This window comes from Podarcis filfolensis (assembly GCF_964270895.1).
Source record: "Podarcis filfolensis genome assembly, chromosome: 6".
NCBI lineage: Eukaryota > Metazoa > Chordata > Lepidosauria > Squamata > Lacertidae > Podarcis > Podarcis filfolensis.
In genome coordinates, this window is record NC_139609.1 from 96,648,102 (window position 1) to 96,788,385 (window position 140,284).

Genomic DNA, 140,284 nt, shown 5'->3' on the forward strand with positions numbered 1-140,284 from the left:
CCTGGCGTGCTCTGGTCCAGGGGGTCATGAAGAGTCGGACACGACTAAACGACTAAACAACAACAACATACTACAATGAGCATTTCTCCTGGAGCAACTTCTGATCATTCATTCATCCCACACTTTTCAGTGCATCTTGGCATCGCTTTCCTAACTCCAAGAAGCCCCTTTGGGGAATGGAGGGCTTGCTTGTTTTAAAGTGGATATATTTTGCTAAAGTGCTTCAATCCATTTTAATTGCACAAAGCTAAATTTTTGGTATGCACTTGGCTCTGATGACTGAGAGCCACAATGGCTAAATTTGAACCTCAATGTTCCTAAGCAGCGTATCTGAGGACAGGTTGACACGCGCAAGCAGGATCCTAAATACAGTCCGCAGCTCCACAAGCCAAACAGCCAGTTCAATGTTGCTTCTTTAAAGGCCTAGGAGACCCAAACAGCTGCCTGCAGGGGCATTCAGAGTTTCAAGGTTCTCAGAAGTTTTAACAAGGTTTAAGGAGCACCCACAAACAAACCTCCGTTCTCTTTCAAAATCAAAGACATGGTTCCCCACTTTCCACTCTCTGATTTTCTTAAGATGGTCTTTGAAAGTGGAGAAGCAGAAAGGGGTCCTCTTTTCCCTTCCACTCTGGATTCTCTGCCCCCCACCCCATAGAATTCTGGGAGCTGTAGTTTGTTAAGGGCAGTGAGGGATGTTAGGAGAGGAGACCTACAATTCCCAGAATTCCCTGTGAAGACGGCTTGATTGTTAAACCACTCTGGGAATGGTAGCACCCAGCAGGGAATAGGAGGTGACCCTAATTACTCTTAGGACGCAGGTGGCGCTGTGGGTTAAACCACAGAGCCTAGGACTTGCCAGTCAGAAGGTTGGCGGTTCGAATCCCCACGACGGGGTGAGCTCCCGTTGCTCGGTCCCTGCTCCTGCCAACCTAGCAGTTCGAAAGCACACCAATGCAAGTAGATAAATAGGTACCACTCCGGTGGGAAGGTAAACGGCGTTTCCATGCACCGCTCTGGTTCGCCAGAAGCGGCTTAGTCATGCTGGCCACATGACCCGGAAGCTGTACGCCGGCTCCCTCGGCCAGTAAAGCGAGATGAGCGCCGCAACCCCAGAGTCGGCCACGACTGGACCTAATGGTCAGGGGTCCCTTTACCTTTAATTACTCTTTAGCACCTTTAACAAACTACAGATCCCAGAACTCTTTGGGGTAGCCGCGGCTGTTCAAAGTGGTATCATGGTACTTTAAATGCATGGTATGGCTTCAGCCGGAGCCGACAAGGCTGTTTTTATGGTCTTCCTTCTTAGGGGTCATTTGCAAGGTCGCAGGCCTTTATTTCAGATTAATGCAAAGATCAGACACAGGAGAGGTCTGTTGGTGGCTACTAGCCATGATTACGCTTGTCATCTGACCGGCTCTTGGCCGGCACGCCGTCGTTTCTCATGTCCAGGCTTCCTGCCATTTCACGCAATTAAAAAGAGAGAGAGAGATAAGTTACCAGCTGCGTTCGGAGCTGTTGCCATTTCTGGACAAAGGGACAGCGCCGATCTGTTGCAGGAGGGGAGAGGAGGTGCCTATTCCCAACATTTCTCCCCAAGGCAGAGAAAAACAAAAGCATCTCTTGTTGTAGGGTGGCGAGGCGAGTGCTCAATGCCTTCTCGCATTCTGCCTCAGCGCTGTGAAAGAAGTCCCTGGATGAAATCCGAATGCGCTCTTCACATTGTCACAGCGCTGGCTCTTTGGCAGGGAGGGAGAGCAGAGTAGGGCCGTAGCTCAGGAAGAAAGGCTTTGCATGCAGAACATCTCCTTCCTGCACTCCCGTTCCCTTCCTGGTACTGCTGCTTAAAAAAAGAGTTCAGGTAAGAAGACAGGGAGCCATTGCCAGCCGGAGTCAACACACCAAGCTCGTTTTTGTTTGGGACCTTTATAATAATAAAGAAAGAATAATTTTTTTTATATACCCTGCCCTTCCCGGTTCAGAAAACCGGGCTCAGGGCGGCTAACAACAAATTTAAAACACTTAATTGATGCAACAAAAAACAGCATAAAACGTGAATAACAATCATTTCAGAATTCAAAAATCAATTTAGGGGGGAAATCCATCCAATAAACATTAGATTATCACCAGGGCTAGCTGGCTAAATTAGTCCTATTTGGGCCAGCGGGGAGACCAGGGGAGAATTAGCTGTGGGATCCCAGAGCGGGTAATCTTCATAAAAAGGGGAGGGCGAGGGAAGGAAGGGGAATAAAAGATCCGGCTAAGTTCAAGTTGAAAGCCAGGCGGAATAGCTCTGTCTTACAGGCCCTGTGGAAGGAAGTTAAATCCTGCAGGGTCCTGGTCTCATGGGACAGAGCATTCCACCAGGTGGGAGCCATCACTGAGAAGGCTCTGGCCCTGGTGGAGGATAGTCTGACTTCCTTAGGGCCTGGGACCTCTAAACTATGATCACTGCCTTCCCACCACACACACAAAATAAAGGCAGCTTATAATGAATCAAATCACTACAAGGGAAATAAGGGGAGATAGGCATAGCTTAGTGCCGCATTCGCCAACCTGGTGCCCTCCAGCTGTTTGGGACTACAATCCCCATCAGCCCCAGCCAGCAGAGTGGATTCCCATGTACCTCCCACACCCAGGAGATTCCATTCTTCCTGACTTTTGCAGTGTAGGAGGGTTGGACTAGATGACCCTCAGAACCCTTTCCAACTCTACAGTTCTGTGACTCTGTGACTTGACCGGTGTTCTGATCCCACTGGAAAACTTGTCTTTCTTGTTTCCAGGCTCGTCCTCACTTCTACCCATCCCATACCTAGAAGGCACGGGCCGAAGCAATTTTGCTTTCTCCTGGAAAGCCCATTCTTTAGCACTAAAAAGGTAAAGGTAAAGGGACCCCTGACCATTAGGTCCAGTCGTGGCCGACTCTGGGGTTGCGGCGCTCATCTTGCCTTACTGGCCGAGGGAGCCGGCGTACAGCTTCCGGGTCATGTGGCCAGCTTGACTAAGCCGCTTCTCGCGAACCAGAGCAGCGCACAGAAACGCCGTTTACCTTCCCGCCGGAGCAGTACCTATTTATCTACTTGCACTTTGACATGCTTTCGAACTGCTAGGTTAGCAGGAGCAGTGACTGAACAACGGGAGCTCACTCCATTGCGGGTATTTGAACCGCCGACCTTCTGATCGGCAAGTCCTAGGCTCTGTGGTTTAACCCACAGCGCCACCTGCGTCCCTCTTTAGCACTAAATCAGAGCAAATGTCAATCTGGATAAAACATAGGTGGCATTTGCTGTGATTCAGCAGTAAACAGTGGGTTTACCCTGGGGGAAAGTGCCAGGGCAAGAGGAATTGTGGATGAACCCAGAAACTTGACCCTGCCTTGTTAGTCCACCCACCCACCGCGAGGTTTTTGAACAGAGGTTGGGTGGCAACCCAGCAGGGATTCTTTAGCTGTGGTTCCTGCATTGATGAGGGTTGGTATGGATGTCCTTTGGGGTTCCCTCTCAATTCTACACTCCGATCCTTCTCTGACATCCAAGAGCCCCTCCGAGCCCCTTGCAGTTCCACAGCAGCTCCCATCTGCTTATCAATCCCAGGAGGGGCAGGAACTTGGCGACTTGACATCAGGGCCGGTCGCTTGGTGGAGTTTCCGACACAGGATGGAGGAAACAAAGGATGGCTGGCGTAAAGGAAAAGCTGCCTTCCTGGGGCTGGAGCAGAGCGAGGACGAGGCATGGAGCACGAAGCGAAGAAAGGCAAGAAGGTGAGACCAGGGGGGGGCAAACACCGTATGGGGGTGCTTTTCTGTGAGTGGGTGTTGGGTGCTTTATGGGGTGAAGGGACGACACACATCAGTTTCCGCCTCTCCAACTTGACCTGATGAGGCAGGCTGAGTTGTGTTTCTGGGCGCAAAACAGATCCCTGGATCTCTTAAGGGAGCCTGCAGCAGCCAAGTGTATAGTCCAGGTTATGGGTAGGCAATTAAGGCCCGGGGGGCTGGATTCGGCCCAATCGCCTTCTCAATCCGGCCCGCGGACAGTCCAGGAATCAGCATGTTTTTACATGAGTAGAATGTGTCCTTTTATTTCAAATGCATCTCTGGGTTATTTGTGGGGCATAGGAATTCGTTCATTTCCCCCCAAAAAATATAGTCTGCCCCCCCACAAGGTCTGAGGGACAGTGGACTGGCCCCCTGCTGAAAAAGTTTGCTGCCCCCCGGTCCAGGTGTTCCAGACTAAAACTCCCATATGTTGTAGTCCAAAACATCTGGCAGGCACCAGCCTGGCATGGGCTGTGTAAGGTGTTCGGGGAACCCCAACTGCCCTATGCAAACGCCACACTGCCTTTTTCCTAAGCCACAAAAAGGATTCGGCCCTTAGAAAGGGGGAGGAGCCAGCAAACAATGGTGCCACCACTGTCAGCATGCCGTGAAACGAGACAGCCGTGCACCACAGAATCTATTTTGGAGCCTCTGATTCCATCACTGTTTTCTGCCCGTCCGCAGCCCCATGCCGCTATGCGGCGACTCCCAGAGCTTTGGTTGAGCTGGCCCCAGAATTCCATCCTGCAAGTTGAGTGCCAGGGTTTGCAAAAATAAGTGCAATGCATAGAGCAAACAGAGTGGCTGGGGAAGCCCAGCCAGATGGGCGGGGTATAAATAATAAAGTAGTAGTAGTAGTAGTAGTAGTAGTAGTAGTAGTAGTAGTAGTAATTACCTGTAACTTTAATCAGTGGCATAGGAAGGGGGCGGGCCACCCCAGGTGCCACTCTGGGGGGGGGACAAGATGGTCCCTGCCTCCCCCCAGCTGTAGAGCAGCTGAGGGCATGCACAGTCCGTATGGGTGCCACTTGCGTGGTGTCCGTATGGGCTGCCTCTCGCAAGGCGACCGTACAGGCTGCCATGTGTGCGCACTCCATACAGGATGCCGCACATGCACAGTCCGTACAGGATGCTGCTTGCGCAGTAGCCTGTACAGTTGCCATGCATGAGCAGCAGCCCGTGTGGAGTGTGCATGTGCGGCATTCCGTACGGACTGCGCATATGCAGTATTCCACATGGAGTGTGCATGCATGGGATGCCACACATGCACAGTCCGGATGGGATGCCGCATATGCAGGTCCAGTCAGAGGAGGAGTCATATAGGCCACTTGGCCCGGGCCTCCGATTCCAAAGGGGGCCTCGGTCAGCATATTCACAATCGCAGGGGATGCACTGGGGCGCATGCAGAGGCGCAAAGGTGGCGGCGGCGGCGGGCGGATTCCCTGGGGCCTTGGCTGGCAGCGCGAGAGAAAAGCTTCCCTGGTGTATAGGACTTCAGTTATCCCCAGGGTAAAAAAGGGGGGTACATTATCTACCTGGCCCGGGCCTCTGCCTGGCTCTGCAAGGCCCTGCGCACATGCGCACTCCGTACGACCCACGCCCGCCCCAGGTGCCAGAGAGGGTTCCTCCGCCACTGACTTTAATCAATCTTGGGTTAGGTGGCCGGTCTCTGCTGCTGGTGTTGGTGCCCAGCACGTTCACATTTTAGAAACAAACTGTTACACATCAGAATGCCTTGGACTGAATCAGATCGTTGGGCCATCTCTCTCAGTACTGCTCACACGGGCTGGCAGCAGGTTTCCAGGGCTGCAGACAGCCTATATTCCCAGCCCGGCCTTGGGAAGTAATAGTCCTACTCTATTTTTCCTTGGTCAGACCACACCTGGAGTCCTGTATCCAGTTCTTGGCACCACAATTTAAGAGGGATATTGACAAGCTGGAAGGCGTGCAGAGGATGATCCAGGGTCTGGAAACCAAGCCTGATGAGGAATGGTTGAGGGAGTTGTGTATGTTTAGCCTGGGAAAGAGGAGACTGAGAGGAGACATGAGAGCCATCTTTAAGTATCTGAAGGGCGGTCACACAGAAGGTGGAGCAAACTAGCTTTCTCCTGGTCTAGAGGTGGGCACCTGAACCAATGTGTTATGTACTGAGTTGAATAGGATCCAAACTGCAGCAGTCTGATTGGTCCTAGAACAATAGGATCCAAAAGGCAGCAGTCTGATTGGTCCTAGAACAATAGGATTCAGAATGCAGCAGTCTGACTGGTCCTAGAACAATGCAGCAGCATGATTGGTTGGCAGGAACCACCCAATCATGCTCCAGATAGAAGTGAATCCACAACCTGATTGGCTTACAGTAGAATTCCGGAATTAGCCAATCATGTGCAGCCCATTGTGTAAATAATGTATATAAAGCAGATACTTTGAGGGGACATTCATTCATTCCTCCTCACCACTATGAGCTGAATAAAGAGCATGAAATCACTTTGCAACTCTGAGTATATTTCACAATGGCTTCAAGTTACAAGAAAGGAGATTCCGACCAAACCTGAGGAAGACCTTTCTGATGGAAAGAACTGTTCAGCAGTGGAACAAAAAAAAAAAATTTCTTTCCAGTAGCACCTTAAAGACCAACTAAGTTAGTTCTTGGTATGAGCTTTCGTGTGCATGCACACTTCGTCAGATACACAGTGGAACAGACTTTCTTGCACTCTACTTAAAAACTGGAGGTTTTTAAACAGAGGTTTGGGGGGGGATCTGTGAAGGAGTTGAAAGGAGAGAGAGAGAGAGAGAGAGAGAGAGAGAGAGAGAGAGAGAGAGAGAGAGAGAGAGATGGGGGTTATGTTCTTACGTTTTATTGCATAGTGTTTGTGCAGGTAATTCTATGAACCAGGATTCAGCCACAGACTGCTTCAGAATCACCTGAAAGCTGTTCACGCCTCTTGCTTACCTGGCATTGACAGTCTCACTTTGTTACTCACCGCAATTCAGATGCCTTCAAGGTAGAGGAGCGCTGGAAGGGGTGGGCGGATGTGCTATCTGCACATGATCAGAGGAACTCCCCAAATAATAATAATTAATACATTTTTATTTATACCCCGCCCTTCCCGGTTCAGAAAACCAGGCTCAGGGTGGCTAACAACAAATTTCGTCGTTTAGTCGTGTCCGACTCTTCGTGACCCCCCTGGACCGGAGCACGCCAGGCACTCCTGTCTTCCACTGCCTCCCGCACTTTGGTCAAACTCATGCTGGTAGCTTCGAGAACACTGTCCCACCATCTCGTCCTCTGTCGCCCCCTTCTCCTTGTGCCCTCCATCTTTCCCAACATCAGGGTCTTTTCCAGGGAGTCTTCTCTTCTCATGAGGTGGCCAAAGTCTTGGAGCCTCAGCTTCAGGATCTGTCCTTCCCGTGAGCACTCAGGGCTGATTTCCTTCAGAATGGATCGGTTTGATCTTCTTGCAGTCCATGGGACTCTCAAGAGTCTCCTCCAGCACCATAATTCAAAAGCATCCATTCTTCGGCGATCAGCCTTCTTTATGGTCCAGCGCTCACTTCCATACAGCACTACTGGGAAAACCATAGCTTTAACTATACGGACCTTTGTTGGCAAGGTGATGTCTCTGCTTTTTAAGATGCTGTCTAGGTTTGTCATTGCTTTTCTAAAACACTTAATTGATGCAACAAAAAACAGCATAAAATACAGTATAAAACATGAATAACAATAAATTCAGAATTCAAAAATCAGTTTGGGCGGGGGAGGGGGAAATCCATCCAATAAACAGTAGATGATCACCAGGGCTAGCTGGCTAAATTAGTCCTACTTGGGCCAGCAAGGAGACCAGGGGAGAATTAGCTGTGGGATCCCAGAGCAGGTGATCTTCATAAAAAGGGGAGAGGGAGGGAACTGAGGCGAACAGGCATTGAACTGGCCCAGCATGTCCCAGGACTCAGCCCAGGCTCATCTCGAGCCTTGCACAATCTTTTCAAGAGAAGCGAATGCGTTTGCCGTTCTTGGTTTAGCTTTGGGAATTGGGGGGGGGGGGAGCAATGAAGTCTTCTCCCCCGCCCTGCCCACATCCTGAGCAGATGGGCCTGGGTGGCCTTTCCCCACCCTGTCACAGATCCAGCACCATCCGAAGCCTCTGGGGATACATTTCCCCTCCAGCTGCCCAAGGCGAAGCCCAGCTGTCAGCCTGGGCTCCTGGCCGAAAAAACAGCAGCAGCCGATCCCGAGACCGGCATGTTAAATTGGTTTGCTTGGGCATCACCCATGGGGCAAAGAGAAGGCAGTTGTTGGGTGCCTGAAGCAGGTGGTCCCAATGTCCCCCCTGCCTCCTCTCTAACTGTTTAGTGCAGGGGTCCCCAAACTAAGGCCCACGGGCCATATAAGGCCCAAGGGACTCGTTTATCCAGCCCACGGCGACCTCTGCCGCCCGCTCTTACCTGTGCTGCGCTGCGCGGCTGCCCACTTCTGAGTCGGAGGAGCACCGGAAATAGCTTTTGCGCATGCGCAAGCGTTATTTGCGCATGCACACGTGTTATTTGCGCATGTGCAAGCGTTATTTGTGCATGCACAAGCATTATTTGCGGTGCACATCTGGGTCAGAGGATGCCCGTGCACATGCGCACAAGCTATTTCTGCTGCTCCTCCACCCCGGAAGTACGCCAGAAATAGTGTATGCGCACGGGTATGGGCATGCGCTTCCCCCGCCCTCCGGCCCGCTACGTGATCGGCGCTGGAGACACCGGCCCGAGGCGCAGTAAGTTTGCTGACCCCTGGTTTAGAGACCTCCTGATCCGTCATAAGGTTTTCCAGTTCAAGCCCCACAGAAGTGAACGGGAGCTGCAAAAGATCCCACATCAGTGAGATTTTTGCACAGGGAAATTTCCCCAGGAGTGTGTGTCATATCTGCAAACCCCTGCACCTGAAGGATCCACCCACCTCACTTTGTGGCCAGGTGACCTGTTGATGGAGAATGCATCCTGATTTGTTTGTGGGGAGTTTGGGTAACACTGACTGTTTAATGAACGTGCATTGCGATTTGTTTGCGATGACTATCTTAATACAGTGGTTCCCAAACTTTTTGGAGCTGCCTCCCCCTTGGCTCCATAAATGCCGTGGACCCTGGTGCCCTCTACCCTATAGAAAGCACCATCCAGAATAGTGGTTTGCATGTCCCACTGCATGTCCCAGTGAAATTCAAAGCAGTGACAATTAATTGCACAAAATCCACTTAAAACAATTAAATTCAATTAAAACTGATGATTTCGAAGTCTGATAGTCATTGACCTCTCGTGCCTCCTGCCTCTTAGTGTCCCCCACTGCCCCCCCCCCCGGAGTCGCTACTACCCACCTGAGGAAACCACGGGCTCTTTTTAAGGAAAGGGCTGGTGCTGTGATGCTTTTATGATGATCTGTATGTTTCAATAGATTATAAAAAGGGTAAAGGGACCCCTGACCATTAGGTCCAGTCATGGACGACTCTGGGGTTGCGGCGCTCATCTCACTTTACTGAGGAACCAGCATACAGCTTCTGGGTCATGTGGCCAGCATGACTAAGCCGCTTCTGCCGAAATAGAGCAGCGCACGGAGACGCCATTTACCTTCCCGCCGGAGCGGTACCTATTTATCTACTTGCACTTTGATGTGCTTTCGAACTGCTAGCTTGGCAGGAGCAGGGACCGAACAACGGGAGCTCACCCCGTCGCGGGGATTCGAACCGGCGACCTTCTGATCGGCAAGCCCTAGGCTCTGTGGTTTAGACCACAGCAGCACCCCCGTCCCTATTCAAGAGATTATAGATATAGATAAATTCTATTAATGTTTAATTGCTGCCTGGAAAGCATGGGGCAAAAGGTCAATGTGGATGAGCCCTTAACGTGTGGAACTGGATGAGATTAGCTGGAAACTGAGGCAAAACCTCTGGAGAGAGGAAGGGGCTACATAGTTGCTTTCTGAGAATATGAGAGAAGGGTCTGTGCCGGGTGACAGAGGCTGGGTTTCCTTGCCCAGTGTCATTGCTTCTTCCTTCCTGTTGATTGCTGTAGCAGGAGCAAAGATAAATAATGCAAAATAGCAATGATATGCAAATTGCATTCAATTAGGCTGCAGGCTTTTTATTTCCTTGATACAGAACTTAATTTGGCCTTCTGGCAGAGAGCGTGCTTGGAGCCATCTGCATTCATCACAGAGTCTGGATGAAGCCATGGAATCATAGAATTGTGGGGTTGGGAGGGACTCCCAAAGGTCATCTATTCCAACCCCCTGCAGTGCAGGAATTTCAGCTAAAGCATCCCTGACAGATGGCCATCCAGCCTCTGCTTGAAAACCTCCACCACCTTCTGAGGAAATCTGCTCCACAGTCCACGGTCAAACCGCTCCTAGGGTCAGAAAGTTATTCTTAATGTATAGTCGGAATCTCCTTTCTCGTCATTTGAATCCATTGATTCAAGCCTTACTGTGCTGGTCCCATGGGTCAAGCGAGAGGCGAGGTCCGAGTCCAGTCCGAGGTCGAAGGAGCAATATGGAAGCAGTCCATAAAAGCTGAAGCTGGGTGCAGGGCAGGGAGTCCGGTGAGGTCAGGAGCACTGGCAGGAGAGCCGGACACGGTTCAGGCAGGAACTAGCAACCAACAATATTGCTCCCGCAACTTGGGACTGGGGCTGGCTGGCTTTTATCTGCACCGAGGCTTAGGGCGGCCCCGATCCTCTGGTGACTCGCCTCTCCTGACCTGGAGGTGAGCACTCCACCTGCGAGAACTTAGTTCCCTCCACCTCTCTGCCCTGAGCCTCTGCAGCTCAGGAGAGGCTGGAGGGTTATCAGACCCAGAGGCAACCTCAGCCTCCCCTGATGGGGCTGAGAGTGGAGCACTTGCAGGCAATGGGTCCTCCATCACCTCAGGAGCCAGAGCAGACTCAGCTGAAGCCTGCACCTGAGGACCCAGCACAGGTGAGGACCCTTCAGGCTCATGCCCCAGCCCCGGCTCAGCTGGTTCTGGAGGCAGGGAATCCTGTGCAGGCTGGGATCCCTCAGGTTCAGCATCCGAATCCCAGGCCATGACACTTACCTTCTGCAGCAGCAGCAGCAGAAAACAAGCTTGCCCTATTTTCCATGTGATTGCCCTTCAAATATTTGAAGACGGCTACGTCTCCTCTTCTCCAGGCTAGCCATACCCAGCTCCTTCAACCGTTCCTCATCAGGCTTGGTTTCCAGACCCTTGATCATCTCGGTCGCCCTCCTCTGCACACCTTCCAGCTTGATCTAGACCAGGGTTCCCCAAATTTCGGTCTCCAACTGTTTTGGGACTACAGTTCCCATCACCCCTGGTCCACTGGTCCTGCTAGCTAGGGATGATGGGCGTTGTAGTCGAACAACAGCTGGAGACCCAACTTTGGGGAATCCTGGACTTCTGTTTATGAAGCCTAGGATTGCATCGGCTTATTTTGCTGCTGCATCGCACTGTTGGCTCATGTTTGCAACGAGGGCATCTGCCAGCATCTGAAGCCCATTCTCCATCACCCTCCTGTTGCGACTTTACTGACAGGGCCTCTGCTTCTGCCTGCTTCCCCAACAGGGCTTTGTGTCACCAATCAAGAGGCTTGTCTTTCCAAAGGCAGCCCGAAGGCAGGCCCTCAAGAGCAGCCTCTGCCGCCGCCCTCTTCACTCCGTCCCGCTCTACCCTCCGGACTATCTTATTGACCCTCAGATCCTCCTGCACGACTACGTGGAAAAGGAAGTGAAGGTGAGGGTGCCCAAGGGGCCAGAGTGAGGAACTTGCTGGTGTCAACGCAGCAATGGAGGACCACGTGATACATTTTCTGCCGGTGTGGATTTTGAGCGGAGGGTTTCCCCCCTGGTTCTGCATTTGTGAGAACTCAAGCTTTAAGTGTGCTATACCTTATGTTCCTATGCAATTAAAACTTCCATACTATTTGACAGCCCAAAATGACGCAAAGTGTGTTCTGGATCTGCGTATATATATATATATATATATATATATATATATATATATATATAAAATTAATATTAATATTTATTACTTATACCCCGCCACTCTGGGCGGCTTTCAACAAAATATTAAAATACAGTAACGTATCAAACATTAAAAGCTTCCCTAAACAGGGCTGCCTTCAGATGTCTTCTGAAAGTCTGGTAGTTTTCGTTCTCTTTGACATCTGGTTGGAGGGCGTTCCACAGGGCGGGTGCCACTACCGAGAAGACCCTGTGCCTGGTTCCCTGTAGCTTTGCTTCTCGCAATGAGGGAACCGCCAGAAGGCCCTCAGAGCTGGACCTCAGTGTCCGGGCAGAACAATGGGGGTGGAGACGCTCCTTCAGATACATTGAAGGCCGTTTAGGGCTTTAAAGGTCAGCACCAACACTTTGAATTGTGCTCAGAAACGTACTGGGAGCCAATGTAGGTCTTTCAATCTGTCCTCCTCACCACAGATCTATCCAGACAGACCCCTCTGCTTTCAGCATGGAACCATCACTTAAGAGATTCCTGCCTCAGCCTTGTCCCACTTTATCGTGGCTTCTTATCTCTTTATCTCCAGTTTTTAGGTCACCTGACTTGGGTAACGACTTCCTTGAACCCCTCCAGCCGCGATGAGCTGTTGCAGCTACTGGACACCGCAAGGGTAACCTTCCAATGTACTTCAATGCGCTTTGGTGTTGTTCAATTAACGGTCATATGCTTGGAACGGAAACTGCCCGCTTGGGAGGACGTGAAGGGGTGCAGAGGTGCTGAAGAGACTTGCGACAGGCGCCACTAGGGAGAACCACTAGGATGAATAAGTTACGTCGCCATGTCTCGGCTGCCAAAATAACTTGGCCGTCTGGGATGCTATAAATCCCAGGTGCTCCACGCCAGGTGACAAAGCATCCGGGGCCAATCCTTCTAATCCCTTTCTGAAGCTACCTGTCTGGTGGTCATCATCAGCACAACATAAGCATGTGTGTTTAGGCTCAGAGACTATTCTGCCCTTCCCTGTGGTGTGTGGCTTGGCTGACTTGCCTGAGTTATCTGAGTTAAGTGTGGAGTTGGAGGAACCCCAAGGCTCATCTAGTCTAACCCCCTGTGCTTTTCTGCATTGATGGGATGGCCTCATAGTCCAGATTCCCCCAACGTGGAGTCCTCCAGGGGCTGATGGGAGTTGTGGTCCAGAGCAGCTGGCCTGGAGGACTACAACTTGGGGAAGTCCTTCCCAGGGATGCGAAACTGGGCACCATTTAACGGGTTCCCACCCCCTTTTTCTCCACCTTTCCTGCAGCAATTGAAGGAGCTTCCTCTGAAGACAACCCCGGAGCAGGATAGCATCTTGAGCCTTTCGGCCCGCTGCCTGCTTCTTACCTGGAGGGACAACGAGGAGCTCATCCTGCGGATCCCCACCCACGAAATTGCAGCCGCCTCCTACCTGCGGGACGATGCCCTGCACCTCCTGGTGCTCAAAACAGGTGTGGGTCGGTTCAGGTAACCTGGAGGATTCCCGACTAGAGAATTCCCACCTGGTTGAAAATGGATCAGGCCATTTCCAAGCCATGGGACTTTTTCTGCATGGGCTGGCTCAGATGGTACACACTATTAGCAATATCTGTCCCCTTTTCTCTTGCAATACAGTGGTATCTCAGGTTACATACGCTTCAGGTTGCATACACTTCAGGTTACAGACTCCACTAACCCAGAAATAGTGCTTCAGGTTAAGAACTTTGCTTCAGGATGAGAACAGAAATCGTGTTCTGGGAGCACGGCAGCAGCAGGAGGCCCCATTAGCTAAAGTGGTGCTTCAGGTTAAGAACAGTTTCAGGTTAAGAACGGACCTCCGGAACGAATTAAGTACTTAACCCGAGGTACCACTGTAATTTTTTTTTAATACACTATATACATTTTTATTTTAAAAAATTAACATATCAGTTCCAACAGTCATACAACATAACTTCTCATCTTATACAGTATTTTGGACTTCCATCAACACCTCTGATGATTTTCTGTTTTTATCACTTATTCCACATTTCTTACTTTCTGTATTACATATAATTATCCTTAACTAATAGTTCTCTTCATAGTCTTTCTTGCAATATTTCAAATAACCCACGTTACAAAACTTCTTTTCTCTTGCAATAATTTTTATTTGGGATTTTGATGGAATTGATACAAAGAATTACCAAGAACAGGTCAAAACATTTCCCTCTAATTTCTCCTGAGTTCAGGTGTTCGGCCAGGATAACCGGCTCTCCTCGGCTGTAATGTGTGAATGCTCAGGATTTGCTCACCTGGTTACTTATAGCAGCATGGGTCTTCCATTCCCAAAACGCAGCCTTATTTTGCAACGAGTTGTTGCCAACTTGAAAGCCAATGAGCCTTGCTATCTCTCAGCCTAACCTGCTTCACAAGGTTGTTCTGAGGTTAGACCAAGAGAAATCCATTCACTATTATCCTGACAGGTTAGAGATGAGCAAATACAGCCTCTTCTCCATTGGAGTTCCCTAAGCACCACCGCTTGTCGTGCATAAAATCAGAAAATTGCAGAGGCGGAAGGGACCCAGAGGGTCATCTAGATCAACCCCCCTGCAATGAAGGGAAACTTAAAAACCTCTGCTTAAAAACTTCCAGAGGAAAGAGAGTCCACCACCTTCCGAGGGAGTCTGCGTTAGAGTTGTTCCCTGAACTGGACCTTGTGTACGAATGGTGTGTCTCCACTGCAGTAAAGTGCTTCAAAGTTTTACTGCGGTTCAATAAACTTTCCTCGCTCTTGTCCCAAAGGGAGATCCCAAACTGTTTTTCCTTGCAGAACTTCTCTGCAACTAGCGGCTGCTGCTGCAGTGGAACCTCAGTTTTCAAACGTAATCCGTTCTGGAAGACCATTCGACATCTGAAATGTTCAAAAGCCGAGGCACAAAGGGCTGTTGGCAAATTGAATTAAGTTAGCAAAATTGAAGGATTTAATAAGGCATAAACCCAAAACTATGGTACAGAAACAATGGGAATGTTTAAATGAATATTTACACAAGCAGGGCTCAAATGCAAAAGTTTGGTTGTGCTTCGAATTGTTTGGTTGTGTGAAGAATATAAAGAATACAAAGATTTGATGGATTATGAAAGAACTAATATTTTAACTAGGATTTATATATTGTAATGTATAAATTAAAGTATAAATTTGGTATTATTGATTATGAATAATATTTCTTTTCCTTTTCCTTTTCCTTTTCTCTTTTCTTTTATCTTTTGTCTTTTTTTTCTTTTCTAGTCTGCATTTTGGAAAATACGTAGCCAAAGTGCTTACAATGTTATGTATGGACTTTTGTTTCGATTTCCTTTTTCTATTTATTTTCTTGTAATATTTAATAAATAAATAAAAATTTTAAAAAGAGAGAGAAAACTGAAAAACATGCAGCGGAAGCCGTTTGACTTCCGAGGCGCGTTCGAAAGTGGAAGAATTTACTTCCGGGTTCCGAAACGTTCGTCAACGGAGATGTTCGAGAACGGAGGTTCCACTGTACTAGGTGTCACGGACTGGCTGGACACAGAGGAGGAGTGGAAGGCAGCAGCTGGGGAACCCCCAAGGGAAGAAAACTCAGAGCCAGGGGGTTCGTGGTGGGATGGTGATGAGTGGTCAAAGGGAGAAGCAGGAGAAGAGGTTTCAGCAGCATTTAGTGAGCTTTTCTTGGACACTGTATTTCTGCTGATGCAGCCTAGAATTGTTGTTGTTGTTTAGTCGTTTTGTCGTGTCCGACTCTTCGTGACCCCCTGGACCAGAGCACGCCAGGCACTCCTGTCTTCCACTGCCTCCCGCAGTTTGGTCAGACTCATGCTGGTAGCTTTGAGAACACTGTCCCACCATCTCGTCCTCTGTCGTCCCCTTCTCCTTGTGCCCTCCATCTTTCCCTTTTCCAGGGAGTCTTCTCTTCTCCTGAGGTGGCCAAAGTCTTGGAGCCTCAGCTTCACAATCTGTCCTTCCAGTGAGCACTCAGGGCTGATTTCCTTCAGAATGGAGAGGTTTTGTTATGTACTGAGTTGAATAGGATCCAAAATGCAGCAGTCTGATTGGTCCTAGAACAATAGGATCCAAAATGCAGCGGTCTGATTGGTCCTAGAACAATAGGATTCTGAATGCAGCAGTCTGATTGGTCCTAGAACAATGCGGCAGTATGATTGGTCCGCAGGAGCCACCCAATCCAGCTCCAGGTGGAAGTGAATCCACAACCTGATTGGCCTACAGGATAATCCCGGAATTAGCCAATCACGTGCAGCCCATTGTGTAAATAATGTATATAAAGCAGATATTTTGGGGGAACATTCATTCCTCACTACTATGAGCTGAATAAAGAGCATGAAATCCACACTCAACTCCAAGTGTATTTCAGGTTTGGTCTTCTTGCAGTCCATGGGACTCTCACGAGTCTCCTCCAGCACCATAATAATTCAAAAGCATCCATTCTTCGGTGATCAGCCTTCTTTATGGTCCAGCTCATGGGCCTTTTTTGCTGCTGCATCACAGCGTTGGCTCAGGTTAAGCTTGTGCTGTTGTTGTTCTTATTATTTCCAGGCTTGGGAGTAGACCCGGTCCCTGCAGGAGGTAGCTCAGATGTTTACCCTGGAAGCACCCAGGAGAAGAAATTTCCCGGAGGGCCAGCCGAGAAGAGACCGGCAGAAGCCCGGCAGCTGGGGGGCACGATGGAGCGACGCCACACCATCTGCAGCCTAGACTGGAAGATGGCACGGGGCGGGCCGGAGGGCAGGCCCAGCGGAGGGGGCAGCCTGGAGCGGAAGCAGGGCACGGGCAGCTGGGATAAGAGGCAGGGTCCCGCAGGTGGCAGGCCCTTCGGGAGCTGGGAGCGCAGGCAGACCTACAGCGGCAGCTGGGAGCGCCGCCCCATGGGCAAAGCTGGGGGCAGCTGGGAGAGGAGGCGGCAGGCCTACAGCGGGAGCTGGGAGAGGGGCAAGACCTGGGGCAGCTGGGAGCGCCGATGGCACACCGGGAACAACCCCCTGGACCCCAAAGAGCCCAGCCCCGAAGCCTATTGCAATCTCATCATCCTGGCTGTGGCTAACAGGGTGAGTGGCCAGAAGCCCGGTCTCGTCCTCTCTTCAAAATAGACAATCTCTCTCTCTCTCTTTCATATTTTTAAAAGCTGTTTTTATGAATTAACAAGATAAAAAAAATGATCCGTATAAAAACAAAAGCAGAAAAAGAAGGGGGGGGGAGCATGTGTATGAAAACAGATAAGGGGAAGAAAAAGAAAAAGGCAGCCCTAGATAGGGAAGTTTTAAAATGTTTTATTACGTTTTTATATATGTTAGAAGCCAACCAGAGTGGCTGGGGCAGCCCAGCCAGGTGTGCGGGTTAATAATAATAATAATAATAATAATAATAATAATAATGGAATAGGACATCCCTATTTTCATCGGAAGGGACTCGTATGGTGCTGTGGGTTAAACCACAGAGCCTAGGACTTGCTGATCAGAAGGTTGGCGGTTCGAATCTCCGCGACGGGGTGAGCTCCTGTTGCTCGGTCCCTGCTCCTGCCAACCTAGCAGTTTGAAAGCATGTCAAAGCGCAAGTAGATAAATAGGTACCGCTCCGGCGGGAAGGTAAACAGCGTTTCCGTGCGCTGCTCTGGTTCGCCAAGCTTAGTCATGCTGGCCACATGACCCGGAAGCTGTACACTAGCTCCCTCGGCCAAAAAAGCGAGATGAGCGCCGCAACCCCAGAGTCGGCCACGACTGGACTTAATGGTCAGGGTTCCCTTTACCTTTTACCTATTTTCATCAGAGGAATATTGGAGGGTATGATATAGCACCTAAATAACTGGTCACAAATGATCAAGCAACTCTAGAACACGGATCTGACTGCCCTTTCTCCCTCGGGTGCAGGACATGGCAGAAGAATCGTGTGCTCTCATCTGCCAGGTTTTCCAGATAATCTATGGGGACCAAACCATTGAGTGTGTGGACCGAGCTGGTTATCACTACACATCCACTATGAAGCGTCCTTGGCTGTCTAGCCGGAGTGAGTACATTTAGGGAAGCTTTTAATGTTCGATGCATTACTGTATTTTAATATTTTGTTGGAAGCCACACAGAGTGGGCGGGAAAGCCCAGCCAGATAGGCGGGGTATAAATAATAATAATTATTATTATTACGCAACCACCTTTGTCTAAGGCGGTTAAATGAGTCAGCTCATTTATTTATTTATTTGAACAATTTATATACCGCTTAACTGCAAGCGTCTTTAAGCAAATTACAAACTTGCAATGGTGAAAAAATCAGTTGAAACTATTCAGAGAAATATAAATGCTTGCTGGAATGAAGAACTTGAGTCGAGAGGGGTCATGTCTGACCTCAACTGGAAAGGAGCTCCACAAAATTGGGTGCATGATACTTTTGCTTTTGCTTTCTTTGGCGATCCCTCGTAGCCGAGTAAGATTGTCTTCCGTGAACACGGACTTAACGGTGTGTCCATAGGTGACTGTGGAGGCCAGTTCTGGACCCACACGTCCTTCCACAGTGGGGACATTGGTTCCCGGGCGGGAGTTGATCATGGTGTGGATTTGCCAAGCGTGCCTTCCTCTTAGCACGTTTCTCCCTTTTGTCTTGAGTTCGAGTGACACCTTTGGTCAAGGCTGTTCTCCAATTGGAGCGCTCGCAGGCCAGTGTTTCCAAGTTGTCAGTGTTTATACTACATTTGTTTTAGATTTGCCTTGAGAGAGACTTTGTTTTTTTTTTTTTTTTCTATTCAGAGCAGATTTATTTGTTTTTTTTTTAATGATATTTTATTAGATTTTACAAGAAAAAGGAAAAAAAACCATACAAAGAAGAACAATACATATTAAGAAAAATAGCAAAAAAAGAGAAAAAAAGAAAAAAAAAGGAAAAAAGAAAAGAAAAAAGACCTCTTTTCAAATTCTTATCATTCATCACCTTATTTTCTTGACTTCCACCCGCCTCCCTTTCTTGTATTCCACTTTAAAGTTGATCAGCAAATTAATTCTGTTAGTTTTGTCCTTATATAATTTCCCTCACATATTGTACTTCCCCAATCCTTGCTTACTGGAACCCCTTCATTTCATTTCAATGTCATCAGCATTCAAAAATTTTACAGTGTTTTTGTAAATAGATTTTAAACTTCATCCAATCCTCCCCCATCCGCTCTTCTCCTTGGTCTCGTATTCTGCTGGTCATTTCTGCCATTTCCATGTAGTCCATTACTTGCATCTGCCATTCTTCCAGGGTGGGTAGATCTTGTGTCTTCCAATGCTTTGCTATAAGTATTCTTGCTGCTGCTGTGGCGTACATAAAGAAAGTCCTATCCTTCTTTAACACCGATTGGTCTACCATGCCCAGGAGTAAAGCCTCCGGTTTCTTCAGAAAGGTATACTTAAATATCTTTTTCATTTCATTGTAAATCATCTCCCAGAAGGCCTTAATCCTAGGGCATGTCCACCAAAGGTGAAAAAATGTACCTTCAGTTTCTTTACATTTCCAACATTTATTATCGGGCAAATGATAAATTTTTGCAAGCTTGACTGGGGTCATGTACCACCTGTACATCATTTTCATAATATTCTCTCTTAAGGCATTACATGCCGTGAATTTAATTCCAGTGGTCCATAACTGTTCCCAGTCAGCAAACATAATGTTATGTCCGACATCTTGTGCCCATTTTATCATAGCAGATTTTACTGTTTCATCCTCAGTATTCCATTTCAGCAACAAGTTATACATTCTTGACAGTATCTTAGCATTGGGTTCTAACAGTTCTGTTTCTAATTTTGATTTTTCCACCTGGAATCCGATTTTCTTATCCAAATTATAAGCCTCTCTAACTTGAAAGTAATGTAACCAATCTCGCACCTTATCTTTAAGTTTCTCATAACTCTGCAGTTTCAGTTTATCACCCTCCTGCTCCAAAATTTCCCAATATTTTGGCCAATTTGTCTCCATGTTAAGTTTTTTCAGGGCCTTTGCTTCCATAGGCGATAGCCACCTTGGCGTTTTATTCTCCAATAGATCTTTATACTTAATCCAGACATTGAATAATGCTTTTCTGACAATATGATTTTTAAATGCCTTGTGCGCTTTTACCTTACCATACCACAAGTATGCATGCCACCCAAATACATTATCATACCCTTCCAAATCTAGAATATCCGTATTCTCAAGAAGTAGCCATTCTTTCAACCAGCAAAAAGCTGCTGCTTCATAGTATAACTTAAAGTCCGGCAGGGCAAATCCCCCTCTATCTTTTATGTCCGTAAGTATCTTAAATTTTATTCTGGGCTTTTTGCCCTGCCAGACAAATCTAGATATATCTCTTTGCCACTTCTTGAAACAGTCCAACTTGTCTATGATCTGCAATGATTGAAACAAAAACAACATTCTCGGCAATACATTCATCTTAATAACTGCAATTCGGCCCAGTAAGGAAAGCTTCAAATTTGACCAAATTTCTAGATCTTTTTTCACTTCTGTCCAACACTTCTCATAATTATCTTTAAACAAGTTAACATTTTTTGAAGTCATGTTCACCCCCAGGTATTTTACTTTCTTTACCAATAATAAATCTGTCTCCTTCTGAAACTTCTCTTTCTCAATTGGCGTTAAATTTTTTTCCAAGACCTTAGTTTTTAACTTATTCAATTTAAAGCCTGCTACCTGACCAAATTCCTGGATCAATTCCAGGGCCCTTTTAGTGCTAGAAACTGGCTCCTGCAGTGTCAAAACTAGGTCATCTGCGAAAGCTTTAAGTTTGTATTGTTTCTCTCCGACCTGGATACCTTGGATCTGTTGGTCCCTTCTAATCATATTCAACAGCACCTCCAGGACCGAAATAAAAAGCAATGGGGAAATTGGGCAGCCTTGTCGTGTCCCTTTCTCAATTTTAACCTCTTCTGTCACCACATTATTAACTATTAATTTGGCCTTTTGTTCTGAATAAATCGCACCTATACCGTTTTCGAATTTTTCCCCCACTCCCATCCCCTGAAGATTCTTTTTCATAAAATTCCAAGAAATGTTGTCAAAGGCTTTCTCTGCATCTATAAATATCAAAACTGCTTTTGAATTTATATTCACTTGTAGCTTTTCCAGAATATTAATTATATTCCTCGTGTTGTCCGATAAATGTCTACCGGGGAGAAAGCCAGCTTGGTCTTTATGTATCATCTCTGCCAGTACTTTTTTCAATCTCTTCGCTAGAATATCAGCAAAAATTTTATAATCCACATTAAGCAGGGATATGGGGCGGTAGTTTCTAAGTTGTGCCTTTTCAGATTCATTTTTCGGTATAAGTGTGATGAAGGCTTCTTTCCACGACTCTGGCGCTTTTTTCCCCTCCAAAATTTCATTACAAACCTCCTTTAACGGTTGAATTAAATAGTCTTTCATTGTTCTGTAATATTTGGAGGTTAACCCATCCGGCCCTGGAGACTTGCCCAATTGCATATTCTGGATGGCACCTTCCACCTCTTGTTCCGATATTTTGTAATTCAATAATAATTTATTTTCTTGTGAGATTTTTTGTAATCCATTAATTTCCAGAAATTGGTTGATCTTGGTCTCATTCTGTGGCCCTTGTGCATACAATTGTTTAAAATATCTCTGGAAGCAGCTTTTAATTTCCTGTGGATTCTGTATATTCTTGCCATCCACTTCAAGATTTGTAACAGTATTTAATTTTTGTCTCTTCTTCAACTGCCATGCTAGCAGCTTTCCACATTTATTGGCTGATTCAAAAGTTTTTTGTCTCATCTGTTTAATCTTCCATTCAATGTCCTGATTTATCATTTTAGTATATTGTACTTGATATAACTTAATTTCTCTCAAGATTTCCTGTGACTTTGGTTTAGTTCTAAGCTTCTTCTCTCCTTCTCTAATTTTCTCCAAAATCTTTTCTTTTTTCTCCTCTTGAATTCTCCTTTTTATTGTATTCTGTTGAATCAAAAATCCTCTCATTACAGCCTTGCTTGCGTCCCAGATTACTCTTTTTTCCACTGAAGTCTTCAAATTTATTTCAAAATAATCTTTCATAATTTTTTGGGCCTTCTTGATAATTCCCGGATCTCTAAACAAGGTGTCATTCATCCTCCATCTGAAGGAACCAATCTGTGTTAGTTTCATTTCCATTTTCACAGGATTATGGTCGGAGCAAGTTTTAGGGCAAATTTCTACCTTTCGAATCTTAGGAGTCATTCCTCTAGTTATCCAGATTTGGTCAATTCTTGTCCAAGTCATTTTAGCTTCAGAGAAGAAAGTCCCCTCTCTGCCTAGGGGGTTCTTAGTTCTCCAAGTGTCAATTAAGTCCATATTGTCTGTCATTTCAAAAAAGGTTTTCGGTAGTCTTCCATCTTTTGTCACTACCTGCCTTTCAGATTTATCCATATTTGTCGACACTACGCCGTTCATATCTCCCATCAAAATGATGTTATAGTCCATAAAATCCAACAATGTCTCATGCAGTTTCTTATAAAATTCCGATTTCCCCTCATTTGGCGCATAGACTCCTACTATCAAAAGTCTCTCTCCTTGAAATTGTATTTCAATTGCAACAAATCGTCCCTGTTCATCCTTAAAGATGAATTTTGGTGATAATTTTTCTTTTGCATAGATCACGACCCCTCTCTTTTTAACTTTGTCTGATGAAATAAATTCTTGGCCCAATCTTTTATTTATCAATACTTTCCGGTGGAGTCTGGTTACATGGGTTTCTTGCAGACAAATCAGATCCAATTGTTCCTTTTTCAAAAGATGAAAGACTCTTTTTCTTTTGTCCGGGGAATTTAGACCCCTAATATTCCAAGTTAATATCTGCAGAGACATGATGTGATTATTTTGCAATCCCTCCAACTGCTCCCTGAAGCTGTTCCTGTTCTGACGGCAGTGTCTCTTTCTCTGGTTTATCCAACCCCAAGGGGTATCTTCCTGGGTCTGGTGCTCCCGATCTCGGTGTTCAGTTCTTTTGTTTCGGTCTCTTTTTGCAAATCTTCCTCGTGATCTCTCAGGAATCTCAGTTTCTCTTCCTCTGATCTTATCTTTACTTTTTTCCCTCTGTATGTGAACGACAGACCCTGAGGAAATTCCCACCTGAATAAAATATTGTTTCTTCTCAGCAGACCCACTAGGTCTCCGTAGTTGGCCCTGAGATCCAGTAAATGTTTAGGGATGTCTTTAAAAATTTCAATTCTTGAACCCTCTATTTCCAATGCTTTCTGGTAATGGAGACTCAGTATTTTGTCTCTCTGCTCTTTCGACTTAAGAGCAATCAAGCAGTCTCTCACTCTGTTTTTCCTTCTAACTCTTCCAAGTCGAAAGGCACTCACTATCTTAAATTCTTGTTTTCCTGGATCAAGATCCCAAAAGTCCTCAAATTCCTGTGTAAGGAATTCTCCCAAGTCCCCCTCTTCCGATTCTGGTACCGCTCTGACTCTCAGATTAGCCTGTTTTTCCTTAAGTTCGATCATAGAAAATTGTGACCTGTAGTCCTCAAGTTGTTTATTAATTGGTTGTATCCTTTCTTCTACCGCCAATACCCTCTCCTTCGCTTCCTCTGCAGTCTTTTTTGTCTCTTTAGATTCCTGCAGTAACCTATCGATAGCCTGGGTATTAGAATTTACTTTCTGCCCCAGGTCATTTACAGTTGTGGTATTTACATCAATTTTGACTGTCAGATTTTGTAAAGCTGCAAGTATTTTATCTAATGTTGCAGAGTCTGTTCCTTTTGTTTCTTCCCTTTCTGGGACTAGTGGGGCAGGTAGGGCTGCCAATGACGGTCTTCGTTGCTGCAATTGCTGCTGTTGCTGCAGTTGCTGCTGTTGTCTGGTTTTAATCCTTGTTGCTTTTTCCTGGGGTTTATCTTGCGGTTTGTCTTGATCCATTACTTTGCCTGTGGGAACCAAGGTCACCTCAGAGTTTCAAGATTGTTTTACAGTAACAAATAACAGCTGCAATGGAAAGTCCCCAGTTATGACACAATGTTCCTCTAGGGGAGCTCAGTAGCAATTTATTTCAAATTGTTTCAACAGTACTTATTTTCTAAAAGTATCTCAAAAGCCCACAAACTTTCCAATTACTTCAATAGTGAGAAACTGTAGCAAACTTGAGGATTTCCTTAAAAAGTTACCATTTTCCTTGCAGAGATCACAAAAGATTGCAATACCTTTGGGCGGTACGTCACTTACTGTGCCCTTTATGTTGTTTAAAACAGTCCGACATCAAGGATTGAGCGGTGGTTATTCTCCCCCCTCCACAACTTAGGAGAGGGTTTTTATTTGACAGTGAAATTTAGATCTTTTAAAGTCGTTTTTTACAGTTTGCAGTTCCTTTAGTCTTTGCTTTCTTTCTATTTACAAGACCGGAAAGGCGGACTTCCTGTTTGCGCCTTACCGTTTCAGATCCGAATTTAAGTTCAGAGTATCGGTCAAAGTGCCAAATTTAAACTCAAATACCAGTCAATCAAAGTCTTATTCCTTTGATCCTTTCAGTTTTTCACAAGTTCCTACTCACGGGTAGATGTTTCCAATCAAAGTTTCACAGGAAAAAGGTCAGCGCTCTCCGGTAACTGCTGTGCAGCTTCGCTCCGCAGAAGTAGCAGTCAACTCTCAGCACAGCGCTCTCCCGTCCCGCTCCGAAGCCCCTTACAGGGCTCCTTTGACAGTTCGGGGGGGCGCGAAAAGTGCCCGCCAAGTCCCACGGCCGCAGGCTTCTCCCGCCTGTGGGTTTTCAAAAGGGTCCCCCGCTTCGCTGTAGCGGTGGACCCGATTTCTGCGGGGCTTCTCCCTCCCGGTCAGAGGGAATCCGCCATTACCGATGGCGCCGCCTCTTTTGTTGACCACCGGCATTACGCTTTCCATTTTTAAGTTCGGAATAGAGTAGTTGCTTTGGAAGATGATAATCAGGCATCCGAAGATCATGACCAGTTCAATGAAGTTGATGTTGAGGAATCAATACTACCCCAGTATTTTCTGCTGTGACCAGCAGTGACTGAACTGTTGTGCCCAAAACTACTGTATTTTTTGCTCTATAAGACACACTTTTACCCTCCTAAAAAGTAAGGGGAAATGTGTGTGCGTCTTATGGAGCGAATGCAGGCTGCGCAGCTATCCCAGAAGCCAGAACAGCAAGAGGGATTGCTGCTTTCACTGCGCAGCGATCCCTCTTGCTGTTCTGGCTTCTGAGATTCAGAATATTTTTTTTCTTGTTTTCCTCCTCCAAAAACTAGGTGCGCCTTGTGTTCTGGTGCATCTTATAGAGCAAAAAATATGGTAGGTATGGGTCTTCAGATGAGTAGAACAGTGCCATTGGTTCCCGAATCTCATTGCAAGCAAACATTTTTTAGCATTGCAAACACCCTTTGGTTAGTGATTTAAAAAAAAAACCTGGTGGAAATAGTTTTATGGGTGCCTTCCATATACTTTAGGCTACGACATGCCTCATCCCTGACCACTGGGCTTGGCTGACTGTGGATAATGGGATTTGTAGTCCAAAAAATCTGCCAGGTACTGCATGGGCTGCCCCTGGGCCACCGGGTGGTTGCAAAGGATGGAGGGTTGAGGTCTGACAGCGCAGAAACCTGTTTTCCAATACCCCGTTTAAGCCCTTGTGCTGTCTTCTTCCAGGTGAGAGCTGTCGGACGGATGGGACGTACGGCTATGATGCTGATTTCAGCTGCTGTAGCTCTTTGTGAGTCCTGCCCCCCCCCCACTGGTAGCAAGCGGGATGTCTGGCTGGGGATGATGGGAGTTGTAGTCCAAAATGGCTGCACCAAGTGGGGCTGCTGGGAGTTGACATCGGAACAGTACCTGGTTGTCGAAGGCTGACCTGATTTGTCATTTAATTGGTTATGTTAACCAACTAAGCACCTTTTCATCTGCTAAAAAGGTAAAGGGACCCCTGACCATTAGGTACAGTCGTGGCTGTCTCTGGGGTTGCGGCGCTCATCTCGCTCTACTGGCCGAGGGAGCCGACGTACAGCTTCCAGGTCATGTGGCCAGCATGACTAAGCCGCTTCTGGCAAACCAGAGCAGCGCACAGAAATGCCGTTTACCTTCCCGCCAGAGTGGTACCTATTGATCTACTTGCACTTTGTGGTGCTTTCGAACTGCTAGGTTGGCAGGAGCAGGGACTGAGCACAGGAGCTCACCCCGTCGCCGGGGATACGAACCGCCGACCTTCTGATCAGCAAGTCCTAGGCTCTGTGGTTTAACTCACAGCGCCACCCATGTCCCTTGCTAAAAAGGTAACCCCCCACTTAATCAGCTATGGGATTCTTTAATAAATCATTTCTAAAACTAGTGCAGATAAGATAGCAGGTACCATTTGGGAAGAGCACTTTTCTTCAAAGGTATCTGCCTTGGACATCTAGAAAGTGCCCTGCTAGGTGTATGCTTGGTCTGAGGGCACTTCCTGTTCTGTGATCCCGAGGCAGATTTCACCAACCTGGTGCCCTCTAGATATTTTGGACAACAACTTCCACGAGCCCCCGTGCTCGCAGAGGGGGCTGATGGGAGTTGTAGTTCAAAATGTCTGTTGACAGGAGCCAGTCAGCAGTAAATTGCACTGAGCAAGTTAGAGTTAAATCTTTCTTAGCAAAAGCAGGATCTGCATAGGAGGATCAGGCCTAATGAGCACAGCAACTCATCTCCCACAGGTCTTGCCCCCCAAGAAGCAATTGCTGAGACTGAAGGTCCCTGCCTCCCCACAATCCCCTCCTCTCCAGGGTTTTCCCCAAGCAATCTGAGACTGCGCCTGCGTGGAGCTAATTTCTCCTCCGCCCTCTTCATGCCTCTACTGGTTCTGGAAGACCAGTGCGAGGGGGAGCTCATCACAGCAGGAGGAAAGGATACCTGTGCTTCTTCACCAGCATGAACCATCTCTGTCTCTTGGTGAAATATACTTGGAGTCGAGAGTGGATTCCATGCTCTTTATTCAGCTCATAGTGGGAGGAGGAATGAATGTTCCCCCAAAGTATCTGCTTTATATACATTATTTACACAATGGGCTGCACGTGATTGGCTAATTCCGGAATTCTCCTGTAGGCCAATCAGGTTGTGGATTCACTTCCATCTGGAGCTGGATTGGGTGGCTCCTGCGGACCAATCATACTGCTGCATTGTTCTAGGACCAATCAGACTGCTGCATTCTGGACCCTATTGTTCTAGGACCAATCAGACTGCTGCATTTTGGATCCTATTCAACTCAGTACATAACACCTGGCCTCCCTTCCGCTTCAGCTTTTGCCTCTGGTTCTGGACCTCTCTCTGCCACAGAATCTCCCTGCTCACCAAGCCCTGTTACCTCTTCAGCTTCCGACACCTCTTCCTCCCATTCTTCTCCCTCTGACCACTCACCGCCGTCCCCCCCACCAATCCCCTGACTCTGAGCTTTCTTCCCTTGGGGGTTCCCCAGCTGCTGCCTCCTACCATTCCTCTGCGTCCAACCAGTCTGTGACAACTATGCTGGCCGAGGGGACTGCTGGGAGTTATAGTCCAAAATGTCTGCTCCGGCTGGGGACTGCTGGGAGTTATAGTCCAAAATGTCTGCTCTAGCTGGGGACTGCTGGGAGTTGTAGTCCACAATGGCTGCACTGGCAGTGGGGGCTGATGGGAGTTGTAGTCCAAAATGTCTGCTCCGGCTAGGGACTGCTGGGAGACGTAGTCCAAAATGTCTGCTCCAGCTGGGGACTGCTGGGAGTTGTAGTCCAGAATGGCTGCACTGGCAGTGGGGACTGCTGGGAGTTGTAGTCCAAAATGTCTGCTCCGGCTGGGGACTGCTGGGAGTTGTAGTCCAGAATGGCTGCACTGGCACTGGGGACTGCTGGGAGTTGTAGTCCAAAATGTCTGCTCTGGCTGGGGACTGCTGAGAGTCATAGTCCAGAATGGCTGCGCTGGCGGTGCGGGCTGATGGGAGTCGTAGTCCACAATGGCTGTGCTGGCAGCAGGGGCTGATGGGAGTTGTAGTCCCAGGGCACAATGGGGAAGGCTGACCTAGTCCAACACCTCCTTGGCAATTGGGGAGTGGGGAGGAGTGGGGAGGAGAAGGAGACCTTCTTGACAACATGAGATGGGAAGGGTTACTGATCCGCTTGCTTCCTTCCTCCCTCAGCGACGGTTCCCACGACACCTTTGAGGCCTGTTGCAGCGACACTTCGTCCCCCTCCTTCCATCAGTCCCATCACAGCCTGGCCACGGCCTGCAGTGGCAGCGACCAGAGCAACACTGGCCTGGAACAACTACAGGACTACATGATCACAGTGAGTGGGGTTTGCGGGGGTGGCCTGGGGGGAGATGCACTTTGGGTGCCCTGAATCCACGAGCCTTGCAGTCACTGGGTGCTTCTAAAACCTCCTCCTGGGAGCTGTCCGTTTGCATTATTACTGCAAAAATCAAAATTACTACAAAAGATACTATTTCACCTATAGATGTAAACATAGGCAGCATGATAGTTTATAGCACTACGTAGGCATGGAGCGAGCAGATAGAAGAAAGATACACACACACACACACACACACACACACACACAGAGTGCTTTTGGGGGGAGGACGCAGGGGTACACATACCCCTAAACATTTTGTGAATCTAAGTTTGGCCTCATTGAAGGGCAGTATTTCAATATGAGTAGGAAAATGAGAGTACCCCTAAACATTTTTTTTAGAAAAAAAAGCAGTGTATGTGTGTTTTTCTGTTTTACAATTTACAATACTCATTTTACATCCTTAAGATATCAATGACTTCCTTTATTCTCTTTCCATGGTCCATTTTACATATCATAAATCCCTGCATATTTTGCAAAAACTATACCAATCAGTATTCCATTGTTGCATCGATCAAAACTTATTTACACCGTTTTCAGGTGTACACAATTATTTCCCCTCTATTCAATACGTTTCCCGAAAGAGGTGCAAGACGTCTGTTTTTACAGTTCCCTCCTTGCAAATGATAAATGTTTGTCGTTTGGCGTGACTGTCCTGCCTCTTTGTCTCGCCCCATAGCTCAGGAACAAACTGACACCGCAGGAGATCCAACAGTTTGCCTTCTTGCTGAGAGAATACCGGATGGGTCTGGCGGTGGAGGGATACTGTGCCGGCCTCCTCCAGCTCTACGGAGAAAAGCGGAAGTTCCTGCTGCTGGGTAAATGAAAAACCTCTGGTTTTGGTGGGGCAGAAGAGGGAAGAGATGGGAAAATCACCACTGAGGGAGGTCAAGTCACTTCCATACATCACTCCTGGGAAAACCATGGCTTTAACTATATGGGCCTTTGTTGGCAAGGTGATCGGGTGATGTTTTGCCCTTTGGGGGATTGCAGGAATGGGCTCCTGGTGGGCCAAGGAGCCTTTGCCCAATCTCCCTGGCACCTTTCTCTGTTCTGCCTCCACAGGGATGCGCCCCTTCATCCCTGACCAGGACATTGGCTACTTCGAGAGCTTCCTGGAAAACATCGGTATCCGCGAAGGAGGGATTTTGACTGACAGCTTCGGGCGCATCAAGAAGAGCATGAGCAACACCTCGGCCTCCGCCGTGCGCAGCTACGACAGCTGGTCCCTGCGCTCAGAGTCGGAGTCCTTCAACCGCATGATCACAGACATCACCCACGACATCGAAGCCCTGGCGAGGGATGAGGACGAAGAGGAGGAAGACGGCGAAGACGACAATGGCAGCGGTGACAATGATGGTGAAGACAACTACCTGTGAGGAGGGGAGACCACCTGGGCCTGAAAGGCAGAGGGGAGCCAGGAACACTGAAAGCTCTCTAATATGAAGTCAGACAATTGGTCCAGCTGGCTCAATATGATCTATACTGACTGACTGCAGCTTTTTAGGGTGGGTCTCTCCCCACCCTACCTGGAGATGCTGGGGGTTGAATTTGGGTCTTTCTACAATTAAGGCAGATGCTCTACCATTGGGCTGTAGTAGAGGGGCAGCCAATCCTTATTTGAGCCTTCTACTCAATGAATAGTGGGATGCGGGTGGCGCTGTGGGTTAAACCACAGAGCCTCTTGGGCTTGCCGATCAGAAGGTCGGCGGTTCGAATCCCCACGACAGGGTGAGCTCCCGTTGCTTGGTCCCTGCTCCTGCCAACCTAGCAGTTCAAAAGCACGTCAAAGTGCAAGTAGATAAATAGGTACCGTTCTGGTGGGAAGGTAAACGGCGTTTCCGTGCGCTGCTCTGGTTCGCCAGAAGCGGTTTAGTCGTGCTGGCCACATGACCCGGAAGCTGTACGCCGGCTCCCTCGGCCAATAAAGCGAGATGAGCGCCGCAACCCCAGAGTTGTCCACAATGGGACCTAATGGTCAGGGGTCCCTTTTCCTTTTTACTCAATTAATATCTGGATCCTGCACACCCTCCAATTGCCCCTATTTGCCAGGGACAGTCCCGAATTTACAGAAGCCATCCTGGTTTTGGATTTGATCCCAGAATGTCCTGTTTAGCCTTAGGATGTCCCTATATTCATCAGAGAAAAGGAGAATAAGTACCAAACCAAGGAGATAAGTCACATACAGCCTTTAGAAGACATTTGAAGGCAGCCCTGTATAGGGAAGTTTTTTAATGTTTTATGTTTTTATATATATTGGAAGCCTCACAGAGTGGCTGGGGCAGCCCAGTGTGATGGACAGGATATAAATATTATTGTTGTTGTTATTGAATAAGACAGCCCTATTTTCATCCGAGAAATGTTGGAGGGCATGGATCCTAGCGAGCAAAGGTGAGCCACCCCTTTCTCTCCCCACCTGCTCCCCATTTGTGAAACTGATCTGCATTGGAACATCCATGTTCCGAGGCAGTCTACCATTCAATATCATTTGCTGAGCGGTGGGGTTGGGAGAAGCCTGTGGAGCTCATGTCCTGCCTTTGAATATCCCAGAAGGATCTGGTTGTGCAATGCGAGAAGCAGTAAGCTGGACCTAGATGGACTTCTGGCCTGATCCACCAGAGATCATAGAATTGTAGAGTTGGGACCCCAAGGGTCATCTAGTCCAACCCCCTGCAATGCAGGAATTCTGCCTATGTTCTTGCACCTGTCCCACCTCATGGTTTGTTCTCTGCAGCTCGAGTTTGTCCTGCTGGTCTGCTAGGTTCAGGAGAGTCCCCTTCGGATGGACTTCTGATGTCTTCTCCTCTTGGCTTCTGCCTTGTGAAGTTGGTCAAGTGCCAAGCAATTTTTAATAGAGCAAGACTGCCCTCTGCTGGTCTCTTGGAGAACCTGCAGTGAGCTTATAACTTGATAACTGAGACAGGTATCACACTGCAGCCTCGTTTGCAAGTTCTCTTTCGAGACTCAACCTTTTACAGTCGGTGCAACGGCAGGGTTTTTATTTTGTTTTTGAAATGAGGTTAGAACCTCTTTTAGGAATTGCAATATTTATTTGTTTTCATACTAACAGAAGCCTTTCTGGACTGGTTTCCAGCCCTATGCAATGACCCTCCCACAATAAAATCATTAATAACTTAGGCGGAACCCAACACTTCTGCAAGTGGACCTCCACTCATGCAATGGGACTTCCTCCATTCTATCCTTCCCCATTGCCCTACCTCTAACGCAGAGAGGGGAAACGGGGGGTCCCTGAAACACTGCTACACTCCAAATCCCATCGTCCCTGCCCACTGGGCCATTCTGGCAGGGGCAGATGGGAGATGGAGCGCGACAACATCTGGAACCCCCTGGGCTCACCATTCCTGAGGTCTCTGCAATGGCTGCTTTGCAGCTCTGCAGACAGTCCTTGGCTGAGCAAGAGAGTCCAGAGTTCTTTGATCTTGGATCTCCTGGCATTGTTGGACTACATCTCCCATCATCCCAAACCAGCTAGGTGGGGGTGGTGGGAGTCGTAGTAGCGCAGCGAAACCTGGGGACCAAAGGTTTTCTCTGACCTGCAGCAAAGCAGAGCAAGGGTCAGTATGAGTCCGTTTGGCGGTGCTTTGAGAAACCACGAGAGGGTGCTGTCCTCTCTTCGTAACGCCCTTCCCTTTTAAGGTTTGTGTAAGGCAGAATGGTTTGCCCCTTGGGGAGCTACAATTCCCAGCACCCTTAGCAAACTACAACTCCCGGGATTTTTTGCTGGGTAAGTCATGTTCTTTCAGTGAGTGGCTTGTGTGCTACCTGTGTTTCTTGGCTCAGCAGTGGTGCATATAACTCTTCCCGTAAGGTGTTTTCCACATCAAGGTCTGTCCCTGGGAAATGTGAAGGGCAGGAGAAAAGCCCTGTGGCTGGATCAGGCCCAAGGGGGTCCACCTCGTCCAGCACGGATGCTGGAGGCAACAATGAGCTCTGATGGCTAAGTACTTTCCCTCTGTCTCCTTCTTCCTCAATTCTCAGTTGACTGAGCAGCAAAAGAAAGATTCGTGGGTTGCATCAAAGTGTAAACATGGAGCAATTTGCATTTCAGAAAAGGAAGTTCCCCCTCTTGCAATTTCCGAGAAGAAGCCCAGGCCTCCTGCCAGCTGGGTGGGGCTAAGGTTGCTTCTCGTTTGGTACCTGCTGGCCCCGCAGATGCCCCTGACCAGGCTGGAGGGTGAGTCACCAGAAGGACGCAGTTGTGACATCATTCCGGAATCTGCACCAACTTCCTCTCACCATTTCGGGCAAAGCTTTGCATTTTTGCAACGTGGTAAAAACCACGCTTTGCAGGGAAACTCCGCAGAAATGCTTAACAAAATATTAGTAAAAGTCCCAGGTCTTGAACTCTAATTCCATTGGATCACCACCCCACTGTCCACTCCCCTGACAAAAGTCTTAAATCCCCCTTTTAAATCTATATTGTTAAAAAATGCCTGAATCGCTCAGGCAGTAGAGCTATTAATCTAAAAGTCGTGGGTTCAAGCCCCACGTCAGGTGAAAGGATCCTACGTTGCAGAGCAATCATTCTGTGATTCTATGAAATCCTAGGTTAAACTGGTCTGGCTAAGCCTAGCCTGGCAGATCTCCTTTGTGAGTCGATCCCTGGCTTTTTGAGTGTTTTGGGGTAGCTAAGAGACCATTCATCCACACTGATTCCCATACGAAGGCATTTGTAAATCCTAGTGTCTTTGGAAAAGAATTGCAGAACAGCAGTTTTGAGTAAGAAATTGAGGACCAGGATATAGCTGAGTTCTTGAGCTCTGCAAGCAGAGTTGGAGGTGCTGGCTGGTCCTGTCAAGCAGGGATGAGAAGCTTGCTTGCCTCCATCAGATGTTGCTGGACTCCAGCTACCACAAACCCCAGCTTGCATGGCCAATGGCCAGGAAAGATGGGAGTTGTAGTCCTGCAGCCCCTGCCCTAGAAGACCTGATGTCAGACCAGTGAACTTCAGGTGTCTGTTGAGTTCTTCGGCCGTGTTCCTCCAACTACACTCAACCTGTTAGAATTCCTGTGCCGTTATTGCGGTCATGGGACTGTTGTCTATCACATGACGGTGTATGTTTTGATTCCACAGAGTGGGAAGTGATGGAGGCAGGATGTTCGTGTTACTGTGTTCCGTGAAGCGGGACTATTGTCCTTTGTTCTTTTTCCATTTGCTGTCTGATGCTAGAGAGAGAGGGAGCCATGTTGCAGTGCTCCGTGTGTGTTTATATGTAAATAAAGTAGACTAGCCAAAATGCTGAGTTGCTGAGGTCTGTTACGCAAATTGCGAAGACTCTGCGGATCCCTAAGTGTGCCAATGTCGGTTGGCATCGGTCGCTGTGATGTTTGGGCTGAAGAAAGCTTTTGAAGCTCCCGAACGATCGACCAGGAGGGAGAGAACATGCCAGTCGGGCATGTGTCTCTGCCAGGGTGCTACTCGAGTGTAGGAAGAGCTCCTGACACAACCTGTGTGCTTGTAAATTAAAGGCAATGTTGCAAGCAAAACACCAGTAAGCCTCCAGTGACCTCCTCCCCCAAAAAGTTGGGTGAGCGATGCACTCCTGTAACTTTTCACAGAAGAAGTGGGCCGTGCAAAATGGCACGTTAGGTTGATGGTGCAGGTGGGTGTAGCGCTCAGTGAAGAGAGAAAAATCCACCACCTCATTTTCTGCAGAAGAGCAAAGACTTTCTGTTTAAACCTTGCATTCAGAGCCTTTGCTAGTTCCTTCTTTTAAACAGAAGAAGGTGTGGGTACGTGTGGGGGTGTGTATTTATATAAGTAGTCCATGAAAATAATAACCAGATTTCAGCAAGAAGGGCTAGACAGGGCTTCTCTCGCAGTGGGGAAGTGGACGTGGTTTGCATGGCACCAACCTCAGCTGAGTTCTTGCAGGGAACTGATGATCATCATCATCATCATCATTTATTATTTATACCCCACCCATCTGGCTGGGTTTCCCCAGCCACTCTGGGCGGCTTCCAACAAAATATTAAAATACAATAGTCTGTCAAACATTAAAAGCTTCCCTAAACAGGGCTGCCTTCAGATGTCTTCTAAAAGTCTGGTAGTTGTTGTTCTCTTTGACATCTGGTGGGAGGGCGTTCCACAGGGCAGGTGCCACCACTGAGAAGGCCCTCTGGCTGGTTCCCTGTAACTTGGCTTCTTGCAGTGAGGGAACTGCCAGAAGGCCCTTGGCGCTGGACCTCAGTGTCCGGGCAGAACGATGGAAGTGGAGACTGAACCGATGGCCTCCTCTCGTTGGATTGCAGGCAGGAAGGTGTCAGGCACAAGGGATGGGGAAGAAATCTGGCTCACTTCACATTTAAAGGCAAACTAACCTCGTTCACACTTTCTGAAACAATATGCAAACCAGTGCAAACCCTTCAAAATGCACACTTCTCTAGGTTTTGCAGCACAGCTCTCCAACAAAGTTGAGTTGAGTTAACCTCTGTCTGCCTTCGGAGACAATCGAGTGCACCTTCTGGCATGAAGTCAAACCGCTGTGTTAGCAGCACCAATCTGTTGGGAGTCGGACAGTTTGTGTTGGGAACCTTCTTCAGCTCATCATAATCAGGGCAGTGACCACACAGAGGCGTGGAGGGACTGAGAAAATAACAAAATTGGAGAAGTGCCTTCTTTTTCATGCCAGTGCCTTGTCAAGAGGGGAAAATGACTCATGGTGCTCTCAGACAATGACCCCCATACCGTCCTGTTATGAAGTGTGGGAACTTGAAATAATAGATACCGCCCCCTTGGTTCCATAAACTCATCTCTCACACAGTGCCCCTTACCCGTTTATTCAAAATTTAATTTACAGCATACTCTCCAACATTTCTCTGATGAAAATAGGGGCATCCTATTCAATAATAATAATAATAGCCCATCCATCTGACTGGGTTGCCCCAGCCACTCTTGGCACCTTCCAACATATATGAAAACATAACATTAAACATTAAAAACTTCCCTATACAGGGCTACCTTCAGATGTCTTCTAAAGTTTGCATGGTTACTTATGTCCTTGGTTCATGGGTCACATAACTCCATACCTTCCAACATTTCTCTGATTAAAATAGGGATGTCCTAAGGAAAAGAGGGACGCGGGTGGTGCTGTGGGTTAAACCACAGAGCCTAGGACTTGCCGATCAGAAGGTCGGCGGTTCGAATCCCCGCAACGGGGTGAGCTCCTGTTGCTCGGTCCCTGCTCCTGCCAACCTAGCAGTTTGAAAGCACGTCAAAGTGCAAGTAGATAAATAGGCAACGCTCCGGTGGGAAGGTAAATGGCATTTCCGTGCACTGCTCTGGTTCGCCAGAAGCGGCTCAGTCATGCTGGCCACATGACCCAGAAGCTGTACGCCGGCTCCCTCGGCCAATAAAGTGAGATGAGCGTCACAACCCCAGAGTCGGCCATGATTGGACCTAATGGTCAGGGGTCCCTTTACCATTTTAAGGAAAAGAGGGACATTCCATGATCAAATCAGAAAATGAGAAGACTTATGTAAATCTGGGGCTGGCCCTGGAAAAAAGGGACACTTGGAGGCAGGGCTGTCTTACCCATAGGTGCTAGGGGTGTGGGGCACCCGGGCGCCGGGCTCTCAGGGGCGCCAGGCTAAGAGTCCGGGGCCAGGATTTGGAGTCCAGGGATGGGGAAGAGCCGACAGCTGCTGCCAAGCAGAGCCGAACCCATTGGAGCACCGCAGCTCTTCTGCTGCAGTCGAGCAAGGCGCTGAGGCAGCTGGCCGGCTCTGCCCTCCTGCGCGCCTGGGATTGGCGGGCCGTTGAAAGGCCTGCCCAGCGCATGCTGCTCACAGGAGCCTTGAGCTCGACTGTTGTTGCGCTGGGCTCTGCTTTCCCACCCCCACCCCAGGCGCCCGGCTCTGGCCTAGCTTCTACCACCATTGCCGCCTCAGGCTCCTTTGTTGTTGTTGAGGCGGCTGGTCAGGCCAACTCTGCCGTGCACACCTCGCCAGCCCGCCCTAAAGAAAGGTCAACAACTTTAGGGTTCCCCCCTAAAAGAAGGTTGACAACTCTGGGCAACCTGGGGAGGGCGCTGGGCGGAGCTTTGCACCCCAGCGCCGCATATGCTTAAGACAGCCCTGCTTGGAGGGTCTGTTTAAACTACTTACCGTATTTTTTGCACCATAACACTCACTTTTTTTCCTCCTAGAAAGTAAGGGGAAATGTCTGTGCGTGTTATGGAGCGAATGCCTATGGATGGCGGGGGGATCTGCTGCAGTCGTGAGCAGAGGATCCATGGTTCCCCTTCCTTCCCTCCTCCGTGGCTCGCTTTGAAACAGCAAAGCGGGAGAAGAGCCGCTGAGTGAGGAGGAGAGAGAGACAGAGAGCCTGCTTGCTTTAAAGGAGCAAAGCGGGAGAGGAGAGGAAAGGAGAGGAGCCGCTTACACGAGTGTAACCGGCTCCTGTCCGGTTGGCTCCTTTAAAGCAAGCAGGCTCTCTGTCTCTCTCTCCTCCCCACTCCTCTTATAAGAGCCTTCTCCTCTCATACCCCTCTTCTGCATCATTAACAGCATCCTTCTCCACCCACCCCATGCGTGTTCCTTGTCCCTTGAGTGCTTTTCCTTCCCTCCCCACTTGAAACATGGTTACAAAGCACGGATCCACACGGATCCTCAGGATTTTTGCACTGAGTCACCCCAAATTCACCATCAGATCACATAGCATGTCCATGGCTACAGATTGCACAAAAAAAATCATGCGCCCACTGTTGCCTGGGGCCGCAGTGGTGCAAAAACGTGGTTACAAAGCACGGATCCACATGGATCCTCAGGATTTTTGCATTGGGCTACCCCAAACTCACCATCAGATCACATGTCTGTGGCCACAGCATGGACCACAAAAATCATACATCCACTGTTTCGTTTAGAATACTTTTTTCTTGTTTTCCTCCTCTAAAAACTATGTGCGTGTTATGGTTGGGAGCGTGTTATAGAGTGAAAAATACGGTAGTTTGATTAATTCAACAGTGTTAACGAACTTGATCCAGGGATGCCAGCTTTTCAGAGATTGATTGTCATTTACACCTCCAGCAGCCCTTGAAACTCTCTTGCCTCTTTGCCCCCCCTAGGAATTCTTAGCCCCCCATAGCTATGAATATATATCCTTTGGGCCACATTAGCAAGGCTGAGGGGGGCGAGGTCTTGTCATCTGGGCAGCCCAGGAGCTCCAGACACCCTGCCCAGTCTTGCACCCGGGGAGATCACGTCGGTGCTGCAAACACCCCCAGAGGTGCACTCTATTATCTCTTGAGACGGACAGATGGCAACATTCGTAGCTACATAAATGTAAGCAAAATTGCACTGAGAGGACGTGTTGACGGCCAGCCAGCCAGGAGCTGCCGTTATGCACCGGTGCGACACTTCAACCACACTCTGAGTTTCAGTCAGTTAAAAAAGAAATGTTTATGTCGCAGGTCCTTTGCAGGGTTCAGCTCAGAGCAAGACAAGACGCTGTGTCTCCAGCTTCCAGCACCTGCCACAAGCCTCACACATTGCTCCTTCTTGGCCTATTGCTCTCCATTCTAGGATGAGTTGTGAAAAGTCCCGTCCATTTGCCTCTATGGCAACAGAGCTCACTCTCTGGCCATGTAAACGTCCGTCTGTGCTTAACTGACCAGCTAAGGCCATTGTCTTACCAATAAACCAGTCTGACCGATTCACCATGCTTCCTCTTGTAGAATCTAGACTCACAATGGCAGGCTCTCAGGTGCGCAAGGGACTCACGGGTTATGACCCGTGACTGACCAGCCTACAACCTTTAACACTATTTTCAATGTGATCGGCTTGTGCATTTCCTTTCTGTAAAAGGTGTTGTTGTTGCACAGTTAGATGAGAGATGCTTGTGGGGGGTTTTCGTTCGCTTTGTCTTTTCTTTTTGTTTTGTCAACCATGTACCCTGGGGCTTATTTTGGTATAATCAGCACATAAGGAACAAATAATGAGCCCTTAAAAATGCATTTTGGTGGGGAGGTGGCCTGCAGGAAAGCAAGCAGCCCAGGCTTTGCTGTAGCTTCAAAATGCTACTCCAGAGTAATTCTGCTACAAAGTGCAGTGGCCCTTAAGAGCAGCCTCCTCCTATTTTCTGCATGTTCCTGTTTTAAACTTTTAACAGAGAAGCAAGCCAGCAAGGCTCCTTTCCTCGGTGACCCCGTGGGCGGGGGGTGGGCGGGTTGGGCTCCAGAGCTGTCATGCTTTTTTGAGCTAGAGAGGGAAGTATGGGGGAGAGGGATGTTTCCTCTTTTCTTCTCCCCTGAGAGTGCAAGGTTACTTATTTATGCAGTAGAAATAGACTGAAAGAGCATCTTCACCCCCATCATTCAGCCCGGATACTGAGGTCCAGCTCCGAGGGCCTTCTGGTGGTTCCCTCACTGAGGGAAGTGAAGCTACAGGGAACCAAGGGCGGCCGCCGAGACCACATAACACCGGTCTTGAAAGACCTACATTGGTTCCCAGTACGTTTCCGAGCACAATTCAAAGTGTTGGTGCTGACCTTTAAAGCCCTAAAGGGCCTCGGTCCAGTACAGTGGTACATCGTGTTAAGTGCTTAATTCATTCCGGAGGTCCATTCTTAACCTGAAACTGTTCTTAACCTGAAGCACCACTTTAGCTAATGGGGCCTCCCGCTGCTGCTGTGCAGCCACCACGCGATTTCTGTTCTCATCTTGAAGCAAAGTTCTTAACACAAGGTACTATTTCTGGGTTAGCAGAGTCTGTAACCTGAAGCTATGTAACCCGAGGTACCACTGTATACCTGAAGGAGCATCTCCACCCACATCGTTCTGCCCGGATACTGAGGTCCAGTGCCGAGGGCCTTCTGGCAGTTCCCTCATTGCGAGAAGCAAAGCTACAGGGAACCAGGCAGAGGGCCTTCTCAGTAGTGGCACCCGCCCTGTGGAACGCCCTTCCATCAGATGTCAAAGAGATAAACAATTACCTGACATTCAGAAGACATCTGAAGGCAGCCCTGTTCAGGGAAGTTTTTAAGGTGTGACATTTTAATGTATTTTTAATCTTTGTTGGAAGCTGCCCAGAGTGGCTGGGGAAACCCAGCTAGATGGGCGGAGTACAAATAAATAATAATAATAATAATAATAATAATTATTATTATTATTATTATTATTATTATTACCAGGCAGAGAGAGCTTTCTCCATAGTCACACCCTCCCTGTGGAATGCCCTACTGTCAAATGTAAAACAGATAAACAACTCTATTATTTCCAGGAGACATCTGAAAGCAGCCCTGTACAGGGAAGTTTTTAATGTCTGAGGTTTTATTGTGCTTTAAATATTTTGTTGGGAGTCACCCAGAGCAGCTGGGGAAATCCAGTCAGGTGGGTGGCATATAAATAATAAAACAGAAATCAACATATAGATGGTCATTAAATGAAGGATTATTAAAGAAGCCAGAGATATAGGGGAAAGGGATGAAAGTTCTAAAAGACTACTTTGAAATAAATTTAAGCAAAGGGACAGACTTATATATGATACAGGATTCCGGTGAGGCAGTAATAAGAGGCTTCTTTATGTACAACAAAACACTTTCCAAAAGAAATCAAGAGAAGCCAAGAAGCAAGAGATAATAAAAGAACTTACTATGAATGAAAATAAATGAACTGGGAAACTGGGAAACACGGTTGTAATGCAGACTATTAAAATGCTACAAACACAATTCTGACTCTACATGAAATTAAAATATCCTAAACGGAAAGAGTCTGAATTTGCAAACAAACCTGGAAGATTGTTGCTGTGGCAATTAAAGAAAGAAAAGAAATCTAATGTGATTAACCCACCCACCAGCCGCTGACACTCTGGAGGGAGTAAAGAAAGTGACAGTTATGGTTTTAAGTGACGAGCAAAGCAAAAATTGCAACACTGAGCTGGGTATTTGGTGGCTGGATTGCCCGACCGCAGGTGGCCCATCTAGCGCAGAATCCTGCTCCCAGAGTGGCGAACCTGATGCTCCAAAGGGAACGCCATGAGCAGGATGCGGCCGCAAGAGCAGTGGAGGGAGATAGGAGCCGATGGTGGCCTCACCCTACGTGATTTGGGGGTGTTCAGAAGTAATTATTATTATTATTATTATTATTATTATTATTATTATTATTTATTATTATTATTATTTATATCCCGCCCATCTGGCTGGGCTTCCCCAGCCACTCTGGGCAGCTTCCCAAAAAAAAAATTTAAAATACTGTAATACATCAAACATTAAAAGCTTCCCTAAACAGGGCTGCCTTCAGATGTCTTCTAAAAGTCTGGTAGTTGTTCTTCTCTTTGACATCTGGTGGGAGGGCGTTCCACAGGGCGGGCGCCACCACCGAGAAGGCCTTCTGCCTGGATCCCTGTAACTTGGCTTCTCGCAGTGAGGGAACCACCAGAAGACCCTCAGCACTGGACCTCAGTGTCTGGGCTGAACGATGGGGGTGGAGACGCTCCTTCAGGTATACAGGACCGAGGCCGTTTACGGCGTTAAAGGTCAGCACCAACACTTTGAATTGTGCTTGGAAACGTACTGGGGGCCAATGTAGGTCTTTCAAGACCGGTGTTATGTGGTCTCGGTGGCCGCTCCCAGTCCCCAGTCTGGCTGCCGCATTCTGGATTAGTTGTAGTTTCCGGGTCACCTTCAAAGGTAGCCCCATGTAGAGTGCATTGCAGTAGTCCAAGTGGGAGATACCCAGAGCATGCACCACTCTGGCCAGACAGTCTGTGGGCAGGGAGGGTCTCATCCTGCGTACCAGCTGGAGCTGGTAAACAGCTGCCCTGGACACAGAATTGACCTTCACCTCCATGGACAGCTGTGAGTCCAAAATGACTCCCAGGCTGCACACCTGGTCCTTCAGGGGCACAGTTACCCCATTCAGGACCAGAAGGGGCAAAGTGCATTTTGGATAGCAGCTCCACCCCACATTTCTGAGAGATGAACAGCAGCACATCCCACACAAACATCTGGCGCTTATTTTCTCCGAAGGAAGTCCTGTTGGTTTCTTCAGGAGTTAATGTTCCAGTAAGTCCAGTGGCGTAGCGTGGGTTGTCAGCACCCGGGGCAAGGCAAGTAGTTTGCGCCCCCTAACCGGTGGATTTGCCCTAACCCCAGATGTTGCGCCCGGTGCGGCCGGGCCCCCCTGCACCCCCCACGCTACGCCACTGAGTAAGTCTGGTTAAGGCTGCACCCTTATTTGAATGTGTAGTTTGTGATTTGGATACGAGCAGTGCAAGTAACCGCAGGGGTCCAGTTGTGGAGTAGGGAAAGCAGAGAAATAAGCTGCTTGCCTGGGAGGGAAAGCACGGTTCCCTCCTCCCCTCTCCCCCCCCCCCCCGCACCTGCCGCAATCCTTTAACCTCTTGAGAAACTCTATGCAGGGTTCACATTTCCATATTGCAAGGTAAAAACATAATAAGAGCTTACTGGGTCAGATGCCCCCCATGGGAAGCGCAGGAGCAGGACCTGAACACAAGACCCCTCTCCCCTCCTGTGGTTTCCAGCAACTGGGATTCAGAAGCCATCATGAGTGATAGCCATCAATACCCCTTTCCTCCCACAAATATGTTGAATCCTTTTTAATTCTTAAAGGTATATCTCTAATCCCTCTTTAAAGCCATCTAAGTTGGTGGCCCTGTTTCCTGTGGAAGGGAGTTCCACAGATTTAATTCTGCCTTGCATGAAGAAGTCCTTCCTTTTCTCTGTCCGGATTCGTCCAACCTTCAGCTTCATTGGATGCCATAGAATTCTAGAACTGTAGAGTTGGGAGAAGGTCCATATAGTTAAAGCTATGGTAGTGATGTATGGAAGTGAGAGCTGGACCATAAAGAAGGCTGATCACCGAAGAATTGATGCTTTTGAATTCTGGTGCTGGAGGAGACTCTTGAGAGTACCATAGACTGCAAGAAGATCAAACCGATCCATTCTGAAGGAAATCAGCCCTGAGTGCTCACTGGAAGGACAGATCATGAAGCTGAGGCTCCAAGACTTTGGCCACCTCATGAGAAGAGAAGACTCCCTGGAAAAGACCCTGATGTTGGGAAAGATGGAGGGCACAAGGAGAAGGGGACGACAGAGGACGAGATGGTTGGACAGTGTTCTCGAAGCTACCAGCATGAGTTTGACCAAACTGCAGGAGGCAGTGGAAGACAAGAGTGCCTGGTGTGCTCTGGTCCATGGGGTCACGAAGAGGCGGACACGACTAAACGACTAAACAACAACAACAAGAGTTGGGAGGGAACCCGAGGGTCATCTAGTCCAACCCCCTACAACGCAGGAATCTTTCGGCCATCACGACCCTGAGATTGAGAGTCTCATGCTTCACCGACTGAGCTAAAGAGTTCTAGTGTTAGGAGGAGAGAGGAAAGAAAACGCTTCTATCCAGTTTAGCCATGAATTTGCCTAGTCTCCATCCGAAGTGGTGACCGCCCTTTGCCTCTTGCGAGAGTGAAAGGTAACTACAGTATTTGCTGAGAGAGAGCCCTCTTTTTAAAAAGTCGAAGGGCTGGTGGGGACGGAGAGGCTGGGGGGCGAGGCCTTCGGGAAAGAGGCGCGGCCGCCGTGGGGCTGGGCGGTTCTTAAGCGCGCGGCTTCCCCATCGCGGGCGCGTCGGCTTCTGCTTCTGCTCGCGGACCGTGAAACCGTCGGGGAGGCGCAACAACTGCTGTTTTCCTGCTTTGCTGCAGCAACTGCGCGGGGCAGAGACCTTTCCCCTCCCCTTGCCGGGCATTTTTGTGGGGTGCGTCCCGCCCAAGGATTGCGTACAGGCGAGAGCCATTCTGGAGATGCTCCTGACCTCCGAAGAGGCACCCGCGAGCGCGCAGGAGCTGCCGGGCTGCTGAGAACGCGCCGTCGAGGGAACGTCGGAAGGCGGCAGGCAGGTGAATCCGGGTAGAGACAGCGGGGACAGGGGGCAGCCGCGACCCTCCGCTCCCCCGGGAATGGCAGGAAGGAGATGGGTCGTACGAGGGAAGCGTAAAGAATGCTTACCGCGGAGTCTTGTCTGTGTGTTTGTAAGAAATGCTTAACCCGGAGTTTTCTCTGTGTCTTTAATGCCCTGGAGCCTGTGAAATGATAAGGCAGCGGAGAGCGTGCTCTAGAGCATGTGCAGAGTTTGTTTTCCTCTTTCCCCGAGTCATCACTCACCTGCGCTTTCGGCTCATCTGGGTAGACGTGAGCCAAGGTACTTCTCTGTTGCGAAGGCTCTGGGTACTTTGATCAGGCGTCTCCCTTTTCAAGGGGGTTTGTAGGGGACATGCCCCTCCAAAAAACCTCTATTGCTTGCATTGTATAGTTCATAAGTCACCCCACTGAATTTCAGTGGCTCTGCAGGAGCTGAACCTTACAGTCTGAAACATCTGGAGCCTGGAGGGCACCAAGTTGGAGAAGGCTGCTGGAATACATAGCCAGGTGGTGAAAGAAAGTAGTTTCACAAGGACTCAACTCACCCTTTCAACTAAATGTTTAGCCCTCAACCGTGCTATTCAGTGTGCACCTGAGAACGTGCTGTACACTGCAATTGAACCGGAGTTAAGTCGCGCAAGCTCTGGTGCCCTAAGGCTTTTCAGCACATCATAGTTTGTAGAGGCACAGCGAAGATATTCTAAGGGTGGGAACAATGGAGGAAATCTAGCATCTTGATTCTGTTTTAATCTGTATCGCAGCTCTGTGGGAGGGGTGTCCAGCTCTGTCCTTCTGGTTGTTTATACACACCTCCCCCTGCAAAAGCTGCAATCCACTGCTCACCCAGTGGGGGCGGGGATACAAGTACCTGCATTTTTTCCCCAATAGTTGTGTGAGAAAAGGCTAACCATTAGCCTGGCTGCCTCAGAATGTTAAAAAGGTAAAGGGTCCAGTCATGACCGACTCTGGGGTTGCGGCGCTCATCTCACTTTGCTGGCCGAGGGAGCTGGCGTGCTTCTGGCGAACCAGAGCAGCGCACGGAAACACCGTTTACCTTCCCGCCAGAGCAGGACCTATTTATCTACTTGCACTTTGATGTGCTTTCAAACTGCTAGGTTGGCAGGAGCAGGGACCGAGCAATGGGAGCTCACCCCGTCGCGGGGATTTGAACCGCCAACCTTCTGATTGGCAAGTCCTAGGCTCTATGGTTTAACCCACAGCGCCACCATGGTTTATTAAAATCACACACACAAACTTTGTCCAGAGGTATAACTAGGGTTTGCAACAAACCATGGTTTGTTATTGGTTTATGAACCTTGGTTTGTTTTAACTGCAGCTTGTCGTCATGCTTGAACTCGACACCCCCTCCTGAACCAAGGTTTGTTTGGCCACACCACCTCAGTTGCAGGAGCAACTGGAAAAACAACAACGAACAAACAAACTTTGGATAAATAAGCCATTGTTTGTCTGATTGTCTGTGCGGCAACTCATGGTGAACTTGTAGTTTGTCAAACCACAGTGTAGTGTTACGTGGAAACCAGACAATTTTCTCCTCCAACACTGCTGCTTTTGGGGGTAAAAAACTGAGCCCACATCTCCACCCAGGGTCTCCAAGGAGTTTGGGCTGGAATGTGCACCTAATATTCTTATTGTTGTTTCCTTAGTTTTGGTATATTTGAAAATCATCTCTCTTCCTCTCTCATAAATAAAATGAAATATTGGTTTGCTTCTGTGACCCAGATGGCACGTCACAGTAAACCATAGTTGTTGATGGTGGGTTGTCCTGTCCCCTCAACGCACAGAGGAAACAGACCATGGTTCCTAGTGTCAGGCGCATTGCACATAGGTCTAGGGCATTAGCTATTGCATAATGTATGAATGCTTCTGAGCAAACTGTGCAGAGTGTGTTGTGTGTGTCATAGACCTATCTTCACTGGGCTACCCCCTAACAACTCTCCTGCTGGGTGAAGTATGTCCATTGTGGTTGGTTTAGCTCCAACAGAGCACGAGGTCTCTTAGAGGCCATGGGATGCTCATGTGAGATTTTGCGGGAACTTGCACAGCCCAGCAAGATCTCGCAAGAGCATCCCAGAATTGGTGCACCAGCAGGGCTTTGCTCGCGCACTCCCTGGAGAGTGGCAGAGAGCAAGGCAGAGAGCTGAAGAGCTCATACCACACTGTTTCTGCTTGGCTTACGTGGTGTGGAAAGAGCTTTCAAGCTCTCGGCTTTGCTTGCATTTAACTTGCAGAATTTCAGCCAGCCAGCCCTTAGCCACATATGGTTGAAATTGCACGATCTAAATGGCTAAAAGATTCGATTGCATATTCTCTCTGCAAATGCAGGCAGCTTTAGCGTGACTCGGCAGGTTTGGTGTTTCAGACAGGTGAGCCCCTGCTGTCACTCCTCAACTTCAGCACACCTTGAAAATATTCCCCATCTCGTCAGCACCATTTTATTCAAATTGATCTCATAATTTGTACTTGCACACACTTTTGCCAATTAAAAAATATTTGTGCAATGGTGCTTAAGTGGAAAAATGTGTTGATGCAAGTTTTACACCGGTCTTGAAAGGCCTACATTGGCTCCCAGTACGTTTCTGAGCACAATTCAAAGTGCTGGTGCTGACCTTTAAAGCCCTAAACGGCCTCAAAGGCCCAGTATACCTGAAGGAGCGTTTCCACCCCCATCGTTCAGCCCAGACACTGAGATCCAGCGCCGAGGGCCTTCTGGCGGTTCCCTCGTTGCGAGAAGCCAAGTTACAGGGAACCAGGCAGGGAGCCTTCTCAGTAGTGGCACCCACCCTGTGGAACACCCTCCCACTAGATGTCAAAGAGAAAAATAACTACCAAACTTTTAGAAGACATCTGAAGGCAGCCCTGTTTAGGGAAGCTTTTAATATTTAATAGGTTATTGTATTTTAGTGTTTTGTTGGAAGCCGCCCAGAATGGCTGGGGAAACCCAGCCAGATGGGCGGGGTATAAATAATATATTATTATTATTATTATTATTATTATTATTATTATTATTATTTATAAACGGATTTCCTTCTTTCTTTTAGAAAAGTGCAACATGCGCCCTTTCCAACTGGGACAATTTCAGGCCACTTTCATGCCATACTTTTAAAGTTCTGTGATACCACTTTAGACAGCCCTTGCTTCCCCCAAAGAATTTTGGGAGCTGTAGTTTGTGAAGCTTGCTAAGAGACTCCACCCCCATTCCCCTCACAGAACTAACTACAATTCCCAGAGTTCGCTATGAAGAGAGATTGGCTTTTAAACCATTCTGGGAATTATAGCTCTGTGAGGGGGATGAACCGCAGTAATTTTTGGACTTTTCAGACAGGCCCCCTGGAGTTAGAAAGTTTGAGAAGCCTTGGCCTAATCCCATTTTAAAGTCGCAAAGCTGTGGAGGCCATTATCTCATCGTGTGGCAGTGAATGCAAACAATTAAATTCCCCACCTTTTTTTTGGCCAACGGACCCATTTGGAAACTTCAGAAGGCTCCGCGGGAGCCAGTCATAAAATGGCTGCTGTTAGGCAGGAGCGTAACACCTAATAGCTGCCACATCTAAAAGATCAGGAAAAAAAGAGATTGGGGACCCAAAATGGCGCAAGCATCTCCCACCCCCCTGTCTTGGGCATTGTAGATTTCTGAGGGTATATTTACTAGAACACTTGTGGCCACCATAGGAAAGAGGAGCTGGCAATGCCCCTGCATCAAATTATGCACTGTGGGGGAAAGTCTTAATTTCCTGAGAAAGTTCTCCTTCCTCATGCAAAAGCATGGTCGGTGCACAGGGGCTGCCTTGTCTGCAGATCTGATGAGCCAAAAGACAAGTTCTCTTTTTAAATTATTTTTAAACCACTGCTGGGAACCAAAGGGGACGGGGTTGGCGCTGTGGGTTAAACCACAGAACCTAGGATTTGCCGATCAGAAGGTCGGCTCCCGTCGCTCGGTCCCTACTCCTGCCAACATAGCAGTTCGAGAGCATGTCAAAGTGCAAGTAGATAAATAGGTACCACTCTGGTGGGAAGGTAAATGGCATTTCCATGAGCTGCTCTGGTTCGCCAGAAGCGGCTTAGTCATGGTGGCCACATGACCCAGAAGCTGGACGCCGGCTTCCTCAGCCAGTAAAGCGAGATGAGCGCCGCAACCCCAGAGTCGTCCGCGACTGGACCTAATGGTCAGGGGTCCCTTTACCTTTACCTAGGAACCAAAGGTTGACCTGGCTCTCTTGAGACAGGAACACTGTATAGCAGAAGAATGAAAGGAAGCTGCCTTATACAGAGGCAAACTATCTATTTAGCATCCCCCCCAACATTTCTCCAATGAAAATAGACATATCATCATCATCTTCATTTTATTTATACCCCACCCATCTCACTGGGTTGCCCCAGCCACTCTTGGCACCTTCCAACATACTGTATATAGAAACACAATAAAACATTAAACATTAAAAACTTCCCTATTCAGGACTGCCTTAAGATGTCATCTAAGGTTGTACAGTTACTTGTCTCCTTGGCTTGAGAGTTGCATAGCTCCATACCCTCCAACATTTCTCTGATGAAAATAGGCACGTCCTAAGGAAAAGGACGCGGGTGGCGCTGTGGGTTAAACCACAGAGCCTAGGACTTGCCAATCGGAAGGTTGGCAGTTTGAATCCTCAAGACAGGGTGCGCTCCTGTTGCTCAGTTTCTGCTCCTGCCAACCTAGCAGTTCGAAAGCATTTCCGTGCGCTGCTCTGGTTTGCCAGAAGTGGCTTAGTCATGCTGGCCACATGACCCAGAAGTTGTACACTGGCTCCCTCAGCCAATAAAGTGAGATGAGCGCCGCAACCCCAGAGTCGGCCATGACTGGACCCAATGATCAGGGGTCCCTTTACCTTTAAGGAAAAAGAGGAAATTCCGGAATCAAATCAGAAACTGGGATGGCTTCTGTAAATCTGGGGCTGTCCCTGCAAAATAGGGACACGGAGGGTCTGATCTGGCTTAGTTTGGTCTACACACTGACAACTCAGGCAGGCCCACCTGGAGATGCTGCGGGCTCTTCTCCATGCAAAGCTGCTGGCCCTACATTTGCAAATGTGCAATACATTAAAATGCTTAATATTGCACTGTTGTCAGTTTGGGGGGTCAGTTTGGATGATGTCCTGAGTCCCTTCCAGTTCTTGGGGTCCAAATGCTTTTTTACAAAGCTATTGTACTACCAACCCTACTGTATGCTTGTAAAACATGGACCACTTATAAACGCCATCTCCAACTCCTTGAAAGATTCCATCAACGGTGTCTCCGAAAAATTTTACACATCACTTGGGAAGACAGGCGAACTAATATCAGTGTACGGAAGAAGCAAAGATCACCAGGGTTGAAGCAATGATCCTTCAACACCAACTTCTTTGGACTAGTCATGTTGTGTGGATGCCTGATGATCGTCTTCCAAAGCAGCTACTCTATTCCGAACTTAAAAATGGAAAATGTCATGCTGGTGGTCAACAAAAGAGGTCTCAAAGCAAATCTAAAAAAATGTAGTATAAACACCGACAACTGGGAAACACTGGCCTGTGAGTGCTCCAGTTGGAAAACAGCCTTTACCAAAGGTGTCCTGGGCTTTGAAGACACTCAAACTCAGGACGCAAGGGAGAAACGTGCTAGGAGGAAGGCACGCTTGGCAAATCCACACTGTGATCAGCTCCTGCCCGGAAACCAATGTCCCCACTGTGGAAGGATGTGTGGGTCCAGAATTGGCCTCCATAGTCACTTACAGACTCATTGTTAAAACCGTGTTCATGGAAGACAATCTTACTCAGCTACAAGTGATTGCCAAAGAGGAGGAGGAGGAGGAGGAGGAGGAGGAGGAGGAGGAAGAAGAAGAAGAAGAAGAAGAAGAAGAAGAAGAAGAAGAAGAAGAAGAAGAGAATCTAACAGAGGAATTCGCCAAACTAGTTAGACAATTCTCTTAGGACAATGACCTCTGCAGGCCACTTAAGTGTCCTGGTCAGCACCTCAAAAAATGAGCTAGGTTGCAAGAACTACAACTGAGTGGTGGCACCATCTGGGCAGATAGGTGCCCCTCATCTCCTAGCTGCTAGGTAGGAGAACAACTGCCAGAGTTTTGGGGTGTGAGCTGAGCTGGAAGCAGGCAGGAAGCTGGATGCACAGAGACCTGCTTGCTCTGTGCTGGGTCCAAAGCAGTGACTCATTGAGAAGCAAGATCCTTTGGGGTATTCATGCGGTCGGCCCCTTGTATCTGAGCCCCCTGAGCTGTCGGCTCAGGTTGTAGATACAGTCACACCTTGGTTGTTGTTTGCCTTGTTACTTGGACGTTTTGGGTCCCGAATGCCGCAAACCCAGAAGTGAATATTCCAGTTTGTGAATGTTTTTTGGAAGCCAAACTTCCATTGCGGCTTCCATGGCTTCCAATTGAGTGCAGGAAGCTCTCACAGCCAATCGGAAGCCGCTCCTTGGTTTTTGAACCGTTCCAGGAGTCAAACGGACTCCCAGAATGGATTAAGTTCAACAACCAAGGTACCACTGTGTGTGTAAATAAAGCCATGTGCAAAAGACTAGGGATGCAGGTGGCGCTGTGGTCTCAACCACTGAGCCTCTTGGGCTTGCCAATCGGAAGTTTGGTGGTTCGAATCCCCGTGAAGGGGTGAGCTCCCGTTGCTCGGTCCCAGCTCCTGCCAACCTAGCAGTTTGAAAGCACACCAGTGCAAGTAGATAAATAGGTACCGCTGTGGCAGGAAAGTAAACAATGTTTCCGTGCGCCCTGGCTTCCATCACGGTGTCCCATTGCGCCAGAAGCAGTTTAGTCCTGCTGGCCACATGACCCGGAAAGCTGTATGTGGACAAACGCCGGCTCCCTTGGCCTGAAAGCGAGATGAGCGCCGCAACCCCATAGTTGCCTTTGACTGGACTTAACCATCCAGGGGTCCTTTACCTTTTACCTATACAGTGGTACCTCAGGTTACAGACACTTCAGGTTACAGACTCCACTATCCCAGAAATAGTACCTCGGGTTAAGAACTTTGCTTCAGGATGAGAACAGAAATCACACGGTGGCGGTGTGGCGGCAGTGGGAGGCCCCATTAGCCAAAGTGGTGCTTCAAGTTAAGAACAGTTTCAGGTTAAGAACGTACCTCCAGAATGAATTTAGTTCTTAACCCAAGGTACCACTGTATCCAAAATACACTGCAGTCTCTGCTGACCTTTATTCCAAGGCAATTGAACCCTGAGTAAGTGCCCGGAAAGCCTTGGAGTTTCCCCGCTCAGAGATTGAGTTGGCGTGAAACAGCACTTTATAGCAAAAGAACTTCCCGTTTTGAAGTTCTGCTAGTGCGAACCCCTGCAAAGTGACAGGCTGAGCTAGATGGACCAGTGTGTGGAGCGACTTATGACAGTGCTGCGAACCGGGCTTAATTGCCCTGAAATGCACAGTTCCACCCCGGCAGTGCCTTGGTCTATTGTTGCAAGTATCTTCAGAGGCACGACTGGACCTAATGCTCAGGGGTCCCTTTACCTTTACCTTTGTTGGGACGCGGGTGGCACTGTGGGTTAAACCACAGAGCCTAGGACTTGCTGATCAGAAGGTCAGCAGGTCGAATCCCCGCCACATGGTGAGCTCCCGTTGCTCGGTCCCTGCTCCTGCCAACCTAGCAGTTCGAAAGCACCTCAAAGTGCAAGTAGATAAATAGGTACCGCTGCAGCGGGAAGGTAAACGGTGTTTCCGTGCGCTGCTCTGGTTCGCCAGGTGGCTTAGTCATGCTGGCCACATGACCCAGAAGCTGTACGCCGGCTCCCTTGGCCAATAAAGCGAGATGAGTGCCGCAACCCCAGAGTCGGCCACGACTGGACCTCATGGTCAGGGGTCCCTTTACCTTTACCTATGTTCAGAGGCACTTTTCGCCTGTTGTTGCATGTCACTCTTCCCCGGTTTCTGACCAGCGTTTGAAATTAGCCAGGCGCCAGGCGCCTTTTGCGACTGATTGCAAGCAGTTTGAGAAGTCTTGGCAACTGAGACTCAAGATTTAAAATTGCTGCCACTGGCACCGAGAGCGCAAGAGAAGAAATGCCTCCCCGATGTTTTGGGGGCAACTCGCAGCCGTGATGGCCGGAGCTGGCGCGAGTTGCCATGCAAACGTCTGGAGGCCGCCATTGCAACAAATGCAAGATGTAAAGATCAAAACCCAAAATACAGGCAGGCGGAGGCCAATTGAAACTGGTAGCTTGTGTGTGTGCTTCTTCCTGTCCCCGGAGACAGAGAAGAAACTTTCTCTTCCTCCTAACCAACTTCCGCTGTGCTGAGGAAAGCTTATCTCATACCCTTGCAGCGCTGCTTTGGTCCGGTGGCCCAAATTCTGTTCCCTGTGTGCCTCTTGATCCACTGAGTTGAGAGCGCCTTCTGCTTTTCAGAGGCTGAGAGGGGATGTTAAAAGTCTACAGGGGATCATGTCAGTGGGGAAGGAAATGGCCTTTCCCCACTTGCCTCCTATCACAGCTCTGTGGTTATTGTGGTGGCCATGGTTCGTAGGGAGATAATGCTCTAGGGTGAGTGTTTTTCCTGAGAGCGTAAGGCATTAAGAATAGTCTGCTAGTCATGATATGTGGTGGGAATGTAGAGAAATAAAAAAATTCTGGGAAATGATATATAACGAGTTGAAGAAAATGTTTAAATTAACATTTGTAAAAAAAAGCCAGAAGTATTTTTGTTAGGGATTGTAGGAAAAGACCTGCCAAGGAAAATAAAGAATCTATTTGCGTATGAGACATTAAAAAATTATGGGAAATGATATATAATGAGTTGAAGAAAATGTTTAAATTAACATTTATTTTAAAAAAAACAACCAGAAGCATTTTTGTTAGGGGTTGTAGGAAAAGACCTGCCAAGGAAAATAAAGAATTTATTCATGTATGCGACAACGGCGGCAAGAGTCTTAATAGCACAAGGATGGAAGAATGAGCAAATCCCAACCAAAGAACAGTGGCAAGAGAAATTGATGGATTATGCAGAATTGGCAAAATTGGCATGCAAGCTGCGAGACAAGGACAACTGTGACTTTAAAAAAGAATGGGAACTTTTTACAAACTACTTAAAAAGACAACAAAATGAATTGGACTCCTTGGCAGGTTTTGAATAAACATACACAAATTTGTTGATTGTTACCATAATAGACAGAGAGGTTGAGGATCTTTACAATTTTACAATATGCAGAGAATAACATGTGTTGAAAAATCAGAGAGAGGAGCTGAGGGAAGTCTTGGGGGTTCTTCCTGGGGTGGGGGAGGGGAAAAGGGGGAGGGGAACAATGAAGATGATATGTTTTGATAATTTGTTATGTTGAAATTCTTAATAAAATTATTTAAAACAAAAAAAGAATAGTCTCCTGGATCAGGCCAATGGCTCATCTGGTCCAGACTCCAATTGTGCAAGCCGGATTCATGTGCAAGGGTGTACCACCGCATGAGTGAAGGCCTCCACCTGAACTTTAAAAACAAACCATAAGCACGTAGCCAGCACTTCCCTGCACACAGAAAAGACATGGGGGAAAGTTGGAGGCAAGATCATCTTCCTGAAGGGCTTGCTTTCTGTGTGCAGGGAACTCGGTTTCCACTCCCGAATTTTTCACCTGCTGCGCAGCCCCATAGCTCTGACCATCTGTAGGGAAAATTCCTGTCCCTGGTAGCAGCAGGAGCACCGCCGCTGGGTTAGTCTTTTAAATATTGCTTTGCCTATTTCAATAATGATGGACGGGCCACGGGATTAGCTTGATGCTTCCAGAATTATGTTGGCTTGAGTTACAAGGACAGAAGAAGAAAGGGTCTGTTTGGGATGCAAATTGGATGCAGCTCAACTCGGGCGCTGAGGGTGCTGTGCTCAGGTGGTTTAGCCCGTGAATGCAAAATCTGATGCTTACGGTTGCCCACAAAAGCTCACAGTGTTACTATTGGTTTGTAAAGCCCTTAACGGCTTGGGACCAGTTTACTTGTGGGATATGCCCTCTTGACTGCACAACATCATACTTGTTCTGCACTTGCAAGAAACCAATCTGTTAGTGTGGAAGCACCTGCACTTTGGAACTTTCTGCCACTTGACACCTTGGCTGTACTTTTTGACAGTTGCCTTAAAACATTGTTATTTAGGCAAGCCTACAGACATGTAGGGACACGGGTGGCGCTGTGGGTTAAACCACTGAGCCTAGGACTTGCCGATCGGAAGGTCGGTGGTTCGAATCCCCGCAACGGGGTGAGCTCCCATTGTTCGGTCCCTGCTCCTGCCAACCTAGCAGTTCGAAAGCACATCAAAGTGCAAGTAGATAAATAGGTACCACTCCGGCGGGAAGGTAAACAGCGTTTCCATGTGCTGCTCTGGCTCACCAGAAGCGGCTTAGTCATGCTGGCCACATGACCCAGAAGTTGTACGCTGGCTCCCTCGGCCAATAAAGCGAGATGAGCGCCGCAATCCCAGAGTCGGCCACAACTGGACCTAACGGTCAGGGGTCCCTGTACCTTTACAGACGTGTAGAAGTTATACATGTTTTATTTCTTTTTAGCTGCTGTTGATTTTAACAATCTTCTGAATATTTTAAACCACCTGCTTTTACTTGTTTTAATCAGCAATGTTAATGTTTTGTTTTCTATCTCTGTAAACCGCTTGGAGATTTCCTTACCATCAAGCGGTACATAAATTTTGTTAGATAAATAAAGAAAAACACGTATTTTCATCTAGAGCCTGGGCTTAGAATCTCTTCTCTCTCTCCCTCCCTTCTCCCAGAATGGGCTGCATGAAATCCAAAGAAATCAACCTCAATAAAAAAGTCGCAGAACCTCGTCAGAGCTTGGGTGATCCGAATAATTACATACCAGACCCCACTAACGTTGTAAGTCTAAATTACTTGCCAGTCTCAAAGAAAAAGTCAGGAGAGATACCGTATTTTTTGCTCTATAAGACTCACTTTGCCCCTCCTAAAAAGTAAGGGGAAATGTGTGTGCGTCTTATGGAGTGAATGCAGGCTGCGCAGCTATCCCAGAAGCCAGAACAGCAAGAGGGATTGCTGCTTTCACTGCACAGCGATCCCTCTTGCTGTTCTGGCTTCTGAGATTCAGAATATTTTTTTTCTTGTTTTCTTCCTCCAAAAACTAGGTGCTTCTTGTGGTCTGGTGCGTCTTATAGAGCAAAAAATACGGTATTTTACGAAGTGTTAAGGGTATTTAACGGAGTGTTAAGAACTTTCTGATGGTAAGAGCTGTTTGACAGCAGAACAGATTCCCTCCAAAAGTGGTGGACGTTTCCTTCCTTGGAGGTTTTTAAACAGAGGGCTGGATGACCATCTGTCACGGATTGTTTAGCTGTGATTCCTGCATTTCAGGGGGCTGGAACAGATGGCCTTTGGGTGTCCCTTCAAACTCTTGAAGCATTAGCTTTAAAGGCTGGTATATTTGTGATGGGATAAGCTTTTTGGGGGTTAGAGATCACCATTAGAGGAAGCAGTCTCTAAGCCGTAAGAGCTGACGCCATCTTCCGTAAGGCCAAGAGAAAAGAGCACACCAAGAACTCAGCCCAATATAAGTTTCAGTAGTGGGAGTGGTCCCTCCTCGCAAATCAGTAGTCAATTGTAACAAGAACTAATCCATTCAGAAAGTATGTATTCTGACAAGAATTGCAAACTCAAAATAGAGTTATGACTGTTTTACAATTTATGTTAATTTAGAATTTAAATGTATTTTCATGTAATATTAGATACTTCCAGCTGATCGAAACAGGGCCCTGTCCTGGTTTCTGATCCATAACTGACTTCTGACTTCTGCTCAATGATTGAAACTAAGACCTTGACGTTAAATCTGACTTTGGGCTAACATGAACTTACTGGTCTCTGATCCATAATTGGATATACGTATCCTTATGAGTTTGAGTTGGTAATCTCTGTCTGAGTTTGTAATTCTTGTCAGAATACATACTTTTGAATGGATTAGTTCTTGTTTCAATTGACTACTGATTTGCGAGTAGGGACCACTCCCACTATTGAAACTTATACAGTCATAACTCGGGATAAATACGCTTCAGGTTGAGCGCTTTCGGGTTGCACTCCGCAGCGACCTGGAAGTAACGGAGTGCGTTACTTCCGGGTTTCGCCGCTTGCGCATGTGCAGACACTCAAAATGACATCACGAGCATGTGCGGAAGCGGCAAAACGCAAGCCACACATGCGCAGACACGCTGTCGCATCTTACGTTCTGTTTGGGATGTGAACGGGGCTCTGGAACGAATCCCATTCTCATCCCAAGGTACCACTGTATTGGCCTGAGTTCTTGGTGTGCTCTTTTCTCTTGGTATATTTAACAACAAGAACTCCATCTTCCGTAAGGCCGGCAAGGATGTGACTTGTCTCCTGAAACAGCTGGAGGGCACCAGTTTGGCAAAGCGTGCTGCAGAGACAGTGGAGCAGACTGATGATTAGAAATGCTGTACTGTGGAGATTCTGTTTTCCTGTTCATAAATTATTTCTGTTCTCTTTCATCCCAGCTTGGCCAAGCACCCAGCAAACCGAAGCCTCCCGCAACCGATGGTACGTATGCCTGCCTCTATGGTCTGTCTTGGCAGGAGAGAGACCCATAGATCTGTGGCCCCTGGCCTACATCAGAGAGCTGTGTGCTGCAAAGACATATGTCCCCTTGTCAGCCATGGGCTCAGCTTTCCACATCCATAAAAAGGTAAAGGGTAGAGAGACCCCTGACCATTAGGTCCAGTCGTGGCCGACTCTGGGGTTGCAGCGCTCATCTTGCTTTATTGGCTGAGGGAGCCGGCGTACAGCTTCCGGGTCATGTGGCCAGCATGACTAAGCCGCTTCTGGTGAACCAGAGCAGCGCACGGAAATGCCGTTTACCTTCCCGCCGGAGCGGTACCTATTTATCTACATGCACTTTGACGTGCTTTCGAACTGCTAGGTTGGCAGGAGCAGGGACCGAGCAACGGGAGCTCACCCTGTCTCAGGCATTCGAACCGCCGACCTTCTGATCAGCAAGTCCTAGGCTCTGTGGTTTAACCCACAGCGCCACCCGCCTCCCTTGCTCCACATCCATACCTGCCTGTCAACCAGCTGGTTTTATTTGTTTTATTTCATAATGTTTATATACTGATTGCAAAAACAACAACAATAATTTATTTATACCCCGCCCATCTGGCTGAGTTTCCCCGGCCACTCTGGGCGGCTCCCAAACGAGTGTTAAAAACAATACAGCATTAAATATTAAAAACTTCCCTGAACAGGGCTGCCTTTAGATGTCCTTTAAAGATAAGATAGCTGCTTATTTCCTTCACATCTGAAGGGAGGGCGTTCCACAGGGCGGGCGCCACTACCGAAAAGGCCCTCTGCCTGGTTCCCTGTAACCTCACTTCTCACAGTGAGGGAACCACCAGAAGGCCCTCGGAGCTGGACCTCAGTGTCCGGGCTGAACGATGGGGGTGGAGACGCTCCTTCAGGTATACTGGACCGAGGCTGTTTAGGGCTTTAAAGGTCAGCGCCAACACTTTGAATTGTGCTCGGAAACGTACTGGGAGCCAATGCAGATCTCTCAGGACCGGTGTTATGTGGTCCCGGTGGCCATCCCCAGTCACCAGTCTACCTGCCGCATTCTGGATTAATTGCAGTTTCCGGGTCACCTTCAAAGGTAGCCCCACGTAGAGCGCATTGGTTTACAAAAAAAACCAAAACAAAGATAGAACAATAAAATTATCAATAAGGAAATTCAGGAACAATAGTTTAGCAATAATTTAGCTGCCGGCGAAGTGAGGTTTGTCCCTGCGTCCAGAGTAAACACTGAGTTTGTGTGAATACAACCCTTGCTTATTCTTGCAGGAACAGAAGAGTTTATCGTTCTGGCTCTTTACGACTATGAAGCCATCCACAAGGAAGACCTGAACTTCCAGAAGGGCGACCATCTCAAAATCCTAGAGAAGTAAGTACAAGACCCTCTCTAGTGCAGCTGTTTATTGAGCGAAGGTGGGGGGGGGTCTAATCTGGGAGTAAGTGGGGGGGGCCTGATCTGCTGCCTGCTTTCTTTGGGAATCTGGTTGACCCAATTTGTTATATCCTGTCTATGCAGGATCCTCATAAGTGTTAGGGCTGCTCTGCGGGGCTGGTTTTTCCCCTGCTTTCAGTTTGGTGTGGCAAATCCACGTCCGCCCCTCGCACAGTAAGGGGTTAGGGTTATCTATTAGTTCGTTTGCGTTCTTGCTAAAAAGCATAAAAATATGTTTCATGTATAATACAGTATACTTCCTGTTAGCTATTTGCAGATTAGCTGCGCCGCAGAAGGCATGCTGGGGAGACCACACATTCAAGAAACGCAAAATAAGTTTTGCTAGGTTTTAGCAACAAAAACAAAAACTCCTTTTACACTAAATTACAATATATCAATAAGCACGACCCATCCACCAGGGTACTGAGAGAGCTACATGCTGCTCTTTCTATACCATACCCAACAGCTTAATTACTACAACTTAACAGCACCTGCTATACTGCTTCACAGCTGTAAAACTAGGTCACGCTATTTGCTCTGGCCTTTAAAGAAATACACATCTTGTGGAACAATAATGAACCTTCAAATTTAAAGAGATCATTCAACACTTCCATGCTACAAGTCTAAGACACAGAATGCCATAGCTGTCAACGTTTCCCTTTTTTAAGAGGGAAATTCCCTTACTCCGAATAGGATTCCTCGCAAGAAAAGGGAAAAGAAAAGGGAAAAGGATGCAGGTGGCGCTGTGGGTTAAACCACAGAGCCTAGGGCTTGCTGATCAGAAGGTCGGCGGTTCGAATCCCCGCGATGGGGTGAGCTCCTGTTGCTCAGTCCCTGCTCCTGCCAACCTAGCAGTTCGAAAGCACGTCAAAGTGCAAGTAGATAAATAGGTACCGCTCCGGCGGGAAGGTAAACGGCGTTTCCGTGCGCTGCTCTGGTTCGCCAGAAGCGGCTTAGTCATGCTGGCCACATGACCCGGAAGCTGTACGCCGGCTCCCTCGGCCAGTAAAGCGAGATGAGCGCCGCAACCCCAGAGTAAGTCACGACTGGACCTAATGGTCAGGGGTCCCTTTACCTTTACCTTTATGCAGAAAGCATGTAGAGGCATTCATATCTCTACACAACGAAGCAACTTTGGTTGTCTACCTCTTTACCTGCTGTTGCTTCCTTCCAGGGTATTGTAGTTTGTTTATGGTACTGAGATGTCTGTTTCCAGCTCCCCTCTGACAGATCCTAAGCTTACGTAGCAGAGGTATTTCCCCTAGGGACAAGGAAGGATTATAAAACCTGTTTAAATCCATAGCATAGGTAGACTTGCCCCCAGAGAATCCTGGAATTCCCAGCACCCTTCACAAACAGCAGTTCTCAGGTTTCGTTGGGGGGAGCCATGTGCTTTAAATATACAGGGTGAATAGTAGTACTACTACTACTACTACTACTACTAATAATAATAATAATAATAATAATAATAATAATTTATACCCCGCCCATCTGGCTGGGCTTCCCCAGCCACTCTGGGCGGCTTCCAACAAAATATTAAAATACAGTAATGCATCAAACATTAAAAGCTTCCCTAAACAGGGCTGCCTTCAGATGTCTTCTAAAAGTCTGGTAGTTGTTTTTCTCTTTGACATCTGGTGGGAGGGCGTTCCACAGGGCGGGTGCCACCACCGAGAAGGCCCTCTGCCTGGTTCCCTGTAACTTGGCTTCTTGCAGCGAGGGAACTGCCAGAAGGCCCTCGGTGCTGGACCTCAGTGTCCAGGCAGAACGATGGGGGTGGAGACGCTTTTTCAGATATACTGGACCGAGGCCGTTTAAAGGTCATCACCAACACTTTGAATTGAATGCAGCCATAGACCTTTGCAGCCCATTCAGACAACTACATAGACACGTGTTGGTGGACCCTGGGAAAGTCTGTGGCTCATAGCCCCTGAACCCTTGCCACACACCCTTTAAGATGCATTTTAGCATCTACCCAAGCACTGCATCTTATATCCTGCCTCAAATATGTTTTGGCCTTTGGCAAACCTCAGCAGCAAGCGGCCTGCATTGCAGGGGCGTCGCTGCGGGGAATGCCCCTCTGGGCACCCGTTTTTCAACTTGCCGTTTGGAGCGTGTGATTGCTCCTCCTCAGTGACATAAGATTGATATTCTCTACCTCTTTCCCCCCTTCCTCTCTCTTTCTCTCTCTCTGCAGCTCGGGCGAGTGGTGGAGAGCCAAAGCCCTCTCGACAGGCCAAGAAGGTTATATCCCCAGCAACTATGTCGCCAGAGTCAACTCCCTGGAGACGGAGGAGTGAGTCTGCTCTGTGGCTGGGGGGTGGCGAAGGGGGGTCTTCTCTGCACGGCGCTTATCTAGGACTGCAATTAAAGTGCCCTTTGTGCTGGGGTGGGATAGGGAACAGGGGCAAAAGACCCTCTCCTCCTAGCCCTGCCAGCTTCCACTAGCGTAGAATTTCCTAGTATCAACCCAAGTGTTGATGGATTTTCACGAGGACTTAAAAAAATAAATAAGAAATTAAGAAAGCGGACCAAAGACTCTTTATGTACGCCACAGCAGCGGCAAGAAACATGCTTGCCCAAAACTGGAAACTGCAAGAAATTCCTACTATTGCAGATTGGCAAACGAAATTGATGAATTATGCGGAGCTAGCCAAACTGATGGGAAGAATTTGGGATCAGGACGATCATAGGTTTCAATAAAGTTGGAGTAAATTTATGGTGTATATAAAGGATAATTGTAAAACTTTAAAAACACTGGCGGGATTGAAATAGCTCTTACAATGTACGACAGATATAAGGTTAAAAAGTAGAATACAGTGGTACCTCGGGATGCGAATGGGATCCGTTCTGGAGCCCCGTTCGCATCCCGAATGGAATGCAAGACGCGACGGCGCATCTGCGTGTGCGCGGGTCACGTTTCGCCACTTCTGCGCATGTGCATGATGTCATTTTGCGCATCTGTGCATGCGCGAGCGGCGAAACCCGGAAGTAACGTGCTCCATTACTTCCAGGTTGCCGCGGAGCGCAACTCGAACGCGCTCAACCCGAAGCGCATTCAACTCGAGGTATGACTATACGCGATATAGGAAAATAAGGGATACCTGCTGAAGGGAGGGAGGGAAGTCGCAAGCTCGGCAGAGCTAGAGGTATTTAGGTGATTTAATGTATTGTATTGCAAGGGTATGTATAAGGAAAATAATAAAAAATTATTTAAAAATAATAAAAAAATAATAATAATAATACAGAATTTCAAACTGATGTGGAAATGTGGAGAAGCGAACTAAAGTTTGGGAAAATGAGAAACTGAAATGGACCGATTTGCCCCCCCCCCCCCGCCTGCTTGGGAAGGTGTGCAGCGCATGCAAAGCCAGATCTGGCTTGCTCACCCCCCTGTCTTGTGACTGTTGCCCCCCCCCAGGTGGTTTTTCAGAGGCGTCAGCAGGAAGGACGCTGAGCGGCAGCTGCTGAGCCCTGGGAACGTGATAGGCTCCTTCATGATCCGAGACAGCGAGACAACCAAGGGTAAGTGGCGCTGGTTCCTGTGTGCATGTGCCAGAGCAGCTCTTCCCCACAAACAGCTGGACCCGCTGGAGAACAGATGCCCTGTTGTTCAGAGAGGAGCTGCTCACGCATAGAAAAAGCCTGCTGGATGCCTCTGGGAAACCCACAAGTGGGGCAGAGCGAATGTTGCCCTTGCTCACTTTGCTTTCCTCTTCCACCGTCCAGTGGCGTAGCAAGGTCAGGTGGTACCCAGGGCGGAAAATTTCTTGTGACCCCACCCCCACATTGAAATTTATTTATTTTTGCCTGCAAAAATGGTTTGACTGTACAGTCATACCTCATGTTACGTTTGCTTCAGGTTGAGCGTTTTCAGGTTGCATCCTGCGGCGACCTGGAAGTACTGGAACGGGTTACTTCCAGGTTTCGCCGCTCGCGCATGCGCAGATGCGAAAAATGACATCATGTGCATGCGCAGAAGCAGCGAATCGTGACCCGCGCATGCGCAGACGCAGGTTGTGTTCTTTTCAGGTTGCGAACAGGCCTCCGGAATGGATCCCGTTCGCAACCAGAGGTGCCACTGTATTTCATTTTCTTTTGCGGAGCCAAAGTTGTGGAGCTTTCTTTGGGGAAGCCGAAGTTGGTGAGCTTTTTTTGGGGGGGGGGGAGATCACATGCCTTGCGCCCACCCTACAGCCTGCGTGCCAAAACCAAAGCATCTCTCGCAGACATTGAGTGCTGCGCAGCATTTTGTCACCCCCCCCCCCCGGAGGTGGCACCCAGGCCAGACCACAACCCACCTTGCAACGCCTCTGCCACCATCTTGATACACCAGCTTCCTTTCCCCTCTCTTCCAGTGGGACAGTCCCAGAGTGGAGGGCTTGGGCAAGCCCCACTTGTTGTGTGAGCCTCTCCAGTGCAGGGGGCTGAAATTGGATTGGGGAGGAAGTGTTGGTGATCCAGTGGCATTTTCCAGTTCTCCCTCCTGCTGCTGAAATACAGCTTGACCCACCTCTGCTTCCTGCAAGCTTTTCCCTGTCTGTGACTTGCAGGAGGAGGAGGAGGAGGCGCTGACAGCGACAGGGAGGTTAGATGGCCAGGTCCCTGCCTGGCACCTGAGGACAGGTCCTGCCCTGCCATCTGTATCTCTTGCTTGAGCAGGGTGTTCTTCCGCAAGGACCACAGGAGAACCCAAACGGCCACTTGCAATCTTCCCCAACCCCTGGGTGAGTCAAGGCAATCATAGGGCGGGGGTCAGTAGGCTGACTTGTGAGGGCGGGGCTTGAACATAGGAAAGACAGACTCTGGCCTGGTTTGTGAGTAACACACAGTTTAGGGAAATACTTTCTCATCTTTCAAACCCTGCCTAGTGGTTTGTTTCCTGCCAGCAAACCACAATGGGGAAGCCATGGCTTGCTGGTTAACAGACCTTGGCTTGTCTTAACTATGGTTTGGAATTATTGGCAAAACCTATTTGGTGTTTCGCAACTTTCCGACTAGTTGCAGGGCCTTAGCCAGACCTAGCAGAGCAAACGCAGAATCCACGGAAGCAATTGGCGACTTGACTGCAGACAGGATAGACGAAGCAGGAACCAGGAACTTGTAGTTAGGTGTTTATTATATACAGTGGGCTATTTACAGGAACAGAACACGGATCTTTAGCTTGCTCTCTCATACACGACTCACAACTCCTACACTGACACTGACCCACTGAACTAACAGTTAGTAGGCCATTAATTAACCCTCCCTTGAGAGAGCTTGACCAATCATGGAGCTGTCTCCATGCCTCTTTATCACCAGGCAGACTTACTCCTTCACATGACCTTTTGGCAGTCTGCCAAACCCTAATTGACTCTGTGTGAGTAGCTGCATGTACACAATTTCCCAACAGGAATTGCATGTGAACCGTGGTTTGCTTGGCCAGCCCACCGGAGACACTTGCCAAGCTAAATAGGCACGAGGGGAGAGCAGTTGGGAAACAAACCATGGCTAACTTGTAGTTTGCTAAACAAACCGCAGCTTGAACCAGCCTCCCCCAGCCTGGTGCCCGCCAAACATTGTGCATAACTCCCATCAGTTGTGTGGCTGGGGCTGATGGGAGTTGTAGTCCAAAACTTCAAAAGGGCATACCAGTTTGAGGAAGGCTGCCTTACACAAACCATGGTGTAGTGTTACATGCAAACCAGGTCATTGCGCCCAGCCTCAGGCAATGTCCATACGGCAGATACCATCAGCAGTTTTATTTGTTTCTCGTTGAAGCTGGCTCCTTAGAAACACTCCCCTCCTCCCATTTATAATGGACTAGATCCAAAACCCCCAAGAGCAGGTATGGGAGAACTGGTGAAATGGTCACGTGAACCTCCTTTCTCAGTTTGCATTCCTCCCTCTTGGCCCAGGTTCTTACTCCTTGTCTGTGCGAGATTTCGACAACCAGAAGAAAATGGAGACGGTGAAGCATTACAAGATTCGGACGCTGGACAGCGGCGGCTTCTACATTTCTGCTCGGAACACCTTCAGCAGCCTGCAGGAGCTGGTCAGCCATTATAAGGGTGAGCCTGTACTGGGTGCTCCCTGGAACACCTCAATGTCATTGTGACTGGCTCACGGTCACCCAGTGCGTTTTACAGCCAAGGGGGGATTTGAACCCTGGTCTCCAAGGTCTCTAGTCCAGAACTCTAACCACTACTCCACGCCACTCCCTCACGTATCTGCGGTGGGTTCATACAAAGGCTTCTCCATGGTGGCACAAGTGTAACAAAATTTGTGGTCCGTTTGGGGCCTTGTTTCCAAAAGCACCAGCCTGTAGCCTTGCCTTGGGATCCTGCAGGGTAGAATAACCTGGTGTTCTCCTCCAGGGCAAACTGATGGTCTGTGTCAAAAGCTGACTTACCCGTGTATCGCTCCGAAACCTCAGCAGCCCTGGGAGAAAGATGCCTGGGAAATCCCCCGCAGCTCTCTGAAGCTGGAGAAGAAACTGGGAGCTGGGCAATTCGGAGAAGTCTGGATGGGTAAGAATATCGGAACTGGCCTGTCAAATGATGAGGCTGAGGGTCCCCCTAGTCCTCTATGTTAGTTCCCTGTGATGGCCAGCCAGATGGGCTTCTGGGAAGCAGAGTTATAATGCCTCTGAACATGGAGGCCCCATTTGGTAACCATCCGTTGCAGCCAATTCCATATGTTATAATAATAATAATAATAATAATGTATTATTTATACCCCGCCCGTCTGGCTGGGTTTCCCCAGCCACACTGGGCGGCTTCCAACAAAACACTAAAATACAATAACCTATTAAACATTAAAAGCTTCCCTAAACAATGCTACCTTCAGATGTCTTCTAAAAGTTTGGTAGTTGTTTTTCTCTTTGACATCTAGTGGGAGGGCGTTCCACAGGGTGGGTGCCACCACCGAGAAGGCCCTCTGCCTGCTTCCCTGTAACTTGGCTTCTCGTAGTGTGGAAACCACCAGAAGGCCCTCGGCGCTGGACCTCAGTGTCCAGGCAGAACGATGGGGGTGGAGACGCTCCTTCAAGTATACTGGACCGAGGCCATTTAGGGCTTTAAAGGTCATCACCAACACTTTGAATTGTGCTCGGAAACATACTGGGAGCCAGTGTAGATCTTTCAAGACTGGTGTTATATGGTCTCGGCGGCCACTCCCAGTCCCCAGTCTAGCTGCTGCATTCTGGATTAGTTGTAGCTTCTTCACATGTTCATGAAGAAACCCCAGAAGTCTGGAACCGTGCTGCCTGATGTGCTAGCTTTCTAGATGCAGGGTGCTTCTGACACTGGGTCTTGCCAAATAACACCTGTAGGCTTTGGGGGCCTGTTGTTTTAGTCTAGAAACTGTTCTTACCTAAAGCTAAAGAATTCCGTAGCCCATTCCACATTCTGCTTTTACACCGCACCCCGTGCTTGCCTGGAAATCACAGACTGCACAACATCCCTGGGCATCAGTTAGCATAGTGTTTTGGGTCTCATATGGTCTCCCTGGATATGATGATGGAAAGCTCAATTTCCTATGATGGATAGCTCACTTGGTAAAGCATTGGACCCTTGACCTCAGGTTCATGGGTTTGAGCCCCATGTTGGGCAAAAGGATTCCTGCATTGCAGGGCGTAGGAATGGACGATGCTCTGTGATTCTGCCGCTCTGAAACAGCCCCTTCTCTCCTCTCCAGCCACCTACAACATGCACACAAAAGTGGCCGTCAAAACCATGAAGCCAGGGAGCATGTCTGTGGAAGCCTTCCTGGAAGAGGCCAACATCATGAAGACCCTGCAGCACGACAAGCTGGTCAAGCTGCATGCCGTCGTGACCAAGGAGGAGCCCATTTACATCATCACCGAATACATGGAGAAAGGTGAGACTCAGGAAGGAGCGGAAGGTTCCGCAGCAGCCTTTGCCAACCTGGTGCTCTCCAGATGTTTGGGGCTACAGACTCAGCCGGCACATCTGGAGGGTACCAGGTTGGTGAAGCCTGTTCCATCCCCAAGCTTCTATCCCCAAAAGGAGGTTTTCGCAAAAGGCACCTGCCCAACAATACCTTTTTCACTCATCCTTCTCTTTTTTTACTTTTTAAAATAATTTTTATTGGAAATTTTATTTACAACATAACATAAACCCCCACCCCCCAATACAGAAATCCACCCTTATTAAACGTGAACATAACATACAATGAGCATAACATACAACAATACAAACAACCAAATAAAAGACTTCCTTTATCCTGTAACTGGCCTCCTTGTTTACTTCTTATAAGCTGTTTCCTTTATGAGTAATTATTAAGATTTTTCTAATTATAACTTGAATATCCACAAAGTCTCCTGCAGACATTAATTGAAACAAGTCCCAGGTATGTATTTTAGGGCACTGTTTTGTGAAGTATTCGCTGCATTTTCCCCATGCTTTTTGAAACTCTTGTCTAGTGTGATCTCTAACTTCCTCTGTTAATCTAGCCAATTCAATATACTCTATCAGTTTGTTTTGCCATTCCTTTTTTTCCTTTTTTCTTTTTTAAATAATTTTTATTAACTGGCCAATCACATCAAATTAAATCACATCACATAAATTCCAAATTACAAAGCCAAATTTTTAAATTTTGTTGGGGGAACCCATACTTCAAGATCCAAAGGGGGATTCAGATCATCTTCTTATTACTGAGTTAATGTCCAAATCAGTCCCAATCAGTCCAAACAAAATTCATAATTCTATCCAGTCTTATCTTGGTGTTTCCACATCATATCTTGTTCATATAATTTCTATTTTTCCTTTACAATCTCTTCTGTTAGTCTCCTTAAGCCGATAAGCAAAATAATAATCCTGTGTGGATTTCCCGTTCCTCCACTAAGTCCAGATGGTTTCCATATATCTCCTTCGTAGATAGCATCGCTCTTTCCATCATAAATTTGGCATTTGTCGCTCTTAAGTCCCACCGAGAAGTTGGTCCACGATATGTAAACAACTCTCTTTCTTTCTTTCTCCTCCCAGACCCAAGAGCTCCAACAATGCCTCCCAAAATGGCGACGGCATTTTTAACTGCGTCATTCCAAAACTCTTAGCTTTCCAGCTTCATCTTGAAACATTGCTTTGGTTCGAAAGTTTATCTCCACACAGCCTTAAATCCACAGCTTAAGTCCTTAGTTTCTGACTCATTAGGGGAGGGGATTCTTGTTAAATCACATAAGAAAAAGGAAGGCAGGTTTTCCCCCCCCTCCCCCCTCAGTCATACCGTATCTTGACGTATCTTCCCATACTTCATTCTTGTCTTGTCATCAGAGATCTCTTCTGTCAGCAGTCTTTACTCCCCTTTTTCCTTGAAGCATGTGCAATTTATCTCGTCCAAATTGTTTCTTTTGAAGATGCTTGCAACTAGTGGCGCGAATCAGGGACGGCGTCAAGGAGTGCCAGAATCCCACAGGAGGGCTTTGTGCCTAGTGCCCCCACCCCCACAAATTTGGGGGTGGTATAGGGCACAGCAGGCAAGGGCCGTCCCCCCCACAATCCTGGGGGGATTAAGGAGGCTAATTACCCCCATCATAGCCTCCAAATTACCTCATGTGTGTCGGAGAGATGTTATTGTCAGCCATCTTCCGATGCGCCACCTAGTGGGCCCCCCGCCATTCCTTTTTTTTTTTTCACTCGTCCTTCTCTATCTGTTTTCAGTCTTATCATCACAAACAAGAAGGCTAGAAACTGGAAACATTTTTTTAAAAGAAACATGAAACCCGAGTTCCTTAAGAATCGGGGTTATTGCCTTGTTTTTGGCAGCAGACAGCCAGCATCTACAGGGCTGGTACAATTTAGCAGCATTCTGCGGAGGCGCCGTCAGCTTCTAGCACACGAGTGCCACATGCCAATGAGGTTGCGCAGGATGCAGCACGCAGCTGGGAGGAAGAGATAGCTGGGTGGGGAGGCCAGATGCAGCATGAGAACGAGGAGGAAGAAGATACTAGAATTGCAGTGTTGGAAGAGACCCGAGGGTCATCTAGTCCAACCCCCTGCGATACAGGAATCGCAGCTGAAGCATCCCTGACGGGTGGGCACCCAACCTCTGCTTGGAAACCTCCAAGGAAGGAGAATCCATCGCCTTCTGAGGGAGTTGGTTCAGCTGTCTGACGGCTCCTGCCATCAGAAAGTCCTTCCTGATGCTTAGTCAGAATTTCCTTTCTTGTGACTTGAATGCATTGGTTCAGGTCCTGCCCTCTGGGGCAGCAGAAAACGAGTTTCTCCATCTTTCATGCAACAGTCCTTAAGATGATGATGATGATGATTTTTATTTATACCCCATCCTCCCCAGCCAAGACCGGGCTCAGGGCGGCTAACACCAGATATAAAACAATTGATTGAAATACAACTTAAAAAAACAAGATTAAAATACAACATTAAAATGCAGCCTCATTTCAGCAGAAACTCAAAAACTTTTTGGGGATAAAAATGTCACGTCTTCACCAAGGCTAAGTATCCAGACTGGTCCTACGTGGACCAGAAAAAAAAGCCAGGGATGTCCCCAAATAGGAGTTCCATCACAGAAGGAGAAAGGAAGAAGGAAAGAGGAGGAGGGAATCAAGTTGATTCCAAGCCAAAGGCCAGGCAGAACAACCCTGTCTTACAGGCCCTGTGGAAAGAAATCAGATCCCGCAGGGCCCTGGTCTCATGAGGCAGAGCGTTCCACCAGGCCGGGGCCAGTGTTGAAAAGGCCCTGGCTCTGGTTGAGGCTAGTCTGATTTCCTTAGGGCCTGGGACCTCTAGGGTGTTGCTATTTATGGACTTTAAGGTCCTCCGTGGGGCATATCGGGATATTTGAAGTCAGATATTATGAAAGTGCCTTTACCTCTAAGGTGGGAGTAAGCCCCTCTGGAACAGAGGAGATTACTCCAGAGTCCAGATGCAGAAGACTCGGCTGTATAATAGAGAGGCCACCTTACCAGATGTCCCTGCAAAACTCTTTGGTGCTAATTATATAGTGCAGCCTTTCCCAACCTCGTGCCCTCCAGCCGTTTTGGACTACAACTCCCATCAGCCCCTGGGAAAGGCTGATTATAGGGAGACAGGGTGGGGTAAGCCCGTGTCTCAGAGCATCCAGACAGCCCATGTCTATGTGAGCCTGGGAACAAAGTATGCGCTGCCCCACTGAGCAATGGGTCCCTTCCTAATGGAAGATCTGGCCCCCTCTGAAGAACACAATGGACTGCGCCCTGATGAGTTTCTTTCCTCTCCGCAGGGAGTTTGCTGGATTTCCTGAAGAGTGACGAGGGTCACAAACAGCGGCTCCCTGTATTGATAGACTTCTGTGCCCAGGTGAGTGTGACCTGAAAAAGAGACTGGCTACTGGATCAGGCCAAGGGGAGCTCATCTAGTCTAGCATCCTTCTCTCTCTCTCTCTCTCTCTCTCTCTCTCTCAAAATTAATTCATTTTTCATTTTCATTCATTACATACAGTGGCGTAGCGTGGGGGGTGCCAGGGGTGCCGGCCGCACCGGGCGCAACATCTGGGGGGGGCGCGAGTCCAGAGGGCCCAGCCGCGTCGTGCCCTCGGCCCGCCCCTATTGTCAGAGCGGCCGGCCAGCCTCCGCCTGCTCCTACCTTGCCCACCCGAGGACTGCGGCAGCGCCCGCCCCCGTGGCCACCTACCCCCGCCTCGCCCATTGGCTTGCCTCCCTCGGCCCCGCCTCTCTCCGATGGCCGCGGGGGTGTCCTGCTCGGCGCCGGCGCCTTTTTTCAGGAGGTAGGGAGGCTGGACGGGGAGGTGGGGTCGGAAGCGGGCAGAGAAGGAGGGGAGCTCGTAGCCAAAAGGGCTGCGCCGGCCGGCAAAGGGCCGGGGAAAGTTTGGAGAGGAGAAACGCACCGTCATGATTTCCTGGTGGAAGCGGCAGAATTAGGGATGGCGAAGCGTAATTACGCACGAATTTCGCTGGGTGAGAGCTTCGGGGATCGATCGGCGGAAATGGGAATCAATTGGAATATGAGAAAGAGAGAGAGGGACCATCATTCATAGGCATAGATTTGTAGGGTTAGGGGGCGCAAATTACTTGCCTTGCCCCGGGTTAGGGGGCGCAAATTACTTGCCTTGCCCCGGGTGCTGACAACCCACGCTACGCCGCTGATTACATACATCTCAAATTCATTTACTATATATTCATTTACTATATATTCCTCCCTCCCTCCCCTCTAAGACTTCCCCCAACTTGCGTTTCTGGTTTGTTTCCATTTTCATCCGCTTTGCTATCTCTCAACAGAAAAGGTTATTAATAGCATAACATCAAACCTATAAACCTAAAAATAAAATTAACTACATCATCTTATTTCACCATCTTCTAAACATTTTCTGATGCTAATAATGTGGATGTTTATTTAAATCCTGCCATCAAGTCTATTGACTTCCTTGAGTCCAACCCCCTGCCAAGCAGGAAACACCATCAGAGCACTCCTGACATATGGTTGTCAAGCCTCTGCTTAAAGACCTCCAAAGAAGGAGACTCCACCACACTCCTTGGCAGCAAATTCCACTGTCAAACAGCTCTTACTGTCAGGAAGTTCTTCCTAATGTTTAGGTGGAATCTTCTTTCTTGTAGTTTGGATCCATTGCTCCGTGTCCGCTTCTCTGGAGCAGCAGAAAACAACCTTTCTCCCTCCTCTATGTGACATCCTTTTATATATTTGAACATGGCTATCATATCACCCCTTAACCTCCTCTTCTCCAGGCTAAACATGCCCAGCTCCCTTAGCCGTTCCTCATAAGGCATCGTTTCTAGGCCTTTGACCATTTTGGTTGCCCTCCTCTGGACACGTTCCAGTTTGTCAGTGTCCTTCTTGAACTGTGGTGCCCAGAACTGGACACAGTACTCCAGGTGAGGTCTGACCAGAGCAGAATACAGTGGCACTATTACTTCCCTTGATCTAGATGCTATACTCCTATTGATGCAGCCCAGAATTGCATTGGCTTTTTTAGCTGCCGCGTCACACTGTTGGCTCATGTCAACCTCAGACCCCTCACTTCATGACTCCTTGCTTTCTGACCCTTGGACTCTTGGCTTCCTGGCTTCTGGACCCCCGTTCCTGCTCCCACCCCGCCATCTTACCCCCGGTCCTGACGTCCCCTGCCGGGACTTCGATCGCCCGTGAACAGGACCGTGACAGTAGTTTTAGCTATGCACTGTGTGGGAAAGGACTTCCTTTCATTCCTCCCAAGTCTGTCCTCTCATAGCTATAGGCAAGAGACACTTTTTAAAGCCTGACCCAAGGTGACTCAACCCAATGGGGTCTCTATTCCCTCTCTGCAGGGCAGGGCAATCCCAGCTAGAATTCCACACCTGCCCTCCATCCTGGGCAGCCAAGGAGCTCCTGCAAAACTGCGTAGAATCATAGAATTGCAGAGTTGGACCACAAGAGTCGTCTAGTCCAGCAGGGCAGGAATCTTTCACCTGACATGGGGCTGAAACCCAAGACCCTGAGCTTGAGTCTCATGCTTTACAAACTGAACTATTCCAGCCCTTGAATTTATTCAGTTGACGCTAAACTTGTTCGGCTACTAAAAAGTCCCCAATGCTTCAGCCTTTCTTTATAGGGTGTCAATCATTTTGGGCGCCCCTTTCTGAACCTTTTTCGACTCTGCAATATCCTTCTGGACAGGGGCAATGCCGCCCCACCTCTACCTGAGCCTCCCTTACCTGGTTTGTGTTGTGGCACTTGCAAAGTGGCAGTGGCAAGTTCTGGTGAGTTCTTGCCAGAAGCCGGTACTGCTACTGGTGCCACTTCTCTGCCAGCCTGGTGGTGCGGCGTTCTTGGGCTTCTGCCCTACTTTTTGAGGCCAGGTGGCTAAAACTGTGCAGAGGATTCCAAATGCAGTCGTACCCTAGATTCGTACGGCGGCAATATGTTTCGCTCACTGCCCAAAACAACTCTGCGAGGATTGTCCCACCTGTTCAGGGCCAAAGAAGCTGTCCAACGGGTCTTTGGGTGTGTGTGGGTCATTGGGCCATGCCAGCCGCAATGGCTGCTGGGAGTTGGAGTCCTGCGACATCTGAAGGGCCACAGGTTCCTTCCCCTGTCCCTGAATGAGCAACCCTGCAGATGTGAGAGTTCCTAGGCTTAGAGACCCTCCAGTGGGTTCCTAACAGCCAGGCACCTCTTCGTTGGTGGGGTTTTGTTGCATTTAATATCTAGGGATGTGAGAGCGTTGGGCCACGGTTGTTAGAACCCATTGTTCCCCGCAGTGATGCAGATTTGAATATGCAAATCTGCCTAGTGTGCTTTGTTTGTTTGCATTGACTCCTAAGGAAGTAGGAAACCTGGAACGGGTCCAAGGGCATTTCCTTCTCTGGGTCTCCCTCTGCTGCGGAACAAGGAGGCCTTTGTCACAACGGTCTGTGCTCTCCCTCCCTCCACCAAAACCATGTCCATCAAAAGAGCAGGTGTGCCCAGGGTGCCATCCGTCTTGCTTAGGTCGGTGGGGCTGACAGTTAACCCCTTGGCTTCAGGTCTCTGCAGAGCCCTAGAGACATGCCTTCCGATAATCGCTCAACGTGAATCTCCGGACCAGGAAGTTTTGAGTCAAAATCTCGCCTCACCCATGACATTACATGGTTTTCGACAAGCTGCTCTCAGGGCGTACAATCATAGAATTGTAGAGTTGGGACCCTGAGCGTCATCTAGTCCCACCCCCTGCAATGCAGGAATCTCGGCTAAAGCATCCATGAAAGATGGCCCCCCAACCTCTGCTTAAAAACCTCCAAGCAAGGAAAGTCCACAACCTTCCAAGGGAGACTGTTCTACTGTCGATCAGCTCTTAAGGCCAGAAAGTTCTTCCTGATGTTGAGTCGGAATCTCCTTTCTTGTAACTTGAAGCCATGGGTTCGAGTCCTACCCTCCGGAGCAGGAGAAAACAAGATTGCTCCTTCTTCCATGTGAGAACCCTTAAGATATTTGAAGATGGTTCTCATATCGGCTCTTAGTCTCCTCTTTTCCAGACTAAGCATACCCAACTCCCTCAACTGTTCCTTATAAGGCTTGGTTTCCAAACCCTTGATCATGGTTGCTGCCCTCTGCACTCGTTCGGCTTGTCAACATCCTTCTTAAATTGTGCTGCCCAGAATTGGACACAGTATTCCAGGTGTGATCTGACCAAGCTAAAATACAGTGGTACTATTACTTCCCATGACCTGGACACTATACTATTGTAAAATAGCTTTCGTGTTTTTTGCTGCTGCATCACACTGTTGACTCTTGCTAAGCTTGTGGTCTGCTAAGATCTCTAAGTCCTTTTCAAGTGTACTACTGGCATCTTCAGGTACAAGTAGTTATACTTTCAACTGGGTTTATAATGCTGTTCCTGGGTTTGGAGTTGCCTTATTTGACTCTCACCATAATTGAGAATGAACATAGTTCTTTGGGGTTTGGACGGTACAGCAAGCTGCAGTTGACTGAAGCTTTAGAAGTACTCATGACTGCACTGTGGGAAGAGAAGGTGTCATTTATCAACCAGCCCATGATTTCTCAACCTCACCTTACGGGGTTGTTGTAAAGGTAAAATGGCGCCGTGGGGAGAACCATGTGCCCCTCCTTGTGCGCCTCAGATGAAACATATTAAGTGCAAAGGAATCCTGTCTGCCGCAATGCTCAACAGCATCACAAATCTCTCTCCTTCACTTGCCCTTCTGTAAATTATTATTTATTTCATTTATTAACCGGCTTCCCGCGAGGTATCCCAAAGCAATTTAATATAGCAATGTATATACAACTGTTGCATACTAGAAGGGTTAGCCAATGTCTTGATTTGCGATTCTGTTGCATTGGTTTGCATTTGGGCAGGGGGCATGTGACTTGTTCCATTTGTCAGTGTTTGTAAGAAGAAAAAGGTTCTGACCTCCCTTTGTCGCCTCAGCCTGGTCCTCGAACCCTTGTTGGCATAAAAGAGTCCACGAGAAAAGTATCTTTGCAGAGTTTTGTTGTCGTTTAGTCGTGTCCGCCTCTTCGTGACCCCCTGGACCAGAGCACGCCAGGCACTCCTGTCTTCCACTGCCTCCCGCAGTTTAGTCAAACTCATGCTGGTAGCTTCGAAAACACTGTCCCACCATCTCATCCTCTGTCATCCCCTTCTCCTTGTGCCCTCCATCTTTCCCAACATCAGGGTCTTTTCCAGGGAGTCTTCTCTTCTCATGAGGTGGCCAAAGTATTGGAGAGTACTTTCTGCTTTTATTCTTAAAAGTCTTTCTGCAAAACGACTGACCAACTGTACACACATCAACACTACCAGCTTTCACTAACCAACCAACCCAACCAAACACCAAACTAACATTTCTCACTCTATATATCCAACCCAGTGCAGGCCACTGACTCATGCTGACACAGCTTTCTTAAGCATTAAAGAAACAGCGGCCAATTTTTAGCCGTGGCACCATTAACATCGTCTGGAAGCAAATTCCTCCTCCCAAAGGGGGGAATTCCGTGCACCTGCAAGAAAACTTGTTTAAGGAAAGCGGCAGACTTTGCAGGTCACCCTAGATTTCATTTCACAGAACACACTTGCCAGAGGCTGCTGCAAAGATTTACTGGTGCTGAGAAGGGATGTGAACCCAGTTCTGAGGGTGTGTCTGGTGAACCCCAGTGGTACTCTCAGCACACCAGTCATTTATGTTGTCCCAACCTCCCCAGGTGCTGCACTATTGCTCCCCTTACAATAGACCTCTCTCTCTTTACTGCAGATTGCAGAAGGCATGGCTTTCATTGAGAAGCGAAACTACATCCACCGGGACTTGAGAGCTGCCAACATCTTGGTCTCAGCCATGCTGGTGTGCAAGATTGCCGATTTTGGCTTGGCTCGGGTGATTGACGACAACGAATACACAGCCCGGGAAGGTGCAAAGAGAGGCTTTTTATATTCTTGATTGCACAAGCCAGCCCCTCCTGCTTTTGTCCTGTCAATCTTTCTGTGTACAGTATGCATTAGGGTTTAGACACTTAATAAGGATGGAGGGCAGAGAAATTTCAATCCAGTTTGCACTGAAAGGCAGACCTACCCAATTTGCACTTTCTGAAGCAACAGAATTCATACTTCTCCGAATTTCGCAAGGCGGTTCTCCGGGGTACTCCGAACAATCACAGGCAACACACGGCTAATAATGTTCTAACAAAATATTTGTAACATGTATTATTTCACAATTTTTAAACAGAAAAAATGTAGTAAGAGTCACAAATAATAGAAGTCAATCAATGCTGCATGAACAAAATTAGAAAATGTAGTCAATCAGTATCAAAGAGGCAAACAAAGCCTTTCAACAGTCACAGTCCTGTAACGGTGCGGTAATGGATGCTCCCAACGTAGCAATTCTTAAACAGAAAATATGTAATGGAGTCACAAATAATAGAAATCAATCAATGTTGCATGAACAAAATTAGAAAATGTAGTCAATCAGTATCAAAGAGGCAAACAAAGCCTTTCAACAGTCAGTCCTGTAACCGTTCCAGACGTAGAACAGTTTTTCTGGATGATGACCTGTTTCGATAGTCACTCTTCATCAGCGAATAAATGGTCCTAACAGGTACATCAAGTAGCCAAGGATCAGTACTCACTTAGAAGTGTAGTCAGCTGATGTTCTACAGAACACGCATAGCTTATCACTTGCTTTTTCCCTAAACACTGCATCCGGAGGAGAATCGCTTCATCCACTTTAGGATGCAGCTTCACGAACCTTTAGGAGCCAGATTTCCTTGCAGTAAAAGACTAGTAGTGCAGGCCCAGCCTGTGTCCACAATGCAGTCTGGAAAGCAAACCTGTTATCTGCTGATAAGCCACTTCTTGCTGCGCATACCATGCCATCTTTCTGAGCCTCCCCTTCTTTGTTTTGACCATCCTGGGCAGGTGCCAAGTTTCCCATCAAGTGGACTGCGCCCGAAGCCATCAACTACGGCTCCTTCACAATAAAGTCTGACATCTGGTCTTTCGGGATCCTCCTGATGGAGATCATTACCTATGGGCGGACCCCATACCCAGGTGCGTAATAAGAAAAGTCTCTTTGCAGACACCCACACCAAACATTTAAGGCACATGGCTTTTCCTTGGAACTGTACTTTGTTAAGAGTGAGTTTGAGGGGTAAGCTGCAGTTCTCAAGATTCTTGGGGGGAAGCTGTGACTGTTAAAGTGCTATCAATGTTCTTTAGATACAGTGGTACCTCTAGTTACGAAATTAATTCGTTCCAGAGGTCCGTTCTTAACCTGAAACTGTTCTTAACCAGAGGCATTCTTTCGCTGATGGGGCCTCCAGCTGCCGCTACGCCACCGGCACACAATTTCCGTTCTCATCTTGGGGCAAAGTTCTCAACTCGAGGTAACTCTTCCAGGTTAGCGGAGTTTGTAACCTGAAGCATTTGTAACCTGAGGTGTTTGTAACTCGAGGTATCACTGTATATGGTGTGGTTTTGATGTTCCAAGTCTCCAGATTTTTTTGGCTCGTGGCTGTGAAGAGTAGGGATTCTTGGTGGAAAGGAGGAGCAGGGGGTGGTGATGGTCGCAGAGAACCCCACGAGAACTTTAAGGGGCAGCTAGTTATCCACCCTTGGTAGAAACAAACGTCCAAATAGTTCCACCAAGAGATCTTAGTTTAATAAGAATAGCATCCTGGTCATCCTTCCAAGAGGAATTAGCTGGGAAATAAACTGCTTAGGTAAGAAAACGATTTAACCTCTTGGATGCGCCTATTTTAAACTGCCTGATTAAATATGGGAGATTGTTTACCAAATACAACCATGTGCTCTCAAAAATCTCTCTTTGGCAGCTTTGTATGTTCATATTTGCATGCAGTGTTCCAACTTTTCTGCTTTCAGAAGGGATGTTATTTGGTGAGCAGATGGGTCCAATTTTACTCCATTTTTAAGTGGGCGATATCCAATGCATTTGTTTCCATTAGCAGAAGGACTGCACTAGCACATCCAAAATTCTCCCCCCTCCACCCCCAAATGTGGGCTGTGCCCTCCTCAAATCTGCTCCAAAGGGTTGGGGGCAACTCCTAGAACAGATTTAGGAGGCACTCATGGGAAGGAGAAGGGACATGGGTGGCGCTGCGGGTTAAACCACAGAGCCTAGGAGTTGCCGATCAGAAGGTCGGCAGTTCGAATCCCCGCGACGGGGTGAGCTCCCGTTGCTCGGTCCCTGCTCCTGCCAACCTAGCAGTTCGAAAGCACGTCAAAGTGCAAGTAGATAAATAGGTACCGCTCCAGCGGGAAGGTAAACGGCGTTTCCATGCGCTGCTCTGGTTCGCCAGAAGCGGCTCAGTCATGCTGGCCACATGACCCGGAAGCTGTACGCCGGCTCCCTCGGCCAGTAAAGCGAGATGAGCGCCACAACCCCAGAGTCGGCCACGACTGGACCTAATGGTCAGGGGTCCCTTTACCTTTACCTACAGGGGAAGGAGAGGAGAAAGGTTCAAGTGCACAAGGAGAAATCCTTGTGCTGATGGAATGAGTCACATAGCTCTACTTTGGATGCCACCCTTAGCTTCTACAAGCCCATAGGAACCTAGGAATGTTGTCAGAGCATTGGTCTATCTAGCTTAGCATTGCCTACAATGACTGGCAGCTTCTCTCCAATATTTCAGGGGTGGGATCTCTCTCAGCCCAACCTGGAGGTGCTGGGGATGGAACCTAGGACCCTCTGCGTGCAATGCAGGTACACAACCACTGAGCTATGGTTTCTTTCCCTTCCGTTTGAATTCAGGGATGTCGCACCAGGAAGTGATCCGTGCCCTGGAGCGCGGCTATCGGATGCCACGCACGGAGGGCTGCCCAGAGGAGCTCTATGAAGTGATGATGCAGTGCTGGAAACGCAAGCCTGAGGACCGCCCGACATTCGAGTACAATCAGAGCATCCTGGAGGACTTCTTCACTGCCACCGAAAGCCAGTACCAGCAACAGCCTTAAAGGAGATGGAGGACCAGACAGCAGAGTGGGACAGTCACTGCAGTACGATGCTTGAGAGAGAGCCAGTGTTTGATGTCAAGATCCCCCTGTGGCTTAGGCAAAAGTAGCTGCCTCCATCTTGGGAGCTTACAAGGAACATTTTATTGACTGCTGTTGGGAGACGGGACTGTACTCGATGGACCCTCAAGACGATCCAACATAAGCAATTGTTGTGCTCATAGCTAAAATGCCTTTTAAAAAACTCCATTCAGTAGATGCCATTTCTGCTGAAGCATGCCATGCACTTTTTGTCTCAAGGTTTTGTTGCCTGCTAGAAAACCACTGGCTGTTGCTCTAGAAGTGTCTGGTGTGAGTGAGTGTGTGTGTGTGTGTGTGAGAGAGAGAGAGAGAGAGAGAGAGAGAGAGAGAGAGAGAGATTGTCATTTGACAGGGGTGGAATGCAAGAGAATCTGACTAATTGATCAGGCAAGTAATATTATAAATATACAGTACCACTACTTACAGGCATTCTAACTAAGCTTGCCACCTCTTTCTTAATGCAAGGGATGGTTGCTTATTTAGCAATATGAAATTTTAATTCTGGATAGAAAACTGTTCCCTGAAATAAACCACAGATGGTGAGCCTAATTGGCTTATATTGATCGCAGGAGCCCTAGTAGCAATGAGATTAAATCCTAAACTATTCTGATCAATGTATTATTTATAGGTTATAATATTATAGAAATATCAGTGTATGCCAACAATATTCAAGGGAACAAACTGTTATTCCTGGTTTTTACTTGGAGTGCCAGGGAAGGTCTGACTGTTACAGACAAAATGCACGTATAATGAGAAGCAGGTTTGTTTTTTAATTAGTTGTGTGTGTTTGTGAATCTAGATTCCTGAAGGTAGGAAGGAGTTGCTGAGAGTACTCTGTCCTATCTTTCAACTTGAATAAAGCCATGATGGCATTAAAAGGGCACTGAAAAGCTACCCGTAGATTCATGGAATACCTGACTACAGTCAAATATCGGGCAACTCTGCTGCCAGTCAGAGTAAACAATATGCAGCTGGGTAGAGAAACAGTCTGCCCTGGTATAAGGTGACTTCCTACAACCATTACCGGTGGACTGGACATTTGTGTGGTCTTTCTTGTGCTGAATCAGGAGTTTGCAAGACTCTTGTGGCTTAGGCACCCTTTGATCTTTGTGCAAGAGAAAGGGCACTAAGACCACATCTGTTCACAAGAGCAAGACTGCACTGTTTTCACAACTGCATGTCAAGTTTGGGGTGCATGTATTTTTATAGAAAATTCCCAAACTAGGTAACAATAAAACAACATAGAAAATAGAACTGCAAAATTGCAGAATCCTAAAACATAAGATTGAAAGAATGAGATTTTTTTAAAAAAAATATGGCAGAGAAGTAGCATAAAGAGCAATAATGGATCAGTGCCAGCTCAATGTATATTTGGAAAAGATGACCTCAGTAGATCTCCTCCCCAAGACGACCCACCTCCTCCTTAGGGCTGTCCCCACTGCCCATTCCCTTGCCCCTCCCAGACCCAATACAAATGGAGGGAGAGTGGAATTCCTTCACCTGCATACTATTCTCTCTCTGGACAGGAGGGGAAATGGAAAACCAGTCAAGGCTGCTGTCCCATCTACATGATCTTGCACACTCGGAGGAGTGGCAGCGCCAGGAAGCTCTGGGGATTGACAGTGCCCCCCCCAAAGAAAAAGAGTGTGGATAATGAAAGTTGACCAACAATGCTGACCCCTGCCGCTGACCCTGTATCAGATAAAACAGCATATTAAAGTAATTCGGAATAAAAATTAGCCAGTTAAGTATCCACATTTCTAGGTTCTCTCATTTCAGATTCAAGGTAGGTAGATTTCATGCCAAATTATACATTTTCACAGTTGGGATTTAAAAGGGGGTGGGGAGCTGTCAAAGGGTTATTTCAGCAAAAGGGCTATATCAGTTTCCTCTTCCCTTCCCCCATCTGCTCTGCAATTTTGTTAATGTCTTTCTTTAAAAGTTAAATTAAAAATTTAACCTCACACATGAGCTGTAAATATACAGATATTTTATCTAGTGTAGAAGGGAGGAAGAGGAGAACTTTGCACTTTTCACACATCCTTTGTGTCTGCCCATTTTGTTAGTATCTTTGTGATGTCATCTGGTGAGCTGTCCACAGGCTGGACCCAGAGCAGGTGAAATCCAGAACCTCCACAACTTGGGATGTTTGCATTTTTAATGCCAGTGAAAGTTGAGGAAACACTTTCTGCAGATAAACAGAAGCACCCTTACAGCCGGCCTCTGCCTTGTCCTCATTTTCTGCCTGAGCTTAACAGCTCTGCAAAACTAGGATGCTCCGTAATAAATAAACTAGGATTTGTTTCGGGATATTTCGTCTGTATTTTGAAATGTTTGGATGTAAACTTTTTTGCATGTTTTGTAATGATAAAAATGTTAAGAAGTCAAACACTTGTATGTGTATGTGTGATTTGGACACGGGCTGTGATAATTTTGGAGCGGTGCATTTGGAAGCCAGTTTAAAACTATATTGGCAGGATCTAATTAAAGTTGGATCCTATGTCCATATGATCAGAAGCAACTCACTGAGTTCAATGTGGGATACACCCCCTTGTAAATGTGCCTACAATTCTCTTTAAGGAACTGCAGTCCTGACAATCCTAAACATCAATAGGACACCCTCTTGTTGTTGTTGTTTAGTCGTTTAGTCGTGTCCAACTCTTCGTGACCCCCTGGACCAGAGCACGCCAGGCACTCCTGTCTTCCACTGCCTCCCGCAGTTTGGTCAAACTCATGCTGGTAGCTTTGAGAACACTGTCCAACCACCTCGTCCTCTGTCGTCCCCTTCTCCTTGTGCCCTCCATCTTTCCCAACATCAGGGTCTTTTCCAGGGAGTCTTCTCTTCTCATGAGGTGGCCAATGTCTTGGAGCCTCAGCTTCACGATCTGTCCTTCCAGGGAGCACTCAGGGCTGATTTCCTTCAGAATGGAGAGGTTTGATCTTCTTGCAGTCCATGGGACTCTCAAGAGTCTCCTCCAGCACCAGAATTCAAAAGCATCAATTCTTCGGCGACCAGCCTTTTTATGGTCCAGCTCTCACTTCCATACATCACTACTGGGAAAAGGACACCCTCTTACTTTTTCTAAAGGTTTTCAGGCCTTAAAATACTATAGATTCCACACCACAACTATGAGCAATGTCCAGCATAACAGTAAAAGACAGCAAAGGGTGTCAAACAAGTACTAGATTGGGTTGTCCTCCCCCTTAAAGAGCAGGTCAGCAGCTATGTATCTACCCTACCTGACATTCAGAAGACATCTTAAGGCAGCCCTGTTCAGGGAAGTTTTTAACGTGTGATATTTTTATGGAAGCCGCCCAGAGTGGCTGGGGAGGCCCAGCCAGATGGGCGGGGTATAAATAATAAATTATTATTATTATTATTACTATGCCCTTTTAAAATATGGGGATTTTGGGGGGTGGTTATTGGGTTGTTTTAATTTTGATTATATATTTTGTGGTTTTATATTTTGATATTGTTCTGTGAACTGCCCTGAGACCTCCAGGTATAGGGCGGTACCTAAATTCAATAAATAAAATAATAATGATGTTTGGAGTTCTCTGATGCTTTCCTAGTGAACTGCTGTCACTCCTAACAAATAATAATAATTGCACATGGCGTCTGAAGTGCCCAGGGAACGTGGCTTGAAGCTCAAGGAACTAATGTTCTTTCAACTGAGCCGAGCATCCTTCGGGAGAAACGGCGCCCCAAAGACACCTGCCCTTTGCAGCGAACACACCTGCCGCCCTTCCCAAAGATGGCGGCGACTATGCTTCGACGCGTAAGGTCACGGCGGGGTAAAACACCTTCAGCAGCCAATGACGCTCCACGCTCTGACAAGAGCGCGTTTGCCAGCACTAAAGATGACGTTCCGGTCAAACCGCCGCATCTTACCCACGAAAAAGATGGCTGCCTCACTTATCCACCTCCATTGCCCCTAGTAAAGATGGCGAGGAGAGGGTAAGTAGCCGTTCTGCCAATACCCAAAATGGAGACGCGGAAAGGAGGCGCGCTTATTTCCTCCCCTCTCAGCAACAAAAAAAACCCCCCACGGCTAAACTGTTCTCGCGAGCTGACGTTCCTTTCGCGGAGGCTTCCCGCCTTTTCCAGCGGGGCGAGCGGGAGAGAGCGACTCCGCCGGGCAGAAGGCGACGGGCCTTTCCCCTCAGCGGCGACGGCCTGCTTCCGTCTCCATGGCGACGAGCCGCCTCGGCCAACCGCGAGCCGCTTCCGCTGACGTCGCCGCCGACACGTGGATCCAAGATGGCGGCGTCTGGGGTGCTGGTGAGTGGGGAGGCCGGGGAGCCTCCTTCCCCTCGCGCTGTCTCGCGGCCGCCGGGGGCTCCGAGGACCCCTTTCCGGGGCGGGGGTCGCTTCGCTTCGCGGGCCCAGACCCCTCCCCGGTCCCTTTGGGAGGGGGGGCGGTGGGGAGGGGGCGTGGGGGGTGGAGATGAGGGGCCTTGTTCGCGCGCCTGACGGGACCCTCCTGAGGTGACACCCGCACCCCAGAGAAGCCCCTCACCCAACCCCCGAAGTAGCCGGCGAAGGCGTCCCTCTCTGCCGCGTACAGAGGCGTCCCCGGGAGACGCGAGGCCGGGAGGGAGCCCGACCCCGGCTGGTGTTGCTCTGGCTTTGGGACACCCGGCGAGCAGCAAGCCCTGAGGGCTCGCCTCGGTCTTTGCGTCCCTTCCTTGCAGGGGGTGGGCTGGATGACCTTCGGGGTCCCTCTTGGCCCCGCGGTTCTGCCACAGGCAGCAACGGCGCGTCCGCTTTTTGTTGCTCCCGCATCGCGATCCTGCGACTTGATTGAATTGCGTTAGATGGTCTTGGTGAATTGAAAAACCAGCACGGCATTGCGATCTCTGTAATGTCAAACACGGTAGCGTAGAAATGAAGCCAATGGCAATGAATTCATCCAAGCAATGCACAAAAAAGGCGTCGTAATTCGAAATGATATTCTGTTGCAACTGTTTCAAAAACGATGGGTAGCAATGCTTTATCACCTGTTTTGTGAGGTCTGCCTGAAAAGCGGTATATCAATCAGTGCTGGTGGCACTAACAGACTCAAAATAGCCGAAAAGGTGGAAACTGCAACCGGAACCAGATGTCATCTACTGATGGGACATTATTTTTCCCATCCTTGCTATCTGTATTTTGTAATATGCCTTGCTGGTTCACTGTGTTCTGTGTGCAACTGGATTCCAGTCTCAAATCTCACTTTCCCCGTAGAGCTCTTGTTTTACACAGCCAGATTGGGCCACGAATGATGCTGTTGTCCATGGGAAGGCAAACTAAGGCCCCGGGGGCCGGATCCGGCCCAATCGCCTTCTAAATCCGGCCCGCGGACGGTCTGGGAATGAGTGTGTTTTTACATAAGTAGAATGTGCCCTTTTATTTAAATTTATCCTTGAGTTGTGGGGTATAGGAATTCATTCATTATTATTTTTTTCAAAATATAGTCTGGCCCCCCACAAGGTCTGAGGGACAGTGGACCGGCCCCTTGCTGAAAAAGTTTGCTGACCCCTGCTGTATTGACTCTAAAGAGTTTGCCATTTTCAAGGACTCCTGCTGTGTTTAGACAGCTGTGGTCCAGCGTTCAGGAAGTTGTTGGGGTTGGGTGACTAACCTGAGATTGTGTTCCTGTCTCGAGGAAAATTACTAGTGAATTTGCTCTGAATCGAGATTGTGTTCTGGATCCCATGTTGCAGGGACTCCTTGCACAGCCCGAGACAAAGTTTGTGTCCTTTGTCAACCTTGTGTTTGCATTCAGAGCTTTCTTGCAACACGCCTGGAGGCAGAGAGTAGCATCACTTCCTTTTCTGTATGCTAACAACCAGAAGCAGTGAGTTTCGGTGCACTGCACACCAAAGCTCTGCCATAAACTTGATAAGAATCACACAGGCTGGAGCAGCTTAACGGGCTCAGTCACGGCAGCGGAATTTTGTTGGGCAGGGCACCTTGTGGTCACTTGATGATCTCAAGGATGATCTCAAGGTTTGTCTAAAGGCAAACAGTTTTGTGTCACAGTTTTTCTAGTGCTGATGCTTGTCTTCTGTACTCTTAATTTGCAGAACATGTTGTTTCTGCAAGGAGAATGATACTCAGCGATGATGTGAGAAGGTATAGAGAGTTCTTATCTCATCCCCTTTCTACAGAGGATTATCTCTGTGGGAGGGAGGCTGGGAGGCCTTATTCCTATTAATGCAAGGCCAGAAGTCCATCTGCTCCAGCACCCTTTTCACCGCATAGGCTGGCCATATACTTTGGGAAAGACAGCAGCTCAGTGATATATTTGCTTGGAACATGGAGTTTCCTGATTGGTTGATCCGTCTACCCATTTCCATGAACATGCCTAATTCACTTTTGAAGCCGTCCAAATTATTCACTATTATTTTTATTATTTACTGAATTTCTATACCGCGCTTCGTCTGAAGATCATCAGGCGATTCACAACATAAAAATAAAAAATGAGAACACAAAATACATAATGAAGCAAAAGCAAACAAAAGTGGCAACCCCACGCTCACAGACACATTTAAAAGGCCATAGAATGGTTAATCAGCCAAAGGCCTGGTGACAGAGAAACGTTTTTACCTGGCCTCTAAAGATATGTAATGATGGCACCAGAGAGAGCCACTGCAAAAAAGACCTATTCTTGTGATGCCACCTTCCAGACCACTTGTGAAAGAGGCACACAGAGAAGTGCCTCAGAAGACGAGCTCAGGGTCCAAGTTGGTTCATATTGTGAGAGGCGGTCCATGAGGTATTGCTGTCCTGAGCCATTTAAGGCTTTATAGGTCAAAACCAACACTTTTAGTTGGGTCTGGAAAACAATTGGCAGCCAGTCCAGTCCAGCCAGGATCTTGTGACCATCTCCTCGCCTTGTGACAGCAGATGCTATAAATTAACTATGCATAGTGTGAAAGGGCACTCTCTTATCTGCCCTGAATCTCCTGCCAGTTTCATTAAGTTACATCTGCCCACCTTCTCCGCACAATGCTTCCTGGTCTCCAGCTTTTGTGAACTTGGTATGAGGAGGTGAGCACAAGGAGAAATTGCCAAGGGAGATTCTGTGCATCAGTTTTTGCAAGAGTTTAGAAAGCCCCATTGGAACTTGCATCTCAGTAAACATGCCTAGGATTGCCTTTGCTTCAGAGAGCAGGACAATATGTGGAAACTGTGAGGAAGCAGATATAGGTTAAATGAAACAGTAAAAACTGTTTGGCAGTGGAACCTTTGGCTAGGTGTGGGTCTTTCTTCCTGGAAATGTAAACAGAGGCTGGGCATCAGTCGGCGAGGCTGTAGATGCAATATTTTTTGTACTGGGCCAGGAGTTGGACTAGATGCTCTTTGAGGCTTCTCCCAACTCTGAAATTATATTATGTACTTTGAGACCTGAGTCTCGTCTCTTCCTTCCCTACCACACCCTCAAATTTTCTTACCTACCGTATTTTTCGCACCATAGGACGCACTTTTTCCCTCCTAAAAAGCAAGGGAAAATGTGTGTGCGTCCTATGGAGCGAATGCAGGCTTTCACTGAAGCCTGGAGAGCGAGAGGGGTCGGTGCGCACCGACCCCTCTCGCTCTCCAGGCTTCAGGAAGCTATCCGCTAGCCATGGGAGACCCAGCTCTCCCATGGCTAGCGGAGTGCTGCATTAATCCCAAAGCTTGGGGCGTGCGGAGCTCAGTGCGCCCCAAGCTTCTGGGTGCCGGCAAGGTCTCCGCTAGCCGTCTAGCGGAGACCTTGCCGGAACCCAGAAGCTTGGGGCGCGCTGAGCTCCGCACGCCCCAAACTTCGGGATTAGCGCAGCGCTCCGCTAGCCGTGTCTAGGCTGCGGATGGTAGCCTGCTTCCCGGAGCGTTGGGCGCCCTGAAAGCAGAGCGCCCGGCGCTTCGGGAACATATCCGCAGCCTAGGCAGCCCTGCGGGAGGTCCCGCAGGGCTGTCTAGGCTGCGGATAGCAGCCTGCTTCCCGGAGCGTCGGGCGCCCTGAAAGCAGAGCGCCCGGCGCTTCGGGAACACATCCGCAGCGTGGGGAGCCTTGCAGGAGTTCCCCGCAGGGCTCCCCACGCTGCGGATAGCAGCCTGCCGCCCGGCGCGAGGGGCGCCCTGAAGCAGAGCGCCCCTCGCGCCAGGCAGACATCCGCAGCATGCGGAGCCTTGCAGGAGTTCCCCACAGGGCTCCCCACGCTGCGGATAGCAGCCTGCCGCCCGGCGGGTGGGGCGCCCTGAAGCAGAGCGCCCCTCGCGCCAGGCAGACATCCGCAGCATGCGGAGCCCTGCAGGAGTTCCCCACAGGGCTCCCCACGCTGCGGATAGCAGCCTGCCGCCCGGCGCGAGGGGCGCCCTGAAGCAGAGCGCCCCTCGCGCCAGGCAGACATCCGCAGCATGCGGAGCCTTGCAGGAGTTCCCCACAGGGCTCCCCACGCTGCGGATAGCAGCCTGCCGCCCGGCGGGTGGGGCGCCCTGAAGCAGAGCGCCCCTCGCGCCAGGCAGACATCCGCAGCATGCGGAGCCCTGCAGGAGTTCCCCACAGGGCTCCCCACGCTGCGGATAGCAGCCTGCCGCCCGGCGCGAGAGGCGCCCTGAAGCAGAGTGCCCCTCGCGCCAGGCAGACATCCGCAGCATGCGGAGCCTTGCAGGAGTTCCCCACAGGGCTCCCCACGCTGCGGATAGCAGCCTGCCGCCCGGCGGGTGGAGCGCCCTGAAGCAGAGCGCCCCTCGCGCCAGGCAGACATCTGCAGCGTGGGGAGCCCTGCAGGAGTTCCCCGCAAGGCTCCCCACGCTGCGGATAGCAGCCTGCCGCCCGGCGGGCAGGGCGCCCTGAATCAGAGCGCCCCTCACGCTGGGCAGACACCCGCAGCGTGGGGAGCCCTGCAGGAGTTCCCCGCAGGGCTCCCCACGCTGCGGATAGCAGCCTGCTGCCTGGCGGGTGGGGCCCGCTGAAGCAGAGCGCCCCGCGCGCCAGGCAGACATCAGCCAGCCCCACAAGCTCGGGGGACAGCAGGGAGGCGCAGCGCCACCATCCCGCTGTTCCTCGACCTGGTTCGGTTTCCCTGACCTGCTTTTGGGGGGGGAAATAAAGGGAAAATTTTTTTCCTTTATTTCCCCCCCAAAAAACTAGGTGCGTCCTATGGGATGGAGCGTCCTATGGTGCGAAAAATACGGTAGTTACATTAGCTTCTTGAGTTGTGATGTTTGCACAGTTTTTAACTGTCCTGGTTTTGGAGAAGGGCGGGTTTATTTTATTTTAAAAAATACACATAGCCTAAAAATGCTATATATGGTTGAGACTTTTAGGCTGTTATTCGTAAAACAAGTGACTGCTCTACAGCACCAACTTAAGGCTCACCTCTGTTGTCTTGCTTCCACTGCTGTTCCCCTGCCTCCCCTTTGTCTTCAATTTTTTATATATATAGAATTTTTGAACCCTGTTTTTGTTTTGAGCCATGCATTTATGTTGGACACAATCAGTGAGCAACTTTGCCTCACATTCTGTTGAATGAATGTGGCTTAGGCAAGAGCTTACTTCTGCTTCAAATGCAGCTGTTTCTCACACTTGCTGAAAAACTCCTTAATTCTGACACGCTCAACCACCCAAGTGTGGCCTAGAAAGGTTGCTGACCCTGGTAATAGATAGGCTGATTGGTTAGGAACATAAGAAGAACACAGGAAACGGAGTCAGACTGGTGGTTCATCTAGCTCAGTATGGCCTACACTGGCTGGCAGTGGTTCCCCAGGGTTTCAGGCAGGGAACTATTCCCAGCCCTACCTGAAGATGCTGAGAATTGAACCAGGCATCTTCTGCATGCAAGGTCAGTGCTTTACCACTAAGCTGCTGCCCTTCTCAGTTACGGTTGTAGTTGATTTATAGAAGTGGCTGCCAGGAGTTGCTGTCTATCCTCTGCTGCTTTTCAAGACTGTGTGTGTGTGTGCGCGCACACACACACACACAGTGCACTGCTTGGTGTGTCAAGATGTCTTTAATTACTTTTTTATTTAGTTTCATTCAGTTGCACATTTTTAACACTCTTTACAATACATTCAAATTATAACTGTTTTCAATACTCTATGTGTGTGTGTGTTCGTTCCTTTTTCTTATCCTTGTGACTTTCCTCCACCACATTACAGCTTCTATTGTGTTGTGAATATTGTTTTTATTTTTATCCATAAAACATCTATCCATATTTTAGCTTTACGAAATGCAATCAATGCATATCAATGGTTTTGTTTCAGAGCAATGTTTTGTCACATATTCTTCCACACATTCCCATTCTTTCCTAAATTTCTGATTTGATTGATATCTAATAGCTGCTGTCATTCTGGCCAATTTCACGAATTCACATACCTTATTTTGCCAATCCGCTTTTGATGGGACTATGTCCCCTTTCCAATTTTTAGCTATTAGTATTCTGGCTGCAGCTGTGGCATATAAAAACACTTTTTTCTCGTCGTTAGGGATATCTATTGATAAGATACCTAATAGAAACGCTTCTGGGGTTTTTTTTTCAAATGATGTTTTGAACATCTTTTTCAGTTCTTCATGTATACTACTCCAGAATTTTTTAGTTTTTTCACATCCCCACCATACATGATACATCGTTCCTTCTACCATATTGCACCTCCAGCAAGTGTTAGATTTTAATTTATAGATCTTAGCTAGTTTAGTGGGAGTCATGTACCACCTGTACACCATCGTCATGAGATTTTCTCTTATTGTATAACAGGCAGTGAATCCTATGTCTTGTTTCCACAGTTTTCCCCATTGTCCCATCTGGATGGGGTGGCCAATATCTGGGCTCACTTGTGTCCAGATCTGTGAGGGTAGCTGAGCGACCGTTCTCTAGTGCAATGTCTGAAGATGAGAGTCATGTTGTTCACGGATACATGTCAACTTTGCCTTCTTTGTATTAGAGGAATTAGTTACTAGATCAGTCATCTGGGTCCTCTCCTCTCCTAGTCATCCTGGAGTTGAAATTGTGAAGAAATTGACTTTTGTAAGAATGGGTTGGTGGTGTGTCACTTAGAAGCAGGAGTTGGAAACAAAGGCCTTAGTGGACTTGTAGGCCACAAACCCTTTCTTCGGATGAGACCCTTCAGTTGGACCTGTGATGATGCCTCTTACCTGTTGCAGGTGAGATGTTTGTGCGCCCAGAAGCTTTTAACTTTTGTGTGGCTGGAATCCAGCCAATTGTACAAAGGCAAGAGCCCACCCTGGCTCATAGCCCCTTGAAAATTGCCCACAGAGGAATGTGTCCCTTGGTTTCATCTCCCTTGCTTTAAAGTCTGTAGTTTGAGATGTTGAGCTATGGGATGGATTTGTTGCTGTATCGCAGGCTTCCTCAATCTCGGCCCTCCAGATGTTTTGAGACTACAATTCCCATCATCCCTGACCACTGGTCCTGCTAGCTAGGGATCATGGGAGTTGTAGGCCAAAAACATCTGGAGGGCCGAGGTTGAGGAAGCCTGCTGTACCATTTGAGCCTGCAAGTGGGTGAACAAAATGTTGGAAAGTGTGTATGTGAAATGCTGTAGTCCAATGACACATAATCACATAGTTCTTCCACTTCTCTGCTTAGCTCACAGTTATAAGTAATAGTCATTCTGCAAGTGTGTATGAGAGAGAAAATACTTGGGGAAGGGGGTTTACGGCAGCAGTGGGAAATCTCCACCCTAAAGGCCTATTCAGGCCCACAAGGCCATTTCTCCCAAACCTCAGCTGGTTGCCCAACACATGAGATATGGGACTTGCTGTTGTCAGGGGAAGTGCAGTAAGTGGATCCTAGAGAGGAGGCCTTCTCAGTGGTGGCACCCCACTTACGGAGTAGCCTACCCAGAGAGGCTCACCTGGTGCCCTCTGCATGGTCTTTTCAGCATCTTTTTATTACCTAGGCATTTTAAAACAAACCCTGGGCTTCTTAAATTAACTGTGCATTCTTGGTCCTCGAGTATGCTTTGCAGATGAGCTGAAAATATGTTTTGTTCTAAATTTTTACTGATCTTTTTTCAATTTTTTCAATTACTCTACTTTTAAATACTACTTGCTTTTCGTCTTGTAAACTAGAGAATTTTAGTGGTTTTAATGATGGATGAATGTATAGTTTGAATAAATAAAGGATGTTGAAATGGGTCTTGAGTGGGTAGACTGGATTGCTGCCCCCCTAAACTCAAGAGTTGCATTCTTATTGTAAAGAAGGCAGAGAGAGTAGTGGTGGATGAGAGAGCCATGCACGGACTTCGATACCCTGCGTTTCTTAAGGGTTTCTCTTTACTTGAGAATGGAAAGTTTTCTGTCTCCAGTAAGACAGGGTCCACCTTCCTGACCTGGCCTACACCTGACAAGCTTAGATTTGTTGCCTTCTGCGTGAGGCCTCATGATTGGTCTCTGTTTCTCAGCTAGAATTCCCTCTTTGTTTTAAAGAAACAAGTCTTTCGGGGTTTTAGTGGCAGCAAATAGATTAGGTATCACTCTTGGTTTCCCCTCTGTCTGCGACTTCTGCAGTTCTTGCGGATTTGCCCAAAATTACTGAGCGAGCTTTGTGGCTCAGTTTTGTGTTCAGACTTAAAAGCAAACAAACATCCAACCAGTGTTGGGAATTGCTTGCATCTCCCTGAATGCCTTTGGCTATGGAGACAAAATCTCCTTTCTCGTTGCAGGAGAAGCTCACGTGTCCAGTGGTGCTACTGCTCTTGTGCCATGGGGTGAGCAGTTTCTACGTGCCGGGGGTGGCACCCATCAACTTCCACCAAAAGGATCCTGTAGAAATAAAGGTAGGTTGGTGAAGTGGTTGACCATTTGAATAGGCACACACCGTGTGTGTGTGTGTGTGTGTGTGTAGCAATAATAAACAGTGGTACTTATGCCAACCTGGAATACCATTAGTTAGCTATATTTGCGAAACAGTAGTAATGCCCTTAGGGCCGCGGGTGGCGCTGTGGGTTAAACCACAGAGCTTAGGACTTGCCAATCAGAAGGTCAGCGGTTCGAATCCCTGCGATGGGGTGAGCTCCTGTTGCTTGGTCCCTGCTCCATTAGCAGAAGGACTGCACTAGCACATCCAAAATTCTCCCCCCTCCACCCCCGAATGTGGGCTGTGCCCTCCTCAAATCTGCTCCAAAGGGTTGGGGGCAACTCCTAGAACAGATTTAGGAGGCACTCAGGGGAAGGAGAAGGGACGCGGGTGGTGCTGTGGGTTAAACCACAGAGCCTAGGACTTGCCGATCAGAAGGTTGGCGGTTCGAATCCCCGCGACGGGGTGAGCTCCTGTTGCTCGGTCCCTTCTCCTGCCAACCTAGCAGTTCGAAAGCACATCAAAGTGCAAGTAGATAAATAGGTACCGCTCCAGCGGGAAGGTAAACGGCGTTTCCGTGCGCTGCTCTGGTTCGCCAGAAGCGGCTTAGTCATGCTGGCCACATGACCCGGAAGCTGTATGCCGGCTCCCTCGGCCAATAAAGCGAGATGAGCGCCGCAACCCCAGAGTCGGACATGACTGGACCTAATGGTCAGGAGTCCCTTTACCTTTAATAATGCCCTTTAAAAAAAGGATGAATTATTACGTTAAACGTTTTGTACTTTCCTTCCCCCATAAGAGCTCAGAGTGGAATACATAGGTTTATTATTACTTATTATTTAATTTTTATTACGTTTATATCCTGGCCTTCCTCCCAAAGTTGCCCAGTGAGGTGTGTCTCATAACATCCACCTGCTCTCGCGTTGGGCTGAGTGTCTGTGAGACTGGCTTGATGCCATCTAATGAGTGAGGGTTGCCTTCCGGTTTGGAGATTCTTGTAACTCTAGCCGGCAGGAGGAGCGTCTGCTTTGCATCTCAGTTGGCCCCAGCTGCCGTAGGGCTAGCGAGCAAGCTGCCCTTAGGAAATGGTTCGCTAATGAAATTGTAAGGAGAAAAGGTACCTATGACCACGCTCAAACAATACATGATCAGCTGACAATATTTGACAGTTTGGTTGGGCCATTTGTGAACCCTGGTGGGAGCCTTGAAGGAGCAGAGAGCGCTTTGCAAAGTAGTGACAGCATTCCCAAGGAACATTTTCTTGAGCTATGGCTTTCGGACACCAATGAGAGGAATATCTCTCTCACGCCCCACAACATGAGCTGCTAACATGGCACCCACAGGTGCATGTGGGCCTTCAAAGTCTCTTCGTGGTGCTGCAGGGTCTGATCCCCCCAAGCCTGTTTGTGGTGGGGGGTTACATCTGATCAGGGGACAGTCGACTCCCAGCATCCCTGACCATTGGCCGTGGTGGTTGGGGCTGATGGGAATTGGAGTCCCACACTATCCAAAGGGCCAACACGTTGATTTTTGATTTCCCTTCCTCTAAAGCGTAGGCCAGATATGCCTGGCAAAAGAGAGAGTGCAAGAGAAAGGGCAAAGGGACATTTACTTAAAAAAAATAAAAAAACCGGGAATCATGTTTCAATAAAACTGCATAGAATCATAGAGTTGGAAGAGACCACAAGGGCCATCGAGTCCAACCCCCTGCCAAGCAGGAAACACCATCAGAGCACTCCTGACATATGGTTGCCAAGCCTCTGCTTAAAGACCTCCAAAGAAGGAGACTCCACCACACTCCTTGGCAGCAAATTCCACTGTCGAACAGCTCTTACTGTCAGGAAGTTCTTCCTAATGTTTAGGTGGAATCTTCTTTCTTGTAGTTTGGATCCATTGCTCCGTGTCCGCTACTCTGGAGCAGCAGAAAACAACCTTTCTCCCTCCTCTATGTGACATCCTTTTATATATTTGAACATGGCTATCATATCACCCCTTAACCTCCTCTTCTCCAGGCTAAACATGCCCAGCTCCCTTAGCCGTTCCTCATAAGGCATCCCAAACCTGAAAATGTTGAAGTCTGTTCTAAAGTGTTGTAGAAATGCTGAATGCCCTGTGAATCCTTTTAAAGAATTGGAGGTTCCATTCCCGTAATGTTTTCCTTGCAGCTATAACAAGCTGAAAACCACAGTGGTTTCCTCTGTCTGTGCTTCAGCATTTTTGAGGGGTGTGGGTAGGATCAAGTACTACAGGAAGTTAAGTTCTCCAAGACCATTAATACATGGTTCTGGGGTTGTTTGCAGCCTCTTGGGGGGCGGGTCACACATAGGCTCAAACCTTCCGTGGCCTCTTTGTTTTATTTTTTTTACTAAAGCTGTGGGCTTTATCTTGCCATGTAAGCTTCCATACCGATGCCAGCAAGGTTTGGCAAGTCCTGCAGAGCATAAAAATGTTTTTATGCGGCCAAGCCCTGGTGTCTCGATGGCCATATCCTGTCTTGTATGTTTCCTCTGTGTTACATAATTTATCTCAGTGGAAGGGGTACAACTGGTCCAGTTGTAAAGGTGGAAACTAGGGAACTTCCTTCCCTCTCGGTAGAGCTGGAACAATGAATCTGATAATCCCCTTGTTTTTCCAGGCTGTGAAGCTCACCAGTTCACGAACACAGCTACCTTATGAATATTACTCCTTACCTTTCTGCCATCCTCAGACAGTCACATATAAAGCTGAAAATCTAGGTAAGGGCAGAGTCCTCCACTTTTCTTTGCATACTTTGGTGTCTGTGGTTGACTGCAGGATCCGTGCACTGTGTACATGAAGTGGGGCACCCATTCCAGCCCTTTTCCCAAGGCCCTGGCTCCAGCATATTGCAGTCTCCCCTTGCTTTACTATTGCCTGTAGTTTAGAATGCAATGGGCAATCAGTTATTCATTTGGGCTGACGCTCTTTCACTCTCCTTGCGTGGATCTCTCTAGGGAAACTGGTAGTTTCTAAAGGGAGGAATGAGGTGCCAGTTCCACCCAGAATGCCTGGTAAAGCAGAATAAAGCAAGCATATTGTCCTCCCAATAACACGGATGGTATATTCCAGTGGTTCCCAAACTGTTTTGGGCCACCGCCCCTTGGTTCCATAAAGTGATCCCAGTGCCCTCTATCCTAGGAAAAGCATTATTCAGAATGGCCGTTTGCATGACCCGCTAAGGAAGATAATAACACTATAAAATTCAAAACAGCAACAATTAATTCCACATTTATTCCAAATCCAGTTGAAACTATTTAGCTGAGTTAATTCAACAACAGCAGTGAACTGGATTCGGTGATACCAGCTATTCAAAATACGATTGCCATTTACGCCTCCAGCACTCTCCTGCTACCCCATTGCCTCTTAGTGTGTCCCCCAGGTAATCCCCCCCCCATAGAGGTGGTCCCATCCCCTTTGGAAACCACTGGTGTGTTTGGATGATTTAACCTCTAAAGCTGCCTTGTCCTGAATCAGACCATTGGCCCATCTAGAAGAGCGATGGGGAACCTGTGTCTTTCCTGAAGTTGCTGGAGGGCAACTCCCATTATCCCTGACCATTAACCAAGGTGACTGTGGCTGATGGGAGTCATCAAAATCCAAAAACCTTTGGAAGGCCACAGGCTTCTGGCTCCTAATCTTGCCCAGTAGAGTCTGCTCCAGCTGTCAGCTTGAGATGTTTACAGCAGGAGATGCCAAAGTTTGAAGGCTGGGGGTTTGTTCTGCCACTCACTGCTGTGAGCGTTCTCTCTCTCATTCTCATTCTCCCTGCCTGCCTTTCATTTGCAGGTGAGGTCCTTAGAGGGGACCGGATCGTCAACACGCCATTCCAGGTTTTCATGAACGTTGAGAAGAAGTGCGAGGTCTTGTGCGAATCCCCCAGCAAGCCTGTAACCCTGACCAAGGAAGCGAGCAAGCTGATCGCCGAACGGATTCAGGAGGAATACTATGTCCACCTGTGAGTCTCTGTCCTCTGAGCATGAGACAGAGCAACTCAGTGGGAGTCCTCCTTGCTTATGGCGAGTCAAGGAGGGGCCCTCTGGGTGGCAGCAGTGGGCAAGTAGCTCTGACTCCAGGGCTTATCTTTGCAGCATCGCCGACAACCTGCCTGTGGCCACGCGGCTGGAATTCTACTCGAACCGCGAGGAGGAAGAGAAGAACAAGGAGAAAGACATACAGTTTGAGCATGGCTATCGGCTCGGGTTCATGGACAGCCGCAAGGTGAGGATAATAATAATAATAATAATAATAATAATAATAATAATAATAAATAATTAATAATAATTTATTATTATTTATACCCAGCCACTCTGGGCAGCTTCCAACAAAGTATTAAAATACAGTGGTCTGTTAAACATTAAAAGCTTCCCTAAACAGGGCTGCCTTCAGATGTCTTCTAAAAGTCTGGTAGTAGTTCTTCTCTTTGACATCTGGTGGGAGGGCGTTCCACAGGGCGGGTCCCACCACCAAGAAGGCCCTCTGCCTGGTTCCCTGTAACTTGGCTTCTCGCAGCGAGGGAACCGCCAGAAGGCCCTCGGCGCTAGACCTCAGTGTCCAGGCAGAACGATGGAGGTGGAGCCACTCCTTCAGGTATACTGGAACGAGGCCGTTTAGGGCTTTAAAGGTCAGCACCAACACTTTGAATTGTGCTCGGAAACGTACTGGGAGCCCGTGTAGATCTTTCAAGACCGGTGTTATGTGGTTTCAGTGGCCGCTCCCAGTCACCAGTCTAGCTGCCACATTCTGGATTAGTTGTAGTTTCCGGGTCACCTTCAAAGGTAGCCCCACGTAGAGCACATTGCAGTAATCCAAGCGGGAGATAACTAGAGCTTGGGTCTCAGCCTGCATACCAGGTGGAGCTAGTAGACAGCCGCTCTGGACACAGAATTGACCTGCGCCTCCATGGACAGCTGTGAGTCCAAAATGACTCCCAGGCTGCGCACCTGGTCCTTCAGGGGCACAGTTACCCCATTCAGGACCAGGGAGTCCTCCACACCTGCCCACCTCCTATCCCTCAAAAACAGTACTTCTGTCTTGTCAGGATTCAATCTCAATCTGTTAGCCGCCATCCATCCTCCAACCTGTTCTTTTGCCCAGAGAAGGGAGGGGATGGTTCAGGGGCGCCACAACAGCATGAACCCTCTGAGTTTTACTTGTAGGCACCTGTTTCAGTTGTTGTGGAAAATAAAGCAGCGACCACAGCAGCTCCCTTTAAAGCACACTTTATTTTGCATTGTAATACAGAATGTACCAACCATAGGCCTTTGAACTTTGCTGTGAATGTTGTATGGAAATCTGAGTGCGCATGTGCACACATACCAGAAACTGAAAGGTGGCAGTGAGGAAAATTCAGGCGGTGTTTACCACAAACTTGCATGCTGCTCTGCCAAAGTATTCGAGCTGCCTGGACACTAAGCCTGCCCTCTCCTTCCTGCCCTCTGGAGATCAGGTGACACATAGGCTGGTAAATGTGTGAGATCTGAGAATTACTGTTTATTTGTCAGGCACCTAAAGCTTTTCCTTCTGTGCTGTACAAAGATTTTTGTGCTGTACAGGGATTTTAAAAAGCCAAATGCTGACAGGCTTGCAGTCTAATACGCCCCATACAAAAGAGGAAGCCTGGATTTTGAGAGCCAAATAAATATTAGCCCAATGGTTTGATATGGGCAATTTATTCTGATTTCCAAATTCTGAATTATCTTCTGCCAGGGGAGTGGGGGCAGCATCCTAAATGGGTTGCACGATCACAGCTTAACACGCTGGGCGACTGGCCAGCTGCGATTGCACAAATTAAATGCACGCAAGATGGATTTTCCATGCTGGGTTTTCCTGCTGCGGAAAGCACTTTTAAGCTCTCTGGCTTGCTTTTGGGGCTCTGGGAGGCTCTTGCATGAGACCTAGCAGGCGCCTCCCAGAGCCTCATAAGCAAGTCAGAAAGCTTAAATGCTCTCCGCCTTGCATGGTGGGCAAGGCTCACTCAGTGTGTTGGCACTGGAACGGTAGGGGTGGTTGCACAGGGGCTGGTTCTGGCTATATGTGATATCAGCTTTACACACAATCCCTGGAACCCACCCCCAGGGCAGGTTGTGAGTCTGTAGTTTGATGTACAGTGGTATCTCTGGATGTGAACGGGATCCGTTCCGGAGCCCCGTTCGCATCCTGAGCAGAACGCAACCAGCATGTGCACGGGTCGCAATTTGCTGCTTCTGCACATGCGTGTGACGTCATTTTGAGCGTCTGCACATGTGCGAGAGGCAAAACCCGGAAGTAACCTGTTCTGTTACTTCCGGGTCACCACGGAACGCAACGTGAAAACACTAAACCTGAAGCATATTTAACCCGAGGTATGACTGTATCTTCTAATCTGTACTCCCTTATCATGAAGAGTTTGAGGAGAAGTGCAACACACGAAGGAGACCTCTGAGCCTGCAAACCACTTGGAGAGATAGTGCACATCACCCCAATTAATTTGTATTTTCTTCCTCCAGGGCTTCTAACATCTCTCTTGATATCCCATCTGTTCTAGTTCTACCTGCACAACCACCTCTCCTTCATCCTTTACTACCACAGAGAGGATGTGGAAGAGAACCAAGAGCCCACCTACAGGGTGGTCCGCTTTGAGGTCGTTCCGCAGAGCATTAAGCTTGCTGGTAAGAGAAGAGAGCAAGCGCTTTGTGTTGACAGGGAGGGCCAAGCTCTGGACTTGAATTAAGAGGGACATTTTGGAGAAGAAAGTACAGGTGGGAGAGGAGATCCCATTGTATGATGTGCTTGGGGTGAGGTATGGGAGGGAGGGAGCAGCTCTTGTTCAATATTGAGGGCATAGCTGTCAACTTTTCCCTTTTCTTGCAAGGAATCCTATTCAGAATAAGGGAATTTCCCTTAAAAAGGGGGAAAAGTTGACAGCTATGCTTGAGGGTTTCTTGCATGTTCTCTCTGGCTGGCTGCAGTCGTGGACCCACAAAGCAGGAAAAGTGCACTGAATGGGGTTGGGAAACAGGAGCAGTTTGGGACACCAGGGATTCCTGTTGCCTGCTACTCAAAGCAACTCTCTTATCAATCACAGCTCCGACTTCACTCATTGGCAAAAAAACCCCATGGGCAGGCAGGTGCAGCCAGCCTGGTCCATTTCACAGAAATCGCTTAGAAGGGGACCTGCACATTTTGCAGAGTCACTGCCGGCCAATGCAGGTGAAGGGTGGGGAACCATAAATTGTTGGGACTCCAGTTTCCCTCGTCCCTGGCCATTGGCTACACTGGGTGTGCAGCTGATGGGAGACTTCTAGCACCATGGGAAGTGGGTGCATAGGCTTCCATCTCTGGTTTGGTGGGATCAAAGGTCTGACTTCATGAAAAACTGTTTCATGCGTTGCTGCTTTTGCAGCAGGAATATGGTAGGGATACGTAGCTCAGGGCCATAGCTCAGTGGTAGAGCAATCAATCCTCAGCATCTCTAGTAGGGTTGGGAGATGCTCTGTGTCCGAAATTCTGGAGAGCCTCTGCCAGTCAGTGTAGACAATACTGCGCAAGATGGACCAATGGTCTTACTATAAGGGCAGCTTCCTACATTCCTGTGTATGTGTTTGTGCAACCGGAGGAACATGTGGGGCAGCGCAGCCAGAGGACTGCCATGCGAGGCTAGTTGGGGGTGAGGGGGCTTGTATAGGGCCTGGGTCTCTGGAGTCAGGCTGCTGCTTCTGACTCGTGAGGTTTTTTTGCCCCCTAGATCTGAAAGCTGACGAAAAGGGTGCCTGTGTCCTGCCTGAAGCTGCCAACTCCGCTCCTCAAGAGATCGACCCCACGAAGGAGAACAAGCTGCTTTTCACCTACTCTGTGCATTGGGAGGTGAGGGCCGGGTTTTTTATTTGGGGGGGGGAGGGAAGAAAGAGGGGAGGAGGTGGAATTGGTGTAGGGGAAATGGTCACTGTGGGGAGAAGATGTCCGAGGGCTGGGAAACCCTAATTAAAAGAAGAGTAGGAGCCAGTGTTGGAACATGGATTTGGAGGGCCTCAGCTGCCTTTAAGGGAACTCCTTTCATCTTCTGTATACGTTTCTCTAAAAACAAGTAGGTTCCCCACCACAGGTTAACAGGAGAAAGCTTGCTTCAGGTGCCACCTTCGAAGAAGAAATTACAAAAACACCCTTCCCCAGGTTAGGACTACAACTCCCATCGGTCCCAGCCAGCATGCACTGATGGAAGCTGCAGTCCAAGGCGTCAGGAGGGTGCCATGTTGAAGAAGCAGAGCTTTTTAGGTGGTGGCACCCATCTTGTGAAAAGCCCTGCTCCATTTCAGTCTTTGGGGAACCAGTTAGGGCGTTTCTGGCTGGTGTGCCTTTTTGTCCCCTAGTCTGCTGCTTTGGAATTTGGCGTGATTTGCCTTTTCGTGTCATTTGTTTATTTATGTACAAGATTTATATCCCTATTTCTGTCAAGTGAATTGTAGCATGAACTTAGCAGCCTTTAGACCTCTGGCTGCAATCCCAGGGGATCTTGTCGGTTGGAGCTGAATGTACATGCTAACAGGGAAGTGAGCAGAGGAGATGCCAGCTCCCTGCAGTTGCTCCTTCCCTGGTCAACAGATGGAGCCAGTCTTGTCTTCTCTTGATCTTTAGGATTCTTGTCTTGCTTTCTCCTTGGGCAGTGGGGGGGGGTGTGTTTGCAGCCAGTGCCAGTCATGTTCTGAGTAGACCCACTGAAATCCATGGGCATGGCTAGCTTGGGGCCATTAATTTCTGAGTGGAACCTAGTTGAATACAACTCCTGTGGGTTATTTCTTTATTCATAAAGCACTGATTTGCAGAAAAGCAAATGCCCCACTTACCCCTTTGCCTCAACTTTCCATCTCCAGCATGGGAATAATAGTGGACCAACTCAATTAACCTACTAACTAGCTAAACTTCTCCTGTAGGAAAGCGACATCAAATGGGCTTCTCGCTGGGACACTTACCTCACAATGAGTGACGTGCAGATCCATTGGTTCTCCATCATTAACTCTGTCGTGGTCGTGTTCTTCCTTTCGGGTAAGAGAGAAGCCAGGGGGTTTTGTTGGGTGGGGAGGGATTATCTTGCCGCTATATGGGAGGAATAGAGACTGGACGCAGGTGGCGCTGTGGGTTAAACCACAGAGCCTAGGACTTGCCGATCAGAAGGTCGGTGGTTCGAATCCCCACGACGGGGTGAGCTCCTGCTGCTCAGTTCCAGCTCCTGCCAACCTAGCAGTTCAAAAGCACGTCAAAGTGCAAGTAGATAAATAGGTACCGCTCCAGCAGGAAGGTAAACGCTGTTTCCGTGCGCTGCTCTGGTTCTCCAGAAGCGGCTTAGTCATGCTGGCCACATGACCCGGAAGCTGTCTGCAGTCAAGCGCCGGCTCCCTCAGCCAGTAAAACGAGATGAGTGCCGCAGCCCCAGAGTTGCCCGCGACTGGACCTAATGGTCAGGGGTCCCTTCACCTTTACCTAAGTCGTGTAGATCCAGCTGGGCTATCATTTATGTATATGCTGAGTGAGAGTAACAAATCAGAAATAGTCCAGTGGGCTTGGGTTCGCATCCTACCCTCACCACGTGGCCCGATGATCCTGGCTGGGTCTACCCATGCAGAAGGACTTTGGAAAGACTGCCTCATAATAAAACAAAAGAGAAACCCTGCGCCAGTAGAAAACCCAACACATAAGGGCTGCAGTTTCCAGCCCACCTTTTTTTTACCCTGTTGTGGTTGCAAGGAGTCCTTGGTGTAGAAACACAGTCTCAGGCCTAGAATGGCACTTTCTGCTCTGCCTCCTCAGTCTGCTTCATAGGTAGACTCTGAAACACTGTGAGGGTTTTGCAAGGAGGATTGGAAGCTATTGTAAATATGTACTGAATGCTTCTGGCACCCGGTCTGGTCACTGCGGTTTTCTTCACCAGCAACTTGTGTGTCCGTCAGTGTCCTTAGCTGCTTTGTCTTTGCTCAGTGCTGGTGTTGTCTGTGTCTCAGTTTTGCTGCCTGCAGATGGGGTTGAGCTGCAGCAGGGCTGGTTTGTGCGTTGCTTTCCCTTCACTTGTGGCCAAGCAGTGTAGGGTAAGGGCCACAGTCCATGCTGCACCCTGTATGTGCCACTTCCTCAGCATGCCTGTGTCTTTGGGCAACTCACCGGTCCTGCGCACTGGATGGAAACTGCTGCAAGCAATTTTGTGGTTCTGCATGAGGGCAGGCAGAGGCACAAGTCTTCCTTTTGACCCGTTTTGGAAGGAGGAGTGCCCCCTGGTGCACAACGAGAGCATTGCAAGAAACGAGGGATGTAGTGATTTATTAATTTTTTAAAAATAAGAATAGGTTCAATAAAGAACATTATCTGCTTAGAATAGAATGGAATGGAATATAACCTTTAGAAGACATATGAACACAACCCTGTACAGTGGATGCTCGGGTTGCGAACGTGATCCATGCAGGATGCGCGTTCGCAACCCGCAGCGTTCGCAACCCGCGTCTGCGCATGCACAGGTTGTGATTTGGCGCTTCTGCGCATGCGCGACTGCCGAAACCCAGAAGTAACTTGTTCTGGTACTTCCAGGTTTCGGCAGTCCGCAACCCAAAAAAAGCAACCTGAAGCAGCTGTAACCCGAGGTATGACTGTATAGGGAAGCTTTTTAATGTGTAATGTTTTATAATGTTTTTATATATGTTAGAAACCTCCCAGAGTGGCTGGGGCAACCCAGTCAGGTGGGCAGGGTACAAATAAATTATTATTATTAGTGAGGAATATATGAAATACTTCAAACAGTCCATACATAGGACACAAGTTATTCCACTATGACACAGACTTACTGTTTACCTGGTTAAAAAGAGTTGTAAGGGTATTAACACTGGTGTGATTATAATAAAGTCCTGGGAGTTACAGGGGTTATAACTTAATCTTGAGTATATCCAAGAGCAGGTATAGATCCCTCTGGCTCCCTTTACTTGGCTACCTTGCTTTCCCCCCCTCCTCCCCTTGGGCCCCACTGCCCAACATGGCAGCCCAAGAAAGAGACACTTTTAAAATGCCTCTGAAGAAGAAAAGAATGCCCTCCAAGGGCCTGTCCAAGTGGCGACTTCCTCTGCTTTTGCTGCGGCCCCATGTGCGTTAGCAGAAGGCGTGAGAAAATGTGAACATGAATACTTGCAGCAGCAGCAGCACCTCTTTTGGTGTAGGAGACTCAAAAGTGAAATTTTTGCTATGAGAACCCAACCTCACCCCCCATTGCTACTGTCTGAGGACATGTGGACAAATGTGGACTGCGGGGGCCTCTGTGTCGACTGACGCATCACTCCTCATGGCCCTCTGCTCCCATGTGCTGCTGGCTTGCAGATGCCTAGGTGCTCAATGGAATAAACTGCAGTTCATTTATTCCAGGTCTTATTCGTTTCAGGTATTCTCAGCATGATCATCATCCGGACGCTCCGGAAGGATATTGCCAACTACAACAAGGAAGATGACATTGTACGAGAAGCATGATGTGCTTGGGGCTGGCAGGTGGGGTGGGGTGGAGAGGGAGTGGCGACCCTTCCTTGCATCTTGAGAACGTTCCCAGAATCTCCTTTTGAGAAGGGTAGAGGGGAGGTAGCCAAGGAAATGGGTAGAGAATGTACGAGGAGCTCAGCTGGATTAAATCCGACTTTATTCAGCACTGGGTTTCCCATAACACCGGTCTTGAAAGACCTACATTGGCTCCCAGTACGTTTCCAAGCACAATTCAAAGTGTTGGTGCTGACCTTGAAAGCCCTAAACAGCCTCGGTCCAGTATACTGAAGTAGCATCTCCACCTCCATCATTCTGCCCAGACACTGAGGTCTAGCGCCGAGGGCCTTCTGGCGGTTTCCTCCCTGCGAGAAACCAAGTACAGGGAACCAGGGAGAGGGCCTTCTCGGTGGTGGCGCCCGCCCTGTGGAACGCCCTCCCACCAGATGTCAAAGAGAACAACAACCACCAGACTTTTAGAAGACATCTGAAGGCAGCCCTGTTTAGGGAAGCTTTTAATGCATTACTGTGTTTTGATATTTTGTTGGGCGCTGCCCAGAGTGACTGGGGAGGCCCAGCCACATGGGCGGGGTATAAATAATAAATTATTATTACTATTATGATGATGATGATGTCAGCCAGACGGATGCCTCTGGGAAGCCCATTGGAGCAAGGCTGAACCTGGAGGTAGCACATAGCTATAATGTCCAGTAGCCACCTGGTTCCTTTCAGCTGTTCACCTGACCGATCCCTTTTTTGAAGTGCTGCTGTGTCTTGTGGCATCAAATTCCATAGCTAGTGATGTGGGCAGAGAGTCCCTTGCTAGTCCAGAGTTTATACTGGGGCTTAACCGCTTAAAAGCAGATTCTCGGCAGACCTTGCCAGGCCTGCCTTCTCATTCCTTGCTGGGGTGAAACACTTTTCAGCTGCAGGCAGTACCCAGAAGGGATTTAAGGTTTTGTGAAATGTGGTGACTCGTTGCAAAGAGGAGAGCCCTGGGGGAAGAGAGGACATGCTCTGCACATCTCTGTGGCAGTGAGGGGGGGAGAGAAGTGTACATGGCAGTCCTTTTCGTGGGGCTTGATTTCAATCCCCCTGTGTGTCGATTTTCCCTGCAGGAAGACACCATGGAGGAATCTGGGTGGAAGCTGGTGCACGGTGATGTTTTCAGGCCACCTCAATATCCCATGATCCTCAGCTCCCTCCTGGGCTCCGGAATCCAGCTCTTTTGCATGATCCTGATTGTTATTTGTGAGTATCCCACCTGGGGAGCCTGGGGAGCCTGGGGGTGCTTCTTTGGGAAAAGGGGGCAGGGGAGAAGAGACTGTACAGGCTAAGGAGGAAGACAGCTTGTTGAACAAGCTGGTCCCTCTGTGCTGGGAGGTGTGGCCTTACATCAAAGCCCTTATGGCAATTGCCAAGACATCGGCTTGTCTGCATTCTGATGCTCAGGTGTCAATTTCCTCTTGGAGCCACTTCCTGATGGCCCCCACCCCCTTGAAAGACCCCTTTGCATTCTAGGGAATCGTGTGCTGTTAATAGTTGTTTCCTTTAAATGTATATCGGTGCTGTTTAGGGATTATGTCTCCTACCTGCCCACAGACTGTCTTGCCAGAGTGGTGCATGCTCTAGTTATCTCCTGCTTGGACTACTGCAATGCGCTCTATGTGGGGCTATCTTTGAAGGTGACCCGGAAACTACAACTAATCCAGAATGTGGCAGCTAGACTGGTGGCTGGGAGCGGCCACTGAGACCACATAACACCGGTCTTGAAAGACCTACATTGGCTCCCAGTACGTTTCCGAGCACAATTCAAAGTGTTGGTGTTGACCTTTAAAGCCTTAAACGGCCTCGGTCCTGTATCCCTGAAGGAGCATCTCCACCCCCATCATTCACACTGAGGTCCAGCGCCGAGGGCCTTCTGGGGGTTCCCTCGCTGCGAGAAGCAAAGCTGCAGTGAACCAGGCAGAGGGCCTTCTTGGTAGTGGCGTCCGCCCTGTGGAACGCCCTCCCACCAGATGTCAGGTATTTAGAAGACATCTGAAGGCAGCCTTATTCAGGGAAGTTTTTAATGTGTGACATTTTAATGTATTTTTCATCTTTGTTGGAAGCCGCCCAGAGTGGCTGGGGAGACCCAGCCAGATGGGCGGGGTACAAATAATAAATTATTATTATTATTATTATTATTATTATTATTATTATTATTATTATTTTCATGACTGCTCGCTAACCCACTTCAAGCCTGTTTGAAAAAACAAGTGGGGATAGAAAATTTGAAAAATAGTGCCACGGTGAACAAATGTGCTTTGTGAATACTCAGCAAAGCACCCACACCCCTTCTCAGTGTGCAAGGGCTCTCTTTGAATTCCGGCAGGTTGGCTTTCTGTAGCGGAGTATTGGTTTGTGAGTGGTGGGCCTTAATCCTCCTTGCCTTGCCTTTCAGTTGTGGCCATGCTGGGGATGCTGTCTCCTTCCAGCCGAGGTGCCCTGATGACCACAGCCTGCTTCCTCTTCATGTTCATGGGGTAAGTGGTGTGGCTTGTCCTTTGCGTCAGCCATCATCCCTCTGCCTGACCTGTGATGGGAGGTAACCTTCTGCTTCTCCTCTCTGTGTCCTCTGCACTAGGGTTTTTGGTGGTTTCTCCGCTGGCCGACTCTATCGGACACTGAAAGGCCACCGGTGGAAGAAAGGGGCTTTCTGCGTAAGTGATACTGATCTTCACAAACCCCGAGGGACTTGGGAAAGTGCGTGAGGGCAAACTGCGGAGCCTCATTTGTTTCTGATGATGAGATAACCACTGTGGCTGTTGGAAGGGGCCCTGGCATAATCTCGGGATAGAGTTGCTGGGGGTGTTATGCCTTGGAATCTGACCTTTGCTTTACAACAGAAAATAGGCATAATAGAAGAAATCAGGCTTTGGGAAGGGATAAAGGGCACAGTGAAAATGATTTCTTGCTGCCGCCGCCTGTTTTATTTATCGTTGGTGGATTTTATGATATTGATTTATTTTGTTCTAGATTTTTCTTGGGACATGGGTGGCACTGTGGGTTAAACCACAGAGCCTAGGGCTTGCCGATCAGAAGGTCGGCGGTTTGAATCCCCGCGACGGGGTGAGCTCCCGTTACTTGATCCCTGCTCCTGCCAACCTAGCAGTTCGAAAGCACGTCCAAGGGCAAGTAGATAAGTAGGTACCACTCCCGTGGGAAGGTAAACGGTGTTTCCGTGCGCTGCTCTGGTTCGCCAGAAGTGGCTTAGTCATGCTGGCCACATGACCCGGAAGCGAGATGAGCACCGCAATCCCAGAGTCGGTCACGACTGGACCTAATGGTCAGGGGTCCCTTTACCTTTAGATTTTTATTAGTATTTGCAATTATAATGTTGCTTGCCACCCTGGGGCTCCAGAATGAAGAGAGGGACTACAGATTCCGTAAATAAATAAGTTGTATTTGGCTGTTTGAATAACTCATGCAGCTTTGCAGGTCCCTGCTGCTTTTGCTTCTGACTGACTTGGCAAGGCCTGGCTGCTTCTCCACATCAAATCTTGTGTTTAGTCTCTGCTCTGGGACTTCACTGTTTGCTCCTGGGATGCTTTCAGGCTTTTACCCCACAGCATCAAGAATGCAAATTGAGATGAGGATGATTCCTAGCATTTTAGGTAGGTGGGTGGGTAGGTAGATAGGTAGCAATTTTATGTGTTTATTGCTGGAAGTCTCTTTTGATAAAACTGAAAGGAAGTACCTTTGAGCGTGCAGAGACTTTGCACTCCTTCTCCCGTTGCAATCTTTACAACAATCCCATGTGGCTGGTCAATATTGTTATCACCGTGTTGCTGTTGGCATGCACCCAAGGAAACGGGCAATTGGCAGGCCCCCAGCTGGCTCCAGCCCACCGGCCGGTGTGCCGGGCAAACTCCGGTCCTTGGTGCAGCATAAATCTGCAACCCAGGCTTTAGAAGACTGAGCATGCTATTCAGCAGAGAAATACTGCACAAACAGAAGTGGCAGGAGAGGCTGTGTGAGCATATTTACAAGCAGGTTTATTCATCGTAGATCAGGACAAAAGGAAACCTGTCTGATCTCCTTCGTGTCCAAAGCAAAACAGAAAGCTATGCACAAATGGAAGTTCCCAGCATGCAATGCTGGTGTGTGTTACAGACATGGGACACGCAACAGTCCCATGTCTGTTCCTTAAGATGGAATGGAACATCCCAACAGTTACAGGTGCTTCATCAGGTGCTGAAGCAATGTGTGTTGAGGGAACTAATCTGTGGCAGATCTGGAATTTGAATTGGGGGCTTTGTGAGTCATAGCTTGGTCTGTGGATCACCGGCTCTCGCAGGGGCTCTCAGGCTGCTGCCTTCTGCGCCTGGTGCTGTGAAGTGGCGTAGGAACTGCATTAGGTTCCTTGGATGAGCCTTGCTGACACCGTCTGCCACTGTCATCATTCAGTCCTTTTTTTGCTCCTTGCAGACAGCCACCCTGTACCCAGGAGTCGTCTTTGGGATATGCTTCATCCTGAACTGTTTCATCTGGGGCAAGCACTCGTCAGGAGCGGTATGTATCTTCCCACCTCTTTGCTCTCTCTGGAAACACTTGGCTTGGTCTACTCTTTTCTAACTCTTACATTCATAATTTGTGTGTGTTTATATGTTCTGAGACATAAGAAATGTTGGTTGGCTCCTTTTAAGCTCATATGTTTTGCCTTCCCTAATATACACATAGGATGGCGCTGTGGGTTAAACCACAGAGCCTAGGACTTGCTGATCAAAAGGTCAGCAGTTCGAATCCCTGCGACGGGGTGAGCTCCCGTTGCTCGGTCCCAGCTCCTGCCAACTTAGCAGTTCGAAAGCACGTCAAAGTGCAAGTAGATCAATAGGTCCCGCTCCAGTGGGAAGGTAAACAGCGTTTCCGTGCGCTGCTCTGGTTCGCCAGAAGCGGCTTAGTCATGCTGGCCACATGACCCAGAAAAGCAGTCTGTGGACAAACGCTGGCTCTCTCGGCCAACAAAGCGAGATGAGCGCCACAACCCCAGAGTCATCAGCGACTGGACCTAATGGTCAGGGGTCCCTTTACCTTTACCAGTATACACATACAATGCATAATAATGATAATAATAATTAATAATTTGTTTCTTGTACCCCCACCCATCTGACTAGGTTGCCCCAGCCATTCTGGGCAGCTTCCAACAGAATATAAAAGAACATAACAAAACATGAGACCTTAAAAGCTTCCTGATACATTCTGTGAAATTATCTCCCTCCCCTCAGGCCCCACCCCCAAGAGGATGCTGCCATTTCTGTAGCTATTAAAAAAGACATTTAAGAACAATTTTCTAAATCTTGATTTTTCCAAAATATTCTGTGAAATACGCAAGCAGGACACATTTTGAACATTAGGAATTAGGAAACTGCGTTAGCTTCCTGGTGTTGCATTCATTTCCCCCCTGGCAGGCGAGTTCTCTTAGACTCACCTTCACCAATCTGGTGTCTTCCAGATCAGGCAGGGACCAGATCCTTATCTCCTGGCTGCTCCTGGGCCAAATTTGGCAGATGTGCAGAGCCCGGGATCCAGTTGTGCCGGCCACACCAGTCTTTTCAAGTGCTTTTGCCCAGCAGGGAGTGTGTCTTTGAAATGTGACAATTCCTCTTGCCTGCCAGGTTGGGCAGAGGGCTGTGTGGCTGTAACTGTGCATGGAAACCTCTGGCTTTTATATGGGCTACTGTACCAAAAAATCATCATCGTCATCATCTCACCTGTTTGTCTAGCCTCACTGCCATTATTATGTAGTTCCCCAAAGGCTTCCCATCAGGGAATGAGGTGCTTGGACTGCGAAAGGTTCCCCACTCCTTCTCTAAAGAAATGCTAGGCCATAGTATCACCTTGCGAACCTTCCGTCTTGATGCTCTGGGGCAAAGGGGTGGCTCCAGGTACATCTTGTCTTGCCTGGTCCCGTTCAGCTATTGCCGTACCTTCTGCCAGCCACCCGTTCTAAGAGTTGGGTTGCCGTTTGCAGGTCCCTTTCCCCACCATGGTGGCTCTCCTTTGCATGTGGTTCGGCATCTCCTTGCCCCTAGTCTACCTGGGATACTACTTTGGATTTCGCAAGCAGCCTTACGACAATCCTGTGCGGACCAATCAGATTCCACGGCAGATTCCGGAGCAGAGGTGGTACATGAATCGATTCGTCGGGTGAGTGACCCAGAAAACCCTTTCCGCGCAGCTGGGCCAAATGACTGTTGGATAGCTCTTTCTTTTCTTCTTTTTGGGGATCAGTGAGCAAGTTGCTGCAGAAAAGCTTGGAAAGATCCTTAGGCCCTTCCACTGCCAGCTTGGGCAGTAAAGCATGAGACTCAGGGTTATGGGTTCAAATCCCACAGGGCAAAAAAATTCCTGCACTGCAGGTGGATGAGCCAGATGACCCTTGGGGTCCCTTCCAACTCTACAATTCTAGGATTTGAAGATTCTAAATAGGAGCTGGAGCACTGATGCTGCTACTGCTGGCTGGTTTTGGGATTCAGTTGAGCTCCCCAGAATTTGATGGCTCCGTCTAAGGGCTTATTTTTAAAAGGATGTGCTGTTCCGTTGCTGGAAGGGAAGGATTTCTAGTGAGGGCAAGCAGTTCTGCCTCTTGGACGGCTTATCTTGTCATCAATAATCATAGTTTAGAGGTCCCGGGCCCTAAGGAAGTCAGATTATCCTCCACCAGGGCCAGGGCCTTCTCAGTGATGGCTCCGACCTGGTGGAATGCTCTGTCCCATGAGACCAGGGCCCTGCAGGATTTAACTTCCTTCCGCAGGGCCTGTAAGACAGAGCTATTCCGCCTGGCTTTCAATTGCAACTTAGCCTCATCTTTTATTCCCCTTCCTTCCTTCTTTCCCTTCCTCTCCCCTTTTTATTAAGATTACCTGCTCTGGGATCCCACAGCTAATTCTCCCCATGTCTCCTCGCTGGCCCAAATAGGACTAACTTAGCCAGCTAGCCCTGGTGATCATCTAATGTTTATTGGATGGTTTTCCCCCCTAAATTGACTTTTGAATTCTGAATTTATTATTCATGTTTTATAATGTATTTTATGCTTTTTTTTGTTGCATCAATTAGGTGTTTTAAATTTGTTGTTAGCCAACCTGAGCCCGGTTTTCTGAACCGCGAAGGTTGGGGTATAAATGAAATTTTATTATTATATTATTATACTGCTGCCACCACCAGCACCCCAGTCAGCTGGATCATCTGCAACCAACCAGGGTGGGGCTCAGGCACTTTGAGTGGCAGAAAATGAAAAGATGTAACTGTAGCTCAGTGCCAGATCATATGTTTTGGAGCCAGGTGATGCCAGGTTCAGTCCGGGTCATGTCCTGTTGAAAGGGTCTTGGATTACAGAGTTCAGAGAGCTGCTGTCTGTCAGAGTTGTCACCAACTCTGTGCTGGATGGCTCAAAACGCTGACGGTACAAGGGGAGGTTCCTAACTTTCTTACAGCCCCAGAGATGGAATAGATGGGAACATAGACTTATGGATGGCCATTCCCCATAGTAACCAAATGAAATACTAGTTTCTGGGGGAGGAAAAGCAGCCTAGAGCCTTCAGACCCTGCTTATGGGCTTCCTGGAAGCAGCTGGCTGGCTGTTGTCAGAAACAGTGCTTGACTAAATGGCCTTGGATCTTATCCAGCTGGCCTGCTCTTAGGTTTGCAATGTGTGCAGCCCTAACTAGCATCACCGGATCTACACCTGCTCCTACAGTAACCAAATTCTGTCTCTCATCTTTAGGATCCTTATGGCTGGAATTCTGCCTTTTGGAGCCATGTTCATTGAACTTTTCTTCATCTTCAGCGTAAGCACCATTGCTGCTCTCTTCTTTTCTGACATGGGCTTCCCGGAGAGGTGCACCATGTGCCTTTTAAAGAGTGGTGTTGGGATGGGGTCTGTCAGAACAAGCAGGGCTTTTATTCAGCTCAGCTCTGGCACCTCTCAAGTGGCTGCCATTGGAATTCTAAGAGAACCAGGGAGAAGTTCATGCTAGAAAAATAGCACTGAGAACAAGAGTGTTTTTGGGTGGGTGTGAGGATGTTTCACCCCTCCCATTGCAAGAATCTGCTGACAATGTTTCAGAAAGGAGGGGGCAGATTTTGCTCATTGCTTCTTCGGCTCCAGCCTGACTTCAAAGGGAGTCTGAGTGTTATCTGTATATACATAAGGTGACTGCTCAAGCAGCTGTAACACTCATGCAGCCCAGCGTCTCCGATTAGTCTTTAGTTAGCTTATACAGTAGCTGTAGAGAATAAAAGAAGCTATACTTCAGAGCTGTCGTTCGTGTGGTTCATGCTCTGCTGTGCTCCGCTGACTTTTGGAACTGAGTTTTGGTGCTCACAGCTCTAAGCTGTGAGTCTACAGCACTTAGACCTGCTCCCTGCAGTGGAAGGGAGTGCTTTCCCAGTGCTTTCCCAGCTCGCCTGGCCCAGTCGGGGCTGAAGAGGTTGAGCCCAGTCATTGGCACTGGCTCAAAGGCGATGCTGACAGGGTGTGCGCAGGATGAAGAATGCTTGCTCTCCCTTGTCAAGTCTTCTGGGCTTTGCACTCACTCTAGGTTGAGATGTGGCCCTGCAGAGCCTTCCAGTATCAGTCATGGCAACCCCAATTATTGAGCTGCAACATTTTGCTTCTTTAACTATCTCCAATTGGGGAATGCCTTGCGAGAAGGGATGGGTGTCTGGCTGCTGTGCAAGACAGATGCCTTTCATGAGCGTAGAACGGATCCAGGATCCCTTACAATTCTCCTGAGGAAATGGTCCAGCAGAACTGAAAATGCAACTTAGTTCTGGGAGACCTGTCTAGAGCCAACTCGGTTACACAAGCAATTGAAGAATCCTCTGATTCTTTGAGGAAAAGCCATGGTTAAAGTGGAGAGGATTGGATAGAGGTTTGTGATGTAGGTTTGCTTCGCTGCCTTTTTCTGCGAAGCTACAAGCTTCTTGTGTATCAAGAGCTGTCCCACCATATTCATGTCTCCTCCTTTGTGCACATCTTCTTCTCTCGCATCCAGGCAATTTGGGAGAACCAGTTCTACTACCTCTTTGGCTTCCTCTTCTTGGTGTTCATCATCCTCGTGGTCTCTTGCTCGCAGATCAGCATCGTCATGGTGTACTTCCAGCTCTGTGCAGAGGTAATGTTGTTGTTGTTGTTTAGTCGTGTCCGACTGTTTGTGACCCCCTGGACCAGAGCACGCCAGGCACTCCTGTCTTCCACTGCCTCCCGCAGTTTGGTCAAACTCATGCTGGTAGCTTCGAGAACACTGTCCAACCATCTCGTCCTCCGTCGTCCCCTTCTCCTTGTGATCTTTCCCAACATCAGGGTCTTTTCCAGGGAGTCTTCTCTTCTCATGAGGGGGCCAAAGTATTGGAGCCTCAGCTTCAGGATCTGTCCTTCCAGTGAGCACTCAGGGCTGATTTCCTTCAGAATGGAGAGGTTTGATCTTCTTGCAGTTGATGGGACTCTCAAGAGTCTCCTCCAGCACCAAAATTCAAAAGCATCAATTCTTTGGCGATCAGCCTTCTTTATGGTCCAACTCTCATTTCCATACATCACTACTGGGAAAACCATAGTGTCAGGGCTACCCTAGGTCCCAGCTCACAAAGGACCAACGCTGCTTCGTTGTTAAGTATAAAAGCCTTTATTGAAGTTCAGTTTCACTTCCAGAGCCGCAGCGCGCAGCCCCACGTCTAAAGTGTCAGACCACTGATGCTCCGTCTGAGTCTCCTCCCCCTTGACACCAATTTAAGAGTCTAGCCTTGCTCCACCTTCTCCGCTGCTCCTTCCTCCTCTGGGTCCGCCTGCCCGCCGGGGTTCCGCCCTTTCTAGCCTCTTCTCCCGCTGATTCCCCTGAGCCTTCTCCCTCCCTCCGGCGGGCTTTAGGAGCTGGTTCCCCATCCGGGTCTCCTGCTGTTCCGCGCGCCTGCACATTTGAACTTGGCGCGCGCGCCCAGCCAGCAACTTTCCTCCTGACCGTTCCACTGCTGCTGTCACTGCTTCCCCCATCGGGGGGGCTAGCTGCAACTGACCTCCCCTCCGTTGGAGGCGTGGTCAGCCCTGACTCCCTCTCTGGAGGAGACACTGCTCCTGACACATGTGACTCCTCCCCCCCACTACGCTCTGGTGGGGAAACTGGTCCTGATCCTCCACTGCTGCTTTGGGGTTCCCCTCTGGCTCCTTGTTTCTGGTGCGTCCCCCCTGGGACCCCCCTTGCCCTGACCATCGGCGCCCCCTTCTGGGAATCTTCTGATTCGCTGGAGAAGCTCATGGAATCTCTCGGGCCACTGTCATACTCCCCTACGCTGCCCTCGGATTCTTCCCCTTCGCTCTCCCAATCCTCTCTCCCCAGTGCTCCTGCTCCTGATTCCCTGACATCCATCCCCCCCTCGAAGCCCCCCCTTCCCCCCTCCCCCTCTTCGGGTGTGGGTTCCGGGTGCTCCAGTCCAGTGGGTGTGAGTGCGGGATACCATTCTTCCCCCCTGGTGTGTAGCCGGTCCACTGGATCCGGCCCAACCGCAACGGGCTCGTCGACGTCGATTTCCTCTGCTTCCATCTCTCTGCTGATGTGCTCGAATCCAGGATCCTCCCCCAACACGTCCATGTCCTCCCCTCCCCCGGGTACCTCTGGTGAGACAGCTTGCAAAGGTCCCCGCAGCAGCTCCCTGCGCCACCCCACCTCCGGTTGAGTGTCCCACCAATAGGAGCGGTCTGTGGCAAACCCCGAGAGAGACCCCTCCGAGGAGCTAGTGTCTGGCGTCGTCTCTTCAGCTGATGAAAAACCCTGGAACGTACTGGCTGACAGTGTGGGCGTGAAGAGCCAGTCGTCGAAATACTCTGCCGGCATAGGTCTGTGTGGGAAGAGTGCATGGAACTCGTCTTTAAGATAGTGCTCCTCCACGGCATAGCACGGTACCCACCTGTTGGCACTGGCTGGGGTACCTTCCCTGGCGAGGAGGTATTCCACCCCCTCTTCCCCCCACCTCGAGTCCAAAATCTCCGTGACCTCGTTGAGTGGCGTCGCCCTCCGTGACCCCTCCCTCTTCGGAGATTCACTAAGTGTGTCTGGCGCGTTCCCTGTCGCCTGAAACCTGTGGGGTTCCCTGTAGGGTGTGAGCACTGACCTATGAAAGACTGGGTGCATTCTGGAGCCCTCCGGGAGTGTCAACCGGAAGGCCACTGGATTGATTTGCGCCGCGACCTGGTAAGGTCCCAGCTGCTTGTGCTTGAGCTTCCTCTTAGCTAGCGTCCTGGCCGGCACTGCCTGGGCTGCTAACCAGACCCAGTCCCCCACCTGGATGTCCTCCCCGACCCTCCTGTGCTTGTCTGCCTGCATCTTGTAGGCGTGTTTCGCCAGTTCCAATTGCCTTCGGAGTTGCTCGTGGACCTCCTGTAACTCTGCTGCTAAGTGCTCTGCTCCCCTTGGCTCCCCCTCCCCCGTCGTCTCTAACCCCGGGAAAGTTCTGGGATGCCGCCCATTATTGGCGAAGAACGGTGTCACTCCCGTAGACCCGTGCTTCGTGTTGTTGTAGGCAAACTCGGCCAGCGGTAGGTAGTCCACCCAGGTCGAGGGTTGTTGATTGGCGTAGCATCGCAGGTACTGCTGCATGATGGCGTTGACCCTCTCCGCTTGTCCGTTGGTCTGCGGGTGTCGTGCCGACGCTAAGTTGATCTTGACGTTCAGGATGCCCAGCAGCTTCTGCCAGAAGCTCGAGACGAATTGGCGACCCCGGTCGGACAGGATGGACCGCGGCAAGCCGTGAGCTTTGAACACGTGGTCTATGAACAGCTTGGCGGTCTGTTCCGCTGTGGCCACCTTCGCGCACGGAATAAAGTGTGCCATCTTGGTGAACATGTCTACGACCACGAGCACCGCTGTTTTGCCTCGCGAGCTGGGCAGATCTGTGACAAAGTCCAGGGCCACTCTCTCCCACGGTTCGAGCGGCGTCTGTAGGGGTTCTAGTAGACCCGCCGGCTTCCTGTGTACTGGCTTGGCCCTTTGGCAGGTGTCACACCTGGAGACGTAATCCGCGACTTCTCCCCTCACCTTGGGCCACCAAAAGTCTCTGGTTACTAATTCCGCCGTTTTGTCCTTGCCGAAGTGCCCAGCGCTGGGCGCGTCGTGTAGCTGCTGCAAGACTTTCGCGCGGAGGTCGTCTCCGGGCACGTAGAGAGCCCCTTTGCGGATGAGCAGTCCGTCTCGTATCTGGAACTCGTCGTCCTTCGCTGTGCCTCTTCGCACCTCCTCCATCTTGGATTGTGCGAACGAATCCGTCTGCAGCGCTCGACGCACCGCGTCCAGGTCCACGGCAGCTGAAGCGCACGCCCACGCTTTCGGTGCGAAAATGTGCTTGGCCGCCACCGGCGCCGCTTCCTCGAGATACTGCGGCTTCCTGGATAGTGCATCCGCCATGACGTTGTTGTCTCCCGGGATGTATTCTATCCGGAAATCGAAATCCGCAAAGAACTCCGCCCAGCGGATGTGTCTCTGGTTCAGGAACCGCGCCGTGCGCCAGTACTCCAGGTTCTTATGGTCCGTGCGGACTTGCACTGTGTGTCTGGCTCCAACGAGGAAGTGCCGCCACGCCCTGAAAGCTGCATGAATGGCCAGCAACTCCCTGTCCCAGATGGTGTAGTTCTGTTCCGCCTTGCTGAGTTTCCTGGAGTAGAATGCGCACGGCCTCCATTCCCCTTGCGGATCTTGCTGCAACAGGACGGCCCCCACTGCTCTGTCTGAGGCGTCCGTCTCAACCCTCATTGGTCTGCTGGGGTTTACATGTAGCAGCTGTTCTTCGGACGCGAAGAGACGCTTGAGTCTCCGAAAGGACTGCTCCGCCTGGTCCGTCCAGGTGAACTTCTTCTTCTTGGAGCTGAGGGTGTCCGTGATGGCCGCCGTCTCCTTCGCGAACCCTTTGATGAACTTGCGATAAAAGTTGGCGAAGCCGACGAACCTCTGGACCTCCTTCCGATTGCGCGGGCTCTTCCAGTCCAACACCGCGCGGACCTTGGCGCTGTCCATGGCGAGTCCCTTGTCGGACAGCTTGTAGCCCAGAAAATCCACCTCCGTCATGTCGAACTGGCACTTCTCTAATTTGGCGTAAAGTCTGTGCTCCCGTAGCCTCTGCAGGACCTCCTTGACGTCCCTCTCGTGAGCCTCCTGCGATTCCGAGAAGATCAGGATATCGTCCAGGAAGCAGACGCACTTCTTGTAGAGGAGTCCCGCTAACACGTGATGCATGAAAGCTTGGAAGGTATGGGAGCCATTTTGCAGACCAAAAGGCATTACGCGATATTCATAGGTGCCTAAAGGTGTAAACATGGCTGTCTTCCACTCATCGCCCTCCCGCATGCGTATAAGGTTGTACGCCCCTCGTAGATCCAACTTGGTGAAGATCCGTCCCTTCCTCACCGTCGCGAGCAGGTCGTCGATCTTGGGCATGGGGAATGCTGCGGGCTTTGTTTTGGAATTTATGGTCCTAAAATCAACTATGAGTCTCCGTTGGGGCGTGTCCTTCTTCTTCACGAAAAACACGGGACTGCCCCCCACTGCTTTAGATTCTTGGATGAACCCCCGCTTCAAGTTGTGATCTATGAACTCCCTGAGTTCTTGCAGTTCATCTTCAGACATGGAATACAGTTTCCCAGTCGGCAGCGTCGCTCCCGGCAGGAGGTCAATCTTGCAGTCGTAAGGCCTGTGGGGAGGCAGCTTATCCGCTTCCCTCTCGCAGAAGACCTCCAAAAACTCCTTGTACTTGTTGGGTACCGCTTGCACCATGCCTAGGTGTAGCTGCGGTTCATCCTCTTGCCCCTCCTCCTCCTGGCGGGTCTGGATGCAGTGTTCTGCGCAGTAGGAGGAACAGAAGGTCAACTGCCGCTGGTACCATGCCAATGCCGGGCTGTGCCTATCCAGCCAACTCATACCCAACACTATGGGCGTGTCCGACAGGTGGGTGACGTTGAAGCTGATGACTTCGCGGTGGTTTCCAATTTGCATCACCATCGGTGGTGTTTGCTGTACCACCTCTCCTCCCAGTAGCTTCCTGCCATCGACCGTGACGACGTTTAGGGGCATCGTGGCTGGCATGAGTGCTATGCGATGTTGCTTGATAAAGTCCACTCCAATAAAGTCTGCGTTGCTCCCAGAGTCAATGGTTATTGGTACTTGCATGGTGTGCCCATTGGGCAACTGGAGCGATGCGGTGAGTTGCACCACTGGTTTGGGTGGGAGGGGGTCTGTGGGCTGTAAAATCTCTGGGGACTGCTTCACTGACTTGCCTGGTTGGGCCCCAGTGGCTCTGTTTCCAACCAGGCTTCTTCTTCCCCCTGCAGCTGTTTCAGCTGCTCACCTGTTCCCTTTACTGTTGCTGAGGCTGCAGTGTGCTTCTGGAGCCTCTGGGGACACTCTTTGGCCATGTGCTGTGCACTGTCGCAGATGTAACACTTCCTGGTCCCTCTAGGAGCCTTCCCCTTGACTGCTCCCGGTGTTTGGGCTCTGCTGGCAGTCTGAGCCCTTGCACCACCAATCTCCATCGGCTCTTCTCCCCTTCCCAAAGGAGGCATGGACAGCGCCCGCCCCGCCTCTCTGGGAAAGAAAGGGGTTGTCCTGGCTGGGGTGCTTCCCTTACGTCCTTCCAGGCGCACACCAATTGCCAACGCTCTTTGGGCAACTTCTTGGGTATTTTGGGGTCTTTCTCCTCTTGCCAGTTCATCTTTCACCTCTCCACTTAGCCCCTCCCAGAACAGGTCTCTGACAGCAATGGAGTCCTTCTCCCAGCCCAGCACGTTCAGTAAGGCAAAAAAGCGCGAGTGATACTGCCTCACCGTCGCTTTCCCTTGCTGTAGTCCATGCATTTCCCTCCGAGCAATATCTACATCTACCGTAGATTTAAAGCAAGCGTCCATAGCTTTGATAAATGCATCGGAATCTTTGAGGGCAGGGTCTTTTTCGCGCCACAAATTCCGCAGCCACGCTTTTGCTTCCCCATGCAAATGAGTGATTATGAAGCCCACCTTCTCTTCCTCATCTCTAAAGTCTTTCCGAAGCAAATTGAGCGCGTAAACCACGTCAGCTCTGAAGTTAGGGTATTGCTGCAGGTTCCCATCAAAGTGCGCCACCAGGCTGCCCCCCCTCTTCCCGAGGCCAACTCCCTCCGGTTTGGGTCCTGGCAGCCCCTCTTTCCCCCAACGGTCCCACCTGGCTTGCAGATCCCGGGAGAGCGCTACTGCTTCTTCTTCTCTTTTCCTGGATGCTGCTACTTCCGCGTAAAGCGTCGTGACTGCTTCTTGCAGTTCTTTCACCTGGCTCTCTGTAGTCATCTTTGCCTATCTTCGTGAGCTCGCAAAACACCAAGTCTTGCCCCTCGCTGCACCAACTCACGCTGCGAGGTTTTTATGAGGGACGGAGCATACTGTCAGGGCTACCCTAGGTCCCAGCTCACAAAGGACCAACGCTGCTTCGTTGTTAAGTATAAAAGCCTTTATTGAAGTTCAGTTTCACTTCCAGAGCCGCAGCGCGCAGCCCCACGTCTAAAGTGTCAGACCACTGATGCTCCGTCTGAGTCTCCTCCCCCTTGACACCAATTTAAGAGTCTAGCCTTGCTCCACCTTCTCCGCTGCTCCTTCCTCCTCTGGGTCCGCCTGCCCGCCGGGGTTCCGCCCTTTCTAGCCTCTTCTCCCGCTGATTCCCCTGAGCCTTCTCCCTCCCTCCGGCGGGCTTTAGGAGCTGGTTCCCCATCCGGGTCTCCTGCTGTTCCGCGCGCCTGCACATTTGAACTTGGCGCGCGCGCCCAGCCAGCAACTTTCCTCCTGACCGTTCCACTGCTGCTGTCACTGCTTCCCCCATCGGGGGGGCTAGCTGCAACTGACCTCCCCTCCGTTGGAGGCGTGGTCAGCCCTGACTCCCTCTCTGGAGGAGACACTGCTCCTGACACATGTGACTCCTCCCCCCCACTACGCTCTGGTGGGGAAACTGGTCCTGATCCTCCACTGCTGCTTTGGGGTTCCCCTCTGGCTCCTTGTTTCTGGTGCGTCCCCCCTGGGACCCCCCTTGCCCTGACCATCGGCGCCCCCTTCTGGGAATCTTCTGATTCGCTGGAGAAGCTCATGGAATCTCTCGGGCCACTGTCATACTCCCCTACGCTGCCCTCGGATTCTTCCCCTTCGCTCTCCCAATCCTCTCTCCCCAGTGCTCCTGCTCCTGATTCCCTGACACATAGCTTTTACTATACGGACCTTTGTTGGCAAGGTGATGTCTCTGCTTTTTAAGATGCTTGCAGAGGTAATAGAGCAGATTAATCCTGGGGTTGTCGTTGGGGGGTTGCAGGGAATGGGACCCTGTTCTGCAAGGTGCCTCAAAGGGAAACATGGATCAGATCTAGGCAGAGAGACAGAGCTCCTGTCCTCAAGTATACAAGCCAGTTAATATATTCATCTGAATTGATCGGTAATGCTTTTCCAGAACTGCACAAGAAAGCCAGCATATCCTGGAAGAAAGTCGGCTTTTCCCTGGCATGCTAATTTTCTGTGTGCAAGGAGGGTTTTTGGCTTGTGTTTGTGTGAGGAAGAATTTACACTTTCACGTGTCTGGAGAGTCTGGCTTCAGCTTGCAGTCTTGCCTAGTTTGAAGAGAGCCGCAGGATGAAAGCAACCTGGCTCTCCCCCTGTCCTGGGCTGCAGATCTACTGCCCACCACACCTGAAGATCTCAAACCTGCATTCTCTAGGTCACAACATGCCACTCGCAGAGATTGTGTCGGCAAAACAGCGGATGCCCAAACACAACTGGGCACCTGCGAGGGTTGTTGAGAGTGCTGGCAGAATGATGCCGTGTGTCTTTCCTTTGTTTGCCAGGATTACCGATGGTGGTGGAGGACTTTCCTAGTGTCCGGAGGTTCTGCCTTCTATGTGTTGATTTACGCAGTCTTCTACTTTGTGAATAAGGTACTGCTGCTGTTTTCACCAGATCTGAATCCTGCACTCAGTAACTATTGAATGGGCTGCAATATCTGGTCAGGGAGGCTGTCGAGTGGCAAAACTTGCTGGTCTTGAGCACTTCGGGTGGGAGAAAAATAAATAAATAATTTCTTATTTATACCTCGCCCTTCCCGGTTCAAAAACCGGGCTCAGGGCGGCTAACAACAAATTTAAAACACTTAATTATAAAGACAGCATAAAATACAGCATAAAAACATGAATGACAATAAAATTCAAAAATCAATTAGATAATCCCCAGGGCAAGCTGGCTGAATTGGTCCTGCTTGGGCCAGCGAGGAGGCCAGGGGAGAATTAGCTGTGGGGTCTCAGAGCGGGTAATCTTCATAAAAGGGGAGGGGGAGGGAAGAGAAGGGGAATAAAAGATCAGGCTGAATTCAAATTAAAGGCCAGGCGGAATAGCTCTGCCTTACAGGCCCGACGGAAGGAGGTTAAATCCTGAAGGGCCCTAGTCTCATGGGACAGAGCATTCCACCAGGTCAGAGCCATCACTGAAAAAGCCCTGGCGCTGGTGGATGTTCCATGATACACCACATGGTTGAGGTGGAAGGCCAAGCGAGGTTCCCACCCTGCTTTTCCTTGGGTTAGGAGGGCTACTGCAGAGGCTTTGGCGCATGCTTCCTCTGACCTCCTTCTGGTTCTCTCTTGCAGTTGGACATTGTCGAGTTCATTCCTTCCTTGCTGTACTTCGGCTACACAGCTCTCATGGTGCTGTCCTTCTGGCTCTTGACGGGGACCATTGGCTTCTATGCAGCCTACATGTTTGTCCGCAAGATTTACGCTGCTGTGAAAATAGACTGAAGATGCTCTGGCGCCACGTGGCACAAAGCAGCTGGTCCCCTCTGTTTCCTCCTAGGAAGGAAGTGGGGAACTCTCTCTCTCTCCCTCTCTCCTGTTTCTCCCAAGGAAACAAAACCCGGCTGGAGTGGGGGACACAAGGAATAAAAATAGTTCAATTTTTTGGAATGTAACCTTTGGCACAGCGTCCGTGGAATCGGGTTTCTTGGTGGGGAGGGGTGTGTAGATACTTTGCATTTTAACTTTTATCCTATTCTGGTTATAAGGGATTTATTTTCTCTCTTCTTTTTTTTAGCCGAGACGCATTCCCCTCAATGAGTAATCTTTCTCCCTCCTCCCTTTTCGTCTAATTCATTTTCTGTAATGACAATAATAGGAGATTGCAATGGTTACAAATTCACGAATGAATTTGGGGAAGATTCATCCTTTGGTGATCGCACAGCGTAGCCTTTTGCTGTGCCTTTGCTTGGAGCAAGACGGTAGAAAGAAGGTCTGCTGCCGCCTCATCATGCTCCAGTTCCGGCAAGTGCAGTTTTCTCACGGAGGGCTCTCAGGCTGCTTCCCCTGGGCTGCTTGATGCTGGGAGTGTCACAGTTCAGACGGTGGCAGACACCTATTGTCTTAGGACGCTCACTTGCTTTGAACCACGATAAACTGATGATGTGGAACCACTGCCTGCTGAAAAGTGGAACGGGCCTGCAAACTGGAGGAAGGCTACTTGGAAGTCCTGGGGGAACCCCAGGGGATTTCTCAACACTGGGATTTGGGTGAGGTTTAGAGACTGGAAAACGTGCTCTGTTGTTCATGTGCCAAGGAATCAATGGCTCAGATGTTGGGAACTGCTGCTGTAATGTGCAAGAGAGGGGAGGGAACTGGGAGAGTTCTGTTCCCCTGACCCCAATGTCAAAAGAAAGGAATTGTTCTCCCTTCCTACCCCACTCCCCTGCACATTTGGCCGACCCCCTTTTCTCACTTGTCCAGTTCTGTCTCTCCCTCCAGAAATTGAAGTGCATTGGCAGCTTTACTCTCGACTTCGATGTGAACTAGGTTACGTAGTCACAAGACCAAGGTTATACTATCAAATTATATTTTAGCCAAGCACAATGGATCTCTGTCTCCCTTCTCAGAGACAGGAGCACCCCGCTCTCTCTCCCGCTCGTAGTGCGCTGCGCATTGCAAACAAGCCTGAATCAGTTTACTGGGAGATGGTTGTAAACACTTCCTTTGATAAACAGAAACTTGCTTATTTGTAATCAGAATTACAATACTGGAATTATTATTTTTTTCAATTGCTGAAAATTAGGTCTAATTGTGGAATGGTCTAGTTGCAGTTTTCTGCTTTATGAACGAGCTATTCCGGCAAAAGTGGGTATGCCATGGGTGGGGTGGGAAGGCATGCACTGGGGGGGGGGCATTTTTTCCATGGAAAATTAATCTCTTTGGGAACACATATTTAAGACAGTTAAACATGTATTTGTCATCAATGATGATGCCTCTTATGTGTGTCTTAATTTACCTGCCCTGTGGTAACTGCAGGAAACTACTGGGGTGAGCCTGTAGACTAGCCTGCAGGTTCACAGGGAACAAGGGGCTTGCTTGTGCATTGCTCCTCTCCCCACCCATTGCTTCCTTGCCCCCCATGCCAAAGCCACGCCAGCCACGAATCAAGGTCTGACAAAGGGGGAGCCATGGCATTTACTACTTTTGCTATGGATCCCTTGGTGAACTGTGATCTGAGCTACCATTAGGGTACTTGACTAGGGCCTGGAGTATGCTAATTCTGCACACTAGCAGAAGCAGAGGTATGGAAGAGTTCCAGCTAGGGCAACAGGCTCCCCCACCCAATGCGCCCTTGCAATTCACTCCGATGAATTGGGAGAAACCCCAGAACAGCAGGGGAGGGAGGAGGGTGGTTTGTTCCATGTGGGAAGTAGGAAGGTTTGCGCTGACATAATGATCAGAAGAGTGCAATGTCGATTTATTCCCCAAGTCCTTTCTCCCCCTCCCTGTGATTTTCTTTTTCCAACCAGAACTGCTCTATCCCTGGCCTTCCACTATGTTTCTTGTATTTTTTAATGTATTGTTTGAGCCCAACTGTAAATAAATATGCTGTTGTTGTCACTGTGTCTTTGATTGTGCAACTTCAGCCATGGGTGACCTGTCTTAGGTTTCCAAGTTGCAGGTGACATAACTCGCATTTGCTCTGCTGTTAATCAGTCTGATCGCACAGAACATAGTTTTTGGCAAATGATGTGAAGGGAAACTTTGCCATGGACATCTGAGCTGGCAAGAGGAAGAATGCCCATCTTCTCCCTGCAGGACAGCCATTCTTGAAGCTACCCGATGCCTTCGTTCTGTTTCCGGGGTGGGTGTATCTCCTTCCCACCGGAGTCCCTACTGCTTCTACCCTTGAAGGGGTGAGGTTCTGAGTAGTCCCTGTCTCGCTGAAACCATATATGGAGTGTTGGGTTTACCATTTAGTTTCTTAAATATTGCCTTTAAATGTATGGAATAATTTTGACCCTGCCACAGCCGCCAGCACAAACTTGAAAAGGTCTTGTGTCATTCAAGGTGGTATTTCAAAGCCCAAAAAGAGATCAAGACTTGGGGAAGATCTCTTATTCTTTGCAAGGGAGATAAGTCTTATCAACAGTATTTTTATTAGTCTGTTATATCCCATGTGACTGGCATTTAATATAAACAAGTAGGACCAAAAACAAAATGTTGCCATATTTCCCAACCCCTAAGTACTCATTTGTTCAGGGCTGAAGCAGCAAGTTACTTCCTCCACTCTCGTTCAATCAATCCCACCCCCCCCCGTCTTATACTTTTCCAACTGGCACATCACAAAGGCTTCTTAAGCCCATTAAGTATGTTCACTCTACATAGGAGTCTATCTAGGAACCACTATTCCATTTGCAGGTGTTTGTTTCATAGTAGCACACACTCAACTTCCTGTGGCTGGCATCCATCTGTTTCGGGGGGAGGGGGGCAAGTCAAACCACTGGAGAATCACAGCACCTGCTGTGGCTGCCGAAAATGGTAACTTGGACCTGCTACCTCCCACACTGTGTCTGTTGTGTTAGCAGCACTGAAGTGACGTCCCCAGGGTGCAAGCCTGGACAGTGTGTATGGAGGTCCTGGGCTGCCAGGACAACAGGACCCCGCCCTATGGATTAGATGCTGGCTAGTGAAGGGACTAACACTTGCCTCACCTCGGGCAGCGGCAACCCATGCTACACCCCTGGGATAGGTTTCTAGGGAAGAGCCAGAGACTCCAGCAGGATGATAGAGAATATGGATCCTAAGTATATACAACCTGCGTTGTTCTTAGGTGTTCCGACTCCCACAAACAAACAGAATAGCTTATACTTCAAACATTTTTAATAAGCATTTTCATTTTTAAAAAAACAAAACACACCCTCTTTCATTTTGGACTTAATTCTGTAAGACAAAGAAAAGCTAACTGAACAATGATGAACTGTACACTTCCTAATGGCACTTCAATCTTTAGTTTTAAAAACCTGGACTTGTAAGAAGTCCTACAATACTTTTCATCAGAGGAGGTTATTTGCTGTATTTAGAAAAAGTGCTAGATTTGTTTGAGAAGTCCCAGCTTCAGGCCTAGAAGGCCTTGGTGGCTCTTACGGAGGGCAGGCAGGCTTGGGAGACGAGGCAGGTACGGCTCAGGTGAGCCAAAGAGGTCAGCTCCCTCTTGCAAGGTCGGAGAAATTCCAAATGAGCCCTTGAAAGTTCAGCTGTTAGACCACAGCCCTGAGCAGGAGAGCAAAAACACAGTCACGGGACAGACACTCTCAGGCAGAGGGGCCACCTGTGAGTTCAAGCTATCAGTTCTTGTGCTGTTCAGAGGAACAGGAAACTTTCCCGTGAAAAATGACTAGGTATACAGCATTCCTAGATGCTGTCCCAAATCTCAAATTCCAAAGCAAGAATCGTGCCCCACTGCAGGCAGATTATGTTGTCCTCTGCCCATGTTCCCTGCCCAGTACAAAGCACACCAGAGTCACAGTGTATGTTATTAAGGCTTTTGCAGGAGCAACCAGAGCTCAGCTGTCTGACCCGGGGCACGTGCCATGCCAAGTGCAGGCACCCACAGGCTTCAGTTCCTCTCTGGGGAGGTGCAGGCCACTAAGTCTTGTTTCCTTCCTGCAATGCCTCCATCACCCCCTTTTTCTCATGGGTGACAGCAGTTGCCCTGTTCCCTTACCATCCTTTATATGCACACAGAAGTACAATGAAATTATGAGAATGTGGCCACCATCGCAAGCAGCAGCAGGTACATGGGAGTGATGGCCGGCGTCTTGAGGTGGCAGATCACAAAGTGTGTGTGTGTGTGTGTGTGTGTGTGTGTGTGTGGCGCGGGGGGTATAGCCCCACAGCCTGCTCTAAGGCAAAAGCATCCTGTTTAGCAGGTAGGGTAAAACCTTGGTTAAAACACATTACAAAGCATTCATTTTTAAAAAATAAACAAAACAAACCACAGCTCTTAGTTATTAAGACTAAGCAAAAACCCAGAGTTTTAACGAGATGCTCGCTAGAGGTTGAGAACACACTAAAACTGGAAAGGCGAAGGCAGCCATTCCAGACTACCTAGATTTTTTTTGGGGGGGGTCAGTTTAAACAGTCATGGATAACAGTAGAGAGATACTTAGTTCATTGACACAACACATAACATTTCTTTCTTTGGGTGGATGGTGAGAAGAAGCACTCTGAGATGTCCCAAGGAAACAGCTGTTGCAAAAAATGCAGAAAGACACAAACCAAGCCAGAATCACAGAGGGTTCAACAACATATGTGCTCACTCTCTCGGCCACAAAACTCCCACTTTTTGATCACATACCATTTTCACCATTTTTGTTAAGATCTGGCAGTCTAGGGGACCTTTCCGCTAGGACCACCAAAGCAGAGGGGAGGGGAGCATGCAGTGCATATGTAGACAACACACTGTAGGTGTAACTCTTCGCACAGAGCTTGCACTTGCAGTCATTCATTTTATCTGGCATAACAATTTAAGCAAAGATTTCTACGTAACACTAATCCGAAAGATGTTAACTTTCCCTCTTTTAATCCCAGGAGGCTGCACAACTTTTCGCTTTCGCCCTTTCTAATGGGCAAGTCTAGAAATAGTGGTATTCTAAAATTTAATTCCACTGCTGTGAAGGACACATTCTTCTTGGGGACAGTCAATCCCACAAAACAAGGCAAGAAACGAAAGAACTTGCAAAGGCATCATCTGAACACAAAAGGACGGGAGAGCAAAGTGTTCTGGGACAGAAGAGCGTGTTGGATTTTATCTGCAAATTTCAAGCAACTTGCCACCTCAGTCAGAAAATAAAATGGGTTATGAGTTTTAAGATGTGCCAGTGAAAGGAAGGGACGGTACAACCCTCCCTGCCCCTTGATGAGTTTACTATTTACAGAGAAGAGGTCAGTGCTGGTAAAATAAAGCCATTGGGCTTATTGCTAAATAAAAGGGAAATAAACAGCTTGGTCAATTGGAAAGAATCCAACACAACGAGTCCAACACAGAGAGCTGTGATGTTGTAGCATTCGGCATAAGACAGGTGGCTAACTGGTACAGGAAGAAACTGCAAAGCTAAATGGGAGACAAACTGTTTGGGGTGCTGTAACACTGGCATCACTAAAGCTAGGAAGGGTCTAAGTACCAGCTTCTTCAAGAGGGAGGCTAAAAAGGTACACCAAGGGTGACCAAATGGCCAAGAGGATCCAACAAACTGCAGCCATTTTAGCCAATCCCCCCTTTGACATGGCAGAAATCTCCAACAGGTGACCCTACCAGTCTTTGTGCCGCATGAACTAGCATCTGCCACACCAGAAAGGAAGAAAAACCTTTTGCCTTCAATGGTTCATGAAAGGGTGGTAAATATCAGGTTGGACTACACAAGAATACAAGCGGCATTTAACAGAGTACGGCTGTGGCAAGATCACCTCATCATGACCTGAATCATTTGTAAGCTCTGGGAAAATAGGGGAGGGGGGAGTGGCCTTGGTTAAAGCTGAATTCTCTCTGCAAGGAGGAATGAAACCTCTTTAACTCCAAGACCCAATTCTACTTCACAACGGGCATCACACTATGAAACAAGTCGCGTGAAATTAAGTCCCCTATAAATAAGCCACATTTAGGATCACAAGGAAGGAAACAACTGAAGTATTTTTTAAAAAACAACAACAACCCACATGCCAGTTGGAAAGGGTGAATACGGACCAGTTGTTTAGCTTTCCAAATAATATGGGCCTCAATGAAATTAACTTACAGTAGCTTAACACTAAGAAAATATCCTTATTTCCACCGGCTATAAGTTTGCAGAACTAGTTGTCATTAAGTGTAATAATGGGATAAAGATTAACAGCTACTAGGTAAGATAATCAGCTCATCTTACTTTTCAAGGTAACCTGAAAGCCGTGGTATTCTGTGGGCTGTATACTGAACATCTTTGAGGTTGACCTGCCTAACCCAGAGCATCAGGAGCTGTTGAGGCAGGAAACGCTTCCTACTGACCTTAATAGTATAGCTCAGGTGCAGGAGACATAGCTAGCCCTGCTTCTTGCCAGAATACAGTTGTCCAAGGTAGTTCAAATTTGGTGAGATTCCTGGACTGCTATTTTCCCTCTGAAAAGATCCATGTAAATAATAAAATGTAGTTCAACCCGTACTTTGTACTACAAGGTAGCTGGGTCTTGCCTCTTCATTACATGGTAGAGAATGGCAGATGTAGAGTGCCAAAGAAATTTTCAGCACAGCATTAAACTGAATATCACAAAGATTCCTATCTTAAGTGTTGCTTCCTTCCCACTGCCTAGTTGTGACACTAGGCTACCCACAGAATCAGACAATTTCACTCCTGAGTAAAGCTAAGAGGGGTGGAGGAAGTACCCCACCCCCCAAAAAAAAACTTCAGTGGAAACTTAGTTCTGCACAGAGAGAATGCCCTGGTAGGGGGAAAGAAGATTCTGCCACATTTCTCCTCCTCACCCCAGTTTGAGCTGGTCTGTGCTTTTTCCTCCTGCAAAATGCATCCTGGCTGAACAACACAGGGACATGATGGCAAATCTTACATATGTAACATGTGAACATAGCTTCAGTGGATGGTTCTCACTCAAGTTCTTACCCCACTCCAAATTATTAGCAGAGAAATATTTTGGTGTAAATGTGAATACTAAGCTTGGGGTCCAAGATGGCTTTGAATTACTAGGCGGGGTTGGGGAGGGACAAAGATCTTACCTATATCTTTGTCAGGTAATAGAGCAAAGAAACACAACTCATGGAGACACATTCTAAAGAACAAGGGCTAGAGCCTGAAATATTCTCCCGAGTCAGACTTTTGTCAAAACTCAAGGCTGGAAGCAGTAAAGCAGGCAACAGACAAGGCAGGAATTGCCAAAAACTGGAAGAGTCACACAACAAAAAGGCAACTCAGCCTGGGAAAATCTTGGGTCAGTTACGTTCAAAAGTCTGAAGAAGGTAGAAGTGTGGAGATTTATCACAAGTGTCGAGGTAGGGATGTGGTGAGGATTGCATAAGAGACTGTGCAGCAATTTCTGGAAAAAGAGAGGAACAGGAAACACAACTGAGGTATTTAAAAATACTGAATGATAAGGAGAAGCCCAGACACTCTCCTATTTACCCAGCGCAAGGCACTCGCTGAAATTAGAAAGGCAACGTCTTAAAAACAGATCAAGAAGCATGGCTTGTGGAACTCACTTTCACATGCTATTGTTGAGGTAAGTATAATGCAAAATACTAAACTGATATGAAAAAATTCCAGCTAGAGAAGGGCTAGCTAAGCCTACAAAGCCTGTCCTTGCAGGAGGGGGAATCCTGTACTGAAAGCATCTAAACACTGGAAGGCAATGGGAGAAAACCCCAGACCTTAAAAGCAAACTGGAACTAGTAGAAAACAAACTTGCTATGTATCTGCTGAAGCAGAAGGGGCTCCAGAGAGACCACTAACTACGTCTTAGGATGAAGGCAGAGGTAGGCCTATACCCAGGCAAGCAAGAGAAACAGATCCTACTGTCTTAACCCCTACTCCACCCCATATATTTATTTATATATGTATATATGTATGTATATATATATCTGAGGTATGAAGAAGTGAACATCTGGGGCTCGTGAAGATACCCTGAAGTGCCACACAGGCAGACTGACCCCAAACGAGGTTACCAAGTGCGAGTTCATAAGGACAGGGAAGAAGGGAACCTACTTCATGAGGTATTTGCTGTGATAAGAGACAGAATAGTCCAGGAAAGCAGCTTGCTGAAATGGCAAGGGAAAAAGGAAGTGGAATCCAAGCAAGAGGGAGAAAGGAAGCAGCAAACCCAGCACGCAAATGCATGATGGAGAAGCAGAAACCCAGGAGCAACTGGGAAGCACCAATGGGCCCAGTTCATCAACTTGCCTTGGAAGACAAAGCACGCAAGAACCCTGAACTGTCGCAGAAGAAGCAGACAGCAACCCGGACAGCCACTGCACTCTTTGCACGTCCCCACCCTTTGGTTTTCTGTATGGGTGCAAGATCGCAGAAAACACTACGAAGCAGCCCTCATTTTAACTGGGTAACACATTCCTGGAGCACAGGGGAAACGCTAGGAACTGGCTGTGCAAGAGAGGGGGGGAAGGAAAATCCAGGGGGTCTTACAAAGGAATGCAAGGTCCCAAGGAGACAAAAGAGGAGAGGAAGTTGTCAGAAGCACACCCATGGCGCAGGAACAAGGGTATGAAGGCATACTGAGAACACGACACAGCTGGGTCAAAGTTGCCACCCACAAATGCTGCCAAACTTCCTTCAAGAGGCAAGTGGCACAAGTCTTGCTGAGCCACCGGGAGAGCAAGACTGTGACCCTATTCCTTTGGGCAAAGGAACGGCCTGGGCATGCCCACTCCAATGCCTATGAGGCTGAAATACTAAGCTCTGTGGCTACTGCAAAGCACAGCCCAGTGGCTTCCTCCAACAAGCACTGGGGTGAGGTAGAAGGAAGTTTCTTCTCAGGACTTGTTGCTGCTGGGCTGAAGCGTTGGCTTCTCTCAGCAAGCTCCTTTGTGCTTCAAAGCCAAGGACCAAGTGTCAATTGCAAGGCATTGTGGCAGACCTCAGCGCTGAACTTAAGTAAGCCACAGAAGTGGGGAGAAGCCCTCAAGCAACGAGCTTCCATTAACAGGTGAGGCTGTGGTCCACTCCCCTCCATCCCTGCGTATGCTTTGGGAAAGAGTGCTCACAAATACAGAAAAGCAAGCCGGGCTGTTTGGGCTGCAGGATCCTTCTGACCCACGCTGAGATTTAAGGGAACATGACCTACAGAGCAGTCAGCTAAATTGGCAAAAGCAATCCATAGTCAGTTTTGCTTTCCCCACAGGGGAAGAAATGGAAGTAGTGAAGTGAAATCAGGGCAACCCGATTCCATTGTGTAAACAGTGTGCAAGCTGCGCCAGAAACAAGGACGGTGTTCCTGGCGCTTCCTGATTTGCAATGGTGGGGGTGAGGGGTGGGGGGGGGAAGACTTTTTACGGGTGCGTAAACACGATTCGGTTGGAATGAGTCTTAATGAAGCGGCTCTGAAAAAAGGAAGTGTTGATTCTGCACACACTCAGCATTGTGTGGGCGCAACCAGGAGGGGTGATGTGGGAAGGGCAGCAGGCGACAACAGGCTCTTCCAGCCTTCCCCGTGGACTGAGGTGCTGAAATGCAGAAGAAATGTTGTGCCCTAACGTGAGGCAGACCCCCGATTCAATCACCTCCTAAAGTGGAATGAGGACGGAAGCCCCAAGGAAGGTCAGTGTGATGCCGGATTTACCAAACAAAGAAGGTTGGGGAAATACCTGAATTTCTATTTGCTGCAACCTACACACTGTCAGGGACTGAGCCGCACATCAAAGTCCGCATGGCAGTTCCAGTCCACGCAGGCACTCCTCCCCTCAAGCCTTCCCAGCCTATGGTAGGAAGGAGAACAAATCTGGGCACCCTTGCCGTACACAATCCACACGCCGAAGGAAAGTCCCATTCTTTCCCCAGCTGCCTCACTGGAACGCTTGGTGAAAACGTGGCAAGGTGGTTGCACCCAAGCCAGGAGAGAACATGGAGGGCAGCGAGTGAAGTGCTCCGAAGCCAAGGGAGGTCGCAGCTCCTGGCGCCTCTTGCGGTGGCAAAGTGGTGAGGAGTGACTGGGTCTCTCCCTGTGAATACCCCATGACCAGACCCGCCGAGGACACGGGAGGGTTGCATGATGGGAGGTTCAAGGGGAGGAAGCCCAGGAGATGGGAGAAGTCCATGTTAGCAGCACAGAGAGCCTCAGAAAGCAGAGCGGGGCTCTTGGAGAGCAGAGTCTCCTCCAGGGTGATAGGCTGAGGAGAGGACGAGGATGGCTCACCAGGCACAAGGGACAGGCCTCCAGGGAGCTCTGCCAAACAGCTGTCCACCTCTGTTTTGGGGAGCTTGTCAGGCAAGTATGAGGTAGATCCAAGCTGGTACTTTGGGGGAGGTTGTGGTGGGGAGGAGGACTCCAGGGGGTAGCTCATTCCCATTGGCAGAGGGTTGGGGACTAAAGAATGGGGCATTCCTGAGCTGGGCATGGTGGGGACATGTGCCCCATACATGCCCATTGGCAGCATCCCAGGGAAGCTCTTACTGTTCATCACATCCCGGGATGCCATGCACAAGACGGGGCTCAGTTCCTCTTTCACTGCAACGGCTGAGCTGCAGCTGAGGAGGCCCAGCATGTCCACTGGCTCCGTCTTGATCTTCAGCAGTTCTTGGGAGTGGCTCTTCTTCATGTGTCTGGTCAGGTGGTCTTTGCGGCCAAATCGCTGGGCGCAGTACTGGCACAGGAAGTCCTTCCGGCCCGTGTGCACGACCAGGTGCCTCCTCACATCTTTGCGAGTGTAGAAGCGGCGGTCGCAGTGGTCACACGGGTGCTTCTTCTCCTTCACGCTGCCCGAGGGCCTCCGGGAGTGGGCCTTGAGGTGCTCCAGCAGGACTTGGGTGCTCTCAAACATCTGCAAGCACACTTTGCAGCTGAGATCGCCACTGGCAGCAGCATGCATGGCCAGGTGGCGCCGGTAGCCGAGCTTGGTGTTGTAGTTCTTGCCGCACTCTGGGCAGTGGAGAGCTTCTTTGTTGGGGTCATGTGTCTGCAGGTGGTTGCGAAGGTGGTCCTTGCGGTGGAACATCTTCTCACAGTACATGCATTGGTGGGGCTTCTGGGCAGAATGGGTGGCCAAGTGCCTTGCGGGGAAAAGACGCACAGGTTATAAGCAGCTTGCTTGTGTCCCTGCCCCCGCCCCCAGCACCACAAAAGCTGGGCAGGTTAGCTTGGGAAAGGAGATTCTCCTCTTCCCAGTTTTAAGAGTTATAGGAGTGAAGGAGAGCAAAGAATTTGACATTTGCCACACCCATCCACACATCTTACACCATTCAGATCACAAAAGGGACCTGGGGGGAGAATGCTATGGAGGCTTGTGTGGCGAGGTCTGTTGCCTTTCACCAAACTTTTCATCTATGGCCGCATAGTGTAAGTTATCCTTCCTACGCTTGGGAAACACTGCTCTAAAACAAACCTGTTCCATGGCCAAGTTTGAACCTGAGGCTGCTCCGTCCTAGCCCAACCCTCCAATCCAGGGGTATCCAAACTTTTTTCAAAAAGGGCTAGATTTGATGAAGTGAACATGCATGAGGGCCGACCAAAGTTTTTGACCTTTTAGGGTTGAAGTTGTTGAGCTGCTTTTTGCAGTTTGCCCAAGGTGATAAACTGCAGCAGGGGCCAGATTAAACTGTCTGGCGGGCCAAATTAGGCTCTAACCCATCCCCCCTACATACCTGTAGAGCTTGTACTTGGAAGCAAAGGCCTTGCCACAGTGCACTTGAGGGCAGCCGTACGGTCTCTGCTCTGGGTTTGCTCTCAGCTTATCCACACTGGGGAAGGAGGCTCCTGACGGTTCGTGCTGGCATTTCCCTTGGCTCTCGCTTTCTCGGCCCTTGGGGCGGGGGACTAGTTTCCAGCCCGTCTCCTCCTCCTCCTGCTTTGCATCTTGAATCCAGTTGGGGACGCTGGTGAAGAATGCGGTCATGGCAGGCCTAGCAGAGGAGGGCCAAATGAAGCAGAAGGCCTGCCCATGGGCATCTCACTGGTATAGTCACACCCACTGACAATTTTCAAAAGTTTCAGCAAGAAGAGGTTGCTACCTGGAATGATGAATTGCGTGATTAAGGGAAGTGAACGGACACATGCACAGAGCAGGGGGGACAAGACTCCACATTTTAAATCTACTTTTAGGCACCAGCCCTATTCTGAGTACAGGAAAAGATTTAGATTCCTAGACGTCAACATCAACCTTTAAAGAGCACTTGTGACTTGTTTTCGGTTTCAATATTTAAAGAAGAGATTATTACCACAATCTTAAATGCCAATGCGAGTGTATAATTATTGCAGCAACAGTGGAAATCTGTCTGCTTTAAAAAAAAAAGGCTCAGGACACAGTCCAGCTCATGTTGAGGTTTCATTACTGACACAGTCTGTCTTGGATTCAGTGTATGACACTCCTTTTACTTTTGCAAATGCCTGATAAAAGAGATGGCATTTACCTTACCCAACACTTACCCACTGAACTAGTACACTGCTTTAATCAGGTGAGCTGCATGATGTAAGGGCAGGGGTGGGAACCTTTTCCAGTCTCAGGGACGCCTTGCCTTCTGGGCAACCTTCAGGAGGCAAAAGTGGAGAGAGCAACTCATGTAACTTTTACCTTTGTACATTGGGCTAGTTGCTGCACCCCCTCCCCCTCACACTTCTTTATATGCTCTACCCAGGCCAGCAAGAGGCATAGCCAGCCAGGCAAAGCAGTGGGGGGGGGAGCAGGACCCATAAATTCCCACTCTGCTATAAGGCCTGGTATACTCCCACTTGGGCGATGGAAACCACATCGTTACAATCCAAATTCCAGGAGTGTTGGAGGTGACCTTTCATAACCTGAGAATAAAGTATCTTGCCTGCTCCACCCCATTCCTCTGTTGATCTTCTAAATACAGATGTCACTTTTTCAATTGCTATTGGGAAAATGTATTTGGGGATGAGACGAGTGATCTGGGAGCAGCAGCCCCATAGCAATGGAAGCCAAGGAGATGGAGGAAAGACCTGATAACTGCTCAGCTGGCAAGACCACATGAACACTTTCTACAGCAGCTCTGAGATTTCTGAATTACAGTGGTGCCTCGCAAGACGAAATTAATCCGTTCCGCCTTGCGGTTTTTTCGTCTTGTGAAGCACGGCTATTAGCGGCTTAGCGGCTATTAACGGCTTAGCAGCTATTAACGGCTTAGCGGCTTTAAGAAAAAGGAAACAAACTCGCAAGAACTCGCAAGATGTTTCGTCTCGCTTCGATCGTCTAGCGAAGCGACGCAAAAACCGAAAAACCCTTTCATCTTGCGCGTTTTTCGTTTTGCGAGGCATTCGTCTTGCGGGGCACCACTGTAACAGCCGTAAGTTAAGAACAAAAAAGTCACAGCACCTTAATGTCCTCATCTTGGCCTAATAGGTACATAATTATTGTTTACATTTTACATCTGGGAGAATGAAGAATGCCCTTGTTTTTGTTTTGTCATTTACATTGTTAAATTTCAAATGCTTTTTGGGAAAGATTGGGCTAACGTACTCCGTAAAGCACCACAACAGTGATGGTCCTGTGTAAACATCACATCGTTTTCAGAAGATGGCTGGGTCAGAGTTCTTCATTGTACACGCCCTGGTACCTCTCAGCTGCTTTCTCATACTAAAATTATGCCCCTCAACCAGCTTCAAAAGGAGCTGAAACCAAACAGCTTAGAGGCCCCAACCTTCTGACTATAGCCTCATCCCTGCCATTTCACTTAATTCATAAAGCTTACTGTTGATCCTTGTTCAACTGACGTTCCCTACTCGCATCACCTGCCAGACGGATGCCAAGATTTATTTTTAATGTGATTGTTGTGCTTGCACATCTGCCTGGGAATTTGGCAAGCCAACAGGGCAGGCTGCCATTCTGCTGGGGCCAAGTGTTTCCATCCAAGTAGGTCAAATCAGGACAAGGCCATGTGACCTTCTCAGGGAAGGTGGGCACAAAGCCAGAGCTCCAGCACTTTTCTTCTCTCATGGCCTTCCCTCTCCAGGCAGAAAAGAAACTGCCCATCAGCACTCTGGACAGTGAGCATGCAGAAGCAAGGGAAAGCCTTCTGCACACAGCCAAGGGCTCAAGTAAGACCTGAGCGGCTAAAATGCTGTTTGTGTGGCTGAGGCACATTGCTTCTACTGCATCCAAGACTCAGGGAACCCTCTACGAACAAACAGGTGCAGAAAGTGCTTAACCTAGTTTTATGGAAGAAGTGAGGATTGAAGGGGGAGAACAGGGCAAGCAGAGCTCATAGCACTAAAATCCCATACACTCCTCTACTACGGGACGCCTCCAGGTTTTTCACGTTTATTTTAAGGGGAGAGAAACTATGGAGTTCTCTGTGTATTTTCTCTCTTGGCAACGGAATATGGGAGTCAGCCTCATTCCAAGCCATGATTACCGTATTTTTCGCTCTATAAGATGCACCAGACCACAAGACGCACCTAGTTTTTGGAGGAGGAAAACCAAGGAAAAAAATATTCTGAATCTCAGAGGCCAGAACAGCAAGAGGGATCGCTGCGCAGTGAAAGCAGCAATTCCTCTCGCTTTTCTGGCTTCTGTGATAGCTGCACAGCCTGCATTCGCTCCACAAGACGCACACACATTCCCCCTTACTTTTTAGGAGGGAAAAAGTGAGTCTTATAGAGCAAAAAATACGGTACTGTCTCAATCGGGCCCAAAATGGTCTGCTCTGATTGGCAGCAGCAGCTTAGGGGCAGAAAAGGTCTTTCCCAACACCTCCCACCGGATCCTTTTCACGCCAGAGGTTGATCCTGGAGCCTCCTGCATGCCCAGGACCCGCAGCGACACCACTGACCCTTCCCTCCAAAAGGCACAGAGGCTGGTGTCTTCCTAGCTACGACCCCCCCCCCCACTCTGCCCTTCTTCAGCCCCAGGGCTCCTTCCTCCAGTCCGGTCCCTGCTTCCACCTGCAACGAAGCAGAGCTGCACCTGCTCTTCCTGCCCGCCCGTTTCCCAACTTAGGTCTGGAAGCTCCTCGGGGCAGGGGACTGACCTTTGTTGTGGCTCTGTAAACACGCGTGCACGGCGCTTACTGGAATATGATGGCCTATCTGAGGAGAGGGAGGGTGTCCCTAACATTGGAGGGGGGTTCTTATAATGGCGCCCCGAACTCCATTAACCCCCCCGCCACCCCCGCGCATGCGTACTTTCGAGAAACCGTCCCCACCCCACCCCCACTAATACACAACCCCTCAAGGCCGCTCGCTCGCTCACCCCCACCCCGCGAGTCGCTTCCCTCCGCTGGCTCGTCCCGGCTGGAGGAAAAGGCGAGGAAGACGACGACGAAGGCGGGCCCAGCTCTTGTTGTGGTAACTGAGCGGGCGGCGGAGGCCCCATGACCGGAGGCTGCGGGGAAGAGGAACCGCTCCGTGAGGAGAAGGAGGCGGCGGCGGCGGCTGAGGGGACTGAGGCGGCGGCGGTTCGTTCGCCTTTATTTTCCTCTCGCGGGCTCGCTCGCGCCCCTCAAGGCCTCCATGGCGCCACATCCGGCCCAGACCGGAAGCCGCCTCGGCCCGGCCGCTCTGCCCTCACGAGCGCCGCCGCCGCCGCGGGGCGTGCCGGGAAAAGGGGCCGGTCGCCATGGAGACGGGCGCGGCCTAGCCCGGCCTAGCGAGGCAGCTTCTCTCCCGCTAAACTCTACGAGCCGAAGCCGCTTCTTCCAAGCCGGAGGAAGAGACGGAGGGAGGCATGGCTGCTCCCGGGAAGGAGGCGGTCGGCGTCGCGGGCCTGCAGCTGCTGCTCGTCCTGTTCCACCTGGGCAGCGGAGGCGAAGGCGGCGGCGCCTGGGACCCGTCGGGATACTTACTCTACTGCCCCTGCATGGGTGAGGCGGCGGGGGGCGCTTCCTTTCCTCCCCTCCCAGGGCGCCACTCGGGTATCACCGTCCCCTCTCCCCCCCCCTTCTTTCCCCGTTCCTCTCGTAGGCCGTGGCTCTGTAGGCCGGGGGCTCTGAGGGGGCCTTCTCGGTGCCATTGGACTACAACTCCCATCATCCCTCACCGCGGGCCGCGCTGGCTGCTGGGAGTGGAAGTCCAGCCGTACCTGTTTCTTTTTCATAACTTACTCAAAATCAAGCAAATGTTTGAAGTGGAGATGGAGTAATAACCACACTTGCTGTCGCTGAGAATATACGTTAAGGTTCACGTGGGGGTTTGTTTGTTTTGCTGCATGCAGGGATGTAAAGGGGCAGCTGATGGATAATCATTTTGACAAATTCTGGAGGGTGTTAACTAGAGTTTAACTGAGAACAATGCACAGGGATAGGGGCACATCTTGGACATATCTTATGCGGAGAGTGGGAAGCTGGTTTTGGAAAACTGTATTAAATTGAGTTAATTTGGCAATGATTTGTAATACAGTGGTACCTCAGGTTACATACGCTTCAGGTTACAGACTTCGCTAACCCAGAAATTGTACCTCGGGTGAAGAACTTTGCTTCAGGATGAGAACAGAAATCACGTGACGGCGGCAGCAGGAGGCCCCATTAGCTAAAGTGGTGCTTCAGGTTAAGAACAGTTTCAGGTTAAGAACGGACCTCCAGAACGAATTACCATATTTTTCGCCCTAGAAGGCGCACCGGCCCATTGGACGCACCTAGTTTTCAGAGGGGGAAATCAAGGAAAAAAATATGATCCCCCCCCCAGGTCTGGGAGTAGCGGACAGGCTGCACGCAGCCTGTCCGCTACTCCAAGACCTTCTCCCTGCTTTTGTGGGAGGTGGAGGAATTCCCCCACCTCCCGCAAAAGCCCACAGGAGCCGCGTGCGACTCCTGCGGGCTTTTCGACCAGGAGGGAGAAGGGACTGAAACGGCCAGTCAGTCCCATCTCCCTCCTTGGGGAAAAGCCCCCATCTCCCGCAAAAGCCCACAGGAGGGAGAAGGGACTGACTCAGCCAGTCAGTCCCTTCTCCCTCCTTGGGGAAAAGCCCCCAAGAGCCGCACAGCCTTTAAAGAGCGCGCAGCTCAAAGCGGGGTCGGGGAGCAGTGTGAAGGCGTCGCTCGCCTTCCCGCTGCCCCCCATCCTCTGGGGCTGGTGATGAGGGAAGCGCTGCGCTCCCCCACCGCCAGCCTCAAAGAGCAGACTCTCCTGGCTTCAGCGAAAGCAACGCAAAGCCTCCGGAGCAGGCTTCGGAGGCTTCGCGTTGCTATCGCTGAAGCCAAGGAGCCTGCATTCGCCCCAAAGGACGCACACACATTTTCCCGTCATTTTTGGAGGGGAAAAAGTGCGTCCTATAGGGCAAAAAATATGGTAAGTACTTACCACTGTACTGTAATTCAGAAAATCAATAAAAATAATTGGCAGTGAAGTCCAGTCATACCTGGAGGCCGCAGATTCACATCTTTTTTTCTCCTCTGTTCCTTTTACCTTTTTGTAAAAAAACCAAAAACCAACATCTCGTTTCTTCTGCTGTGCTTTTTTGTAACTTGGGATGCTGCCTTGCCCTCAAGGTGGGTCGCGGTCCGTCTAGCTCAGTGTTGCTTGCACTGACTGGCAGTAGCTTCCTTGGATTGCAAAAGCAAGAGTCCTTCCCAGGCCTCTATGGCCTTTTAAATTGTATGTGTGGAAGGCTCTTACTAAGCCTCTTACTGTTTTGTTTATTATATTATGTATTTTTGTGTTTTTAATACTGCAAACTGCACTGTGGTCCTTGGATGAAGGGTGGCATCTAAAATTAATTCGTATTAATGATAATATTGGGGGTCGAACCTGGGACCTTGTGCATGCAAAACAGGTGCTCTGCAGTTGAGTTACGACCTTTTACAAGACTGTTTCCTCCTGTCGGTCAGATGATGGGTCAGAGGGACAAGTTCAGTCCTGCTGGGTGCTGCTGCGCTAGTGTGTTTTCCACAGGGCAAAGCAGACCTGTGCTGCCAGCAGACTTGAACCTTCTGCTCATCATTTGGTGAGCAGAGAGTTCCATCCTGCTGGGTGCTGCTTCACCAGCATGTTCCTGGTGGGACTGCTGCCCTGTAGGTTATTGTTAGGTTGCTGCATGCTACTATTGCATTATAGGTTAGGGAGTGACCTGCTTGTGGTTCTTGATCAACCTGTGGTGTGTTGGACTCCTATGTAACGGTTCCTATTCTCTGCAGTGGAGTACACCAATTAGAAGATAAATGTTAAAAGTCAAGAAAATAATACAATGGACTTAAAGTGTGTGTGTGTGTGTGTGTGTGTGTGAGATTTAAAGACTGCTAAACTTTTATAAGCTCCCTGGGCAAGCTTTCAATTAAGGTGACAGCAACTGTGATTTTTATTTCAGCTATGTAAATAGCCACTTGATTATTCGATATGGGTATAATTTGCCTCCAGGTTATCAGACGTCTCATTGCCACCTTCCTTGATACCGCTTTCTGAGAGCATTCCAAATAAATCCACAGAGGTCAGAAGTCTTGCTATCCAAGTATACTTTCATCTGTTAGTCCTTTGTGCAATAAGTTTCTTATACTTTTGTCAGAGTTTCCTTGTTATTTGGAAGTAATTATTGGTTGTCATTGAATACTAGGACTTTTTTTAATGGGGGGAGAGGACCTCTGCAAGCTTCTGTGGGTTGGGAATAGTTCCAGAGTCCTAACATTTATGCGACTTGCCTTATGCTTAAGCTTTGTGAACAATTCAACATAATGAAGGAAGATCTGCAGCATTTTGAGTTTGGCAGCCATGTAGTTCTTCAGTATGAAGTTTCCCTAGGCTTGTTGCTCTGCCCCAGCCTGGTGACTAAGAAACAGGTCTTTATGTTCTATTTCAAGGGAGATTTGGGAACCAAGCAGACCATTTTCTGGGCTCTTTGGCGTTTGCTAAAATGGTGAATCGGACCTTAGCTGTGCCCCCCTGGATTGAGTACCGGTATCACAGGCCTCCCTACACAAATGTAAGTAGTTCTGAGAACTTCTGAGGTATATTTGGGTTCTGTGCTTTTGGAATGCTAAGTACCGTATTTTTCGCCCTATAGGACGCACTTTTTCCCCTCCAAAAATGAAGGGGAAATCTGTGTGCGTCCTATGGGGTGAATGCAGGATTTCGCTGAAGCTTGGAGAGCGAGAGGGGTCGGTGCGCACTGACCCCTCTCGCTCTCCAGGCTTCAGGAAGCTATCAGCAAGCCTGGGGAGCCCATGGGAGTTCCCACAGGGCTCCCTAGGCTGCGGATAGCAGCCTGCTGCCCGGAGCGCGGGGTGCACTGAAGCAGAGCGCCCCGCACTTCAGGCAGATATCCGCAAGCCTGGGGAGCCCGCGGGAGTTCCCGCAGGGCTCCCTAGGCTGCGAATAGCAGCCTGCTGCCTGGAGCGCGGGGCGCGCTGAAGCCATGCCTGGGGTGAATAAATTTTTTTCTTTATTTCCCCCCAAAAAAACTAGGTGCGTCCTATGGGCCGGTGCGTCCTATAGGGCGAAAAATACGGTATTTTCCCAAAGCCACACATAAGCAGGCTCAGTGAATAGGTCCTTGGAACAGATGAGTTAATTCTGCTGGTGTTGGGTGCTACCTACATTTTGTATACCTTGTACAAGCAAAAAAAAAAATAGTTTTCAACCATTAAGCTCTGGTCCCCCTCTAGTCTTTAATTAGCCAACTGCAGGTCTTGAAAGCTCTCCTGGCCTCTGCTTCAAGCTGGAGTTTCATGGATAGTGAAGGAGTCAATAGTACATCAAACCTGCAAATCTGACAGACCAGGGTAGACTAGGCTTTGGAAATCCTTCAGCCCTTTACGTTATGCTGCTCGCTTTTCCTTCAGACGGTTGTGGATTCACTATTGCTGGAACAGTTATGTGTGTGGACAGGCTCCTAAACTCTGTTCTCTTTGCATTGCAGCAGCACGTTCCCTACAAAGAATACTTCAAGCTGGCGCCTCTCCTGGAGTACCACCGGGTCATCACTTTGGAGGAATTTATGGAAAAGTTGGCACCCATCCACTGGCCTCCTGGCAAGCGAGTGGCATACTGCTTTGAAGCAGCGGCTCAGAGGAGTGCTGACAAAAGGACTTGCCCCATGAAGGTAAGAGTCTTTCTCATCCCTGAGGTGCCTTCTGTAACCCTGGGCTGTAGTAAAAGCTCTGCTGCTGCCGTTCTTCTAAATCAAGAAAAAAGCACACCAAGAACTCTGGCCAGTATAAGTTTCAATAGTGGGAGTGGTCCGTACTCGCGAATCAATAGTCAATTGTAACAAAAACTAATCCATTCAAAAGTATGTATTCTGACAAGGATTACAAACTCAAACAGAGATTACAAATTCAAACTCATAAGGATATGTATAACACAATAATTTGTTACAGTATTAGAGCTAAGAGTTCATGTTAGTCCATAGTCAGATTTGACGTGAAGATCTTAGTTTCAATCATTGAGCAGAAGTCAATTATGGATCAGAAATTATGGATAAGAAACCAGGACAGGGCCCTGTTTCGATGTATTCACCTTCATCAGCTGGAAGTATCAAACACTGCATGAAAATACATTTAAATTCTAAATTATCATAAATTATAAAACAGTATTATGCAACAGCTAGCTAGGGACCATGGGAGTTGTAGGCCAAAAACATCAGGAGGGCTGAGTTTGAGGAAGTTTGTTCTAGATAATGTTCTGTGGATCATTTCAGTGTGTTTGTATTTAACTTCATTTCATCCTCTCTATACTTGGAAAGCTTCTGGTAAACTTACACACAGGTTTCAGTGGGGGCGGGATTATGGAATATGGGCTGTGTCAGTTAGGAGCTTGCGGCTCCCGTAGCAACTGCAAAGCTGCCTGTTCCTCTGGCCTGCCTCACCTTTCATCTTCCGCAGTGAACAAGCAGCTGCCTTTGCTTTTGCAGGATGGAAACCCCTTTGGCCCCTTTTGGGATCAGTTTGCTGTGGATTTCGATAGGTCAGAGCTGTTTGGAGGCCTCTCCTTCAGTGCCTCTTACAAGGACCACTGGATTCGAAGGTAGCAAGTGTCGCTTGGGGGTGCCATTGGGCGAAGGGCATGGTTAGGCACTGGGCAC

At 48.9% G+C, this 140,284-nt stretch overlaps 5 protein-coding genes across 13 annotated transcripts in view; 4 read left to right on the forward strand and 1 right to left on the reverse strand.

The window, feature by feature from the left end:
* Positions 1-3,446: 3,446 nt before the first annotated feature.
* CCM2L (CCM2 like scaffold protein) lies at positions 3,447-33,376 on the forward strand. Its single transcript, XM_083618717.1, has 10 exons — positions 3,447-3,757; positions 11,389-11,556; positions 12,368-12,451; positions 13,085-13,268; positions 16,358-16,866; positions 17,686-17,821; positions 25,426-25,489; positions 27,911-28,058; positions 28,798-28,936; positions 29,184-33,376. Exons 1-10 carry the CDS (start codon positions 3,728-3,730, stop codon positions 29,495-29,497), a joined length of 1,776 nt encoding a protein of 591 aa, XP_083474843.1. The 5' UTR covers positions 3,447-3,727; the 3' UTR covers positions 29,498-33,376.
* A 9,302-nt stretch (positions 33,377-42,678) lies between these two features.
* HCK (HCK proto-oncogene, Src family tyrosine kinase) lies at positions 42,679-79,411 on the forward strand. 4 transcript variants are annotated; one of them, XM_083618748.1, is made up of 14 exons: positions 42,718-42,995; positions 53,789-53,894; positions 55,538-55,580; positions 56,871-56,970; positions 59,231-59,329; positions 60,455-60,558; positions 61,596-61,760; positions 62,931-63,083; positions 63,390-63,542; positions 64,711-64,893; positions 68,254-68,330; positions 73,733-73,886; positions 74,890-75,021; positions 76,742-79,411. In XM_083618748.1, the coding sequence occupies exons 2-14, from the start codon at positions 53,790-53,792 to the stop codon at positions 76,942-76,944; spliced, it is 1,671 nt and encodes a 556-aa protein (XP_083474874.1). In that variant the 5' UTR covers positions 42,718-42,995; position 53,789; the 3' UTR covers positions 76,945-79,411. The 4 variants fall into 4 exon arrangements, 3 of the variants coding, with proteins under 3 accessions (XP_083474876.1, XP_083474874.1, XP_083474875.1); XM_083618749.1 differs by having other exon boundaries at positions 42,718-42,991; XR_014549179.1 differs by lacking the exon at positions 61,596-61,760 and adding an exon at positions 75,425-76,378 and having other exon boundaries at positions 42,719-42,995; positions 74,890-75,169; positions 76,431-79,411.
* A 1,592-nt stretch (positions 79,412-81,003) lies between these two features.
* Positions 81,004-121,233, forward strand: TM9SF4 (transmembrane 9 superfamily member 4). The gene is made up of 18 exons (XM_083618675.1): positions 81,004-81,304; positions 89,678-89,791; positions 92,447-92,546; positions 93,616-93,784; positions 93,918-94,047; positions 96,353-96,476; positions 97,553-97,671; positions 98,736-98,847; positions 101,216-101,286; positions 102,423-102,555; positions 103,748-103,829; positions 103,931-104,006; positions 105,775-105,858; positions 107,318-107,493; positions 109,070-109,133; positions 110,343-110,462; positions 118,174-118,263; positions 118,966-121,233. Exons 1-18 carry the CDS (start codon positions 81,284-81,286, stop codon positions 119,113-119,115), a joined length of 1,935 nt encoding a protein of 644 aa, XP_083474801.1. The 5' UTR covers positions 81,004-81,283; the 3' UTR covers positions 119,116-121,233.
* Positions 121,234-125,923: 4,690 nt separating this feature from the next.
* Positions 125,924-134,660, reverse strand: PLAGL2 (PLAG1 like zinc finger 2). 3 transcript variants are annotated; one of them, XM_083618855.1, is made up of 4 exons: positions 134,528-134,660; positions 131,746-131,846; positions 130,965-131,330; positions 125,924-130,373 (listed from the first exon to the last, which is right to left on the reverse strand). In XM_083618855.1, the coding sequence occupies exons 3-4, from the start codon at positions 131,213-131,215 to the stop codon at positions 129,170-129,172; spliced, it is 1,455 nt and encodes a 484-aa protein (XP_083474981.1). In that variant the 5' UTR covers positions 131,216-131,330; positions 131,746-131,846; positions 134,528-134,660; the 3' UTR covers positions 125,924-129,169. The 3 variants fall into 3 exon arrangements, with proteins under 3 accessions (XP_083474981.1, XP_083474982.1, XP_083474983.1); XM_083618856.1 differs by having other exon boundaries at positions 134,534-134,636; XM_083618857.1 differs by lacking the exon at positions 131,746-131,846 and having other exon boundaries at positions 134,528-134,650.
* Positions 134,661-134,787: 127 nt separating this feature from the next.
* POFUT1 (protein O-fucosyltransferase 1) overlaps positions 134,788-140,284 on the forward strand; it is a gene marked incomplete at its 5' end in the record, with an annotated part of 11,490 nt that continues 5,993 nt past the window's right edge. The window contains 4 exons of one of the 4 annotated variants that reach the window (XM_083618884.1): positions 134,788-135,137; positions 138,067-138,184; positions 139,121-139,303; positions 140,114-140,226. In XM_083618884.1, coding sequence (XP_083475010.1) covers positions 134,788-135,137; positions 138,067-138,184; positions 139,121-139,303; positions 140,114-140,226 — 764 coding nt within the window. Of the gene's footprint in view, positions 135,138-135,293; positions 135,452-137,522; positions 137,696-138,062; positions 138,185-139,120; positions 139,304-140,113; positions 140,227-140,284 lie in introns of those variants that run through there. The other 3 variants (XM_083618885.1, XM_083618886.1, XM_083618887.1) reach the window with 3 other exon arrangements.

What these genes read in the sequence shown, in the direction of transcription:
- PLAGL2 (XM_083618855.1), bottom strand. Translation starts at nt 131,215, where the DNA reads ATGACCGCATTCTTCACCAGCGTCCCCAACTGGATTCAAGATGCAAAG. An exon ending in TCCAAGTACAAGCTCTACAG is followed by an intron (nt 130,374 to 130,964) that starts GTATGTAGGGGG and finishes TTTCCCCGCAAG; the next exon opens with GCACTTGGCCACCCATTCTG.
- CCM2L (XM_083618717.1), top strand. Translation starts at nt 3,728, where the DNA reads ATGGAGCACGAAGCGAAGAAAGGCAAGAAG. An exon ending in ACGTGGAAAAGGAAGTGAAG is followed by an intron (nt 11,557 to 12,367) that starts GTGAGGGTGCCC and finishes CTTTATCTCCAG; the next exon opens with TTTTTAGGTCACCTGACTTG. An exon ending in AGCTACTGGACACCGCAAGG is followed by an intron (nt 12,452 to 13,084) that starts GTAACCTTCCAA and finishes CCTTTCCTGCAG; the next exon opens with CAATTGAAGGAGCTTCCTCT.
- HCK (XM_083618748.1), top strand. Translation starts at nt 53,790, where the DNA reads ATGGGCTGCATGAAATCCAAAGAAATCAACCTCAATAAAAAAGTCGCA. An exon ending in CATCTCAAAATCCTAGAGAA is followed by an intron (nt 56,971 to 59,230) that starts GTAAGTACAAGA and finishes CTCTCTCTGCAG; the next exon opens with CTCGGGCGAGTGGTGGAGAG. An exon ending in CGAATACACAGCCCGGGAAG is followed by an intron (nt 73,887 to 74,889) that starts GTGCAAAGAGAG and finishes CATCCTGGGCAG; the next exon opens with GTGCCAAGTTTCCCATCAAG.
- TM9SF4 (XM_083618675.1), top strand. Translation starts at nt 81,284, where the DNA reads ATGGCGGCGTCTGGGGTGCTG. An exon ending in GCAGAGCATTAAGCTTGCTG is followed by an intron (nt 96,477 to 97,552) that starts GTAAGAGAAGAG and finishes TTTGCCCCCTAG; the next exon opens with ATCTGAAAGCTGACGAAAAG. An exon ending in TTCCTCTTCATGTTCATGGG is followed by an intron (nt 103,830 to 103,930) that starts GTAAGTGGTGTG and finishes CCTCTGCACTAG; the next exon opens with GGTTTTTGGTGGTTTCTCCG.